Source organism: Ammospiza caudacuta, chromosome 10, assembly GCF_027887145.1.
Source record: "Ammospiza caudacuta isolate bAmmCau1 chromosome 10, bAmmCau1.pri, whole genome shotgun sequence".
Classification (NCBI taxonomy): domain Eukaryota; kingdom Metazoa; phylum Chordata; class Aves; order Passeriformes; family Passerellidae; genus Ammospiza; species Ammospiza caudacuta.
In genome coordinates, this window is record NC_080602.1 from 21,897,020 (window position 1) to 22,041,198 (window position 144,179).

The 144,179-nt window shown below is 43.6% G+C and overlaps 1 protein-coding gene across 1 annotated transcript; it reads left to right on the forward strand.

Annotated features, from left to right (window-relative positions):
* Positions 1 to 9,866: 9,866 nt before the first annotated feature.
* On the forward strand, positions 9,867 to 74,475 carry SV2B (synaptic vesicle glycoprotein 2B). Its single transcript, XM_058811247.1, has 13 exons — positions 9,867 to 10,086; positions 43,413 to 44,262; positions 54,129 to 54,309; positions 54,862 to 55,013; positions 56,847 to 56,980; positions 57,719 to 57,808; positions 59,934 to 60,044; positions 61,147 to 61,235; positions 61,952 to 62,116; positions 64,516 to 64,649; positions 65,422 to 65,622; positions 68,322 to 68,481; positions 69,460 to 74,475. Exons 2-13 carry the CDS (start codon positions 43,779 to 43,781, stop codon positions 69,641 to 69,643), a joined length of 2,085 nt encoding a protein of 694 aa, XP_058667230.1. The 5' UTR covers positions 9,867 to 10,086; positions 43,413 to 43,778; the 3' UTR covers positions 69,644 to 74,475.
* Positions 74,476 to 144,179: the final 69,704 nt, after the last annotated feature.

Here is a 144,179-nt window from a genome sequence, read left to right on the forward strand (position 1 = left end):
CAGCCTGCCAGTGCAACCAAGAGTTAAAGTGTGATGCTGGGTTGTGCTGAAAATTGGAGATAGGCTGTGACCAGATAGCTGTGACCAGAGCTGGGACCCTTGGTGCTTTTAGCTGGGCTGAACTACATCCAGACTCAACACAGATCACAGAATTATAGAATGGCTTGGGCTGGAAGGGACCCCAAAGATCATCTTAGTCCAAGCCCCCACCATGGGCAGGGACATCTTTCAGTAGATCAGGTTGTTCAAAGCTCCCTCCATCCTGGCCTTGGACACTCAGTGATGCTCAAAGAGTGTCTGTGGTGTTCAACTGGTCTCTGTGCCAATTTTTAAAAATTACACTATCTCAATACTTGATGTTTCTCCTACTACAACCTACTACTACAACCCTAGGGAGGTTGATGTCCCCTTGCAGCATCCATGTGGCATTTCTGTGGGCAAGCATCCCCCCTGACAGGGACAGGCAGGTCCACACCTGCAGCTCAGCCCTGTCTGGGTGGTGACCAAGCTACAGCTCTGACCCAGCCCCACTTTAACCCTGTTACTCATTGTGCCATTTTTGCCGCTTTTGTGTTTGAGCTGCGCTTTGGTCCCTTTTAACATCTGACCAGCCAGAGAAGCTGAAATCTAAAAAGGCTCTGCTAGAACCAAGCCCAAACTGGAAGTCACAGGGCTCCCTGTGCTTGAACCAGGTTTTGAAATAGCCACATTTCTTAGTCAAATGACACTGAATGCCTGAAAGCTGAGGAAGGAGCTGAGTGCAAGTCTCCATTGTGCATCCCCTCTCAGTGCCAGCAGCAGCAGAGCAGCAGGGCAAGGTGAGCAATGTGCAGCAGCACTGAGAGAGCACCCCAAATATCAGTGCTGGCTGGGGTGAGCCAGAAAATGCTCATCTGCTGACTTTGGTTGTCATTTTGCTGTTCCGTCAGCTCACAGCCCAGCAGTGCCAGGCATGTACCATGGTGCAGGAGCACTCCCAGCCACAGCAGGGAGAAGAACAGGAGCTTTCCCATGGGCAGGGAAAAGGCAGGCTCAGGGATAGCTGGGTCAGCAGAGAGCAGTCCCCTGCACCTGCATTCTGTGCCCCCAGGAAGAGGCTTTTTCCAACAAGAAAGAGCCATTTTTCCTAGTGCCATTTGAGCAAAATGAGGAATGAAACCCATGTGTTTGACATCTCTGGTTGTTGTAGCCTTCAGACACCAGCAAGGTTCAGGAGTTTTGGAGTTTAGGTAGCACAGACACAGCTTGTTGGGAGCTCATTCCAAAGTGATATCATTTAGCAACAATTCCTGAGAAATAGGTCCAAACTAGCAGCGAGAAGTTGTGCCTGCAGGCAAACAGATGCTGGTTCAAGGCTGTTATCAGGTAAAATGAGTGGGTGAAAAACCTCTGAAGCTTGTCTGTTGCCATGAGAAGAAGCAAACAAAGCAGGGACAAGGCTGGACTCAGACTAATGAGGCTGCTGACTGGCTGGCACCTCGTCCCTGCTGGAGATGAGGGTGAGATGCTTCCTTCTGGTGAGGGCTTGAGCTGTGTGGCAATGAAGAGTCTCAGCTCTTAGAAGGCAGCTGCTCCAGCAAGAGGAGCAGATCCAGGGGGGTAACTGATGCTAAGATGCTTGCAGAGGGAGTGAAAAGAGAAAAGAAGTTGAGTTTACATTTGCTGCATGTTTGTCTTCTCTCACACTGTGCACATGGAGCAGCAGCAGGAGCACTGGGCACTGCCCAAGGTGGACAGACAGTGTCCCCCATCTCCTCTGTGTCCCTGCTCTGCAGCACCATTCCCACCTCTCTGAGAATTCATGCACTGGATTGCTGGAAGCTCAAAAGGCCAGAAATTGAATCTGCAGTGCCCTGGCAATCCCACCACACTCAGGTGGTACTCAGGCATCTCTTAGCTACTCAGTTTAGGTTTCTGCATGTTGCTGAACAATTCCAGCTCTGTGTTTTCCACTGAACACAGACCTTGGCTGTTGTTCTATAGTAGTGCTGCACAGCTGTGTTTAGAGAAGCCATCTGTGTGAGCTTGGGCCAGGAGCAGCGAGCCACTGGATGCCCCAGGAGCTCAGAGCAGGACTGGGCCCTGTCTCTAATGTGATTTCAGATTATGGGATATGAAACAAACAATCTGGAAATCACATGAGAGCCAGTTTTCTCGTGGGGCATCCAGTCACTCCTGCTTCCAGCTGGACAACACAGAAACATCTTTATTAGCATCAAGCAAGCCTGTGTGCCCATCCCTGCTGAAGATAGGTGACCCTGTGTGTCTTGCCCGGGGTGTTTGAGGTCACATGCTGACCTGTCCCACAGCCTGGTGAGACCCTCTGACACTGTGGTTTTACATGTAGCTGCAGAGGACACAAACACAAGTCATGCAACTCCCAAAGTGTGTGTTTTCTCCATGAACTCCAATAAAGAGCCATCACACACTTTGCAAAGACAAAAGCTTGAGGGTTTCCTTGTTGTTTTACCCTGGGGGATGTATGAAAGGGGGCTCTATTTAATCTCTTCTAGGGGAATTCCTGTTAGGAGGCACACATGCATGTGCAACTGGCATTCAGCTGGATCCTGAGGAGAGGGAAATAAAACTGGGAAAAGGTCAGAGGTCAGTAAATTGTGGGGCTTTGGAGATCAGCAAATGCAGAATTGCACCTCTGACTTCCTGAAGGACCTGCAGGTAACAGGAATAACAATTAACAATTCCATCAGAATTGTTAACAATTAACAGTTCCATCAGAATTTGCAGACACAAATACAGATGTATCATCATTATGTTTGTAGGTAACTTTGATATTATAGAGGATGGATATTATACCAAAACAGGCTGAAACTAGGAAAGCAAATCTCCATTTTCTTCTTTGAAGTAGCTCATCTGCTGGCCCACACTTGCAGATGATCTCCAGGCAGCTCTGTGAAGGCAAATGCAGCTCCTCAGGGGTGAGCCCAGGGGACTGTGACACCTGGGTGCTGCGACAGAACTACTGAAATAACTACAGGATAAAATAACTACTAGAATGAAAAATAACCACTTGTGCCTCTCTGCTGCCCCAGTGTGTGATGCTGCCAGCACATCAGCCAGCTGCCATCTCACCTCTTTACACCAAGTGCTCTGTAGATTTTGTGACTTCTCTGCATTCTTACTCTCTGCATTCTTTTATTAACTTTTTGCTGGTAGACAGGAGTTATTAGGAGGCTGACGAATTTTCCGAAGTCTGTGTGGAGTTCTGGGTTCCCTGGCCACGGCAGTGGCCGTCCGTCTGTCCGTCCATCTGTTTGTCCATCCATCCGTCTGTCTGTCCATCCAACCATCCATCCGTCTGTCTGTCCGTCTCTCCGTCCGTCCATCCGTCCGTCCGTCCATCCATTCGTCCATCCATCCGTCCGTCCGTCTGTCCATCCGTTCGTCCATCCGTCCGTCTGTCCGTCCGTCCGTCCGCCCGCCCAGCTCCCTGGCGCCCCCTGCCGCAGGCGGCTCCGCACTGCAGCGCGCCCGTTCGCAGCCGCTGGCTCCTCGCTCTCTCTCCCTGCGCTTTCAGAGCGATGCTTCTCTCTGCTTCTCCTCCTCCTCCTCCTCCTCCTCTTCACCTCTGCTCAGGGCAATGTTCCCCTTTCTCTCCATTTTCACACCTGGTTTCTGCCCAATGACTTCACACCAAGTCTCATCGAGCCTGATGATACCGCAAGGTATCATCACCACCACCCAGTGGTGCAAATACCTGAGGTGTTTCTAGGATCGTCAGCAATTCTTTATTTTCCCACAGGATTTCCAGTTGCATTCGATGGAAACACCTCCCCATCCCTTTCCCCCTGCTGATGCATTGCTGGAAAGCAGCCTGGCTCTGGTGCCCTCTGTCCTGTGCCCATTAAACTCACTAAAGTCCCTTTTGCTACAAGCAACCTTGTGCAGAGGATGAGAAGCAAAGACAGTGAACAGCTAAGGTGACTTTGTTTGAAAATAACAGAGCTTCTCTTTTCTCTGCCTTTTATTGAAGGAGGGAGAGGCCCCTCTGCTTCCCTCAAGGAAATTCCCCAGAAAGCAGAGCTTCAAGAATAAAGGCTCTTCCAGACGAGTAAGAAAAAAGCTGAAACCTGAGCCTTTGCATCTGAAATTACAGCTTCGTATTTAATTTCTCTGTAATGCAATATAGCACATTTTCTTATCCCTTAGATGCCCACATCTATCAGAGTGTTCAAAAAATCACTCAGATCTTATGAGTATTGTACACCAGGTTTAGGCCACTTGCTATAAAGAGTAATCATGGAAATATGGAAAGGTTTTGCTAGTGGAGCATTTATGGGCAATTTAAATTGAAGAACAGGCGTAGTTCTGCTATCTGGAAAAACCCTGCTGATAATCTGTTCTGTATAGGAGAGCAGGATGGAACCATCTGTAACTGGCAGCTCCATCACAGTGGGTGCAGAGGAAGAACAGATTTAAGATTAATATTTGTTTAATATTATATATAGACTTAATATATTTGTCTGTGTATATAAAAGAGAAGAAGTGCTAATCATGCAGGATTCACATCTTTATTTTACTTTGTTGTCTGACTTGTAGGAAATCTAGATAAAAGATGGGAGATAGACTGTGCTATGAATGTGCAAGGATAATAAACCTAACAATTAATACCTAGACATAAAGAAATCAGGTAATGCAAAAAGCCCCAGAGTTCCATTGCAGCAGTTCCTTGCATGTATTATACATTATCCAGAAATGCAGTTTCCTGACAATTGGCCTGCCACACATAAAAACAATATCTCTTCTACTTTCCATTTTCCACTCAGAGAAATCCCACAAATAATGCTTATTCAATTCCCAGCAGTTTCTGCTCTCCTGACTCAGCCCTCTCTGAATAACAGCCAGGCATGCACGTAACAAAGGACATGAAATATTAATGCTGAGGGGTTTGCTGATGATTGTGCTATTAACATGTAGGCAGCCATTCATCCTTTCCACATAAATAAACTCTGACTAACTCATTAGAGCCCTGCAAAGTCAGAGTTAACCTGACAATATATTCCTTCATTTTGAAAGATGAAAACAGGGGAAGAAAAGAGATATGTGAGCTGCTCTTTAATGGTTCACTGTGCTTGTACTAGGGATTTTCAACCTAGAAGAGAACCATTAGAGAAGGAGAGGGGGAAAGGGGGACAAAAAAAAAATAAATGTGTAGGGTGAACCTGGAGGATGCAGCTCTTATGTGATGTATTTAGTCCAGTGCTGGGGGTCCTGCTGTGCTCGTTAGCTTTGTCCTCACACCTAGACCTGCCAAAGTCCCAGTGGTTTCTCACTCAGGACTGTTTTACAGAATGGTTTCTGCTGGATTAGAGACATTGAACAGCTCACAGGCCACGATGCTGCTGGTGGATGGCAGCTGACATGACATCCCCATCACATCCTGTCACAGCACACACCAGTGGCACCTTTTAAGAATTCTTTTTTTTTTTTGAGAACTCTTTGGAAAACTGAAGTTTTTATGCCACAAATAGTTCACAGCAAAGTATTTACCACAATGTACATTTCCTATTTTTCTGGTGTGGTGCAGCCTCTCCAGCTCAGCTTTCCAGCTCAGGTAAGTTGATATCACCACAATGACTGCACTTTTGCCCTGAAATCTCAGCATCAGTGGTGTCATGTGGGTTTTAGATAGCTCAGGAGCCCCTTTGGCTTGGAGGGCACAAATGCAGGTTGTGTTTTGCATCCTGAACCGCCTCTCTGAGGAGGCAATGGGGGCAGCATTCAGAAGCACAGGTGGTGCTGGCATTTCCTGGTCTTCCAGGAGCTGTGCAGCCCTTTGGGTTGCCATGATAATCAGGAGCTCCTGTCAAGCAGAAAGTAACAGGCTAATTTAAGGGAAAAAGGTATTATTATGCTTTGTGGGAAACAGAGCCATAATTAGAAAAGCTCATAATTTTGGAGGAAAATATGAAATGCATTGAGGTGTTTCCCCCCCATTTCTCCTACGTTCAGTAATTGATCTCTCCTTTTCTGCAGCTCATTGGTGACAAGGTGGGTGGCAGGGCTGGAGTGACAGCAGCCAGCCAGGGCTGTGCTCCTGAGCAGCACTGAGCAGCAGGGCCCATTCAGTGGGGGCTGTGTGTGAATATCCGCACACCCCACCTGAACTGGGGCATGGAGACCTTTCACAGAGCCAAACCCTGACCTCTGCAGATTTCACATTGCAGTGTATTCAGTGTAAAACCCTTTTCCCCCACTTCAAGCTGTGTATTCAGTGTAAAACTCTTTTTCCCCCACTTCACTTTCCCCCAGACCAGGTAGCAGCCATGTCCCTGTCTGGTAATGTGGCATGGTGTGGCTCTGGCCCTTTGCCCTGTGCTCTCTCCTCCTAATTTGTTTTTGGATCTTGCCAACACAATCCCTTCATAGTAAACCCACAGCACAGAGGACAGACAGCTATTGTTTTGATAAGACAGCTATTTTTTTGATATCCAGATTGATTCCATAAGCATTTTATCTATACCTGCCAGCAATCAGGCAGCAACACCAATTATTACACTTAATACCTGTAGAGCTCTTTACATTGTATTTGTTATCTGCATTACTAATCCTGTTTATCAGGTATAATTGAAGGTGCAATCAAATATTGCACTTTCCCTTCTATTAAGGCTAGATTCTGGCTTTTGTAAGCAAATTTCATTAGCAGAAGTGGTGGAAGGAGGGGGAGGTAAGGGCTGTTTGTGGCTGGCCAGCTGTCACCAGCGGGGAGCAGCAGCCACCAGCCTGCTGTCACTGCACACCTTGAGAGGTGGCACTGCCCAGCCAGACTCAAATCCTCGCCCCTCAGGCTTGTTTAACCCCTGACAGGCATGAAAGCTGCTTCCTTCTGGCTCCTGCTAGGAGATGGACACCTCCAAGGACAGATCAGCTGGGGCTCCTCATGCAGACAGTGCAGGAGGGATCAGGGGGACACTCGAGTGTGTGTGAGTGCTGTGTGTGCCCCCCATGCCTGTGTGTCTGTGTGTGAAGGGAGCCCTAAAACCACCCTGAAAGCTCTGAGTGACCCTCCCCTGGTCCCACAGCACCCCGTGGTACCCAGTGCCTCTCACAGTAAGTGCCAGGCATGTAAGCCTGGCTCTGGCAGAGCCATGAAATATGCATTGTTTGTGTATTTTTAGAGTCCTGCTTTCCCTCTAATTACCTTCCTTTCACTCCAAAGCCTGTGAGCCATCCCAGAGGCTGCTCCTTCACCACTTGACTCCTTGTTTTGCTCTGTGCACCTTCCCCACAGCATCTGAGCGCTGCTGAAGGAGGGAACCCTGCTTTGCCCAGCTCTGCACCTCAGTGCAAGGGTCCCTGGTGTCTGCTTCATGCAGGGATGCAAAAGAGAAACTGCTGAGGTGGGATAAAAGAGGAAAATGGCTTGATTTTGACTGTGGGGCTCTGCTCCATTCACATGGATTGGCCAGATCTCCCATCCCACCCTGCTTCACAGCAGATCTGTGAGCTTTCCACTGCGCTCAGTGAGTTTATGGTGTTAGATCAAGCTCTCTTTGCCTGTGTAGTTGTGTCGGTTAATACACCTTCATGATCAGCCTTTGCACAGCTCCCTATTTCCCTGGGATATAAGAGCTTATATAATTTTATCCATCTCCATGCCAGGCACTTATTCTTTGCAGCTCTGCTTTGTTTTCCACTAGCTCCTTGCGGCTCCGAGGCAGGCGGATTGCTGCAGTTAATGTGCTCTCCTGAACAGAAAGATGTGAGGCCTCCCCATCCTGCTGCCTTGCATGTCAGGCAGCCCACGAGGGTCCCTGCTGGCACCATCTGGCACCAGGGAAAATGGCTCAGCCTGGCTGAGGTACCTGGATACGGGCAGCAGTGATTAACAGAGGGAGCACAGGAGGGTGCAGAGGTAATTAGAAACTCTGATAATCACAATGTATTAGCAAAGAACACCTCCCAGCTTTATTGCCTCCCTCTCTGCTCATTCTGCAGTGAGGTTTAATGCACGTTTACCTGAATTAGATCTCTGCTGCATGGGAAACAATAGGAGGATGTAGAGACTTTTCTGGGAATGGAAACAAGCCCCAAGTGTCCCTGCCATGTCTCTCCTCTCTTCCAATCCTTCCTGCAAGTGGAAGGGGACATGAGGCAGAGCAGAGCAGCCTCCCTCCAACAGCCCCTGGGATGGAGCTGGGACTGCCCCAAGCCCTTTCCACCCCAAACCCTTTCCAGGACTGCCCCAGCCCTTTCCAGGACTGCCCCAGCCCTTTTCTTCCTAAGCATGACCCAGGCATGGATCTGACACCTGCAAACAGAGCTCCTGTGATTAGAGGAATTTGAACTATTAATGAGCTGGACGACCCACAGAAGCAGTGACAGGCAAGCAAGCAGTGCTCAGTGGCATGGTGATAGACCGGCTCTTTTTAGCTTTGCCAAGGCCTTGATACTTGGCCTGTAATGTGCAGGAGTTCTGGTAATAATTTGACTTCTGAAGTGCTCCCACATCAAAGTGATTGGTGTGCTGTACCAAACACAAAATGCAATTAAGCTAATGTACTGTGCAAGAGAGAATAAAGCTGAACCTCAGATTCGAGTTCCAATTTTTATGAGTGGGTGTAAAAAAAAAAAAAAAAAAAAGGTCTGAATTAATCACCTACTTCTTTTTCCTTATGGAAGCGATGCCACCAGTGCAGTCACAGGAACCGTATCAGCAAGCCATCAGATAAACAGAGAACTTACAGGCCCCATTTGGAATGCTGTCAATTAGTACAAGCACAGCTGAGCTGGAGATTCACATCAGGTGGGCTGAGGGGGTGCAGTAACATACAGGCCAGGGAGGAAAGGTGGGATATGTGTCTGGAGGAACCCTGGAAACAGGCAAGGGAGTGACAGTGTCTAGTGCTTATACAGCCTGGAGGGGCCAGTAGTGCCAGTGCTGGCTTACAGGTGGGGAAACTGAGGCACAGAGATGGAAATTGGCTTCCCAGATGTCACCTGCTGACAGAGGCAGGGTGGCTGGCTGGGGTTTCACTTCCACTTCTCTGCTCAAGCATAAGGAATTCATGCTGCCCTGTAAATCTGCCTTTGTTTTGTTTTTGAAAAGCCTGTGGAGCCATGCTGCTCTGTAGTTTTAGGTTAGGAGAAGCAGCAATGAAAATCTGTCAGTGAAAATATTGCTCTCATTATCTGGACTAATTTGGGCACCTCTGCATGGAGAGATGTTGCTGGGTGTGGACATGCCCCCATGTGCACTGGGAAGGTTTCCTGAGGAGCTGCAGGCTTTGCTCCTCAGTAAGACACCTCCTCATGTTACTGCTTATCTCTTTTAATAACACAGAATGGTGGGGATGGATTTCCAGGGCAGACTGTGTTCCATGCTGCTGTGTCCACATGGTCTCTTTCCAGCACCAAATTGCATGGACAGTTGGATTTTTCCTGCTACTCTCCTGGAAATGACATCACAAATTATAAACACAAGGGAATTTTAAACAGAACAGGCTTTTCCCAGAATTTTGTCTGAATCATGGCCCTGGGAGATGAGAGGGGTCTCAAATGTAGCAATGGTCTAATAATAAATGAAGTGGAGAGATGAAGGATGCTCAGTCATGCTGGTATTCCCCTCTGCTTCCAGCTAGAAACATTCCTGCATGTCAGCAATTACACACACACACACCCAAAAAAAAAAAAAAAAAAAAAATCCCTCGTGTAATGAAGAACTCTGCTAGAGAGCTGCAACACTTAGACTCTGGGCTGGATTTTATTACCGTGATGAAATTACACAAGCATTGCTTCTCTCTCCCTGCCCGCTGTGCAGCTCCTCGCTCTCTCCGCTGCCTCCCCTCGCTCCGCAGCCGGGCTGGGGAGCGCAGGGAAGCAGGTGGGACACGCTGGGCTCCCTCCCTCCCATCGCTGGGGCTCCTGGGCTGGCATCCCCGCGGCTGCATCATTGGCATGCGGCGCTCGGCAGGACTGCATCAGTGCTAGAGGAGATGCGAGCGCAGAGCCGCGCACCGCCCGCACCGCCCGCAGCGCCCCGGGGCCGCGCCGGGTGAGGGACAGGAGCTCCTCTGGCCCCCGGAACGCGGGGACAGCCGGGGCACGGGAAAGAAACTCAAACAAAAGGTGAAAAAGAGATGCGCAAGGGCGCGGAGTGGGTGGCTGAGTCGGGATGGATCGGTGGGAGCTGTAGCAGGAGCTGAGTTGGGAGGGAGCTGCAGGGCTGAGTTGGGATGGATCGGTGGGAGCTGCAGGGCTGAGTTGGGATGGATCGGTGGGAGCTGGGTCAGTGTGATGGGATCGGAGGGAGCCGCAGGGGCTGAGTTGGGATGGATCGGAGAGAGGTGCAGGGGCTGGGTCAGTGCGATGGGATTGAAGGGTCGGGGCAGCTGGGAATGATTTAAAGCAGCCCCGTTGTGCTGCCTTCGCTCTCTGCCCAGAGCTGCTGCGCTGTAGAGTTTGAACTTGAGCAGTTTGCACCGGAGCGCTCCTGGTGTGTGCTCTGTCCAGGATGCACTGTCAGGGACAGGGAGGAGCTCTTTGTTTGGGGACAGGGCTGTGGTGTCCCCATGGAGCCCTGCTGGGCTGTGGTGGTGGTGGTGGCACCCTGGGCTGTGAGTGTGAGTGTGCCACACCTGTGTGCACAACCCGAGCTGTCCTGCACCCACTGCCATCGTTCTCCCTTCACCCTCTTCTCCACCAGAGCCCAGCTGCAGCTAAAAATAAAAACTGCAGTCAGTCTCCCTTCTTGGGAAGGGTTAGATGAACCCACAGAGAGAAAGCAGGGCTGACTCTCTGCTCTCTGGCTGTGGTGGGATGCAGGTGCTGTGGTGACAAGTTCCCGTGCATGTGTGCATGCCCACAGCACACCCAGGCACACATCTCTGCAGGGATTGTTTTTCTTTTGGAGGACAAGTGTTGTTCAAGGGAAAATTTTATTACACGTGTCAAGCTGCTGCAATATGATCCATGACACCAAGATCCCATTAAAATAATGGGCAAAAAGTGGCCCTGCAAGGATATTACTTGCCAGGGATGACCTCATCTGGAGAAAAAAAGGAGAAGAGTAACAGCCTGATGGTGATAATGTTCAGGGGAGGAGCATGCAGTGCTCCGTGTGTGCTGAGGGGGATCCCTGACTGTGTTCAGGTTGGAAACTTGTAAGCACCCACTAGAGCTTATGGGGGACTCCTGCCATGAGGAGTCAGAGTAGAAGCTTCTGGTAGGCTGAGAGAAAGTCAAGTGTCTGACATGGCATAAAAATTGCTGTTTCATATCTCCTCTGTGTGCCTGGTGTTATCACTTGGGGGAAGGGAGAGGAAAAGGGTTAATTCTCTGGTTTGCTTACCAAGTACTGAGCATATAACAGCTCTGCACTGATCACCCCAGGCACTGAGCCCAAGCTCCGCTGCTCATTTGGGAATACACCTCAGGGCCTCTGCCCTAAATGACACAGGGCCCTAACACTTCATGCAGTGGGATGTCTATGGTCAGACTACAGGACAGCCTGCAGGAAGGAGTGGGAGCAGAGGCAGCATCCATGGCTTCTTCTGATCCACAATAGAAAAGCCCTCTTCCATCAGAAGGAGGAGGGGAATTCTCCCTTCACTGTAAGAGATCCACCACAGGTAGCAGCACCCACACCGGGGCCCTGGGTCTCAAGAGGTCCTAAATATCTCCTGTTGCTGCTCCTCCTCCTCGTGGCCCTGCTGTCAAAAGCATGTCACCACTGTCACATGGACTCAGCTGGAGATCAGGTCTGCAAGGACACCTTGGGTTTTCCTAACACAACTTTGCAGTTGTGCAATGTGGGTGCCGGGGAACCCTTTGGGAGCATCAAAGCCAGAACCAGAGAGCAGCTGACAGGAGACAGCCTTCCACTTCAGCTTGCCAAATTCTGAGAGCTCTGCCCCATGAAGCAGCTTTCTGCACCTATTTGTGTTCTGGAACATCTTTAAATGCAAGTCTCTGGTACCTGACAACTTCTGATTGAAGGATCTGAGCTGAGCTGGGGGTGGAAGCCCACTCAGGTTCTGAGGCAGCCCCCAGCCTGCAAGCACAGAGCTGCATGCTTCCCCAAAGTCAGCCTTGCACCTGCAGATGATTTCTGCCAACCTGGCTGTGTGCCTGCAGGCAGGGTGAGGGCCCCAGCTTCTGACAGCACAAAGTGTGAAAAATTCCATGAGGAGAGGAGGAGCACATGGGCAGGTACTTGGTACAGGAGGTGCAAGAGTCTAGTTCAGCCTGTAACTGCAGGGAAAAGGCAGAGGATGCTTGAGATGCATCCCTTCCATGCTCTGAGCTGGGAGCACTGCTTTGGGGAAATGAAGTATGAGAGATGAAAAAGGCAGGGAAATTCCCCATGACCCATGGTGATGCTGTCCCACCTGTGCTGCACAATGTTGGGCAAAACCTGGTGAGACAGGTCTGGTTTTGAGGCTCATCCTGCAATTGCCACAGCTCCCTTCCTTTTCTGAGCCAAAGGACAGCCCCAGGTGCTGCCACCTCCCCTCAGAGCTGCTGTGGGTGGCCTCTTCCTGGCCACCAAGCCCCAGGGTTGATAGCAGTCCTGCTGGGGAAGCCAAAGCCAGCCTTGAAAAATCCTCTTCCTGCATCGTCAAGCTGGCAAATTGATTTTCCAGCTGAACCTCTGAAATTGTTCTCTTCTGAAGAGATTATGGAATTACTCCTGTGCTAATGAATGCTTTAATGTTATGGTGACTAAAGTCTCCATAAGGACTTTAACTGCCAAAAAGGGAAAAAAAAAAAAAGGCATTGTAGGAAAGGGGAGCCTGTGGTGGCTGGGTCAGACCTCATTTCACCATCCGGGGAAGAGGAGAGGAGGAAAATGAGAGGCAGGTGAGGAGACAGGCTCAGGAAAATGAGGAGAGAGAAAATGAGGAGGGAGGTGAGGCTTGCTGTGGTCTCCCAGGAAGCTGCTGAATCCATCAGGAATCCCTCCTGCATCAGTCTATCCCTCCATCTCTGCATGCAGGAAAGGTAACATGTTAAGGATTCCCCTTTCACCATCTCTCTGGCTGTACCCTGTGGCAGCAGGGATAACCCAGCCCCTGGTGAGCCAGAGCCCAGTCCTGGGGCAGGACCCCACCAAGGAGTTTGCCTTTTATTAGGGAGAGAATGTGCTTCTGGGGATGAGTCTGCACTGATCCTGCTGCTGCTCACAGAGCACAGTCTCACCTCTGCTTCACAAAACCCACTTTTGTTTCACTGTAGCTCCATGGGTTGGAACCAGGTTGTCCCAGATTTGAGCAGGAGCAGAGTTAACCCCTAAGATGGATGGGATGGGGAAGCAGTGCAGGGAAAACACCTCCACGCCACAGGAGCTGCAGTGCAAGGGGAAGGCTGGTTTCTATTTAGGTTAAGGGCTGTGCACAGAATGGGTAATCCTCTTTTCATGAATTATCCAGGGGATTAGACAGCTTTAAACTCCCCCAGGCCTCTCTGGCTGCAGCCAGGCTCGGTGGGAGCCAGGGGGGCTGTGGCTGGATGGAGGGAGGGAGGGAGGGAGGGAGATGCCAGCAGGTTGCTGATGACTCATTTGGCTGCTGCCAGCCTTGCCAAGCACTCCAAGAGGTCACCAGGGGCCCAGACACAGAGTGACACAGGAGTGACGTGCAAGGGGGAAAGGGAACATCCCAATTAGGAAAGAACACGGAGCTTTATAAATAATTTCAGAGACAAGGAGCGTGGCAGGAGGTGGGAGGAGGGACAAGAGACCCGAGGCAGCAGTTTTCCAAAGTGTAATATCCTTGCTAGACTTTTCCAAGCTGTTCCTCTAACCAGAAAAAGGGATGCTTTTGGAGCTGCAGCTGATTCATCCGAGGAGATGCTCCAAACCCTCCTGCTCGGGCTGGCTCAGCAAATGGGAATCTGGGCATGCAAGTCAGGTTCATCTGTTTGGAGGGGGAATGGATCACTGTCACTACTCCATTAAAATGTTGAAGGGAGGCCAAGAGCACAGCCCAGGGACAGTGAGGGGGTGGGGAAGAATGGCATGCAAACAGGGAGGCAGGCTAGATTGCACCAAAACCTGAATGTTTCACTCCATTATGGAGCAAGTGCCCATAGCAGATTGCTGTTCTTTACCTAATGCACAGCTGCTAGAAATAAAAGGAGCCCTGTCACTAATCTCACCCTGAGAGCCCGTTCATGTACAGAAGAGAAGACCATCTACATGTGGGTCTAGAGACAAAGTTTTGGTGGGGAGATGAAGGAAAAAGGCTCAACTGTGCAGGCTGGGCTGTGGCTGACACCCAGCTCCACAGGGATGACAAGGGGGTTCTTCCTTCTTGTGCCAAAGGCAGTGGGAAAAGCCAGCAGGGAGGACCAGCTCATGAAACAGGAACAGAGTCCTTGTGTCCTAGCTGATTTTCTGTCCACGGGTTTGTGGTGGGGACATTCTCTTCCTGCCCTAACCTCTAGAAGCTGGGGTCTAGCTCTAAGCCAGAGTGGTTTGCCTTCCTTCACTTGGTTTTCCAGGCTGTAACTAAGAAATCAGTGGGCTTTGATTTCCCCAATTCTCTTCACATTTACTGCTGCCTAGACATGTAGCCACCTTGCCCTGGAGTTACTATGAACCCTCACAGTACAGCTCTTATCCCCCAGACTCAGCCTGGTCAGCCTTGTCTGGTCTGTAGAAAAAAATCAAGTTTATTAATGGGGAAGCTGACTGCACCAAGTCACTTTATCTCCCCTGCATTTAAATCAATTTATTCCACTCTCTGCTGCTTATCCTACATAAGCTAAATCAGGATTTTGACCCTGTGTTTTCCCCTGCCCAAAACTGGGACAAACTGAAAGCCTTGTTCTCCTGTTCAGCATTCTCTCTTTTACTCATATCATCTAGAGGATGCTGTTTAAATAATGTCAGGGGAGCCTGAGTTGAAGAGGGAATTAAAGAACAGTCTGAGGAACAGGATGGGGAATTCTGTGTCAACTCCTGCCTTGCCCAGACACACAGGATGGGTATCAACCGTGGCTTGTTTCTGCCTGGAAACTGGAGAAAGCATGGGTGAAAGAGAGAAAGCAAAGTGAAAGACCATGGAAAGTCTTTGCCTTTAATGTGAGCTAATGTCTTTCCTCCTGCGTCGAACATCCTCAATTTCCTGTTTAACTTAAAAGTCAACACATCTGTCACGTTAGCATCGCCCGCTGCCTGGTTTCCCCAAGCCACCCCCTCCCATCTGCTCTGCTCTCCTCCTCCCTCCCTGCTTCTCTCCCATTGCTCCTCAGAGCCTGGGGGTGTGTGTGTGTTCCTGCACTGGTGTTTTCTGCTGGCTGAGGGGCTTTTCCATCGCTCCTGCCTCAGTACCTGGGCGCGCTGGCAGCGGGATGATCGGCTTGGCTTGCAGAGCATTTGCTTCTAATCTCCGGCTTGTGGCATCCCAGCAGAGAGGGGCAAAGCTTGCAGGAGCAGCTCAGCGGGCTGGGCAGAGGGGAAATGGCTGGTGAATGGATGTGCTGAGAGATTTCCTAGTTCTGGTAAGCAATGATGCTTTTCTCTCTTTGGTCCTGTTCTGGGCAATCAGTGCAGATGCAGAAGAAATAGGGTTTAAAGGGGTGGAAAAGCAAAAGGAGGGAGCTGGAAAGAGACAGGAAAAAAATACCAGTGGAGCTCGTTTGGTTTGTAGTGAAGCTTTTCCAGGGGTCAATGCTAATCAAAGCAAATTAATTACTGTTAAGTGAGAGGCTGGGAATCAAGCAGATCAATGTGTGAGCCTGAGCAGTCCAGCTCTCGCTCACAGGCAGATCCATTGCCCACCCTGGATCTTTTTTCCCTTGTGATTTCCAGCTTGGTCTGATATTTTCCATGTAGTCCTATGTGAGCTCCTACCTGAATGCTGCTTTTTCTGCCCTGTGCTTGTTATTGCAGGAGTTGTGGGAAGCAATTCATAAATTGCTGCCCCTGAGCTGATACATAAATCCTCTCAACTTTCCTAGCTGATCAACTATCTCCATCCTAAAGTCTGCATTTTTCACTGAAGCCAGTCCCTAAATTCTGCCAAGAGGTGCAGATAAATATTGCATATTTATATTATATAAATATAAATATGCAGATAAATAAATTTGGAAGGAAGAGGGTCTCACTGGACACTCTGTGGGGACCATGGGCTGTCTGATGTCCTGGACATGGGATTATTCCAAATGAGAGGTTTGCATGTCAGTGTCTCACGGTACTCTCAAAATAGGTGTCCTGCATCTCAGCTGAGTGACAGCAGAGCTCTTATACCAGGGATGAATTTAGGGCCCTTGTTTAAAGAGGATCAGGGAATAATAAACCTAAGAGCAGCCTTTGCAATCTGGCTGTATTGAATCTGCAAAGGTCTGTACATAACAAAAAAAAAAGGAGAAATGTAGCGGGGGAGCTTTGGCAATTTTTCTACCTTCTTGACAGACCTGTGTTTCACACAAAAACTGATGCAGGATTTGGGCATACCAAACCATTTTTTTTCTAGATTTATGTATGACAAGCAGAATTAGAACTAGTTCTGGAGAACATTTCAGAGCTGACTTGTTTATAAAAATATTCCTCTCATGATGTATTCATGCAGAAACCTCCACTTGCTGAAAACTCACACATTTCCTACTCTTTGATGTTAGATGCTGTGGCAATGAGAGTAAGTCACTTTGGGGTTTGTGATTATTTTAGAGCAACCTAGACATTTCAAGCACCAGTTTTATTATATTTAAAGAAAAAGATCCTCCTCTCTTCAGCAGCAGGTTTTGACTTGGAGTTTTGTTTCAAGTGTGTGCAGGGGGACAACCTTTTCACTAAATCTGTGTGGTTAGCAGAGGGTGAAGACAACACAGGGAACTGGAAGGGGCTTTGCATGACTAAATCCCAGCACAGGGCAAGAAGGAAAGAGTGCGGGTGCAGGAATTGCCCAGTTTGTTTTATTTGGGGGTTGATAATATGAGGAAATCATCTTAGACAGGACAGCTTTTGCGTGCTTTAACCAAAATACCATGGTTTGAAATTCCTTCATGTTACCTGGAACATTGCTTCTGAACACCAGTAATGTCTATGTAATGTCTATAAATTATTTTTCTTGTTGAATTTTCTTCTAAAACCTGCAGTAATGTTGATGCCAGAGTGTCTCTGCTGTCAGTTTGGTGTTGTGAGCACTCATTCAGTCTGAGGTGCTGGCCAATGGTGACTGTGCTTTCCTGTCCCTCTGCATCTGTGCTGCCTGGCACAGTTAATTTCCCCTGTTTAATTAATGGCTCTGTAATATTTATAAAGAAAAAAACCTCATACCCATCTGCGATAACTTTGGTGCTTCTGCCAAGATGAAATTCTAGGGCCAAATGAATATTACAATATGCTGGATATAGAGATGTTTATAAAGTTCCAAATTTCCTGAGCCATCCTGATTTGATAATGGGGAAGTGAAGGACTGATCCTAAGCTCTGTCTCTGGACATAAACAGGATGGAATGTGGTACAGAATTAATGAATGTTATGACTTTAATTGAATTTTAGTGTTTTTGGGTTATAAAGGGTGGATTTCCCTTGTGAAAAAAAAAATCCATTTGGTGAGGCCAGGGAGAAATATAGGATCTTAAATGAAGAATACTCCAGATGATTCCTGTGATGGCACTTGGCATCAGTCATCATCTCTTCAAGACAAGGCAATCAAGAAGATGGAAGATGAAACCTTTCCTTGCCAAGGGAGACTTCCACATTATTTGATTGAAACTGGAATCCTGTCACCTCATGCTTGTCTCTCCAGGTTTTTCTTACCACATCTGCTAAATTCCCAGCAGCTATTTGTGCTTGAAGTGAGGCCTTCCTCCCTCACAGCCCATCTGCTCAGCCTGTGAGTTCTCCCCCTGCAGTCACGACGTAGTGAGCAGGGTTATGGCAGAGGAAACTCACTGGTGTAGGGGAGAAGGAAGGTGGGATTGGCTGAGGTGGCCTTGGCTGTGCTGAATTTGAAAGAGGAGCTGGGTTAAAACTGAGGGAGGAACCTCTTATGAATGAGATTTTAGTTGGAGAAAGGGAGCTGGGGAGCTCAGGCCACTTTGAGGACAATTCTGTTTTTCTAGTACTGTCCTAGGGAATCTTTACAAATAGATGTCAGAGAGTCTCCAATATCTAAGGTGACAACTCACCTGGGCATGTTCCTGACTGCCCTAATGCCAGGGAGGGAGAAGAAATTACAGCTTCTCTTGCTTGGAGGAGGTTGAAATGTGAGAGCACTGTAGGTATTCTAATCTCCCTCATTAAAGTTGGAGGGGTCACAGGTCTTCAGAGATGTTTGGTGCTCACTTTGTGTGTCAAACCTGGAGATATAGCAGATAGAGAGGGATGCAATCAAGATCTACAAACTTGTGATGTGGAGGAGCCAGCAGGGCTGCTGATTTCTCAAATCCCAGACCCAGGCAACATCAGAATGGGCTAAGAGAAGCCAGGTACAGCTCCAAGACACCTCTTGGTATGTGTCAGGTCTGATGCTGGGCAGGCTCCTCCAGGAGCTGCTGCAGGGCTGTGAGGGCTCATTTCTCACTGATTCACTATTTCCAGCCAAACTCGGTGTTTTGTTGGGCTTCACAGCAGCTCTTATGGAAGATGAGTTTGCAGGAATCTGGAATTCAGCAGCTCCCAGCTGGGTGATGGATGGATTTGTCCAAGCCCCGGTTCCCAGCACAGCAGCTGCTCCTTGGCCTCTAGGCTGGGAGTAAGGCATGGTGTGCTCTGAGCAGCACTGCAACGTGGAGATTTTCCCATTCCCGGCCTGGAGATAACCCCTGTGGGGTGTTCTGTAAAAAGTGACAGGTGAACAGATCCCTGCAGGATGTTTTTCACCTGGGGAAAGGGCTGTGGGAGCCAATCTGCTTGTGCACATGACAGGCTCCACAGCCCTCCTGCCCTCTGCAGGTGAACTGAAGGCCAGGACACAAGTGGTGTCTCAGGGATTGCTCCCACCACATCCCTCTGGCAGCAGGGAAAATCCTGCCTCCTCCAAGGGACACTTCTCCTGCCCTCTGTGGCAGGTGGTCAGGCTGCTGCAGATTAACTGCTGTAATTATTGCAGCTTACAGGTTCCTGACCTCCTGAACTCCTATCTGAGTCCTTCTCAGGCATGCAGGGCTCTCCTGGTGTCTCCTGTCTGCCTTGACACTCAGAGGAGAGCCCATAGAGGAGGTGGTGGTGAAATTTTTGAGGAACATCACTTATTTTGCAGTTCCTTAGGCAGTCATGATCCTCCATCCTTGTCCTGCAGCTCCTGTGAGTCACACTCCCATGGGGAGCAGCACATCTGGGGAATCAGGTTAGAGGCAGATCAGATTTGATGCCTCCAAGGGGATAATTGAGGGTTTGGGAGACAAGAATGGAAGCCTGCAAAATTCTTCTCCAGCTGTACTTGGCACAGAGGGTGTGTTGCACAGATGGATAAAAGTTCCTACTGAGGGATAAAAGTTCTTTTAGATTTATAAACTATCCTGGGTGAGTGGATCCTGATGTCATTCTCAGGGCTGTAAATCCAGTAAAGTAAGTAAAATTTCTCTGGCTTTATACCAGAACAAGACCTAGATGGGCTACTATGAGAGATATAGCACCTTCTAATGCAGTAAAAAAAAAAAGTGATAATTCTGCTCTGTACACAAAGTCCAGGGCTCTCTCTCACCTGATAGATGGGAAGCAAGAGAAGATGTGTGGCCACAAGAGGTGTGGGCTTTTTACAAAATGGCAGCTGGTTCTCAAATGCTTCCAGCACCATACAAAGGAGGAAATCTGACCCAAATTCCTCTCATCTGCTTCCACTGAGAGTGGGAGCCAGTGGGATCAGCCATTTCTTGGGGGGGGGGGTTCATTTGTCCTTCTACACCCCCAAACCAATGCATTTGCAACCCAGTGCATTTCAGATGTTTCATCAGGACTGTTTCATTGCAGCAATCTAACGTGCATTAATTATAAGCCTGTGTAAATGAGGTGTTAAATGATTTATTCCTAGACCCAGATTGAGAAATCCCAGTGGTTTCTTCTCCTGATGTGTAGCTGCTGTTGAAAAAGTCAGACTTGCTGGCATTGAGGAGGAGATGAGGACTATTTTCTCTTGCAGTTCAGCCCCAGAATTGCTGGGTTTGGTGCAGGCTGAGAGCCCCTGGTGAGCCAAGGCAAGCTGGGACCAGCATGGAAGGAGCAGGGAGCCCATCTCCAGCACATGCATGACAAATCCTGCTGTCACCACTGCCAGACGCTGGCCCTTGGGGACTCTGGTGATGCCCTGACATTGGGACACCCTTGGGAAGATGGGGAATGCCTTTTTACATTCTCAGAGACAAAGGATGGGAATTAAGAGTCATTTTAATTAGTCTTGTACTTATTATTTATCACTAATTTATCAGTAATTTACTATTTATTAATAAATAAATAATAAATTTATTTATTTTATAAATATATTTATAAATATATATTAATATAATATATAATATGTAATATGTAATATATTGTATAAAATATATAATATATAATATATAATATATAATATATAATATATAATAGATTATAGATTATAGATTATAGATTATAGATTATATTATTATATTTAGTTTATATATTTATTTATTTTATAAATAAATTTATGAATTTTTTTCTATAAAGCATATAATGCTTTATATGGTGATAAAAAGCATTTATCACCATATGCTTTTGGTGGTTTTTTTTTTCTTCTTCTTTTAGATAAGAGTGTTTAGGGTTGGTTATTAGTATCTATTTTATAGTTCTGGCAAGAGAGGATCCTTTGTTCTTAGGAGCTAAGACGGTGCTGGGTACTGGGATCTTGCAGAGATCAGGGGCTCTTGGAAACATTTATAGACCATTTCTGATCATAAAACATTTGGTTTTGTGACATGATTTTGGAAAGTCAGGCATGACTACAGCAGGTCACTTTGGGGTCCCTCCTTAAGGCTTTATTTCCAAGCTATCCTCCTAAAGCATCTATAAAATAGATACTAATAACCAACCCTAAACACCCTTATCTAAAAGAAGAAGAAAAACACCACCAAAAGCATATGGCGATAAATGCTTTTTATCACCATATGAAGCATTATATGCTTTATATAAGTAAATTTTATAAATTTATTTATGCTACCAACAGAGCCTGTGCTGAATGCTGCACAGCCAAGCCACGACAGATAATGTCCTTTCAACTCCTGTAATCCCTCTGACACACACAGGACAGGCACTAAGGGAATGAGGAAAGATTAGGAAAAGCCTGATTTTACCCCTTGCAAATTCTGCAAAGTCTTGTCTGTAGCTAAAGTTTACACCCTGCCTGCCTTAAAACCTGAAAGAAATGGGAGAGAGCTCAAGTCCTGCTGACTCGCAGTTGCAGGGTGCTGAGCACAGCAATTTCCCAGCTATCAGTAGGAAAGGAAGGAATATTTACACCTGGGAAGATTTGCATCAGGGAATGTGGAAGGGAGGAATGAAAAATGTGGTGCTTCAAAGCCATGCTGTTTGAAAGCTGTCACAGCCAGAGCAGAGGGCTGAAACAGGGCTCACATTTGGCTTTCTCCAGAGCAAACGTGTAGAGAAGGCAAGTTCTGAGGATGGAGAGAGGCTTGGTGAGGATGAGAGCCCTCATCCCCCCTCACCCACTCTGTGCCAGGCAGCTGCTGCTGGTCCCTGCTGTTCCAGGCCATGCAGCTGATTAAATATTGAAAGGGTTTCCTTGCTGCTGCTTGAAAAGCTTCTGTCTGGATGAAAATGAAGTGATGTGAGGACAAGTTTGTGCTGGTGAAATGATGCCTGTTTGAGTACATCTGGCCATCCCATACAAACAGACCCAAAACAGCTCTGTGGGTTTCAATGAAAAGGCACCATCAGGACGTGGGTTTGGGCTCCTCATTTCCAGAGCCAAGGTGTGGGAGTGCTCAGGGAGGTGGGGATTGCAGATGGGGGTCAGGCTGAGCTGTCACAAGACCTGGTGGCATCCAGAGGCTGTTGCGGGTGCTCCAAGGCTGGCTGTGATGGGAGAAAACACCTGAGATTGTGTGAGCACACAGCAGCTCCAGGCTCAGCTCCCAAACCCTGGGACAGACCCAGGGATGGTGGAAATGCAGGCAGAGAGAGGAGAGGGATTTGTGATGGGTTATAGGATAAAGGCAGAGGCAGGAATTAGAGGCAGAGGCCAAAAGTGTGAGAGATTGAGAGGGTTGATCTGTGGGCTGTGACTGCAGGGACTGTCACAGCAGCACAGCTTGGCCTGAGGCATTCTGTCACTTTATGCTGTCAGAAAAGACACATTTCAGCAGGAAAGCTGCCCTCATTGTCTGAGTGTCCAAAACAGGCATGCAAATCTGTCCTGTGATCAAAGGAAAACTTTGGGGAAATGTCTCTGATCTCATTAGTGTAAGTATAAACAGAGAAAAGATATCAACTTGATTAAAATGCTGCTGTAATCTGCAGAGATGGGGGATAATCTGTCCTGAAAGCACCAGGCAGCCCTGGCAGGGAGGACATCCAGCCTGGAGGAGCAGGACAGGATGGGTAAAGAGCTGCTGGTCCCTCTGGGTCATGAAGAGGTTCCAACAGAGGAAGGAGAGAGGATTTCCATCCTTCCTGCAAAGGGAATTTAGCCCTTGCACTGGACTGCATTTATTTTAATACATAATCATCACTGAGAATTGATTTCTGCTTGTTTTATCTATAAATTAGGTCAGATTTTGTCATCATTTTATGAAATATTTCTAGAGTTTGATGGTTGCATCCTATGGGAGAGAAATCTAGAAATGCCTGTGAGTAAACATGCCAGCAAAGCTTTGCTTACTCACAGCCTGAGTGCACTGGCCAACATTTGCTACACAAAAGAAAGCATTTAGCAGCTATTTTTTTTTTTTCCAATGATAAGGAAAAAAGAGCTATTTATCTTCCTTGCTCAGACCGAGGTGATATGTCCACAGCAGAATGTGCATTTTCATTATTCTTTGGACCTAATTGAAACTTGATTTCAAAAATTACATGAATCAGTTCAGTTTATGGGAGTCATTAAGCAGTTTGTAAGTGGTTTTTTAGTGTTTCATGACAGTTGTTAATTGCATTTGATTAGATGAACATAGTCACAGCAGGGCTGATGGATGGGTTCTCATCTGAGCAAATCTGGATTAATATATAGCCCTAAGGAAGTGGTCCATAACATAATTGAAATCAAATTAAAAATCAAGATTTCTATTAAAATGGGATATGTGTTCATAGTGAAAGTCATTTGCTATGATTTTGGCATCTTTTCCATTCTTTCAGAGCAACTAGTGCTTCAATTTCCATTATTTTTTCATAATTATAAGAAAAGTTTTTGCACTGGGAAATATTCCATCTGGAAGATTTCCAAAAGAAAATATTTCTTTTGACATTTAAAAATCAAATTCTGAAACGGTTTTGTATTCCTACTAGATTTAGATAAGCTGTTTGATTAAAAAACAATCAGAATTTCCATCTCCCAACAGTGTACTGAAAAATGCAGGACCTCACTGTAATTATTTAATTAGCTGTTGTCGAGGGGTTCTTCCTCTCCTATGTGCTATGAAATAATACCATGATTTTTGGCAGGCTCACAGCATCTGAGCCCATGTGGCTCAGCAGAAATGCACAGCAAGTAAGGAAGAAAACGAAGTTTGTGCTGCACAACTTTTCACTCAAATGGGAAGGAATGCCCAGCCTGATGTGATGGTGTTCACAAGGGTCCCAGGATGAGGGAAGAGATGAAGATCTGATTCCATGTTTCAGAAGGCTTGATTTATTATTTTATGCTATATATTACATTAAAACTATACTAAAAGAATAGAAGAAAGGATTTCATCAGAAGGCTGGCTAAGAATAGAATAGCAAAGAATGATAGCAAAGGTTTGTGGCTCGGACTCTGTCTGAGACAGCTGATTGTGATTGGCCATTAATTAGAAACAACCACATGAGACCAATCACAGATGCACCTGTTGCATTCCACAGCAGCAGATAACCATTGTTTACATTTTGTTCCTGAGGCCTCTCAGCTTCTCAGGAGGAAAAATCCTAAGGAAAGGATTTTTCATAAAAGATGTCTGCGACAACCCATGGACACCCAGGGATATCCACAGATACCCAGGGAGCTGCAGGGGCTTCAGTGGCCTCTCACAGCAGCAAAAGCAGCAGCTCCTTGCCCTGCCTTTCAGACAGCTCCTTGCCCTGCCTTAGCAGCACGTGGGAGGTGGCAGCTGGTGGATCCCTGCCCTGTGGGGGCACTGGGGATAATGGAGCTGCTTCCCTGATTAACTCTGGCAGCGGCTGCTGAGTTAATTAGTGGGCAGATATAGGATACTGGGCATTACTAATTTGTCCACAGATGCAGCTTGGAGCTGAGTGGGTTTGGGAGGAATTTCATCCCTGCTGAAATAATTAGTGAAAAAATAATTTTCAATATCTGTTTTGAAATGTTTCAAATTCCTGTTTGAGCAGGAATTTCTTCTGCTGTTTCCACTGTGAGACTCCATCATGAGGTTCAATCCACATGAGATTTCACTTCAGAATCTTCCTGCACGGCTGCATTTCACATCCATCCGGCTCATGCTTGGACTTGTGCCTTGCCCTTGACAGGCATGGTCATTCAGGTTTCATCTTCTCACTAGGAAGGGAAAATCTTGCTTGCTCCAAGTGAGGAAGATCCAGTTTAACACGAGAGGTGCCTAGAAATAATTAATTTACTGTGGTTGCAGAAGCAGTGGCTTGTTCTGACCAGTCATGTGTGGATAAAACACATCAAGGCAGAGATCTCCCAGGATCCAGCTGATATATAAAGGACAAGCAGGACCCTCAATCAAAGCCTTTAGTAATTTCACAGGTTTGCATGAACTCAGGGCATCCCAGTGAGAATTCCTGTCCTTGCAGCTGGAACAGAGCTGTAACCAAATGTTCATTTTGGCAGTGGCCATGGCATGATCTGTGCATCAGCAGCTCCATTTCCTGCTGGTTCCAGGTAGGCAGATGTTTTCTTTGGGAGTGTTTTGGATTGGGATTTTGTGCCCCTGCTGCATCTGCTTTCATCAGATTCTTCTTCTATAGGACATCAGAGATAGAATCTTCTGAGTGGATATGGAAAATAGGTGGAGTAAAAAGGGGGAAAGGTTGAAAATGGAGTTACCTGTTAGTTACTACTCAGTTACTCATCACAGAAAAGAGGTTTTCTTCTTTTTTTCCTCAGTGATTTCTGGATCAAATGTGCATATCACACTTTACCAAGCAAGCTTGTTTTGCATGCTTATGCAGAACATTTCTTGCTTGAAGATGGAGTCAATTACTGTGCATGTATTTACCCAGCCCAAGGAGCCTGCCAGGCTCCCATCTATATTTCATCAGCCTCAGCCCTCCCTGAGGCTTGCAGCACTTTGCTCTGCCTGCAGTGAAGGGCTCCTGCACTGCAAAAGCAGCGATGACTCAAGAGGAACACACAGACAATTAAAGTTCCCTGGATTTAACAACTCCTGGCAGCCTTGGCCTTATCCCCTTAATGCTGGGTGGCATTTGGATGCTCTTTTTCAGCAGCCAGGTGCCACCTGATGTTTAATCTACCTGCCACTGGGCTGATGCAGAGAACAAGCTGCTCCTCACACCCTGTGCAAGTTGGAAACCAACAGCAGCACTCACCCCCTCCTGCCATGCTGTGGTGTCTTTTCCATCATTAATTCATAGAAGGGTTAAAGAAAGGTCTCTTAAAACTTCTGGCTCAGTGGTACAGCCAGTGCAGGCTCACACTTGCAGGTTTCTGCCAGCAATTTGATTTTCAGCAGCCCTGCTGATGAGGTTTCTGTCTATCCCCTCAAGATGCTGTCCTTCAGTCCCTGAAATGTTGCTGTCATTAAGCTTTGTCTAAACATCAGCATCAGTTTGAATTTCAGACTTTGGCATCTGCTGCAAACGTCCCAACAGAGCTGGGTCCAGCTGCAGAGTCCCTTTGTACCACCCAGAGAAGCCAATGGGTTCATGGAAAAGAGAAATTCCCCACCTTCTCTTTGAAGAACCTGTTCCTTCCCTCTGGTCAAAGAATCTTCATCCAAAAATTTAATTCTCAGAAGAAAAGGGATCTGTTCTGGACAAATTAGAAATGTTTGAGAAGCAAATGTTTGCATTTGTCCATTTATACTAATAATTCCTGAAGCCACTACAGAACTCTGAATCAGGGAAAACCAGCCAAATTCTCAAGTATTACTCATGTAAAAAAAAAGCATTATTAGCACCTGTTTTTTCATAGAAAACACCTCTTTTTTCATAGAAAACCAGTCTATTTTTTGATGCTTCTTCCTTCTATTTTTTGATACTTCTTCCTATGTTATCAGCCTGATGAAACAAACAAGCAAAGACTAGAAAACAGATTGATTTTTTAACCTTCAAAATTATTCCCCTGATTTCTAATGGATTCCCCATTTCCTGGGCTCTTAGTCAGAATCATGTGGAGGAAACAATGTCTGTTCCTCTCAGCAGGGATGCAGAAGGATTGGGGATTTTTGTGGATTTTTGGAAGGGATGCAGAAAAGAGAGGTGTTTTTTCCTCAAGTAACAGAAAGGCTTTCCAATAGTGACTCCGATTTTTTTATTATTTTGATTTTACTTTAGGATTGAAATACAGTGGGTCTTGATGGTATTTGAGCCCATCTGTGTTCATGTGTGATTCCTTTACATTGCTTTTATCATGGAAAGAATAAATGACACATTAGAGTTAAATTTTCAGCCACTGATAGTGCAGTTGGCCTCAAGCCAAAGGACTAATTGTGTGTATCTATGCATTGCATATCTCTGAAATCTCCAGCTCACATTGCTCTGGGATCCCAACACAGGTGATTTTATTGCAGTTAATACCTGCTGTAATTAGGAACCTAATTAAATATCCTCTGATCTTACCCCTCTCAGAGTCAAACAGCTCAGGGGGCTGATTCAGATTCTCCAATTCTCTCTTTCTCTTCACATGGTCTCCTACAGCAAAGCACAGGTGATTTTTAGCACCCTTTGAATATAGACACCGCTCAGGGGCAAACAGACCAGCAGCATGAGCCAAAGTCACTGCTAAGTTCCTAAAAAGTATATGTAATGTGTGAAAAAAAAATAAATCCCACAGAATGACTGAGCTAGGAAGGAGCAGAGAGGACAGGAAAGCTGGAAACCATGGCCATGTTTAGCAGAAATGCAGCAGTGCTGAGCCATCTGTGGCAGCACAGTGGGTGATTTGTCAGGTGGGAGTGGGAACCAGCCTGGGCAGGAGCTCTCTGTGGCTGGGGCAGGTGCTGAGGGTGCTGTGCAGGAGGATCAGCAGCTCTGCCTTCACTTGGCAGCCAGGGTTACTCTACCAGAAGAAATCAGCCCTGTCCCCGAGCCAAGGGAGCTCTGTGCATGATGTCATGCTGCAGGGGAACCCCTTGCTGCAGAGACCACACTCAGTGCTTGTGGTGCTGTTTGCAGGAGTCTCAGGATGAGGGAAGAGATGGGAATTTTGACTCTGTGTTTCATAAGGTTTCATATTATTTTATGATACTTATATTATATGACATTATATTATATTATATTATATTATATTATATTATATTATATTATATTATATTATATTATATTATATTAATAATATATATAATATAAATATATATCATTATAGATAATATCATTATATATAATAGATATAATTTATATTAAATATATTATCTATATATAAAGATATATATCAATATATAATTATATATAAAATACCTTATACTTATATAAATTATAATTATATATAGAATATAAATTATATATAAGATATATAATTTATATTAAATATATTGTATATTTATATATGAATGTAATCTATTTATAAATATATTTTATATATATAATGTAATCTATTTATAAATATATTTTATATATATAATGTCTTATATTTATATTATATTATGTTATATTATATTATATTATGTTATATTATATTATATTATATTATATTATATTATATTATATTATATTATATTATATTATATTATATTACTATACTAAAAAAAAAGAGAAAGGAGACATCAGAAGGCTAGCAAAGGAAAGGAATGGAATGATAAAATCTTGTGACTGCTCACAGCCTCGACACAGGTGGTTGTCATTTCATTTGTCATCAAGTAAAAACAATTTCACACACTGGGTAAGCAGTTCTCCAAATCACATACCAAAGTAGCAAAACATGGAGAAGCTGAAGCTTTCTCCATAGGAGAAAAGATCCTAATGAAAGGATTTTTCAGAAAATATGTCTGTGACAAGTGCTTCTGTCCTGCAGAGTGCCACAAATGGGAGAGGCAGAGAGAAAAGTCAGACAAAACTTCCCTGCCTGTGCCAGGGGGGGTCAGACTGGCTTTAGTCAGGCTGGGAGAGGTGGGTGCCCTAAGGAGCAGAGCAGGGCTGGCTGTTGGTTTGTAGGAGCAGCACTGAGGCAGCCTTGGGGCTGTACAGGTGAATATCAGGATGAACCTGGGCTCACAAAGCCCTGCTGTGTCTGCATTCCACTGTAGTGAGTGGCACCACTGCTGCCACCCAGCTCTGCCCACAGGGGAGTCCCCCACAGTTTGCAGCACTCAGAGACAGCAACAGATTGGGAACCCTCAGGGAGAGACATTTCCTTTGTTTTCAGCAAGGGAGGAGAGTAATTTCAAAACAATTAGGGGAGTTATTTCCCTGAGAAAATCCTGCCCATCTCACAGTGAATTTTCATGGTACATTGCTTGCAAGACAGCAATCCTCTCATGTCTGCATCAAACTGTGGTACCCCAAATTCAGGCACTGTGCAGCTCGTGTTGAACAGAGATCTCTGCAGAATCTTGGAAGGAGAGCCTAAATGAGGACAGCTGGGCAGGGGACACTTAGGAAGCAGGTAAAGCTGTCACCTACACTCTGTAGAGGACGGACAGACCTTTCAGACACCAAATTTTATGAGATAAGATCTTACTAAAATTTTTTAAAATTCCCTGGCTCCCTGACAGGGAAGTGTGAGGTTACACTTTGATAAATAACTTCTGATCATCACCTCCTTGCCACTTTCTTCACATGGGATATCCTATCCTTTTTCCCCTGAAGAGGCACTAACATTATCTGCCTTGCAGTATTTGTTATCCCCTTGAAGTTTGCCAGCTAATTCCCCCAGGCTCGTCATCTGGAGGACACCTGCTCTCACACTCCACTTCTCCCATACATCATCCAGGATTGCTTCTAGCCTTGGATTTATTTTGTCTTTCCTCCAGGTGTGATAGACTGTAATTCTCTGTTCCCCGTGGGGAGCAGAAGCCATTTGCTGAGATATCACTTTATCTCCTGGTGTCATTTCTGTGTCAATAGTCCCAGAGTAGCTGGTGAAGGGAAAAACATTCCACAGCCTTCCTGTTACTGCTACCCAGGACTGAGAGCCCAGGGAAATGTCTAGCTTGGGATGCTGGGGCACAGGGCAGGACCTCTGCAGCCCCGTGGGGAGGAACAGCAGCAGCAAGTGTGACAGCACATCCCAGGCTGCCAAATTCAGGAGCTCCCCTGTGAGGCCTGGGAAAGCAGGGGCTAGAGGAAAGCCCCATGTGTGGTAATGTTTTTCACTCGGGGTCACTAAATGTTGAATTTGCAAGCAACTCTAACTAGAGAAGAGATGAGAATCTTGACTCTGTGTTTCAGAAAGCGAATATATTATTATATATTACATATTACATATTACATATTACATATTACATATTACATATTATATATTATATATTATATATTATATATTATATATTATATATTATATATTATATATTATATATTATATATTATATATTATATTTTATTTTTTATTTTTTATTTTTTATTTTTTATTTTTTATTTTTTATTTTTTATATTTTATTATATATTGTATGTTATATGCCATATGTCATATGTCATATAATACATAATATAAATTATATATATTATATAATATTATATTATATCTCATATATATTATATATAATATATATTGTATATATTATATGTTTATATTATATATAATATATATTGTATAATAGATATATTATATTATATTATATTATATTATATTATATTATATTATATTATATTATATTATATTATATTATATATTTTTAAAAAGTATATATTAAAACTCAACTAAAAGAATAAAAAAATTTAATTGAAAAGCTAAAAGAGATTAAAATCTTGTGACTGCTCGCAGCTTCAACACAAGTAGCTGTCATCAAGTAAAAACAATTTCACATGTTAAATAAACAATTCTTAATAAGAAACTACTTTCTAAAGCAACAAAACGTGGAGAAGCTGAAGCTTCTCAAAAGAAAAAATCTTAATAAAAGGGGGACACTTGGAGCCCCATCCTGGCAGCCAGTCCCTGACATGCTGTTCAAGAGCAGCTCTTTGGGGCCTGTTGTGCCTGGCTCTGCAGCACACAGAGCATGGCCAGCTCTCCTGGAGCTCTGGGCTGACAAAATGACCCTCAAAAGGACAGGCAGCCAAACCATCCCTGAGGAGCTTGGCAAGGTTTGGGCTCAGGATGTGGGCTGGAAGCTGGACAGTGACACAGGGACAGATGAAATGCTCAGATGGGGCCAAATGCAGCAGAGGGTCCACCCCAGACCCTCAATTTCCTGCTGACACCAAGAGCTGTGCTCCAACTGAGGTGTGGAGAGGGCTGAGGGAAAAGCTGCCTGGATTTTTACCAAACAAGACTTTGCAAGCAGGCTCAGGGCAAGTGGAGACCAGCCAATATGTACATGAGGCCAGTCCCAGACTCCCAGCAGGAAGGAAGATGATGATGGCCCCTGCTTCTTGAATTTTGCTGAAAGCCATATTCCTGCACTAAACTCCCTTCCAGGGAGTCCAGAGCTGGCATTTCTGCTGCACAGCTCCTTGAGCTGGGTCAAAGAGCCTGGATTTTGGGAGCAGGTAGAGGGGTGCCCCTCACTTCAGTATCTGCAGGAAGGAGCACACTTGGACCAGGGACAGTGGTGCAGGTCAAAAAATACCTGCCCCCTCCCCACTTCTGAAAGCCAGAGTGTTTCCTTTGCCTGGGATGCTCGAGCTTCAGCATCTTTCTCAGTTTCCTTCTCGTTTTTAGGGAGTCTGATGACTCTTGGAGTCCTTGCATGTCTCCTCTAGCTAGGGCTGAAATGAGACAAACAGGAGAGCTACATGCTGCAAATATTCTTGATTCTGATCAGAAACAGCACACTGAAGGTCATTCACAGGAGACTCTGTCCTTGTGAGCATTATTTCAACATCACAATGGTCTTGGCAATGACAATCTGAAATCCAGAATTTTTGAGCTCTTCACCAGTGGTACAAGGTTCTCTTTGCAGTTCTGCCTGTGTTTTCTCTGACAAGTAGAGAAAACAAGTTATTACAGCTGTTTTGCAGACAAAGAACTAAACCTAAGGGTAACTAAATGCCTTGCCTTAGGTTGATTGAGCCATTTGAGGCATTAGAGAAAACTGTACAGAGTTCTTGATGTTTCCCAAGTCACTAAGCCATCTCTCCTCTAACCAAACCTGTCTGAGTCCTAACAAATACCTGCATAGCCATGTATTTTTCAATTTCTTTTTTACTCTTTTCATATTTTACAGAGAAATTCCAGGTAGAACATAAGCAGAAGTTGCCTGGATTCAACTCTCCTGGCATAAATCCCCCTGCTGGCAGTCTGATTTTAACTCCCATCTGTACTGTCGCGCCCCTGCCCACAGGCATGAGTCACAGTGAGCAATAAATAACAGCTCAATCCTTCTCCTGCCTCGGCAGGTGATGCTGAGGATTTTCTCTCTGCATACACACAGGCTATAGTGCTACAGCCTGATGATTTGGGGAGATGGAGCTTTTTCATCATTAATGTCCAGCCAGAATGCAGGAATTTATTTGTGTGTTTGGGAAGCACATGCAGAACCTTGTCACTGCTATGAAGTGCTGAGCCTAACTGGTTTTTTGTTTGTTTTTCTTCTTTTTACTGGATCAAAGCAGCATTAATTTCTGAGACTGATATTGTTATGCCTTTTTCTCTCCCTACCTTTGCAGCCTTCACCATCCCCTGCCTTGATCTGCCTCCTTTCCTAAATCTCATGCTCTGCTGTTGCTTTCTCTCATTCTTCGGCTCCTGCAGTATCCTCTTGCAGTTTTTTCCTCCTTCCCTTCTCTATTGCACAGAGGCATAAACATCATTTCAGAAGGCTGTGAGACAGCAAATGTCCCATGGCACAGCTGAAAGCCACATGGCTTTGGGTTGTCAGAATATTGGCCAAGCTTAAGGTTCTGTGTAAATGAGCTCCTCTTGCAAAGACCCATCCTAAAGGCTCCTGCAGGAGCAAAAAAGGAATGAGAGTTGAAAAAAACCACTGCCAGGCAATCCAACTTTCCAAAATGTTAAGGGGCCCATTACACATGCTCAAATTATCAGTTCTTCTCTTCTGCAGGTGCAGAAATACTGCTGGGTGCTCTTTTGAGTCTAAATCCTTCATAAGTATAAAAACATAAGTATAAAAGTAGAGTTGCTATGTGTAAATTTGCTGGTAAGTGAATGCCAACATATTTCAGGCCCTATGGCAATTTTTTATGACTTTTCTTCAAGATGCTGGTTTCAAAAGCAGGTTCTTCAAAGATCTGAGAATCTGAGATATTCAAGGTGCAGCTCAGACAGGCTTTGCAAATTGTGTCCTTGCAGAAGAAGCCATCACTCTGTGGGTATGTTTTGTTTGTGCTGCAGTGATACATGTGGGGCACATAGTGATAATCAAATCTGGTGAATGATCATGGCTGCTACAAGGTTCAGGTCTCCTCAGTAGTGTCTCATATTTAAACAAAAAAAAGGTTAAACTAATCACTAATCAAAATGCCATGAACATGAATGGAGCAAAAGGCAATGCTCCAGTATTTTCCCTGCCACTTAACCTTGAAAGGAGTCTCTTTGAATTTGCTTCTGCTTGCAGTTGTATTTCTCCACAGGCAAGGTGCATAATGAACAGTACATTTGCAATTTTGAAAGCCCTTGAGGCCACAACACAATTGTTTTGTAGGTCTTATGCAGAAAGGAAAGAGGCTGGATTTGGTCTGAGAACCACCCTTTTATCTGATCTCATAATAACTGAGCCCCTTTAGCCTTGATCATTGGGCAGCCCTGCAGGGAAACCCAGCGATCAAATATATTAAAGGGCAGGATGGAAGCATAAGGTTGGCTGTGTTTGTGACAGGCTGCAGGGGAATTTCTGGGAACAGGAGAGAATTCTGGCATGGCCACTGCATTTGTACACTTCACTGGGGCCGGTGAGCAGCTGTGTGAGAGAGTGATGCCTGAGCATCCTGGGCTGGGAAAGAGCTATTGGGGAAATGTCTCTGCTACAGCTCCTTTCAACACACTCCAATAGCACAGCAAACAGGAGATAACAGCCCTGCAAAGGCTGCCCTGGGGTGCAGTAAATTATTTTGTCTCCAGGACTGGGGAGGTTGGTTGGTGCCCCAGCAATGGGAAGGTGATCGTGGGCAATAACTGGTGGGTTTCTATCAGAACCTGAAAGTCACCTCCCATCTGAGATTGGGGAGGATGAGGCTCCCTGGCCACAGCAGTGTGGGAGCTCAAAGGGTCATTTTGGGGCACAACACACTGAAAATCTGCATGGATCCAAAGGAAAAGGGGAGCAGGGCAGAAAGGAGGAAAGAACAAGAGCCTGGGAGCAAACAGATACAGAGACCTCAAGGCTGCTCTGTTAGGTAGAGGCAGGAAAAAGAAGGAAAGGGGTGTTTAATAAGGATACTTGCTCAAATAAAATCCCTCCTGAAAGAAAGCAGTACTTAGAAATCACTCAGGGCTTTTCTGCTTTCATGGCTCTGTCACTGGAGCAAATCTATTCATCACAGCCATGTATTAATGAATTAGTTAATTAAGCAGCTCATTATTTAATAACTCAGGTTGCAAGTGTGATGAAACAAAAATCCCCTTTGTAGCCAGAGGCACATCTTTGCCAGTGAGCTAAGCAGTTTATAGTTAATCAGGGATGTTTGCTGTCTGACACAAGCAGAATCTGCTGAATTGCAAACAGTTTCCTTCCAAGGTTATTGCTTACAGTCCTCTCTGGGAGCTTGTCAGGGCCCCCAAGCCCAGTCAGGTTAAACCTAATAAGCTGTCCAAGGGCAAACACACGTAGAAAATCTCAAATTCATGAAAGGGCACCAGGGCACTGTTGTTTCTGAATAAACATCCAATTTCCTATTGGTTTACACTGCCAGGTGCAATGCTGATGAGAGGCTGGTTTATTAATAAGCAGTAAACCCTCAAAGATTCTAGCTCATGATGATATTTAAAAGGACAAGGAAATAGAAACAGGTGGTGTTTGTTTGGCTCTGACATGGCTCCCCCAAGGTGATTTTGGGAAAGCTCCTTTATTTGCATCTACATTGGGACACCACTAAGTATTACTTGGTGTCCAAGTTGGGGTTTGTGCCTCAGATCCACATGAAGGAAAATGTTTGTGGGGCAGAAAAGCTTGTCTATATCTTGGTCATCATTTGAAGGATAGCTGGGTTTGAAGATGGGAATAAATCCTCACCTTGCTTGTCCACAGTGTCCCTGGAATATGGGGGACAGCACACAGCAATTTCCATTTCCATTTCCATTTCCATTTCCATTTCCATTTCCATTTCCATTTCCATTTCCATTTCCATTTCCATTTCCATTTCCATGCTCAGACTGCTTTACTCTCTCTCTGCCTCAAGTCATGATGTGATAAACAAACCTGAGAGTTTTTCCCAGCCTTTGATGGGACTTGGGAACACTGTAGGCTGCTTAGGTGCTGTGGTAATGGGAGAGGAGGAGAAAAGGAAATAGATATCTAGAAGTTCAGAGAATGTGAGTAATTTCTCAGTAAAATGGCCAAATTCCACCTCAGCCATATGCGTTTCTTAGTTTTCTTTGGGTAAATTCTCATTTCCACAAAACTCTGGCACATAAAAGCAGACACTCCTCTGCCACCAGTCCTCCTGCTGTGATTCTCCTCCATCCTCCCTGGTTTTGTTCTTTTCCCCTTCACCACCTCCCTTCTGACTAAGCTCTCTGCCGTGTCTGCTCCTTGAAGCGAGTCTGTTCATTATTTATTAGCTCCCATACTCTTACACCATCTGTCTCAACTCATTATCCATATTCAGCTTGTCAAATTGACCTTTTATGGCCTTTCTCTGGGATCCTAATGTGGAGTCTGTCCCTCCTTATATGGGTATGTGCTGCTGAACTGCTGCTTTCCAACTCCTACTGTTAAACACTCCTCTCTGTATCTATCTCATGAACACCCAACTTGCCAGTCTGTGTCCCTAACTTCAGAAAAGCTGTTTATTCTGCTTGACTGATGCTTGTTCCTTGTTTCATCTGCTGCATGTCTGCTGTGCCAGCTTGCCTTAGCACACACTGTCTTAGATATGACCTTTAAAGCATCTGCACCAGCACAGTATCAGACTTGAGGGTATCATCTCCTTCTAACAGTCTGGGGGACTTTCTGTCCCTTAGTTCATAACATAACATAGTGGATTACAAGCTGAGTTCTGCCTACAGCCACTTTGCTGTGAGTCACTGCCACCACCACCACAAAAGGCAATGGCATTTTAGTGTGCAATGTGCTGGAAACCAGAAATCTCCCCCAGTGGGATGGGCGAGACTGAAAAAATGTAAAGGCACTGGAGCAGTGCAGCCAGACTCTTACTCAGCATAAATCAGTTCAATCAAACTACAGAACTATTTGTGTTTATATCCCCTCCATCTCTGCTTCCAAATCCAAGGGCTGCTGTAAATGATTCAGCTTCAAAGACAATAGTTTCTCCTCACAGAACATTGTGTAATGCAGGAGTGTAGGATCAGATAATGCAATAAATATTTTCTCCTGGTGGAACAAACACACACAGTGTGCACCTGCCTGGGAATGTGTAAAACCCACCACAGATCAATAGAGATTATCCAGAAACTGTAGGAGAACTTCAATGAAATCTGTAGCAGAGAATTTTGAACTAAAATGTTTTCTCTAAATAATTAATCAGGGCTGCTGGTAACTCACTAAATACTCCAGCTCTGGTTTCCCTGCATTTCTTGATATACCAGGACTGCACATGCACCAATCTTTTCCAACCTACAGTGTTGGAGCAGTGAATAAATGAATCCTGTTCCAGAGACCCTGGCAGCATCTGTGAGCAAATCAATGTTTTTTACACAAAGGACTTTTACCCTACCTGTCCTACCTGTGCTGAAGGGGAGCAATCAGTAGGTGCCATCAGTAGGTGCCATCTGTACTACTGAAAGTCATTTCTTTGAACCAGCTAATTTCAATTCAATGACTTTCAAATATTTTGCTCTCCTTCACAGAATCTGTGGCACAGATAGCTTGCTTAACAAGCTCCGTGGGGAGTTTTTGAACCTGTGTTACATATCTATCAGACAATTTCTTAATAATAAAAAAAAGTTTCAGGAGAAACTAGTTTTCTCCTTAGTTTTCACTTAATACAGTGTTCTCCTCTGAAGCTACAACAAAAGACCACTCTTTCTCCACAGTTCAAAGCAAATTCTTTTAAAAGGTAGGCTCTGCTACAGACTTTGATTTTTTAATCTCTTGCTGCCCAGACCCAGTTAGCCTCCTGTGTTTGCAGCCACAGTTAATTGTTGTAGCCATTAACACATAATTTTACACCTGAAAAACATATATTGGCTGTGTAATTTTGTTGTGTTTGATGGCAAAGCAGCTCCTTTTTGCTTCTGGCTACCATGTCACTGAGTGAGAAAACTAAACTCATATACCCTCCTTGATTATGTCTAAAGCCATATACCTTCCTTGATTATCTTGTCCCTCTGGAACAAGAGCAGAAAAGAGACCTCAGAAATTATATTGGATCTGATATTGCTCCAGTTGCAATGGGTCTGTGATATAGTTCTCCTTCAAGAATGCTTGATGACCATGATTTCTTTTGGATATTAATTGCAGATAAATTTTACTTCCAGTCTTGTGAGACTGGAGAGGAATCAGAAGGGATGTTTTTTCCTAGTGATACATACAGTGTTCCTTTACCTGTCTAGAGTCGTGTATAAACTTTCATCCCAAGGGCTGTACTGTATTTGAAAAACAAGAGACCAGGTCATCAGCTGATTAAATCACACAGATGATTTATTTTGATACAATCATCCCCTTAAACAATGTTTCACCACCATTGGTGTGGGTTGGGTTGGTTTGGGTTGGTTTGTTTTGACTGAGTGATGTCTTCCACAGCCAAAATCTTCCAAAACTGTTTCAGTCCTGTGCTCTGAGGCTTTTCTCCTGTTATTTTGGCAATGAAGGAGAGATGCAGAAAGTCAAGCAAGAATTAATAAGGCTTAGGGCTGATCTCTAACAGGGATGGCACCAGATGCATTTATAATCCTTGGATATGAAAGCAAGAGCTACTGTTATTACAACACTTTTTTTTTTTTCCACTGTTTGTGGATCAATAATATGTCAGGGCTTCCATCTTTCCCTGGCCATTTCCTCCTTTATTCTGAGCACAGTTTACACCATTAATCCCTGTTCTTGCTTCTTGACTTCCAATTTCACTTGGTTTCTACCTTTCTGTATTTAAAACCCCCTCATTTCCTGTTTCTACCTTCCCTCACATATAAATTCTCTTCAGATCCATCCTGCTGCTTTTCCCTCTGCAGGATCCTTGCCAAGATCCCAGCTTTGCCATCTGTCCAGGAGAATGATGATATTGCTCAACTCTCTTCTGGATGTTGAATTGTGTGGCTGCAGCACCAATTTTAATGTAGACTCCCCCCCACAAAAAAAACCCAAAAAAACAAAAAAACCAAAAAAACCCAAAAAACCCAATAAAAACAAAAAAACCAAAACCAAAACAAAAAACAAACAAACAAAAATCCAACCAAAAAAACACCCCAAACCAAACCCCACCAAAAAAGAAAAAAACCCACAAAAAACACCAAAAAAAAAAAACCAAAACCACCCTAACCATAATCAGAACCCTGTGGGAGAAAAGCCCTTTTCTTCCTCACAGAGGTCAGATGCATATAAATAGCAGGATTACTTTTCCTATATCATATTTCTCTATATTGTCTTCTTAAAGGTGCACCTGAAATAATTTTACATCCATGAGAGCATAATCAGAGTTCCTGTTACAATTTTTGTTGGTAAAAGCACGCCATTTTTCCAAACCCGGGTTTTTTAGGGGAAAACAAGAGTTTCAATGAATGTTTCTAATAAAATATGGATCAAGCAGTTGACAGGATGGCATTTTTAAATGAAATATTTTTTTCAGTTTGAAACAAATCTCCCTGCACCTCTTTTTGTTTTTTAATGCCAATGAAAAGGGCAACTTTCTACAGTGTAAGATGAAGAATTTATAATGCACCTGATGTGAAAGCATTTTTGTTGTGAATTATAGGGTTGCAGTCTAATATTTTAGACTTAAAAATTTATTAGTATTATTATTTATGCTAGCTAGAAAGAGGGGAATTTTCAAAGTTACTTTGAGGTAAAATAGCATTTTTATTAGTTTTAAAAAAAATAAAATGCTGAACTGCAAGTCTTCATGGAAAACCTGACAAAGACCTGAGAGCACCTTTCTGGACTGTGAAGTTGGGAGCACAGAGACCTCTTTTCAACAAATTCTGGTGTATTTAAGGTTTAAAGTTTTGGGGATGCAAGTTGCCCATATATGAATATATTAATATATATTCATATATTATATTATTAATTTATATTATATCATACTATATTATATAATATATAATATATAATATAATTATAATATTAATGTAATATATAATAATATATTATAATATATAATATATCATAATATATTATTAATATATAATATAATAATATATATTGATATATTAATTCATATATTAATTATTAATTATATTTAATATATTCATATATGGGCAACTTGTGTCCCCAAAAAATGAGTTTCAATGAATGTCTCTGGAGGGACTGAGGTCTGGAGGGACACAGAGATGCCAAGAAGAAAAGGATGCTCAACCTGCAGCACCTAATCCAGCAGCTCAGTGATCACTCATTGCCATAGTGCTCAGCCTGTCTGATAATTTTGCTGTCACTGCTGAAATCCAGGGTGCTGCTCCCCTGGGAGCTGTGATTTCTTAGGCACCTCAAAAATCTGTCCCTTCACGTGTACAAGCAGATCCATCAATTGCAACCTAAGAATCTGAGATTGGAACTTCACAGAAGCCTATCTACATAATCATCCTTCTCCTTTCAGTAAGGAAAATTTCTTCTCAGGAGTTTTTTTACAGTCAGCTCTGTGACTGCAGAATGTCCTTATGGTCACTGTAGGATCTGGGCACCTTCCCATTGCTGTCAGCAGAAAGCAGCTCTGGGGGTGAGGATGTTCTGCAGGAGGAGTCGTCCTTCAGGCAGAATATTAAACTGCTCTGCCATCTGTTTTACAGGGATTATTCTGGTGAATGCTAAAAATCCCTTGAAAGCATTTTTATGGTGTCCCTGTCGTGCTCCTTCTCCTTAGTGCTCAAATAACCTCTCCCTCCTGCTGTTGGTTTTGAGTGTTCTCCCTTTCTGAGCCTGCAGGAAGGCCCTGGGAGGCAGCTCCCAGCCTTGGCTCTCTGTGTCCCTGCTGGATCCTCACCATGGATGTGCATTCATATTGCATTTATGTGTGTGCACCCACGGCTTGTGCTCCCACAAAGCAGCATCCTCACTCTCTTTGCTTTTCCAGAAACTCCATCATGCCCCAAGGTGCAATATTTCATGGAAAACCCTTCTCATGTCTACCCTGTTCACTAATTTGACATGAATTTTGTCCTCTGAGAGAGCTCAGCTCTCTGACAAGCCCTGGGCTCTCTTCATTTAGTACCAGGCACAGGAAAATCATCCTTCTCTTCATCCTCTCCAAGCTCTGCTGCCCTCCACCCCAGTTTATCCCATCAGCATGCCACACTTACCCATATGCCCCCTCAGAGAGGCAAATTCTGGTGTTCATCTCCTTTTTTTAAACATCCCTTTTCCCAGACTAGATACCATTTCTATTATGAGGATATCCAAGGCTTCAGGTTCCTATTTTAAGTTGCAGAGCTCAAATGACTGAATTCCTGGCTAAGTATGCAACATCTGAGCTAACTAAAGAGCTAAAGACTACAAGAAATCTGCATGGTGCATAGTGTATTTTAAAGTAATGAGGAAAGGATCTGAATTCTGATATATCCCAGGTTTTCTGTGTCCAACACTCAGTTTAATGGGCTGTTTTGGGCAGACCCAGAATGAAGCTTTTCTTGCCTCTGCCTTCCTGTCCCTGCGGACCCTGCCTTATGGAGCCGGATATTTGTTGTGTCTTTAAACCTCATTTGTGTGTCTCAAAAGGATTTGGCAGTTTAGAAGGGCCAAGGGTTGTAATTAGAATAATTTAGATTGGAAAAGAACTGCAGGATCATTAAGTCCAGCCACTGACCCAGCAGTGCCAAGCCCAGCACTAAACCATGTCCCCAAGTGCCACATCTACATTTCTGCTAAATACCTCCAGGGGTGGTGACTCCACCACTGCCCTGGGCAGAGTGTTCCAATGCTTGACAGCCCTTTTGGTGATGCAATTTTCCTAATTTCCTGTCTGAAACTCCCCTGGCACAACTTGAGGCCGTTTCCTGTTATGCTGTTATCTGGGAGAAGAGGCTGACACCCACCCTGCTACAATGGGCTTGGGGAGATGTGTATATTTGTCTCAAGGCTCATGGATCACTGTGAAGCGTAATTATAGCAACCCAAGCCTGCCATCTTTATGACACATCATGATTTCACGTCTAAATGCTAAATGGGGCTGTTAATGAGTGAGTGCAGCTCAGCTTGAGTGAAAGGGTGTTAAAGAATCAGGTCTGGAGTGAATCAGCCTGTGCATATGTGGCAAAAAAAGAAAACAAGTGGTGTGAAATATAGAAAGTGTAGCATTCTGAAGTTATAGCCTGCTTCTCTGCGCTGCCCCTTCTCCTGGGGTGATCCCAGAAAATATCCATCTACAAACTGAATGGGAAACCAGTCACTATTTTCTGCCATGACCTTTTCTCTGAATTATTTGTTTTCCCCATACAGGTGACTCTCACCGGTCTGTGAGACTCATCAGCTCATGTCGTTATTTCTTAGGCTGCCCAAGATATGATTCCACCTGGTAAATGCCAGACTTTGTGTGTCAGTGAAAGAGCATGGATGCTTCAATAGGTCTTTTCTGAGTTTGTGATCTTTGGTCCTGTTGTTGTGGGAGGCAAGGAGCTCAGCTTTAAGCCTCAGCAGCTTTTAAATGAGAACAAAAAGATTTCCAGCACTTAAGAACATACTTTTACCTTCTGAAAAGAGAGATAAGGTCTGTGGAGGCTGAGAGTCTGATCAGTTATGCTATTGATCATTAGTCTTATTGTTACTTTGTTTCCTAAAACGAGTTTTCAATTCAGTTCTGTGGCAACCAGAAAGGGACAAACACAGTGAGGTCACTGTGCATCCTGCTCCAACATTTGAGGTTGCTTTGAAGCATGACCTGTCAGCAGATGATTCTCAAAGACTTCCAAAGCAAGGCCTAATGTTCTTTTGCACATATTGTTCTTTTGTTTTTTCTCTTTAAATAAAAGGCTCCTTCCCCTACTTTTCAAAAGAAAATATGTCTCTGGGGAACTACATTTTACCGCCTTGGAGAACACAATGTTCAGTCATGACACAGATCTTTGTGTAATCAAGAAAGTTACTTTAGGACTGGGAGAGAGTTCTGAGACTCAAAAGTAATTTTGGACTTTTTACCTAATAAAGGTAACACTCCAGCACTGAAACAAAAGCTGTGGAACTCACTTAAGTGCTTCTGATGGCTGTCAGAGGTATTAACTCCCCTGCACATTAACAAATCTGGTGCCTATGCAAATACTTCTCTTTACCCCTCCCTGCACTGTGGACTCCTGATCATTATAGCCTGATCAGAATGCATTTGGAATTTTTAATTTTTTTTTCTATTGCTTTATTGATCACTCTTTTTGAGCCCTGGAAGAATGCCATGTTGCCTTTTTCACTTGATGCAAATTGTACAGTGTGATTCAGCATAAAGAAAGGGAAGAGGAAACACGTTGAATGTAGTGACAAACAGCAGAGAAAAGGAAGAGGTTCTGGCAGGTTCTGCAGAGGCTGTGTTGTAATTATGGTCCACAGATAAACAGGTAGATAAACAGAAGGGCAGAGGAAGCTTTTATGAAGTTCCTTGGAGCAGTTCCATGAGCAGCACAGGCAAGGCATGGCCATTAATCCATGCAGAGAAGTCAGGCCACTGCTCCTTCCTTACCCTGAGCATTTGGGCTGCCAGAAAATCACAGCATTTGCAGCAGGAGTGATGCCCCTCTGAGCATTTTATTATAGAGAGTGCTACTGAATGTCTCCTCTGCAGTCACTTCAGCTGCATATAGCACTGTTATTTACAGTGCGTGCGTTTGCGTGCGCTTCTATAGGTCAACTGACTGTGTAGGTAACAACACCCACACATCCTCAGGCTTGTGCTCGCCCGTGTCAATCCAAACCTCATTTGCACTTTATTTAGGCAAGTAGCTCAAAGCTTGAAGCAAAGTCCACATTCTGTGCATGCCCACGCTGTGCTGGCTGCTCTGGCGTGACTCCACTCCCTTCCCCATGTGCTCCTCCCTCCAAGCTCTGTGTCTACAGCTGTGTGAGGCAGGGGAACACTGCAGAGCCAGCTGGCTGGAAACTGCCTGCAAAATAATGGAAATCAGGTGTCCAGAAAAGACTGTGTGTTTAGATGTGTCTTGACTTTTCTTGGTTTTCCCTGCAGACAGCAGTGATTCTGTATTAGCTTTGTTTTTTTGCTCTCTGTGAAAATCATCCCCTGTTGATGTTTAGATATGGGGAGAACAGAGCTTGCTGTGACTTTTGGTGACTTGGCAGACTCTTTGTGCCAGTTGTGCATCTGGGATACAGATGGAGAGACACTAGGGAAAAGAAGAAGCCAATAAATGAAATTAATGCGGGGATCTGGATGAAAAAATAAAACCAAGATCATATTTTGTCTCATTATGATGCTAGCCAGTTGTAGGGACCAGGGATGAGTGTACTCTGAGGAGATGGATGGAAACATATTTAGCAACCTTAGAGATCTGTTCCAGCAACCCAGCCCAGTGCTGTTCTGCTTTCCATGGAAAGCAGGACCACATATGGGAGGCAGGACTTCCAGGAATGACGGAAATTGGGACCACATGGTACTTTACATTCTACTTTGGGTTCCCACTGAACTTGGTACATTTTAATGCTCTGGTTTTTTCTGAGGCTTTGGGTTTTTGATGATGCAAAAGCATTCCTCCGTCGTCATATTTTTTCAAAGGAAAAGCACATATTTCAAATGTTGGGCATTAAACTCAGTGCATGTGTGCTTGCAAGCTTACTGCTGTCTCATTGCTATTGTTTCCTCTTTCTCAGGATATGACCTTCAGCACCACAATGAATCAGGAAAAACCTGCCAAGTCCTCCTAGCTCCCCGGCTGTGCAATTTGCTCTTCCCTCGCTGTTCCCCAGACAGCAGCTTTTCTCACCCAAGGCACAGGAGCCAGCGAGTCACAAATGACAGCTGAAAAGTGAAGCATTACCAAAAGCTGCGTGAGGCTCTGTCAAAGAGAACTTTTATATATAATTCTCCTTCTGAGCCTGGGAAGCTGTGCATCCCATCAGTTCCAAAGAGCGGAGAGAGGATATGTTCAAGTAACCGACACCAGGAATTGCACAAACCCACACCCATCTCAGAATATCTCCACAGTGACCTGCAGCATTTAGAACTCTCCGTTCAGAATGGATGATGGATATAGAAACACAAACCAGGTCTCAGATGACTACAGGTACCAGGATGGCAGCTATGACACACCCAATGATGGCTACTACCGGGGCGGGGATGAGCCCGCGCAGGACGAGGACGCCCAGAGTGATGTCACAGAAGGCCACGACGAGGATGATGAGGTCTATGAGGGGGAGTACCAAGGGATCCCACACCCAGATGACATCAAAGAGAAGCAGAAGAAGCGAGCCCCTGCCATGGATGATGAGTACAGAGACCGTGCTGACCTCATGGCCGAGAGGATGGAGGACGAGGAGCAGCTCGCCCACCAGTATGAGAACATCATTGAGGAGTGTGGCCACGGACGCTTCCAGTGGACTCTCTTCTTCGTTTTAGGGTTGGCACTGATGGCAGATGGGGTGGAGGTGTTTGTGGTTGGATTTGTTCTTCCCAGTGCTGAGAAGGATATGTGCTTGTCCAGTTCCAACAAAGGGATGCTGGGTAAGTGCCACTGGCAAACAGCTCTTCTAATGCAGCTAGTCCAGAAGTAGCTGGACACCTTTTTCAGCGACCAGCTGATATCAGGATCTTCTGATGACTTTCTTCTTGTGTTGTATGTCATGCATAGTCAAGCCTGGGTGGATCTGACTCAGGAGGGGCTCACAAGCTGATGAGCAGCAGAATTGTACCAGAATGTGCTATGGCCCCAGTGCCAGTCTGCTCAGTGTGGGCTGGATCTGGGCAAGGCAGCTCACAGTCTGCAGGTCCACAGGGCAAAACTTCAAGGGGTGTTCAAGGATAGATAAGTGAAAAGTTAAAGGTAGATCTAGTGATTCAAAATTCAAAGCTGTTAGGAACTACAGGTTTCCCTTTTCTTCAGCCCAAAGTCCCAACAGGCAAATCAACTGTGCACTCAGTTCCTTTTGCCTGCTAACTTCTCAGTTTGCTCATATGTCCTGGATCAGAGGTAGTCAATGGAGGTTTCTTTTTAGGTCTGTGGGATGCAATTAAAGTGCAGCATGAAGATTAAAGCTGAGGCTACTGGCAACATCCCTTTTGCATCACTACCAACATCTCCCTGAGGTCAAAATACAAAGCTTAGTGGTTTATTGGGACCGAGACTGGGTGGAAAGGTTTGGACGAACTATTTTTCCCCTTGAACAATAGGCAGGCCAAATTCCATCAGCCAAAACAGCAAAGCCTCCCAGATCTCCAAGAATCAGTACAGGATCCAGCAGGGTCTGTAGTGAGAGCCAGCCACACAATAGGAGAGAGCATCTGGAAGGGAAATAAAATAACTCTTGGAATAACTGCTTGGGAGGGAGAGAGTGTGTCTTGATGGACATGTACTGGGATTGCAGGGAATCATCAGGGACTCTAGGTCATACATGCTGGCCCAGAAGCCCTGCCTGATTCCAGGAAAATGCACATTTGGGATTAGACCCCAGCCATTGAGTCCATTCTATTGACATTATTTTCGTGTGACAAAGGCAATAGATAATTATCCCTATGTAAACTTCTCCTCTTTGTCTACTGAGGTCATATTCACTTTTCTGTTTCTCCCTTTTTTTCTTTGAACTTGAGGATCAGGATATTTCTTTCTATAGTTAGCCAGGTCTGTACCGACTTTTGTGCCTTAAAGAATTTACCAACTTTTTTTTGCTTCACAAACCCATTAAAATTTCTAGTTTGAAATATCTCCGGTCAGATATCTAAAAGCAAATCTCTCACAATTAGATCCTGATTTCAAAGGGACTTTGGAATGCGCCAGCTCCCTGTGGGACACAAGGCTTGGTGTCTTTTTAGTGATGAGACCTTTTTTGAAAAGCAGGTCATTTATTTTGGTGGCTCTATGAAAGCTGAGATTTTTCTGAAACTCTGACCCCATAAATATCTACCTCTGTATAGCTCAAACTCTGGCAGGCTCCTGAATGAGAAAACTTCAAATGTCACAAGGAAATCTATCTTTGAAGTATTTCTGGCCCAACCACAGGTAAAAATGAACACGAAATCTCCCCAGAGAGCACGTTCTGCTTTTTCCAGCTCAGTATTTGCCAGGCTAAAAGTTCAGGGTGTTCTGATAAGCTCTGAATAAGCAAGGAGACATTTGGGTCCGTATCCAATCCCAGCTCCAGCCTCCTGCGCACTGCCAGAGCTAATCTGGGACTGCTAATGAGGGGAAGAGAACTCTTCTTGCTGCCTTTCCTGCCCACTTTCAAACACAGCCTCTGAGAACCTGATTCTGCAGAACAATTTCTCCTGTCCTCAGCTTGTTTGTTTGGGGGATCTGCTGTCAGTCTGCTTGTATTCAAACTATTTAATTACTTCGTTATGGGAGGGGAAAACAAAAAATTTTTCTTAAACAATAAAAGCTGGTTCATCTTAGTTTTGGGCAGGGAGGAGAGTGGGTGGTCATGGCAGCATGCAGTTGTTATTGACTGGTGGTGTATACGGGGCAGGTCTCTGATTCAGTCCATTCAGTCCAGTTAATTTGTTAAACTCCCTTTCTTGTCTACTAGACATTCTCTGCTGTGGCTCTGAGGTTTGTGAGATGGCTTTGTGAAAATGAATTAGGCATGGCTTGGGAAGCCTCACATTGCCCAGCAGTGCTCTGATGTGAGTCATGAGTACCCAGGGCATCAAGAAAAGAGAATGTGATGAGCCTGGGGTGGGTAGGGGGCTGCTGAAGGGTATAGGAAGGGGTCAGTGCAGATCTCTGGGTTTGGAGAGGGGAATGTACTGCCCCTGCAAGAAGGTTTCATCTCTTTTCTCAGCAGCTGGGGCATAAGGACAGCAGATAGCTTCTCAAGAAGAAGGCTGAGGAAGTGCTATTGATGGAGCCAAGAAGAAAATCATCAAAATCTTTCTTAGGATAGCTGCAGCTCACATCCACTGGCAGCTAGAAAAAAATGTATTTCCCACAAAGCTCAGAGTGTCCAAGACAAGCTCATCTCCCCCTGTGAATCCATTCCCTTGGTGCTCTATGGTAGTGCACACTGATCAGGGTTCAATTACACTTGGAGATCGATTTGGTGGCAATCAAAGGGCCTTCACCTCAATTTCTGATGTTCATCCTGTCCATGAGAGTGTCTGCCCAGGATGAGCAGAGGGGTGATTAGAGCAGGCACAGCTTTCCCTCAAGTTATCCCATGGTTTTAGGGAAGCAGGGATATTATCCACACATAAGCTACTGGCCCTTGCCTTATCCCCATGTGCCAATAAACATCCACAGATAAGCTCGTGTTTATTCCCAAGGAAGTGATTATCTCCCCAGTTTTTGCTAAGGAAACACAACCAGGTTTTCCCAGGAGCAGTTAAGGTCACTTCCAGGCAGCTGCTAACTTTTAAATACACAAGGGCTCAGCCATAACAAGAGAGGCCAGGAGGGAAAAAACAAGGAAATAAGTCAGGTGAATAATCAAACTCCAGCAGAAATAGGAAGGGACAAATAAAAGTGATAAAGCAGATGCCTCCTAAAGACCAATTTAGTGAAGTTCAGCTTCTGTTAAAAGGATATTTTGCATTAAACACTCTGCATATTGCATATTTTTTCTCCCTTGGAAAGCAGTCATGGGAAAATATCAAGCAAACTATGGCCAAATTATGCAAAAATTGCAAATAAACAGATGCCCACGGTGTTTCATGAAATGTGTGAAATGGATATGACACATCTTAGAAAACGTTTACATTTCATTCTGAAAATAAACATCTCACCATCAGATGCAAATTAACAGCTATTTTAGCCCTAAATATCCTGAGTGGGACAAAATACGTATTTGGGGTTTTTCATTTATGAGAAATGTTATTTTAAAGATGATTTCAGGGGTATTACAAAAATAAAACCCAACAAAAAAAAAAAAAAGAAACAACAGTATGGATATTTTAACAGTTTGATTTAATCAACTTATAATATAAGTTGTTAAGAATAAGTTTGGTAGCATGTAACAACTTTATTTTTACATATTTATTTGAGAGATTAGCTTTGCTGAGCTTTTATCAGCAGTAGTCAAAATAATAATTCAATTATTAAATTTACTGAGACAGAATATTCCTTCTCAGTATGATACAGACTATGGAAACATTTTCTTTTTAATATGCTAAGGATAATCAAAAGAGTAATAATTTGAAGAGTTTATATTTGCTGAAAAGCATGCAGTATCATTATTTGGAGAAATATTCTATAAATATATATCTTTACATGCTATAAATCACTTCTTAGAGGACTAAATTTTATGTTTGCAAGGGTACTAAGTACACAAGTATAAAAGATAATGACATAGTAATATTTTAAACTTCTGCACATCCTGCACATAAAAAACTCAGGGCACAGTTAAAGCATCAGCCCTGCAGATCCCAGAGCTGCAGTTGTGTTATCATCATTTCACAGTTCACTAAACTGAGACAAGGAAATTTTTAAGGGCTTTGCCCATAACTGTAAAACAGCTACACCAGGGCTGAGAATAAAATTGCTTTTTCAGGCTCCCTTCTCCCTTTTATGATTTATGATTTATGATAATTTTTTTAAGGAGAATGTAATATTACAGACTCTTAACCTCCCAATGCTGGATTTAAAAAAACTAGTAAAAAAGATCCTATAAGTAATTATGCTTTTATATAGCAACTCAAGCTTGGCTGTGTGAGTCAGGTTAAATAGAATGTGTACAACATGCCTGCTTTTAGTTGTGTGAAAAGGATGTTTTATTATCAGCTGAGATAAAATCTGGTTGCAGCTTCTCATTGCCCTGAATTCACCTGATATGACAGTAAATCCTAATCCCCTCTGCAGAGCTCAATGGCTTTTCTCCGCTTCATTTTTTTTTTTTTTTTTATTTCCTCTGTCTGAGCACAGACAAGCCCAGCCATGGCTCCCTTGCTCTGCCATGGTTATTTGCTGCCTTTTCTGCTCCTCCATGGCCATGGACCCCAACACACCCTGATGAGACCTGCCCATGTCAGGCACGGATTCCTGGCTGCAAATTTGCTTTTGGTTGAAAATGTGCAACCCAAGCAGCATCATCACCATGAGCGATAGGGAAAAAAATAAAGGTGTTTTTGTTTTTGTGCTGTGAGAACACCCCACATTTTGTGTAGGTCTGATTTGGGGATGGATGGCTGCGTCCCCATCTGTAAACACTCTGGGAATTTCATCTGATGCATTCCAGCTTGAGGAGGTTTTGTTGGACAGAAAAGGATTTGTTTGGCTTCCTCTGTTGAAATCTTTGCTTTAGCAGAAGGGTTGGGTGGGGAGAGCCAGATGGTGCCATGAACACTGTGGTGCTGGACAAGTCCCATGGGGAGATGTGGAGCCAGCTGAGTGTAAACACCACCCACGCCAGCCCGGCTGTGCCTCGCCTCACCCGTGCTGTGCCACAGCCCCACGGGCTCACCCCGGCTCCAGCTGCACAGCCCCCTCCATCCCAGCAGCCAGAAATGCCCAAAATCCACACGCAGGTCTCCCAAAATGGAGTGCTGCCTTTCCCGTGGCAGAGTCCCTTGCCAGTGCCAGAGGTGTGGGCTGTGGAAGGAGTCTCACTGCTCGTATTAACCAACAAGGAGAGTGCAATGGGATGAGCCTTTCCTTTGAGCTCTGTGTAAAAGGTCAAGCTGATTCATGTGGAATGCATTAATAAAACTTCTAGGAAGAGCAGACTGAAAATTGCAGGAAGAGTGGAAAAAAGAACCACCAGCCTTTAGCTCATCCTCTGTCAAGACCCTCCCATCACTATGGTACAAGAGAGTCAGCATGATCACGACTTTATTTCTCTCTTTTAATTACTGACAATTGGATCCTCTGCCTTGCCACATCCATCCCCTAGATTTTCCAGTCCTGACCCACAAACTTTTCTTTGTGTCCATGAGGTGTATCCCTAATACCAGTAACAGTATTTTAATATTGGTTTTATTACAATTTGAACTACAAGATATACAAGGTCCTAATAATTTACTGTTGTCCAAATGCTTTCCCTCTTCAAGAGCCTCTTTTTTTTTTTTACCATAGGGCTGCAGTGGTATTGGCCTGGGATTGGAAGTCAGGTGGGAGCTTTCCCATTCCTGTGGTTACTGGCTCCATGCAAACCAGAGACAACCCTGGGCCCAGGCAGCTTCCTCCCCTCCCTGACAGCCCCAAGGACTCTGGAAGTAATTCTTCTCAGTGAGCTATTTGGCTCAAAAAGCTCAAATTTTCTATTTATGCCACAAGTCTTTGTCCTGTCCTTAAAGGGATTATTTTCAGATATGCCTCTTCTTTAAGGACTTTAATCCCATTAACTAACAATAGGAAAAATTCATGCTTGTGATGCAGATTTAGGTAAACCTTGAATTTTTTTGGTTTTTTTTTCTGAAACCCTTAGAAGTTGACTTTATATTGAAGTAGTAAAAATACAGTTAACACACCCAGTGCCATATACTGTATCTGCAGTATATTCCTTTCCTCATTCCTAGAACTTTTAACTTCAAATTCCTGTCTGATACAGAGCACACAACTTCAGTAAAGGCTAATAAATTTCTCAGTGTGAAAATGCTAAATATGTTACCCCTTTTCTAGTGGGAATAAGCCCAGTCAGTGGTCACATATTTTCCTTATAACTTCAGCAATGGATGAGTCATAACCCAAAATTTATTCATAGAATTTAAGCCCTTTGGTTTTCCACCACTTTTATGGGGAGGCTGTTGCAGACTTTCCCACAGGCATTCTTTATGCTCCAGGACTTGTGGAATAGCCAGCAAATAATGGCTTATTCAGAGTTGCCCTTAACATTTCATCTGAGCACCTTAGGTGTCAATTGGGAGGCTGATCCCTCCTAGCACAGTCTGAGTCTGTGTGGTTTGAAGCCAAGTTTAGAAGTCAGGCTTCTGGTGCAGACCATTGTAATGTTGTACTGTAGAATATTTGGTGGACAGAACTAGCCCAGGAAAAGAAACACCATTTTGTGGTCACTTTTTTTGGTCCAAATTTTAAATTTTAAAATTTAAATTTTAGTTTACTTGACATGAGCTGGATGTTTTTCAGAGGTAGCAACCATCACTGTGTTCTCTGGAAAGTTTTCTCTCTGCAAAGAGGCAGTTTGAGTAAATATTCCATTTCTCCCTGGGTCCCTGCCACCTTGTTGTCAATCCAGGGCACAGCAATCTGCAAGGCAGACCTTGTTCTGCACCCTGGGTCCCGAGATCCATCAGCTGACAGAGTGTTCTATAGCAGCTACCCCCAAATTTTAATTACATTGGCCAGAACATGCAGTCTTCACCAAAAAAAGACCTCTCCATCATAAGGAAGTGTTCTGTTGATTTTGTTTCAACCCTGAAGCACATATTTCCATAACCAGAATCCTTCCCTCAAAACCTGGCCAAGTAGACAGTCTCTGGTTGTCCCTGATATTTTCTTTACTACAGATTTTTATTGTTTTAAATTTCTGAGGGACCATGCATCAATTGATTTATCATATACAATAACTAATTAAAGCAACATTCTCTAGATGAGTTTGTGACATTAACAGCTCTGCTGTGGTTTGTCTGCTCACTGTGTGATGGATGCTGTGCTGCAGAGATCCAATCTTCCTTTCCATCCCAAGTTTGGGCTCCTTAGTCAGAATCTGAGGGGTTTGCTTACAAAAGCAGCTCCACTTCTTGATGTTGAGTTTCAAGCACTGCCGCATCCCACACTGAGCCCACTCTTCTGGCCAGACAACAGGCTGCCCCTCACCAGTGACTGCAGTAAAACACCAGCTAGAACACAGTAACAATCTCCTCCACCTCCTCCTGACCCGGGACATTTTCCATTACTAAGAGGATTTGGATGAACATCTGCCATCCAGAGATTTTCTCTGAAAAAAAAAAAAAAAAAAAGAAAAAAGAAAAAAAAAAGTTGGCAGATCATTTTTTCTTCCTCCCCAGGGTCTGGCAGTGCTGGCAGGGCTCACTGTCAGATGGGTGGCTGTGATGCACCAGTGAGTAGATACAGGGCTTATCATCACTTCCTTCCTCTGGCTGCCATCAGAGTTGCTCCATTAAATGTGGCTCAGGAGCCAGGGTAAAAGCATTAAGCCACCCAGTGCTGCATTAAGATCCTTCCTCCAGGAAGTTTTTGGACTGAAGCTGTTTTTGCTTTGGCTCACCCTTGCAATTTGCACTTCAGTGAACCTGCTGGAGGTCAAAGTTAATAGAAATAGAGATCCCAGACTCTGAGATGTGTTTGTAACTTCTCTTGAGATTTATACCTGAAACCTTTACACACCTTCAGATCTCCTCACCAGGACAGCTTGGATCAGGAGGGTAGGGCATGGAGTGCAAGGATTGGTAGCACAGAGCCAATGGTGCTTATGGTGGAGGTAAAATTGGCCAAATCCAGCTCCACAGTTCTGGTACCAAGGCTTTTAATAGACAAGAACAGATTTTTTTGCCTTTGACACACAAATCCTGCCCCTCAGACATAATGTGGATTGAAAAGAATCACTCACAGATAGGTGACCCCACTGTGGAATAGAGAGATTTAAGAAATCCAAACTTTTCCCCATCTGATCAATGTGACACAAGTGTCCTTCAAATCCTGCAATGGGTCTCTGCTGCATAGCTTTTAATTTAGTAATGCATTTTGAATCAAGTGCAGGCATTTGCAGTCAAAAGGAAGATGGGATCAGCTGCCAGATAACTCTGCGTTAGCCCTTAGCTGGATGGCACAGAGCTGCCTTCAGCCACCAGACTGATTGTTTTGTTTAAACATTAATAAATTACAAAAACATTCATTGCCACCTTGTTTTCCAAGTGTATTTGATAGAACAGAACCTGGGGAAGGCATTGGCTCGCAAGAGAAGCCAAACTTGGTTCACGGTGAGGAAAGAACTTCCAAAGAGTCAACCATGCCTGAAAAATGTTCCTTTTAGCTGTATTTCTTCAATCAATGAATAGGAATGTTTCCTATTAAGGCAGTGTATTTACTTGCTTAGCATCCAATGCCTTCACTTGAGGCCAGGGATGCAGGAAGCTCAGCTGGCTCTTGAACCTGACATGTCCCCAGTCTCCAAACATCCTCAAGCATCATCCCTTTCCCTCAAGAACTCCCTGCACTGCAGGGAAAGCAGAACGTTCTGCTTCCCAGCAAGAAGATGTTCTCCATCCTGAACTAGCTCAGCCCATCTGGATCACATCCAGTGGTGGTCAGGCCCCACCAGGATCTCCACAGCAGGACTGTGCAGCCTATAGACACAGGCTACAACCCTGTCAATGGGCTTTGATATGCTGCAGGAGGGAGCAGCCTTTTGTACCTCTGTGCTCCTCAGGAAAAGCTGTGGTTGCAACCAATTTCTTCTGAACTACATGTGGAAAGTAGATAAAATAAATGAAAAATATATTTCTGAACATTTGAGCATTATGAACTAGTGTTATTTACACTGGTACCTGCATAAAAAAAAGGCAATAAAATCTGTGGATCTTCTGCAGCAGTGGCAGTAGAGGAGCAAAGGACAACTGCCATGTTCTCCAGGAGAGTGGCAAGCACAAACTGAGCAGGGTACAGGGAGACTACCCAAGGTAGAAACCCATTCTCCTCTATTCAGCCTGGCACTAAATGAGTCATTGAGACTGCCTTTGAGGACCCCATAGCAGAAAATCTAGTGAAGTCAGGTTAAAAAGAAGAATCTCTCTTTCTTAACAATGTTAGAGAGATAACTCTATAGAGCAAACTGTCCAGACAAGCCCTAGATTCTCCCTTCTCCTGAAATTTTCAATCAAGACTGCACTCTTGAGTAAGCTGTCCTTTAGTTAGGCACCAGATCTTGGCTCACTAACGAAGGAAGTAGCTGAGCTACACGAGGTGAGTCTGGGTAACAGACTGATCCTTTCAGACACAGCTGGGAAAAGCAGAGAGTGAAAGAGATGAAACACTGCAAAGAGATTTAGCCATGCTTCATCAGCCCCTCTGCTCTCGCAGCTTTCCGAGCGTAAACAGCAGCCTGACAGAGCCTCTCCCTACACATCCTCCGTCCCACTGCGCTCAGGGGGGTCAGAGGAGTTAAGACATCAGACTTCTGTTGTATTGTTGGTGGCACATAGCTGGGACACGTGCGTCCTAAGCTGCTTACGCCTGGCCATTGCTTACGTGCGGGGGAAATGTGAGCGGCGAGGTTGGGAAGGAAAGATGTGGGGCTGGTCAAATGAGGGTTTGTCCATATTGCCTCAAGTGATGCAAGCTCTCAGGCACGAGATGGGAAAATTTGGGCAGAGTTTCTGAGATTTGAGGTGGTTAGGAGTATCTCTCCTTTATTGCACAATATGCCAGGACAACATCAGCTGCCACATGGGCACTTTGAAATCTCCTTCTACTCTGTGTACTATTTCCACCCTGTTAACAAGCTGATTGTCTCTCTCCCTTCCAGGCTTGATAGTCTACTTAGGAATGATGGTGGGGGCTGTCTTGCTGGGTGGCCTCGCTGACAAACTGGGAAGGAAGCAATGCCTCATCATATCACTTGCAATCAATGCTGCCTTTGCGTTCCTCTCCTCCTTCGTCCAGGGATACGGATTCTTCCTCTTCTGCCGCCTTATCTCAGGCCTCGGGTGTGTACCTGGTGAACCTGGCCTGGGGCAGCCCCAGCACAGCTGGGCAGTGTGGATGTGTGGGGTGGGACAAGGAAAGGTGCTCAGGAGATGCATCCTTGGTGCCCAGTCAGGATGGCATTGCCATTTAGCATGTGTGGCTGTGTTATCTCACTCTTGACCATTAGAGCTCTAATGGTGGGGAAGTTTGCTCACTGATGTCCTTCTGGTACTGCCCAAATTGTGCAGAAATGTGGGTGAGACTGAAAAATGCCCACCTCCAAGGCCTCCATTGAGATCCTCAGCAGTTCACACTGGCTGCCAGTATTTTGCCTCCCTAAAATGAATGATCATGAAATAACAAGAGGAGATGTTTAAGCAAACAGCAGGGTATTACTCTGGGTTTGTATAAAATACAGAAAATTCAGCTTTTAAAGCATGAGAAGGATCTTGTTCATCTTTGACGTCTAAAGCCAGTCCACCCAAAGAGAGATTTGCATTTTTCCTCAGAAGTCTCCACAAACACATCGAAGCTGACTCTCATTTTTCTCACGTGCTGTTTTTTCTCCTCAGTATTGGGGGCACCCTCCCCATCGTGTTTGCCTATTTCTCTGAATTCCTGTCTCGTGAGAAGAGGGGGGAACACCTGAGCTGGCTTTGCATGTTCTGGATGATTGGTGGCATTTATGCTTCAGCAATGGCTTGGAGCATCATCCCACATTACGGTAATTTGTGCTTTTGAATTTCTACACCACCACATTCCTGCACCACTACACCACCCCAAACCCTTGCACAGGTAGTGACAGTTCTTACACATCCCAGCATAAATAGCACTGAAAATAAATAGATACCCGAAGTGCTCACAGAAGGTCTTATAGATTGACTGTACGATTGACTGATGGATATTGAGGCTGTAGATAGGACTGAATGGGGCTGCTTTCCATCTAAAGTCTCAAATACATCCCTTGAATTACACTGCTGGAGCCTGAGCTCTTCATCTAAATGTCAGCTCATTCAGGGAAAAATATAGACTGAGATTATATGGCAAAAATTGCTCCAGTTATCAAAAATAAGCAACTTTAATCAGGGAATCACTGGATGCTGTGGATGACAGCAGTGAGCACAGCACATGTGCTTTCCCTTATGTCAGGGCTGTGTACCTGTGACACACCTGCCCAGCATGTGATGGGTTGAAGTCACTCCTGACTTCGCCTAAATGGGTGCAGGAGAGGAATGGGTTCCCTGCCCTCAGCTGGAAGTGGGAATGAAAAAGTAGATGGCTGTAAACTGAAATTTACTTGTGCTCTGAGAAGCAAAAGTCTGCATTAGCATGGAATTCCTTGTAACTTGTGTATATCACTTAGGGAAACGCCAGAAGCAAATATCTACTGGAAAAGATTAATTCCCCCAGTATTCAGTGACACCAGCTGTTTGCAAAATCCTGTTTGAGGAAAGTAGGACAGTTCACAAAACCCACAAAGGAAACCACTAACATTTACCTATCTATCATTTCATTTTTAGCACATTTAAAGCACATTCAGTATAAAGAAATATTCATGCTTTTGATTGATGTGACAGAGACTGTTGGAAGAAATAGGTGAACTTACTTTAGTGGTTTCAGGTAGAAATAATTCTATTACCTGCAACAACATTTGCTTTTAAAAGCCCTTAGATATTTACATTACAATTATTTTTCAGATTATTTTTTGATATTGTGTTTTTGTAGCTTCTTTTTTGATTTCCAGTGTTCCACCTACTCTTTTGGAACTTTGTGAAATCATTAGAACACCATGACTGGCTCAGATGAGACCTCTGCAAAACCCATTGCTGGATGATTTCCTTATTATGTGAATAAAATTTTTACAGGAGAAAAAAATTATTTTAACACTCCTTATGAGATTTGAGCCTAGGGAGAGTGAATGGAGCAATGCAAGAGAATGAGGCTGTACTTTCCAGTTCTTAGCAGGGGAACACCTAACTTGGTCAAACACCAGGAAAAAAGCAGGAGAAGGGGTATCTCAAATGCAGGATTAGGATTTTGATGTTTTTAAGTTTGAACCCCAGCTCAGGTTTTGTAGGTCTGGAAAAAAAATAAATTTGCTTTTCTCGCTCACTTCCATGAAATGTGAAATACATATGTGATGTAGGAGATGGGAAGAAGCTGTCTCTAAAGTGCCTCTCAGATCAAGGATTTAACTTTTGTAAACCTTCACTAACATCACTGAGAAGCAATCAGTTATGGCCCTTATTCCTGCACCATTTTCCAGCCTTACTTGCCTACAGCTGCTCTGAGCTGTTCCCATCACTGGGTGATTTCTAAACTCAAAGACAAAAGAAGGTTTTTAAAAGGCAGAGCCTGAGCATGCTCCAATTTCTGTAATGAACATAAACTTGCTGCTATCCACTGAGCATGCTATCGAGCCTCCAAGAGCCACCAGCACTAAGAACAGCAAACTTTCAACCTGCCCTCATGTCATACAGAGCTGCAAAGTTCTGAGCAGAGGAAAACTCAGAGCTCCTGGTCAGTATTTTCACTTGTTGGCTCTTGCTGTTTCCAGGCTGGGGGTTCAGTATGGGAACCAAGTACCACTTCCACAGCTGGAGAGTCTTTGTGCTGGTGTGTGCCCTGCCCTGCATCGCCTCCCTGGTGGCGCTGAAATTCATGCCTGAAAGCCCACGGTTTTTGCTGGAGGTAAGGTGGTTCATCTCTGATACCTGCAGAGGATGGCAGGTCCCTATTGTGCCACTGTCTGTCTGTCTTTGTCCCATCAAACACACAGAGCACAAGCTCAGAGGCAAAGCCACTCCTGTGTGTCTACCCCAGCTCCACAGACTGCTTGAACCCCAAAGGTTGCAGACTGTGGGGTCAGTCACTGATGATCAGTGTGTCACTGCCACATGCGGTACAGAAGGAAGGTAGTGAGAGATGAGAATTTTATCTGTCCAACAAAGGCACTTTGAAAACATCTCACAGAGTTTGGGCATGGAACTGCTGAATCCTGGTGGTAGAGCAAAGGGTAAAGTACATTTCACTGAGTAAAATACTTAAAGCTCAGAAATCTTAAGCAAATTTCTGTATCTCCACAGATGGGAAATGTAGCAATACATAGTTCAAGCCTGCAAGTCTTTAGCAGAGTGGGATGAGAGTCCAGTTCTCCTCATCCATCTCCTCTTCTATGTGTTTTTAAAGCTCTCTCCCTGACCATTTTTCTGCCTCAGGCAGTTTTAGGACAATTCCTTTCTCCAGCACAGAGATGCTGCACTCTGTGAATACCAACCATGCCTTCAGCTCTTTGGGTTTCATGCAGCCCAGGCTGTCTGTGTGCCTCTTTACTATGCTGGACCTCTAGAATTGCTTTCTCTCTGTGCTTTGACAAATTACAGAGCTGGCAGCTTGAACACTTGCTTTCCTTCTCTTTGGTGTTTTCAGATTGGTAAACATGATGAAGCTTGGATGATTCTCAAGCAAGTCCATGACACCAACATGCGTGCCAAGGGCGAGCCAGAGAGGGTGTTTACGGTGAGTTGAGCAAAGCCATTGCTTAAGAAAAGCTGGACATACCCTCCTTAGTGCAGCACAGCATGACTTTATTTCTCCTTGGGACTCTTTCAATGTAATCTCTCCCCCAGCAACCAGAAAATGGATTCTGAGAAACATTTTGTGGGTTTAAGCTTAGATGTCAGTCTGTTTTTCCAAGAATTAGACAAATATGTCAATTGCAGCAAGTACTCTTCATTCCTGGTATTATTCCACATCCTTTAAACCAGTGATTTCTCAATTATGCATGTGTTTAATTAGCTTGCTCTAAGAGACTAAAACAAAATAAGAGACATATTAGCCATGTGGGAGACCTGAGTCACTCCTTTCTCCATTCTGGCTTCTAATCAAAGTCTGATTAAAATTCACGTACTTTCTAATGAGCTTTCCCAACTCCACCTGCCTCATATCCAGTCTTTAATCTCTCCAAGGGAAAGTGGGATGAGTGGCTATTACTCATTGGCCTGCTGCTTGTTGTGAAAAAGGTCACACCAGCAGAGTGGTTAACAGTAAAATCAGAGGAAAGGTTTATGCTGGGGTTAGCTGCAAATTACTATAATTCAGTGTTAAAATCCTGGTGAGCCAGCCAGGGAAGAGCTCTTGATTTATTCTTTTAAAGATGAGAGCACAGATGCTTTTAAAAGATGGAAAAAAGGAGATACACTTGTGTGTGAAACGTGTATTTTTGATCAAGAAGGAAAGCAACACTCCATGTTCAGAAGGGCTGTCAGGAGACTGTGCCCTTCGGGAGTGATCCTTCAAGGAAAATAAAATTTCCTATCTGAGCATGACAACTGCAAGCAGGTTCATGTAGGATCTTAATGAGCATGTGTTATTTTTAGGCTACCAACCATTTGAGTAATGCAAGCCCTGATAGCAAAGGTGAGAAGTGCTTTTCTTCAAATCCATCACCGGCTTTGCTGTAACGCCGAGCTGGGAAATCAATCTCAAATATAAATATATATGAATATATATATATATATATATATATATATCTCCCAAAGTAGGGCACTGTGAGAGTCTGAGGTGAGTAGGAGAATGGAGGAGCAGCTGTACAGCCCCCATTAGTGCTGGCTATTCCATGCCACAGAGCCGTGACTGCAGTGGAAGAGCTGAGCTCGCACCGCACTTTGAGGCTGAGCCGAGATGCGCTGACACCCCTGGCACAGGAGGCTGATCACTGCTCCTGGTGTGGCACAAACTGCCAGGGTTTGTGCTTTTCTGACAGGCCAGAAGCTGTCAGTTTGTGGTGAGTCAGCCTGTACGGGACAGCTCCCAGATCTGACATTTAATCACTGCCAGGAAGAGGAATGCGGAGACTCCAGAGCTGAGCCAAGGCGCTCGCTCACACTCAGAAATTTATTCAGCAGATTTTCGCCTCCTCCGTGTGTTTACAAACAGTTCTGTTTTCCTTTACTATGTCCTTTAATTAAATTTGCTAAGCAAATATTTTCTGGTATACATTTGTAAGTTTTCCTGAGCAGTCCAGTTCAGGTATTCAGCAGTGAAAATTCAGATTATTTTGGTGAAGCAAACCGGTTGCATTTTGTGGGCTCACTTGATGGCAGGATACATTTTCAGCTGCAAAGATTCCTATCTACACATTCATTTGTCATAGAAGTTCTGTCAGCGGTATTTAAAAGATGTTGAATGAGAAATGTTCCTGTTAGTTGTCTTAGAAGAATGAAATCCTGAGGACACAGTTTGAGTACAAGTGACTGATCTTGGAGACAGTTTTTAGTATATTTTCTGAGTCCTGATTTGTAGTGGGAATCTGAAGATAGAGAAATAAGGATAGTATACAGGTACATTAGCCAGCAAATGAAAGATTGAAGTGGACATGATGTACTTAAAATATTTCAAGGAAGAGAAGATAGAGAGAGGATGAAGGGATAGATGAAAAGAAGGAAGCAAGGCTTATTTCTGTTAATACTCTTTTGCTGTAATTAAATCAATGAGCTCAATTGCTAATGCTACCTTTGAAGGAAAAAATAATAGGGGTTATTAGGTGGAAACATTGCCCAGAAAACAGTGGAATTTAAATCCACCCAAGATCAATTATAGAAGCTGCAGTCTAATTTTTTCCATTATTTTCTTTTTCCTCTAGGTTTCCTATATCAAAACTCCAAAGCAAGTAGATGAATTTATTGAAATCCAGAGCTCAACAGGGACCTGGTACCAGCGGTGGCTGGTCAGAATCACGACTACTTTAAAACAGGTAAAGAGGAGAAAAAAACTTCACACAGTGTTCCAGTGCCTCTTTGCTTCAGGTCATTCTGCCTTAAAACCCTGACTCCCACCTCAGAATATCTGGTTTTTGCAAAGAGCTGTAATCTGAGTGCACTTTCTGTGCAGATGTGTGCAAGCTGCCATGCTGCCACCCAGGCTCCAAAATGCCCCTGTGAGCACCACTGCCTTCCAGCAGTGCAGGGCTTCCAGGAGCAGCCACAGCCCCAAGCACTTGGCTCTCCTTCTGGGCAGATAAATATTGATTCTCTCTCCCCAAGCCTTAAGTGGAATTACCACCTGCAGTGGAGGCAGAAAGTGCTTGCTCTTTGTTCCTGCTGAGACCAAGCTTCTAAGAATATTGCATTGTCTTCTAAGCTAATTTAACCTTTCACACCTGCTATGCTGCTCACCTAATGCCCATGTAGGACTGTGGAAAACATTGCTAGAACGTCTAGTCTTGAAGGATGAGCTGAAAATAAAGGAAAGTCCTTCTTAATAGCAATGCAGATGCTATACTATTACTATACTTATGTGTCAAGATAAGAGCTTGAGGAGTTGCATCCCCTCATGTTCTTGGCAGCATTTTCTGCAATGAGTCAAGAGCAGAATTTGGTTTGCCTCCTGCTTGGCTTCATCCCTACCTGATTTCACCTTATACCTCCTAAAGTGCCAGGTGTGTTTGGACTTCTGCTCTTCAGAGAGCTTTCTATCTCAGTTTGAAAGCACTCCTGACACCATACATATATTTGAAAAGATAAAGTTGTCAGAGGGTCTGAGAACAATCTCATATCCACATTTGCTGATATAACCTGAGAGAAACACTGCCTCATACCCAGCCCTGACCATGCACTCCAGCTCATTACAAAGGTCTCAGATCAAGTACTCTAGCACTGAGCTGAATAAGTGATTTTTTGTAAGCCATTTACTCGATAAATATAATTTTGAAAAAAACACTGAATATAAGCCACACACCTGACCTTCCTCTAATGAACCCATTTTTCTGACATTAGGTTTATGATGCACTCAGAAATTAAGCTGTCAAGTGTCTGCTGGGGTGTCCTGGCACCTAATTCCTTCTTGTGGATTTGTAGGTCTGGGACAACGTGCTATATTGTTTAACAGCCCAGTACAGGATGAACACACTGATGCTGGCTGTGGTTTGGTTTACAATGGCCTTAAGGTAAGGAAGATACTTCTTTATATTTTTCAGGAAGCTAAAGCACTATTCAGAGTCTGAATATTTATTTACAAGTGTAAATAAACTATTACAAAATTAATCCTGGTCTTATTTTAAAGAGCCTTTGTGAACTAAGCCTTGCTGTCCTACAAATATTGATCAATCTACTGCTTTATATGAAGTACAAGGTGCTCTGAACAAATCAGGACTTGAGAAGTGGTTGGTAGCACAGTAATAGATTGACTTTCTCACCTTTAGATCTTTCATTTGATCTTGTCCACACTAACAAAAAAGACAAAACCCCACCAGACTCTCAGCTGTTCCTTAGTCTAGATCAAAACCACTCAGGGGATTCTAAGTCTAAACTACAGGTAAATTTTGCCTAACTCTCACTTGAATTGCACACTTACAGAAATCAAGCCAGTTTGTTTATTCTCTGCTAATTTAATGGGTAGCAAGGTTAGAACATTTCTATATTCTCCAGCCAAGGGGAACTAAAATGAATTGTCCTGCTTCAAGTGAAGGAGAATGGACCAATTTATTTCTGAGATCAACAGGGTGCTTAAAGTGCAGAAACAAATTGCTCAGTCCTGTGTCAGAACTGAGCAAGAATTTGTGTCAGAAATGCATTCACATTTGGAGTTTAACAAGTTTACAAGCTGTGAAGTGGGTCTTTGGAAGAATCTTGTGTCCTGATGTGTCTCCCAACCCTGCTGCAGTTACTATGGCCTTATTGTCTGGTTCCCTGACATGATCCGCTATTTCCAAGACGAGGCATATGATTCCCGGGTGAAGATCTTTGATGAGGAAGAAGTGTCCCATTTCACCTTCAATTTCACCCTGGAAAACCAGATCCATAGAAATGGGGAATACAGGAACGACAAGTAAGTGAAAAGAATTTGCTTTGATGCATTCAAACTGAAATAAATTTGTAGAAAGCTCTTTCTTTCTTTTCCATTTTCCATCAACTTGAACTTCTCTGTTGTTCTTTTGGACACTCAATCTAAATCTCTCAAGTCCCAGAGCAGGTTTTGAAAGACAAAATATTTTTTAATCATTTTTTCCCACCTACTTTGCCTCTGTCACTGACTTCTGCAGAACCCAGGGGATGCCAGTGAGGAGTTCTGCTTCCAGCAGCCCTGAGCTGGGATCAGGGCAGCAAGTGCTCCCCTGGCCGTGCTGGGCAGCCCTGCATGCAGAGGTGACTTCTTTTGCCTTAGCCCACACTGACATCTACTGGGCTTGGGCAGCCACTGGTAATGAAATTGCTGGTGGATTTCCAAAATAAAAAGCTATTTCTTCTTGAAGTCTTCTATATGAATTACCCCAGTCTCCATCCTGCTGCCCATTAGTGCAAGCTGGGCCATGGCCATGCTGGGGTGCTTCTCCCACTGCAGTCACTGTCTCCCGAAAAATGAATGAATCACCTTCTCTTTTAGTGCTTTGAAGTCAGTGCATTTGCTCCAGCAGAACATCATTGCTTTCCTTCCCTGTGTCCTCCTATTTGGGCTGGCCTTGTTTTTCCTTCTGCATCCAGCCTGGTCCCCAATCACTCTATGTTCCACAGCAGTGTAAAGCCTGGTCATTCCATTACTACCATTCAAAATCCCTATATTCAATGTTACACAAAACACTCATTGTTTTAATCTTCACAGCTGAAACCACATCCCATTGCCCAGCCAGCTTGTTCCAATCCCCTCAGAAATAATTTCCTTGTTATATATTTGATATACATTTGTGAGGGACCCCAACATGTGTCCTCATGTCCTTCCATACACCTTCCCTGCAGCAAGGAGCTGAGCTTGATGATGCAAACCTAGCCTTACAATTCCTGTCCCACAAAAGAAAGTGGTTAGAAGTGGATGTTGGTCAAATTTAGAGACTGGGGACATTTTTCCTATGCCTACAGGAGGTGCTGAATTTTCACTAACCTCATTGAGAATTAAGGATACTCAGCACTGGCTGGCTGAAGACATAAAACTGATGTAAATCACTCTTCTCCCACCTTGGCCCTCTCCATTTCAAATACTCAAAACCTCATCAAGCTATGTTGCAGTAATGCAAAGAAATTATCTCAGAATGGTTTACAGCTGTGTTTGCTGTTAGCTAAAACTCCATGGATCACCAGGCCATTGCTCTCTGAGTCTTCTAAAGTTGGGTGTTAAGAAAGCAAACTGCAGGAGGGAAAATGTTTTTTAACAGCCTTTAGGAGTAAATACATTACAAGGATAAATACATCACTGAGAAAATGCAGAACAGCTTAACTTTTGCTGTAACCTGTGAGACCCTCTACATGGAGCAAAACACTTGAATAATCTTCTGGTGGTATTTGTGCATTAATAATTTCTGTTAGTAGGCTCAGTCAAGAAGCCCTGCAGTGCTCATTTGAAGGTGTAAACAACCATCACGTTATGCTGTGTTAAAAGTGCTCAATTCAATTAAGCTGCAGAGTCTATGTTAGAAGGCTTTTTTTCATCTGGTGACAGTCATGGCCTCTTTAACTGGAGCAATAATGCTTGTTCTTAATAGCTCCTTACATCTCCTAAGCATGTCTGTGCATTACCTAATACATCTTCTCAGTGTTCCTGCAAAATCTCACAGGTAAATCAATATTGTGTCATCCTTCAGGCAGCCAGGTCAGACATGTCACACTTCCCATCAGAGGAGAAATCAATCACCTGACACAGTTTATTATTTTTAGTGAAATCCGTTTTCATTACATGGTAAGTAATAAACCTCAAACAGAGATGGTTACAAGCAGAACTCAGATAATCTCCCCACTCTCTCCAGAATCCCTGCTGCATTTTCACTTAAAAAATCAGTTTGAGTTTAAACAACTGTCATAAACCTTTCACCAAATGGCTCAATAGGCTCCTGATAATGTCTGGTTTTATTTATGATGGAGGAAGGGGGAGACTAAGGAAAGCAGCAAGGTCAGCTTATGAAAGAAATGCCCTGCATTGAGTGAAATTCTATCATCTTCAGACAGATTACAACTGAACACGAGAGGATTTGTGTCCCCTCAGCTTTAGAAGCACATTTTCTCAGATGTGATTATTGTGAGGAATAGAGAAACTGCACAAATCTTATAACATCCATGTCTCTTCTAAAAAAATACTCTTCAGACCCTTCCCTCCTAATAAAACACAGAAGCAACACCTTTTCTGTAAATGACACTAGAAATTAGAATTAGTGCTCTGTCTCTTGAAACAGCCACTGCACACCTATACAATATAGAAAATATCAGAAAGCACAGAGTGAAGTTCTGTTTCCTGCCCCACAGATTTATTGGCATGAAATTCAAGGAGGTGAGATTTGAGGATTCATTATTTGAGGATTGCTACTTTGAAGATGTGAGATCCACTGAGACCTTCTTTGAAAACTGCACCATCATCTCTACTGTGTTTTATAACACCGGTAATGGGATTCCTGCTGCGGTGTCATTTCTGTAACTGGGAACTTTTTTTTTATCAGGAAACTATTTTATTAGAACTATTTTATCTGCTTTCTGGGAGAAAGGATGGTGGGGATCTGTGTGCTTGAGTGTGTGCTGGGTAATGAGAGTGATGCTGGAGGAAAAGAGTGAGATGCATTTGGAATGAGACCTCAGATGGTTCCATCAGTGATTTTTACCCCATGGCTTGTGGTGTCTCTGGGTGCTGTATGGGAAACACCAAATTCTGTGTTCAGGCAGGTTAAAGTGATGGCAAAATTCTCAGCACTTTACAGCTCTACTCAGTAAAATTGGCTTAGAATATAATTTCAATCCACCGGCAGTTGAAGATCATCAGCAGTAAAATAAGTCACTAATTTGTATCAAAAGGCACTAATAAAATTCACTTTAAAAAGTCTCTAATCTATAAAAAAAAAAAAAAAGCTCTTAACTTCTACTCTAATAAAGAACAAATGATAATGCTATGAGGACCAAAGCCTGCATTGCCCTGTCCTTGTGGCATGGGGATACTGATTCAGGTGACTCCAAAAATAAAAGGAGCGTATGAGCTTGCATGTGCCAGGAGCCAAAGACTCAGCTGGAGTTTGCATCTCTAATAAATTTCCACTGAAATAAATATTCCCTGGCCATTTCCATTGGATGAGAAGCTTCTCTTGGGCCTTTGGTTTGGTCCTTGCTGTTGTATGAGGAGAGTTCAGCCAAGCAGGGTCAAGCCTTTGCCTCTTTCCCTCACAGATCTCTACGAACACAAATTCATCAACTGCAGGCTCATCAACAGCACCTTCATGAAGGAGAAGGAAGGCTGCCACATCGACTTTGAGGAGGACAATGATTTCCTCATCTACCTGGTCAGCTTCCTGGGCAGCCTGTCCGTGCTTCCAGGCAACATCATCTCTGCTCTGCTCATGGACAAAGTCGGGAGGATAAAGATGATTGGTGAGTGGGGATGGTGGTGATGGGGCAGGACAGGGTGGAGCTCAGCCCTGCAAACAGCCCTGCTCAGTGTGAATTTGTCATCCCCAAAGCAAAAGGAGCAGAGGATAAAGTCTAGAGGGTCAGGCAGGTGATCCATGGCAGTAAGTGATCTACTCCCCACCTCCTCACCCCGCTTTTCTGTGTGTTTGTGACATTTTTTTTTGTAATTTATTTTGCCTTTTGTGTCAAATCCTGCATGTTTTTGCAGTGTTCAGCAAATCAGGGTCAGAGCTAAAAAAGGAGCTCTTAGTCCTGTTGAGTTGCTGCTGAAGTCCAAAGCCTCTGTATAAATAAATGAACATTTTGCTCGTAGCAATGAATATTCACAAAGGTTATTTGATGTGGCAGCTTGACAGCCTAGGAGTTCCCTCTTTTGGTTCTTTGTCTGATTTTCAAATGATTGCACAAGCAGCTTCAGAGACCATATGGTAAATTAACTGACCATGTCACAGCCAAGAAAGGAGCCCACTTTAGCATCATGGGAGTAAGTTATCAAGTTATCACCTTATCAGCTTTATGAATACTTTGGGAATTGCTGGTGTTGCAGCCTCCAGGGTTCAGACCTTGATCTCATCCCATGATATGGGAATCATGCCCTGAGGGACAGCCAAAGGAAGGCAATAAAATCAGGGACGTGGCTCTGGGCTAAGGGATGAATCACTCTCTTGAGCTCCTCTCTCTCCTCTAAGAACAGAGGGAAGGTTTAGCTCAGCCTCACCTTCAGACAGGTTAAAGTAGAACAAGATTACTGTCTCAGGAATTTACACTGAGGGAAAATGAGCATTCATGTGGTGAATTTGAAAAAGACCCAAACAAACCAGAGGGTCTGTGAGAAATAAATTAGAGGAAGCTGAATGAGAATCAGATTGTCCATCCTGCAAACATGTCAGCATTTCAGCATTTTCATCTGGAATTGAGATGACAGCTGGAGCCCTAAATGCTTATTTCTCCTGCAAAAAGATGAGAACAGGACAAAAATTAGTAATGACATGCTGAAACGCTTCACTATGGAATTTCCAATCGAAAGAGCCTTCTGGCATCCCACCTGTATCACTCTGTGGAACATATTATTTCTGGTCAGCTTAACAGGAAAACTGAATTTCTCCTTTGTGTTATGCGCCTTGCTGGGGCTTCAATTTGTTTTTATCACGTTCTGCCAAACTTTATCTTGTGCAAATCAGCAGATCTTTTAGTGCCTTGACCAGTGCTGGGCTGGGCATTTGCAGCAGGGGGAATATCCACAGCACACTGTGGGGATGTAGTCTGGCCTTGTACCTTGGAGAAGAAGGGGACAGGGAGTCCTGCACAGCAGCTTTTCATAGGCAGGCCACTGCTGCAGTGGCAAGATGCAACATAATGTCCAAATTGAAGCATTTTAGTTACACTTCAACATCCAAATTATTTTGGATGATGTGCTAAATTGACTCCAAAACCACCAAACAGAGAAAATTGTTTGCTTTCCTGGTAATAAATGGAGATATTTCAGTGATAAAAGAACATTCTGGTGAAAAATAGTTTGATTTTTTCCCAAATTTCATCTTTCAGTTGAAAATTCCCAATGGGGTAGAAAGCAGTGATGTAGCTATTAATATTTCTGAATCTGAACTGTGCCTAACTGAGCATGAATGCTCTCACTTTCTCCCTCAGTGATGTTCATAAAATTATGGCTCCTGTGCAAATGTGCCATGAAATCTAATGATGTTCTTATAATTAAAAGAGACCTCAAGTGCTTCATACAAGTGACTGTAAATTATCCTAATTGGGACTAGAAATGTGTCAAGCGATACGATATGAAACGCACAAGCTTATCACTAGAAACTCAAGTTGAAAAACTTTCACAGTGATGCTTCCTCCTCATTGACTTTCATGTTTACTTGCCTCTCCTCTTCCTGGGTCCATCAGGAAGTCTGAGATGCTGGAAACCTGCCTGGAATTGCCTGTCTTCCCAGTCTTTGTAAAGCAGGACTATCAGCAAGATCAGGTGGACTTTGAGAACATTTCTAGGCTGGTTTCCAGCATCAGAGAATGACAGATAGGCAGCATCAAGGTGTTTTTGGATCCTCAGAGATTTAACACTTATTGGGATGAAATGCCATCACTTGAAAGCCATCTTTAACAAATGTATTTGCTCAGCTGTTGGGGCTATAGGACACCAAACAACACGAGCGCAAACACCACTGTTCTCAGGGTGAAGAAAAGGGAAGTTTATTTTCTGACTCTAACATTTATAATTTTCTAACAGTGACAGTGGATTGGAGGGTGAAAGTGCTACCTCTCCAATGACACTGGAACAACCAACAGTCTATCAAATTTCTCTTTTTCTATGAAAGAATGCAAAACAATAAGCTATTTACAGAAAGTGTGCAAGAAAGTTTGCTACAAGGATGCGAACGTCAGAAGGCTTAGAAAATCTTAAAAAATGGTGACAGTGCCACCTCTCCAATGACACTGGACAAACCAACAGTCTATCAGATTAGAAAAGAATAAAAGAATGCAAAACAATAAGCTATTTACAGAAAGTGTGTGAGAAAGTTTGCTACAAGGATGCAAGCATCATAAGGCTTAGAAAATCTTAAAAATTCAGGGCGGCAAGAGTCAGGGGAAGAGTACAACCAGGCAACAAGTTGTGCCAGTGTTTTCCTGTTGGTTTCCCCCTGCAGGTGGCTCTATGCTGATCTCAGCCGTGTGCTGCTTCTTCCTGTTCTTCGGGAACAGCGAGTCGGCGATGATCGGCTGGCAGTGCCTCTTCTGTGGGGCCAGCATCGCCGCCTGGAACGCCCTGGATGTCATCACCGTGGAGCTCTACCCCACCGACAAAAGGTGCTCAGAACACTTCTCCCTCAATCCCCACCCTCGGCCTAGTCCTCTTGGTTCCCAGCGAAAAAAGCTGTGTATTTTTATTTATTTCACTTTCACCAGTCCTTCAGGGCTGTGTGGTGCTGGGTCAGAACAGAGCTATTCCGCAAGCATAATTCTGCATGCGTGGCAGGTTGAACACAGGGATCACGTGGACATATGGAAATTATGGGCTGATAAATCGAAGAATCAGAGAATCATGATATCACAGAATGGTTTGGGTGGGAAGGGACCTTAAAGATCAACTAGTTCTAAAATGAAAGAAGTACTCTGTCATTTCCATGGATGTGCATGGAGGTCTGGCCTTTCACACTGCATCCCCATCCTCTCATCATGCCTCATCACTGGGGCAGCCCTCCAATCCAAAACCTGGAGAAAACCATGTAGACAGAGTGATTTGGGACATGGGGAAGATCAAGAGACTTTGGGACAATGTTCTCTGGATTAAATATTTCCTCATATTATTATAAGCCCCTTTTTGCCTTTTTCAGACTCTTGGGGCAAGCCAGAAATGAAGGAGAGGGGCTGTACATTAAAAGTAGTGGACTTTTAGCTGCTGGGTGAAACAGAATTTAGAGGAGAACTATGGTCTCTGGTGACAATCCAGTCCAGGCAGCCCTTGGAAGAGCTTTGAGGAGATCTAGAGCAGATTTTGTCCTCCTGTCTTTGGGGAGGGCAGAGGCTGACAGAGTGGGCCATTCTAGAGCTAAGGAGAAGGTAGGATGAAAAGGAGAAATGAGTGCACACAGACATTCTTCCCATTCACACAGACACACAAAACAGCTGCATCTATTTATCTACTGATTTATTCCACCCAGTTTTACTTGCTAGAAGCATAGCCTGGGAAGCATAAGAGCATTCACAAAAATACCCATCCAAACCTTCTGTAGCTGTGCCAGAACCTGCCTCCCAACCATTGCTTTCTGCTTTTCCTCCCCACAGGGCAACAGCCTTTGGCATCCTCAATGGGCTTTGCAAGTTTGGTGCCATCCTGGGGAACTCCATCTTCTCCTCCTTCGTAGGGATAACCAAGGTGGTTCCCATCCTCCTGGCCTCCTCCGCCCTGGTTGGGGGTGGCCTGCTGGCTCTGCGCCTGCCAGAGACTCGAGAACAGGTCCTGATGTGAGCAACAGAGGCCGTGGGGGCTTGCGGGGGGTGGGGGCAGGTGTAGGAGAAGAACAAAAAAGATCCATGTCTGGAAAACCCAAAACGTTCATTCTGTGCTGTTCCGTCGGCACCTCAAAGCAAGGGGAAGAAGAACCAAGAACAACCCGCAGGGATTTAAACAAAACCATCGTTCCTGACCTTGTTACAGCCACGACTGGTGCATGCGGCCCCCACACACCCCTTGCAGAGCTTGGGAGCCCCCCCTGTCCCTGTCCATCCCCCTGCAAGGACACCAGAGGCAGACAGCAGCTCCGTGCCCGCGTGGAGGACAGACAGGAGGACAGACAGGAGGACAGACCCGACCCTCCTGCCCTGCCCAGCTGGGAGACCCTGCCCTGTCCAGCCATCCAGCTGTGCTCAGGCACACAGAGCATCCAGGCAGGGCAGGTAACACACCTGCTCCAGGTGAGCTCCAGCCATAGGGCTAACAGTGGCAGATGTGCCCACTGGCCCCAGCTGTTTTGATTTTGGGATTACCACTCCACCCTGGAAGAGTGAGAGTCCTGAATCCTCGAGGATGTGAGGGTGGGTGCTCAGCTGTCTCAGAAGACTCAGAACTTCAAAGCCCTTTACTGTCTTCACTTGGGCACAGGGAATTACTAGACACTTTCTTGCTGTGGAAGAGAAATATCTAAACAATTATATATATATACATATATGTGTGTATTTACACCTCCTTGCAAACTTACATACACCCATTGAAGTGATCAGCTATTAAAATTTAGGATTTCTAATTTCTGCACCCTTTAGAGGATTTTAAGAGTGGCACCAAAACCAAATCCCAGTAATTCAAGTTTATCAGGAGTCACGACCAACTCAGTGACACTTTGCTCTTTACATCAAGATACCAAATATTTAAATGTCTTAGTGGCTGGGAATATATATTTCTATAATGATTAAGAGGGTTTTTTCCTTACAGCTTTCACAGAGGAGAAATTGATATGATATTGGAGCATTCCACAAACCAAATGTGTACATATTATCCAGTGTAAATAGGGGATTTTTGCCTAATACCTAGAGAATGGTAACTGTGAATTTACCAGCATTTTAGCCATATTATTTGAAGAATATGATGCTTGATTTTCTAATATACTTGGGTCTCATTGAAACACTGTAAGCACAGTTACTTAAAGCCATTTAACTTGTTACCCAGGGAATGCACACAGCAAGCTTTCACTGTACAGAACATTAAATTCCCCATTAAGTGGCACAGTTTAGCTTGATATTCAGTGGAGAACATTTCTGAAATTTGTGTGCCCTTTTTATCATACCACTTAAGTCCTGTTGCACCTAGAGGCAAAGTGAGTTGTGTATTTTGGGGTGTGTTTTCCTGGGAAACCAGAAGGAAAAGCACCCTGCTCAATAACACACCAGTGCTCACAATGGATGAGATAACACTAATTATACCCTTTGCAACAAGCTCAGCAGCAGACCAGAATTGATCTGAAACCGCCACATAGTGCAGCTAATTTGTCAAACCAGGATATTCTGTGACACAAAAATTTTATTTTGTACTTTTTCTGGTGATCTTCTCATTTACCTTTTGTTGGATCTTTGTCGGATTTTGGTGGTTTTTTTTCGTTTTTTTGGCAATTTTTTTTTTTTTTTTTTGAAGAAAACCAAGCAAGGCTAGGCTGAGATCCTGCAGGAGTGATGTCTCACAGCCCTGCCTTTGGCTGCACAGGCACAGCCCCTTGCACTTAGCCCAGGCTGCAGCTGTGGGACTCAGCGTGGCACTGCTGAAGGACACAGCAGGCTCAGATCACAAGCAGCAAATCCTTGCCAATGAGGCAAAAGCCTCTAATGAGCATCACTTTTATCATTGTGTCAATCAGGGATAAACACTCGTGGATCAGCTAGGCTACAATGGGCTGCTTGAGAGTTTTGACCTTTATTCTGAAGTTTATGAAATTGATGAAATCACAGGCTGCTATAATAACTGAACTTATTATGCATAATTTCTTCATTTTATGGGTAGCTTAGGCTTTTTTTATTATTATTTATTTTATTTGTCTTCAAAACAGCAAGGTTCCTTCTCTAAGGTAGGAGTGAATGTAATTATGTCCTTCGGCAGCAGTTCATAGCTTCTGTTCAGAATCACAGCCCAGAATGTGGGTTTTTTTCTCTAAGAATATCTGGTCCTTTTGCATGATGAGAAACAGTTTAAATATGTATTTTAACACAAAAGGTCACCATGACCTTTAGGCTTCATCCATTTTGTTGGGCTGTGCTTGCCAATTGCCACATTGCAACTGGACAGAGGGGGAGAAATTTTGTTTCATTTTCTGGATTATTCATTTGTGCAGCTCTGAGAAACTAGAACCTATTTGTCTAAATATTTATTTTGCATAACATTCCTATTTACATGTCACCCAAAGCTCACAGCAAACCTGTTTTTGTTCTTCCTTGACATTTTGCAGTGGCATTAATGAAATCATTTATTTTGCAAAACGTCCCTGTTAATTTCCAGAGAAGGAAGAAATTGAAATCATGAGGAGATAGAAATGGCAAGGTAATATTAGGAAATATTATCCAATATTAGAAACCCTTCCTCCTTACAAAATGGCTCTTTCACAGGCTGCTAAACCTTACCCCACAGACCAGCTGGGACGAGGTGAAGAGTAATGGGATCTCATTGTCAGTGTCACCTGGAAATTCTTTGCACCCTAAAATCCATGGGTCAGTCACTTAAGTGCTAAAGGGATATTGGATGTGTTGGGACAAGGCTCCTACCCCTGGGAGTTTGTGACCAACAGGAGAGAGCAAACACACAGAGATAAAGGATTGTTGTCCTGAGATAAAGGACAACAGCGAGCAGAGAAGGAAGAAAGGAAAAGCTGAGGAGAGCTCCCATCACATAGCAGAGACACACCTAGGGTTGGACTGAATGGATTGCCATGGTTCTCAGCTGAAAGGCAGAGGGAATGTGTGGGACCCTGGAGATGGCTTGTCCTGGACAGTCCTGCTCCTTCAGGGACAGACAGATCCAGGGCAGCAGCTCCAGCTCAGGCATTGCATTTGTGACACCTGGGCTGGCATATCCCACCCAGTTCAGTGGGGACAGGCTCAGGCAATATTCCCAATGTGCTTATTTGCTGTCTTTGTCATGGTGTAAATCAGTGTAGGTGTCACACTGCTCTCTCCAGGGCAGAACAGCAGCTGGGTGCAGCTTCCTCTTCATGGGCTGGGGTTTGTTTTGGGCTCAGTTTCAGGCCTTGGCCATCTGCTAGGCTTAGCCTCAGTCATGGATCCTTGAGCCTCAGGCAAGGGAAGATTTCTCCTCAGGCACCTCCTCTGATGGCTCAGCTTAATTTCTGCCGTAAAACCAGCCTTGCCCCTGCTGTTCAAGGGCCAGCACATCTCCCTCAGTTCCCCTGCCCACATCTGTCACAGTGACTGTCTCTGTCTGGGATACACTGGACCATCCACACAGAAACCTGCTGACCACAGCTCCCCTGATGGTCTCCGCACAGCACCATCTCCATGGATTTGTGAACTTCACTGCAGCCGGGACACAGAGCAAGGACCAAGGCAGGGGGCTTGCCTTAAATCCCAAAGATCTCTTCTAGAGGATAGCTGGATCTCCTCATGCAGTGTGGCACAGCAGGACAGCCACTTAGCCAGGGACACTGTGGCGTGGGGAAGGTGAATTTAGGGAACCCAAACTGGCCTGCTGTGGCTTTGTGATTTCAGCTGGGAGAGATCCACCGCTGAATTTCTGAGCATGCAGACACTGCTTTTATAGGAACACCAAGCACTGTTGGTATTATTATTAAAGACCAGTGGTGTTACAATAAGAGTTCTGCCTCCTTGTGTTCCCTGTTGATTTACCAGGTTGTGGTATTGTGATTTATTTACTCCAGCTGTGGAGGACAGCTCCTGTTGCTGCCTTTGGCTCTGCTACATCCCAGAGGTGGTGGCTGCAGCTTGTGCTGGGTGGGGTGAGCCCCTCCTTGCCCATTACAACATCACTCTGAAATTCCTTGAAATGCTGTGGGACTCACAAATGGTGGTGTATGGGATCTTTTGGATTATGAGGAGGGTCAGTCTTGGAAAACCCACATCCAGTGGCAGAGGTTCTGCACTCTGGGAAGTGCTCAGGCATCCTGAAGTCCTTCAGTGATGCTGGAGGGGCGCTGAGGGATGCTCCCCAAGCCTGGGAGTGGTCCAGCCCCAAGGCTGCCTTCACACAAGGGCACAGAGCAGGACTGCATGGAGCTGAGCATCAGCTCATCTGCATCCATCTGCAGATTCCCAGGTCCCTTCCAGGTCCTGCTTTGAGACCTCCAACAGCAGAGTATTCTCTGATGCTCTTAAGGAGTCCTTTTATATTCCCTGCTCATGTCCTTTGACTTTCCAAAGGAGTCACAAAACCTGAGAGGGTATTTTTAGGTTTATTTGTAGATTTGAGCCCTATGTATTTTATTTTGCATTAAGTTTCTCCCTCAGTTTCTCACCCTTATATTAGCAAATGCTGCTTTTAGGAAGAATCAAGCCTGGGAACTCTGAAGGAAACAAAATAAATTAATTTCTTTGCTGTATGTGATGCTAGTGCTGTATAAATGTACACACACTGCAAGTTCCACTGTAAATAACACCTGGTGTCGTGCTTTAATGGAAAGTTTCATTTAGATGTTCTGTCAACTCTGTGTGTGAAATAGCCAATTCCAGTCCCTTGGTTCCTTTTCTTCATTTTAAACCTTCTTTTATTTTTTTTATTTGATCTGTGTCTGGTCGTCACTGGAAATTGCAGCTGTTCCAATGGATTTGTTTTTGTTCTCTCTGTCACATTAAAAGGCTGGAAGAAAAAGAATGGCTCTTGTAGTGTTTGTGTTTAATGAACATTTTGAGCCTTTTCACAAGGGCTCTACTGGGTAACTTTGTACCCTGACACTGTAGGGGCTTTCTTTGATGTTTGCTACTTGTTCATCCTCCTCCTTTCATACAATCCCAACTCAATTAAGTCTGCCTTCTATCACAATCCTTTCGCACCATGCACTACCAAACACAGGACACGAGAAAATCTTTACCCTGAGACATTTTCTGATAGGAGGAAGCACAAAATATCTTCAAATGCTATGCAAGACCAAAAAGCCAAACTCTGCTTTGTGACAGGAATGCCTCCCCAAAGAAGAAGGAATGCTTTTGAGGCTTGGCACACCCTTTGACCACAGTAAATTCCCTTCTCAGATGCATTTCTGGGGATGTGAGCTCTTTCTTTCTATTTGCAGCTCTTTGTATACATCTGACTGTCCAGGCCATGCTCTCAGAGCAATGATACAGACAGCAGCAACTGCACAGGGAAAGAGCTCATGGCACAAGAAGTGGAGGCTGGCTGCCAGACTATGGGCTTATGCAAGAGTTTCTTTATGTAAAACATTAAATGCAGCAATCTCACTTGTCCTAGGCCCACTGAAGGGTTTTGATTTGAGTCAGCTCTGGCTTGGTGTTAAGAAATTTAAGTGCTGAAAAGTTGTTGGGTAAGTCAGGGATTCGTCCTCTCATCACATCCACTGCAACATGCTAAAGGTAATATTAAAATGAGAAATAAAGAGCCCGAGAGATGGGAAATGTAATAAAGAAACCATGAAGGTATTTCCATCATCAGGGGATGGAACCAGAATTTTCCTTCAGCTTGGGTTCAGCTGGGTCCCATTGGACCTGTCTGGGCTGGGGTTTCACTGGGTGATTCAGAGCCAGCAGCAGAATGGGGTTGGTAAGGGCTGGCATCAGGTGGGAATCACTAAGGACTGCTCTCAGGTAGGAACAGGTAAGGACTGGTCTCAGGTGGGAATCAGTAAGGGCTGGTCTCAGGTGGGAATCAGTAAGGACTGGTCTCAGGTGGGAATCAGTAAGGACTGGTCTCAGGTGGGAATCAGTAAGGACTGGTCTCAGGTGGGAATCAGTAAGGACTGGTCTCAGGTGGGAATCAGCAAGGGCTGGTCTCAGATGGGAATCAGCAAGGGCTGGTCTCAGATGGGAATCAGCAAGGGCTGGTCTCAGGTGGGAGCTGCCAGCTGTGAATTTTGCAATGCTCCTGTCCAGCTGCAGAGTTCAGAGCTATGGAGTCAACCCCCCCTAAGCCCTTCTGTGTGTTCCGCCTGAAGGAAAACCTGCATCAGCAAACACCATCAGAAAGGATTTTCTACAAAGTGAGTTCTTAGATAAAGGTCAGAGATTTGCACTGAAAGCCTTGCAGGTGTTTTTTGAGTTGTTCTTACTCCAGGCTGGTTGACATTCTGCATAAGGCTGAAGTCTCAGTAAGCAGAAAAATCCCATATTTGAGTGTTCAGAGAGGGTTGCTGACAAAAACAGTGCAGAAAAACCCCTGACTAATTTTAAAGTAGGGCACAGGGAATTTAAAAGCAGGATTACATGACACATCTGCCTGAGATCACATAGGATGGGCTGGTTGGTAGGAAAACCTTTGCAAATCTGTGTTCCTGCTTTTCCACATTGATGTTCCTGCCCTGACCATCATCATGTGGATTTTCTGGCACAGACTCTCATTGCTACTAAGAAATGACCCAGATTCCCTGGATGTGCAGGTTCATCCAAGCTGTCACAGAAGGTTACCTGGTGGAGGAAGAAGGCTGGGGATGATGGCATTCCTAGCAGCCACAAAATAAATCCAGAAATAGGTCTGAGTGATGATTCTGAATGGTGAAGTGATTTCATATTAGAAATGTGATTTGAGTCAGGTTATGGTAAGATGGCAAATCAGTGCTCCTGTATCTCAGATCCTAATTTGGGGACTTTAAAAATAGAGACCAAACTTGGCAATCTGAGTTCACATTTGTTGAACATACAAGGGAAGGGCAAAACTTGGCCAGGTCCTTGTGGAAGGGAAATGGAGTCTTGTTTTTGCCAGCTTGGGGCAGCAATTGCTGGAAACTGAGCAGCCTGCCAATGCACAAACCATGGAATGATTTTGAGTCTGATACTGAGTGAGTCTGTCCTTATCAGACAAGTCTGGTGTTTGTTTTTTTTGGGGTTTTTTTTTTTTTTTTTTTTTTTTTTTTTGGTTTTGGTTTTGGTTTTGTTTTTGTTTTTGTGAGGAGGTGACTATAAACCAGAAAAAATCCTATTAAAATATTTTTTTACCATTCTCAGTGAGCAAGGAGAATTAGCTGCAGAACCTTCAGCTACCATGGCCAATGCAAACAGTTAGGGGGATTATATACAATTTTTAACATTTTAAGTGTACAGACTTATTACTGCACTAACCCACATAGTACTATTTGAAAATAACAAAAGTCAAATTTAAATTTATTGTTACTTCTTTTTTCACCTACAAAAATATGTGTGCATATATACATATGCATATATGTATGTTTATATACATATATGTGCATACGCATATATGCACACGTATGCACTTATATGTAAAACTAAATTATTGCACTTGACCTTACTGATGATGCCCGAGCTTTTTGGGGGATTGGAAGACCAGGAGATGGCAGCAGTTGCCCACGACGTTGCCTGGTCTCTGCTCACCAGTGACTGCTGGAGGCTGTGCCCAGGACCCCCATCAGACAGACAAGGTGCTGCCATCAGACACAGCTCAGCGAAATCAGGGAAAAGGAGGTAACAGAAAAAAGCAGTGACTCAAAAGTTTAGGGAACAAACAGCTCTGACTAATGCCAAGGCTCTTGGAACGCAAGTTTTGCAAAGCTGAAGCAAAGCAAATGTAATTATGGGGGAGAAAATAAGGATTTCTGCTTCAGTGGGCTGGTGCAATGGTTTTCAAGCTTTCTCAGCCTGCACATCCTGAGTGTTCTCCAGGGGAGATGTAGATTCCTTGTAGTAATGTGGAGAGACTGCAGGTAGAGGAGAAAAGCTGTGGACAGGGCTGCAGCAGTGGTGCCTCCTGGGGCAGCCTGCTGAGATGCTGCAGGGATGGGCTTTGTGCACAAGGTCTCCAGCCCAGCTGATCATGACAAGGTGTCACCAACATTGTCTCGTAAGTTCCTCCTTCTCCAGAAGGCAGAATTTTCTGCAGTTAAAATTTGGGCTATGAAAAGGAGAATTCTCGCCACAGAGGGGTTTGGTGAACCCCTCCCACATCTCTGTGTGAGGAATGTAAGGCAGGGGACAACACAGGTATTTCTAAGTGCTTTGCTTATCACCTCAAAAAACAGCCGGAGGCCACAAGCCCTTGATGCTTTCCCTATATGGATGACTCAGATCAGAATTCTGATCCTGCTGGGAATTAACCAAGTAAAATCAACATTGCAGTTGTCCTGCCCACAGCCTCCAGAACCCACAGAGCCCCACCTGAGGCTTGTGATCCTCTTAAGCAGGGCTTTACCCCAGCCTTAGGAGCTCACTCCCACCACATCTGGATACAGCTGAGGTCCACCATTTTGTGTGGATTTTGTGTTGATGTTTTCCCTCTGAGAACCACAAGTTTAGAATTCCCTGCAAAGTTTTTCCTTCTCTATAGAAAATAAACAAAAGAGCTACTCATTAAATACCAGCAGAGCTAATAGCAAGGAAACCAAAACCAGATCTCAAGTGGCTTCACTCCTTGATTTTGTTACCCTGGCACAGCAAAGGCACACTCCAGGGAGTTTGTGACTTCCCAGGGCTGCAGGCTGTCCAGCAGTGGAGCCATGGCCAGCACAGGAGCAGGATCCACTCCTGTCCTGGGGTTTCAGAAGAAGTTTGTAAGATTTCTCCAGAGGAAGTCCTTTCTCCCTTTCTTAGCCTTGAAATCGCCTGCTTCAGAATGGGAAAAGAATATTGTGCTCAGCCCTTCAAAACGCATCTTAGAATGATAAACTCAGCTCTTTCATCCTTTCCTATTTAGGATAAGGGCTTTGAAATCTTCCCAGGAACCCTGTTCCTTCCCTTCGACCCCTGAACAACAAACTGCTCTGAAGGAACCAGCCTCGTACTGAGCCCTTAGGCCTATAAATATTTCAGAACAACTATTTACAGCCCTCTTTTGACCCTATCCAAAGAGGCCATAAGGAGTTCTGAGCAGCCCTGGCTTGGCACAGCTGTGGGACCCTGCTAAGTTACTCTGTCCCCTTTTGCATCCCACCTGGAAGAGGACAGGAATAGTGTCACCTTTGTGTGGTCTCTGGGACAGATCTCTTGCTCTGTGTGGGATGACCCTGACTTTATGGGCTTGAGAGACCTTCTCAGACAGATTTTCTGAGGTTTTGGGTTTGAGTGCCATTATTATCCCATGTCCTTGCTGACATTTATATCTGGTATTGCAGAATGCCCTTCCTCCAGGTCACTTAAAGCAGCTTTTCCTTGTAAATGCTACACATTTGCTCCCAAATAACCATTTTCCCTGTCTCCTCAGGTCAAGGTTCAGTATAAAACTTGTGGGAAGAAAATCTTGTTAAAGAGAAAAAAAGAGGTAGCCCTGGGTGAAGGCCACATCAACCACAGAAGAGTTCAAGGCTGAAGTTAAGTGTATCCCTAAATCATGAACATGATTATTGCAACATTCCAGTGTCCACTGGGGAGGAAATATTGCCTTGATAGGCTTTAGAGACAGGATTTCATAAAGAAGAGGAAATCTAGATGGGAAAACTAAGCAGGGGAATGTTAAAATCCAACCCAAAAAATGCGCCAAATTCAAACCCAAACCCTTTTCTGACCATTATCTCATGATAACAGGGGTACCTCCCACAAGAGTAGGTTGTTTAAAGCCCCATCCAGTCCTGTCCCAGTACCACACTGGTCAGGGTGCAAAGGACTCAGCCCAGGTCTCTGCTGTGTGTGCAAGCCCCAGGCTCGTGGAGGGGTGGATGGCAAGTTCTCTGAATGAAAATTGGGGTGGTGGTGTGGCTCACTGAAAAGCTGTCAGCTCCTTCTCGCTTTAGGAGGAGAAGACTTCCTGAACTAGATCTCTGAGGTGTCTCACAGCACAGAAAAATCTGGGGAAATCACCTTCTGTCTCCTTTTCTCTCTGGGCTTTCTTTTTTCTCTTCAGGTGTGACTTCCCCAGGCACCCTCCCTTGCTTGATGCAGTTGGAATCTGGTGACATGATGCAAATGAAATGCTGATTTTTAAGCAAGATTATGTGTCACAGACATATTTTATGAAAAAATCCTTTCGTTAGGATGTTTTCTCCTGAGAAGCTGAGAGGCCTCAGGAACAAAACATGAACAATGATTATCTGCTGCTGTGGAATGCAACAGGTGCATCTGTGCTTGGTCTCATGTTGTTGTTCGTAATTAATGCCCAATCACAGCCCAGCTGGCTTGGACTCTAGTCAGTCAATATTTTATTATCCTTCCATTCTATTTTTAGCTAGCCCTCTGATGAAATCCTTTCTCTATTCTTTTAGTAAATTTTAATATATAATTTTATTTTAATATAATATATATATAATAAAACAATAAATCAGCCTTCTGAAACGCAGAGTCAAGATTCTCATTGCTTCCTTTGTTGGGGTTGCCTGCAAATTCAACAATTATGTAAATCCAATGTGTTCAGCCACTGTAGTCCTGGGAATTCCCTTATCAGCAACATAATCATTGGGAATGAGTTCCCCCAGTCTGTGAGATAATGGCAGGGGTGAGTGAGGGCTGAGCATTACTCAGCCAGGGCTTCCTCCTGCATGACAAGGAATGAGCACGAGGTGAAATATTTGTCCCACAGACATTTGCAGTGCAGTGACCCTGCTCTCAATAGGCTCTTGAATAACTGCACAAGGCACTAAACCAGTGTGGAGGACAATCTCCATCTTTCTGTTTGCACCTAGGGATCCTGGTCTAGTTTGATGTCTGCCCTTGTGCTCATTAAGGAATAAAGCACTAAAATTTTCTGTCCTGAACTACTCAGTGGTCATAGCCCTGAGCTATTATTTCTTGTGTTCCCCTTTGACTCTGTAACAAGAATGTGTTGTGTGGCATCACATTTATGAGTAAAGTCCTTGGATGGTGGCCTGATTAATTTGGTTTCAAAATGGGACATGGGGGATAATGCTGCCTGCTTATTTTATGACCTTGCTACCTTCTTACTACCAATCTTTGCAAGCACAACTCACAATTGACTACTTTGTTTTCCTCTGGGCATGATTTAGCTTTATTTATTGATGTTGTTATTACTATTCGTAAAAGAAATTATCTAGGTAACCTGCCTGGTGGACTTCCAAGCATTTGGTAATGACTTCTGCAAATCATGAACATGTACCTTCAAAACTGAAGACATAAGCAAAAGCAGGGCAAGGGGATGATGAGCTTTAAAGAATAGGTGTCCTTTCAAGCCAAAGATTAATTCCAGATTGAAATTATCAGACAGTAAATAACGCACCTGAGTCTTCATCAATAAGAAGCAAATTTACCCTGTTGCAAATACACTAATCACTAGCCTAGCAACTCACATTATTAGCTGAGAATAATTATTCTCTCCAAGGAAAGTATAGACTTTCAAAGGAGATAACATCTTAAATCACAGCGAATTTTAATTTAAATTCAAAGTGTAGGAATGCACACAATACCCCATCTCTCTCTTATCCATCCAGGATGGTGTCATTACAGTGTTTTAAAGACAGCCCCAATCATTGGCCTAAATACCTGCAGCCTAACACTTTGCAATTTCATTTTCTCCTTGTCAGACAGTGTAATTGATATTTGTACTGGAGGTAACAAAACAGAAATGTGAAGGTGATGGTAACTGTGCCATTGCTGTCTCTTGAACTGCTGAGAGGTGTGGAGGGCTGGGTGTCAGTGAGGAACTGGTGCCTTTGTCCATGGTCACAAAACCATTCCCCTGGCCTAAGGTCCCTGCTTGGACTGGGATGGGTGTGAGGTCACTTGGCACAACACCTTGTTTGGAAGCCAATTCCTGCAAAGAACCAAGTTCATTGATTCCAGCAAGACCCCAGCTTGCTGCAGGACGGGACTGGGGATGAGCAGAGTCAGCCCCTGGGAGGTGGCAGGAGATGGAGCTCTGCAGTGCATCTGCAGGGACAGATGGAGGGAGCTGAAATGTTCACTGCTGATTTTTGCTGCCTGACTTTCGTGATTCATGCAGTGTTGAGGACTGACAGCTCCCTCATACAGCCACATCCAGAGATGTGACCAGTTCTGATCCCCTTGTTCCCAACTTGAGGACAGGGTAATGGGATCTGTTTCATGGGCTTTTTGCTGAGAGTGACTTCTCAGGTGAATTACAGCGATTTTTCTGCCTGTGTGGGAGTTTGTTTTCTCCTCCAAATGTCTTGGGTTCAGTCAGAGCACTTCTTCTGTAGAAGATAGCTCAGAAGTGTCAAACTATGATGAGGGCCAGGTAATTGCAAAACTTTTCTCTGAAGAAGGCTCACAGACTCCTGTCTTTCCAGGTGCCACAGCAACCTTTTCCTTGGCCATCACAGCTGCCCAAATGCCCAAATCTTCTCCACTGATTTCTAATTCTTTTCATGTTTTGCTTTCAACATTGTGCAACACAAAGCACAACAGAGCTGATGGGTTGGGGAGATGTAAATGCCCTGCAGAAGTAACCCTGAGTCTGAAACCTTTAAAAAGCAGGACCTTTGGGTTGAAATTGCTCATCAGGTAAACAAAAGAAAAGAAATCCCCATCCCAACACCCTTCAAATGTGAATAAATTCTGGAGAGCATCTTCCGGGGTGACGGATAATTGTATCTGTGCCGCCTCCAAAGCAGCTCAAATCAGCCCAGTGACATTTGTCACAAGTGGAGGCAGTTATTAATAGGCTGCATACTTATAAAACTTCTTTACAATGCAAATTGCTCCTTACTGCCTTTATCCCAGCTTTGGGGATGTTTTATCCATGTATTCCTGACTTCTGACTCCTGAGTCGAATCTAAATATCCTTAAAGGAAAAAGGAGCCAAAGCCCAGTTGACTCCAAAGCTTTGGACAGCACCAGGAGTTCTGCAGATGTGTCCAGGCGGGATGGAGGACACTGGTCCAGCAGGAATAAAAGGCTGTGATGCTTCCCTTCCAAGTAAAAAGCCTACCAGAATAAATCCCAGAATACAGCCAATTTACTTGTTCACCACTGGAGCTGCTTGTACCCATCCACTTGGCAACACTGATTGAATAAGAAGTTTAATTTATTTGGATTTCAGAGATGCTTTGGCAAACATAGAGTGGGGATCACCCTGTCTCCTTTCCAGCATTACATGAAATGTGTATTTTTAGCGTTTGAGCTCAGAACTAATTTTTCAGGAATTTCACAGTTTAAGCCTCTCGTTTTGGAAAATAATCAGTGAAACATTAGGAAAGGCTGAAGGTAATGGGGATGGGGCCAGCTGTGAGGCCTTGCTGATGTCCCATGTTGATTGCTGTTTTTATCCTCAGTGTCAGGAAGAAAAACAGGAGCAAGAAAATACAATGCAACCTCCAAGCAGAATATGTAAATATAAATCATCATATAATAGTAGCAGTGACCCAGGGGCAAGCAGCTGCTAGAGAGGAGAGGCTTTCAGACTCTCAGATGAGATTTAAAATCAAAGTCCTGTGCTCTTCTTGTCAATACGGGATTAATGAAATGAACAGGCACAATGTGCATACTATGGGAAGATATCATAAAATTAAGTACTGAAATCCTGGCTGTAATTTTGTGTTACTGAGTTACTCTAAGAACTGAATCCTTTCTTCTTTGAAAATGTGTCCCCATACTGAAATAATACCCCTATATTTATACAATTATGAACTTAGTGCAATGTGTATATTATATAAACAGTAGCTCTTGGGGTCGGATATGATTTAGAAATGCAGATTACTGTTATTATTAATAATTATGACCAGGACCAGCTGGGGTTTATAACTCAGGACATACTAGCCATGGCAGTCTATTACTAATGTATGTGTCCTGATCATTATCTTATAAAACAGCCAATCAAAGTGCTATACTGTGTATAGGAAATCATCCCCTCTGCACTGCTAAGTGAGCTAAACACATAGATACCATTAGTCCTCCATTATATACTCTTCCAAGTACAATTAAGTGCAGACAGGGTCTAAAACTGGGGCCTGTTGTTTTTCCCCTGTGCATCATGTAGGTGGAGTTGGTTTATTACACCCATTTCAGTTCTTGTTTTTTAAGAAAAGAAAAAAAAGCTAAATGGTCCCATTAAAACCTCATAGAGGAAATTTATTCATCCTACTGAAATATTTTTGGGCTCTTCCGAAACCAGTAATCAGCATCTGAAGACAGTCATCTGCCTTGCTAATGGACCACAGTTACATGTGTAATTGATTAATTAAGGAATGAAAATCACTGCTGAGACTAAGGGAGACATCCACTTCAGCAGGCATCGAAGTGAAATAGCAGCTCCTCCTGGGCAAAGCAATGAGATTGTTTCAGGTATTTTTGTCCATTTTAAACCGCTCTATCTTCTCTGTACAGGTTGTTGTTTGGTATCCCAGACTTTTCTGTGGGGGTAAGAAAGAGGGAAAACAAGAAACACTCCAGCCCTCCTTTTCCAGCTGGCAGAAGGAGCAGAGTGTGGTTGGGTCGGAGCATGTGTGTGTTTATCCCCGTGCAGTCACTCACTGGCTTTGTGTGCATGAGCAATCACGTACGTGGAAAAAGGCAGTGGAGGGAACTCAAACAAACCAGCTCTTTGGCAAGCTCTGGGTGAGCAGGGTGGCATCTGCTGCTCTTCACAAGCTGTGTTGTCGTCATTTCCCTCCTGTGGAGGTTGTGCCTCCTGTCTCACCACTCATCTCACCAGTTTGGAGCTCCACCGATGCTTTGCAGCAACGCTCTTTGCAGGGTCCTGGCTGGGGAGGGGTTTCACACACAGGCAGAGCCAAATATAAACATCTCAGCAGATATTGTGAACAAGGGGAATGGTGCAGAGTCACCTCTGCTGAGCTCACGGTGAGTGTACTGCTAGGCAGAGGAGCTGCGCTCCAATGGAGCTCTTTCAAGGCATAAATTCCTTCAAGAGCAGGAAAAAGTGGCACCTGAGGGGTTCTGCCTGCAGACAGCATGGCTGGAGCTGAGGTCTTGCTTCTTCCATTTAATATCTGACCTGAGAGATTCCTTGCACTTTGAAAGAACTTCGGGATGCTTCTGGTTGACATTATTTAAAGAAATCCTTTCTAGAGATATTCTTTAGAGATACTGATCCTTTAGAGATCAGTACCAGGGGCTGCATCTCAGAGTAAATAAATGAGAGGCTTGAATACTTCCCATCACTAAATCTATTGTTTTTCTGTGGCTCTCATTGCCTTAGTTTGATCTTCACAGGGCTCCAGGCAGATCCAAAGATCAGCCAGATTTTATAGCGGGTTAGAAAGAACCAAAGTGTTGAAATTTGACGAAAAACCCTAAACCTATTTTTAGATAAACATCTTGAGCCCTCTAATAGCTGAACTTTTGGCAGTTCAGCCAAGCAGCCCAACCAAAGCCAGCTTTTAATAGTCAGAGACTGAGCTGTTTAGCTTGCTCTCTTCATCTGCCCATTAGACACCTCCCATTAGGCATTGCCACTCCAGTTGTGCACTGGTCCTCAAACTCTTGGAGAGCAGATGGCTCAGACAGATTTTCTGTAGAGCAGAGTCAGGCAGTTTCAGTGCCTTTGTGTTCTTGATGGTGTAGGTACAGCTTTGGACTCCTCAATCCCTGTTCTCTGGCATAAATAACCACTGCACACCCTCCAAGGGGGCTGTTCCTGCTGGTGTTGATGTGCACATGCACTGCTTGTGTTAGTGATGAGTTATCTCAGTTGGTCATGAAAAGTCAGGAACATAACTGAGGCGCTGAATGGTTTCCACTCAAATAATTTTATTAGATGATGAATCTCCAAGTGTTGGAAATTGTAGGTAGGCAGCTACAAGCAAACATCCCTAAGTTACCTTCAGGTTTTGTAACATGAGTTTAGGTTTTAGGCAGCTAAAATGAAGCATATGGAAATTTTCTGGCTTTTATGGCAGCTGGGAGTGATTGCTAACCTCAATATTTTAAAAGCAGCATTTCTGTGCATTTATTCCTCAGAGTTTATGTCACATTTGGAGAACAAAATGAACCTTCTCCTCTCAGCTTCCTTGAACTTTTGCTTGTGAGTGGCAAAGACCTGAAGCTGGGTACATTTCCTTAACTGCACCTTAAAGCATTTGCCTCTAACTGCTATAAAAAGCTATAATGAGCAGCCTTTTGGAGGTCACTTAGGCCTGCATTGCTATCCAGTGCCAAATAATGATTTGGCAGAGCACTACACAACTGGGCTGAATTTTAAGTATGGCATTAACTGTGTTTAACTCTGCTTGATGTCAGTGAGGCTTACAATGAGTTTTAAATGTTTCACTGAACAAGGATGGATTCAAGCAGGTGCTTATCACAAAAAGCATCACAAAAGCACCTGAGTGATTCAGGACCTAAGAGAGATGAATGGGGAGAGCTACAGAGCAGCTGGTGTCCCTGCCTTCCCAGCAGTGCAATTTCCATCCAGGGAGCAGGTGAAAATGGAAGGGAAAGAGAAAAACTATTTTAAATTAAACAAGGGAGAAAAATATGTGTTAGTTCACTGTGGGTATGTTTGGAGTGATGTGTTGACTCCATCTGACAGACTCCTGGGTATGGATATGTCCTTTCTTTGTGAGGGCACTCTGTCTGATGGTTAGGAATGATGGCCAAATGGAAGGATCATCAGGACAAGTGCAATCTTATTCACAGTCCATAAAACAGCAGGAGAGAAGCTCCTGGTCTTATTTATGTCAGCTTTGAGACCAAGCCAGAAAACCTGTTATTATGGAACAGCTTTGTATGCGTGTGCATGTACATTGTGTGTCTGTGTATGCAAAACCTGTCATTGTCAGACACAATAATGGCATTTTACTGGACAGAAATGGAACTTTCCTTGTCTTTATGGGTTTTGATTATGAGAGGAACTGAGAGACCTGCTGACCCCTCAGCTTCACTGACTTATGATTGAAGCTTATTTTGTTGTAGATTTTGTTTTCTTACACATTCAGATGATAACATGGTTCAGAAGGGAGAGCATGAGTGACATCCAGAATTCCTCAGTTTTCTTAAGGTTTATGTTGTCTGTTGTCTGATCTCTCTCAAACAATTTAATTTCCATCATGGATTTCTACTTTATTTATAAAATAAATATTTCTGTACCTACTTAAGAGGCCCCATATTACTACAGACTGGTTTGGGTTGGAGGGGACATTCTGAGATTATCTAGGCCATAGGCAGGGACATCCAGCCTAACTTTGACCAATTCCAAAGGTCAGGCAGCCACAGCTTCTCTGAGCAACCTGTTCCCATATTGCACATCAGGCAATTTTGTGGTTTTCCTGTGTCTCCCGGACTATAACAGTAGCTCTGTATTGAACTCTCACTTTGCCTTTATCTAGATGGAAATCTGTTTTGCACACACACACACACCACTCAGTTCATGTTTTCATCTCTTGGGAATATTTAGTCTTCTTATGAAACCCAACCCAACACAAAGAAATCAATTAATTCCGATGGTGAAGACAATGATCCTGCAGAAGGAAAACAGATGAGCAGCGGATGTTTACTCTAATGGATGATGAAAAGCTAAAGTGTTTTAAACACTGATTTATCACCACTGAGACCAAGAATGGGATTTAGAGAGAAGAAGAACTGCAGCTCCTCATTTTGCTGGCACCTCCATTTTCCAGGTTGGAGGCAAAGTTCTGTCCCAGCTGGATAACAGGGACAGCGCCTGTGAGGCACAGCAGGTATCCTGAGGGGTAGGGTGGCTATTGAAAGCCAGGGCCACATTCTACCCTGATCCAGGGAGAAGAAAGGTGGCAAGAAAATGCTCATGACTGCAGAATAAATCAAGAGAAAACAGAATGGAGGATAAGAGAACATTGAAGTGATAGCAGTGAACAGGACAGGACATCTGCAGTCCTGATTTGCAGAGGGTAACGATGGCAAGCTCTCAGTTCCTCCTCATGCAATTCAGATCTGCTAGGATTGAAGCAGTCTGTAGTATCCTTGGAGCTGTTCCAGCTGTCAGAGACCAGCCTGGTGGCATCTCACATGTGTTTGATCCAATGTAGAATTGTCTGAGTTTCAGGAAAAAGGGAGGGTGACTCCTAGGCTGAACTTGAGGGAAGAGCTTGGTGTTAGCACAGATACAGCTGCTGCAGCTTCCCCTGGTAAACTGCACTTTTAGGAGCCTGTCTCCTTCCTCCTCCTCTGCAGTGGTAAATGCAGAGGCTTTCTGGCATCACTCTGTCTCTGTACAGGGTTATAAAAGTGCAGTTAAACACTGGACCATTTTACAGCCCTGACCATCCCAGCTACAATGAAATAGATTAACAACGCTCCTTGTGGATCATTTCCAATGCAGGACATTCTATTACTCTTCCAACCTTCATTTAAGCTCCAAAAAGAACAGAGAACAGTCTGCTTTGTGGCCCTGACTCTGCTCAGTGGATTTAGGGGAGAGATCCACACAAACCTGAGCTCCACAAAGGAACCTGACAAAAGAAGCAGGGACACAGATTACAAGGTTGATGGCTTCAATCACCATTTGATTTGCTGCTGCCAGAGAAATTATGCTGTTGTATATAAGTATTTGTATGTTGATGATAACCATCAAAGGCAGAGAGTATATGAAATAATTAAATTGGTAATTACTTACTGCAGTAAAATGCAGTGAAATGCCCCATTCCCCTCTAAGAACTTTCTCCCTTCCCTGTACCTTGCTCACCATCTTGCAAGCACAGGAAATTAGCATGCATCATCAGAGACCACAGTCACTGCTGCTGCACCAAAATCAGCTAAATTTGGCTGGTTTACCTCACTGGAGGCTCAGGTCACCTCTCCCATTTGTCCCAAACCAGGCAGGGTTTCTGTATGCATTCTGAATCAACATCTGCCCTCTGAAGTGCACTCAGTGCCTGCAAACTGAGCTCCTGAAGAGGTACATTCATCTGACAAACATAATATTTAGTGTCTGCTAAGATAGAGGCTCACTAGAACAGACCATCCACTTAAGCAGAGAAAATATAAGAGATTGTGTTCAATGTACTGTACACAGGAGTCCCTTTTTCAGCATATACCCTATTAAATTAACTGGAAATGAGTGTTCATCAGTCTCTAAGGGAAAGAGCCTGAAGCCTTTTCTTTTCTCTTCGCATCAGACATTCATCAGGCCTTTGATCTTACTGCTCACGACTACGTTGGCTTACAGAAAAGGTCAGGAAACGGCTCTGCAAATACAAGTAGGTTTTCCAAGGGCTAAATCCCTTAGTTCATAGGTGGGAATTTTTCAATAACATAATGGTCAAATGCAGCAGGTCAGTTGTGTTCTTTTTATTCAGTCAGGGTGTTGAGATTGTATGGAGATTACAAATTCCCCATTGCCTCTCTCCAGAAGCAGGATGAATTCAGAGTCAGGGTGAAGTTACATTAGTTTTGCATGCTTAAAATCTTCAGGTCTTTCTACTTACTCCAGGCATCCTCTTCAAGAAAATTCATGCTGATGACTGTCAAATATTCTTCCAGGTTTTGGCAAACAGTTAAGTATTTGGGAAAAATAGCTGGCCTCACCTATTCTGAATGATTCTTTTTACTTCTGGTGGAGCATGAATATCTTCCCTGCTTTGGTAAGGAGGTTAGAGATACATCTAAAATCACTTGCTCTCACTCAATCTGCTTAAATGCATGGAGATAAAGCACAGGTTTGTTTTTGTTTGAGTGTCTCATTTAGTGATTCTTGTTATATAATAATAACTACAGGGAACAAAACAGATGGTTTTTGTCATAAAACTCTGCTCTGAGACAGATGAATCAGGTGAATCTCGCACAATTCCTTGCTGAATTGGGTGGCAGAGTCCCTCTGTAGAAAGCAGCCCAACTTCCACTTTTCTTGTCTGATTTTATTTCCAAAATACACTAAAACAAACTCCTGAACTGAGGCTCTGGAGAGAAGTTTAAAGCCTCACTTGCAATCTGCCCATCCCCACTTGGGGAGGGAGAGCCATCGTGCAGCTCCCTGACAGATGACATCTCCTGCAGTTATGGCTCCATAAAGGGGCCCTTCTTGTGCTTTGTGAAGCTTTTCCAAGTGATAAATGGTGTTTTCCTGTCTCTCCATATCCATCAAAACCTCTTCATGAATTTGATTGCACTCTGAAAGTGCACCCTTGCCATAGAAATGAATTAATATCAAGGGGAAAAGTCAGTTTTCTGCTAATTCACATCATTTTTTTCATTTGTCACATTATCTCCTCAGCTTTAAAATCCCTAATGCTCTGGGTATAAGCTACTGATTAATGACACAAACTTTCTCTGCACTTGTGTAAAGCTTGAAAAATGCAGGGGGAAATCAGCCCATCCTCAGATCTTCTCTGCCCTGCCCTCGAGTCTCTGTGGTGACCTGCTCCAGCAGATGCATTTGGTGGGATGTCACGGGTAAATTAACAAGTCTCAGTGATTTCAAGTGAAAAGCTGTCAGGAGGCTGAAGGAGGGGCACTGCATTGTCAACTCTTCCTTCAGAGTGAGGATGATCTAGCCCAGTTTTCCTTAGAGAACACAATCCTGGTGGTGCAGCACAGGGAGGGAAGGTTGTTGAAGGTTGACTCTTGAGCTGAAGGTTTGCTGTAAAGACCTTGAAATAATGGAAGCCTTGGCTGGAGATGCAAATCCTCTGGTAAATGCATATTTGCATGAGCTTTTGCAATGGCTTTTTTATCTCACTAACTTCTTGCATGCAGAAATCTGACCAAATGTTTGCAGAAATCAAATCCAAAGGAATGCAAGCACCAAAATGAACACTTCTTCCAAGGGAAGGGAGCAGAATTTCCCAGACCTCATCCAGGACCAATGTGTAAAATCATCTGTAACAGCCCAGGTTTCTGCTGCTTCTTCATATTTAATGTAGTCAGAACAACATCCAGATTTTGAGCCACTACAGGCCACCTTATTGCAGGGCCCTACTGCTTTTAGAGGAAAACTGAAAGCAGAGATACTTGGTCCCCTTATCAGATGCCTCGTTCTAAACAGCCCTGTCTTGCTTAACTGCTGTAAATTATACTTCTGTTCTGTCACATTGACTAATGGGCACTACGGCTGCTATTTTCTTTTTTAAACTAGAGCCAAACTGAAGTCTCCATGGATGAATAAATGAATTAATTTATTTTATTGCCGTACTCAGTCCTCAATAAAATGTCAGAGGTAAAGTGGGGTATTTTTTTTTTTATGTTCTTGGATAGGAATATTCTGAGCACATGCTGTACACACGCTTCCTGGGGAAATTAATTATTGTTATTTTATTATTAGAACCCTTGAACACTTGTATGGAGTTTTACATCTTCAAAGCACTTTGCAAACATTTAGCTAATTAATTAAAGTGCATTTCATGCAAATCCATTTCCATCTGGGTTTACAATCAGCCCTCCTTTATGGGGAAATGATGTCACACATAAAGCGAGCTGAGCTGTGAGCAGGAGCAGCAGGAGATGGGCAGCACAGCTGCAGGGCCCCACACTGCTCCAGACAGCCCAGAGACCTGCCGCTCACAGCACCACACACCCACATGTGGCAGGATTTAGAGGCAGCCCAGTGGCCTCATTTCAGAGCAGAGCTTTGGGAGTGTTGACGGCTGCCTGTTGTTAGCGGCGTTCCTCCGTCCTGTTCTCATCATGGGGTGGACAGGAGTTATTTCAGCCTTACCCCCAGCCAGAGTGGTGGCAGTGACATCCTCTAAACGTCTCTGTCCTGCAGAGGAGGATCACATTCGTCACAGAGGCTTTTTTACCCCTGCTGGGGTTCAATGAGGCTTGAAAGACAGTGAGTGTGAGCGACTAAATGGGAACATTGCCTTTGACAATGTGGCACGGGGGAACCTGTGGCTTCTTGGTCAGCCTTCCCCAGCCCCTGTGGCAGGGCTGGCTCTGCCTGCCAGCCCAAATGCCTCCCACATCGAGCTCTCAAAGGCAGGGATGTGCTCAGCCACTTGGATCAGCAGCAAAGAGTCCTGGATGCACTCAGAGATGCCTTTGCTGCCTCACAAAGGATCAGCCTTGGTGCCTCCAGAAGATGTTCTGCCAATGATTTTGAAATTATCTACACAATTTACTCAATGACCAGCACAATTCAATCATACCAGACACAGTCCAGCAGAGGTAAATAGGATCCTAAAATTGAGGAGCTGCTGCTGTCTCAAGTAGATGAGGCCAGAGCCACCCCCCAACAGCCTTGGCTAAGGGAATCTCACTGGCAGCCAGCTGCCCAAAACTAAACATATAGAATGTATATGTGCACGTTATATATATATCCACACAATGGATCATGTGAAAAATAAGAGGTGAGATCAATCATCCCATCAAGAATGGTGAAAAACTTCTGTGAGAATCAAAAGGGGAGAACCACATCTCTCAGAACTCAGAAATTTTAAAATATATTAGAAACAAAAAGGAGATTTATAATACAGATGGTTTTGTGTGTGGTTCTGGGGAAAATAGTTAAAAATTAATGTCAAAATGCTAAAAAAAACCTCAATCTTAATGCACGACAAAAGCATGTAAACAGGAAGAATGCTTAAGCAGCAAAATAATTAGTGTCATGGTTGTCCCATCTTCCATGTTCTTAAAAAAAAAACCTGTATATTCTATCAGAAATTTCACATGAACTGAATAGTTTGTATGCCCAGTTCAGCTTAACTGGGTGAAGCTTGGAGAAGTCTGAAACGAGAAATTTGATGAGAATATTAAATGTTTTATCTTTGAACCTTGTAAATAGCAGAGTGAAGGACACCTTCACCTACAAACTGATGTAAAAGCTGCCTTAGAAAGAGATCATCACTGGTGGGAGGACTCTCAGCTGACAGCACAACAGAGCTGCTGCCCCAAAGCAGCAGCCTCTGGGGCTTTGCCAGGCTCCTGCTGCATCGAGGCACAGTGGAGTTAAAACTGCAGGGATGGGAAATTCCAGGGAAAGTGCAGAATTTTGAAGGGATGTCCGAGAGAAGTCAAGAAAAAAAGAAAAAAAAAATGTAGCTTGTAGCAGTAACCTGGTAAAGATGACCCAGAGGAAAAGACTTCACCAAACTTTTTTTTTTTTTTTTCCTATTCTGTATGAAACAAATATTTTCACACTTGGGTCAGTATTTTCCAGCTGAAAATTAAAATATTCTCCTTTAGGACTCCAAGTATTTTTTATAATATGCCCAGATTTTAAGGAAAACAGATATGTCTGACATTTTTCCCTCCAGTGAAAATGAATGTTCTCTTAAAAATGGGCTTTAATAAAAAGTTTTGATTGCTGTAAGAATCTGTACAGTCACAGTAACATAAGAAGCATGGTAAATTGTGTCTATAATAATACTTTAGAGGTATTGCTCTTCTCTGCTTGTGTCACTGCTTTTGGACTGTGTGGTCATACACAGTAGAATTGTGGTCCAAGTCCATGAAAATCCTGATCTTTCACTAAAGCAAGAGCAGAAAATATTGTTGACCCCTGGTGCAGTCAAGAGAGCTGTGTTTTCCTTTACAACCTGTTAAAGATGAATAAGGAATAAGAGGAGACAAGCAGGGCTAACAAGATCTCAGAACAAGCAGAAGCTCATGGCGGTGTTTGCTTTCTGAATTCTAACATAGAAATTGCAACATTTAATTCTAATGCACATTTTTCTCAAAGGGAGGAAGGATCAGGTGAAAGTTAGCTCTGAATAGGCATTTTCTGCATCATGGCTGCATTCCAAAGGGAAGCCTCCCCCTCCTTCTAATGATGCCCTTTGGCTCTTTATGTTATATCTATCTTGGTTTTCCACTTTGATGATCATTTCTAAATTGTTGCTTATTACCGTAATATTGGTTCTTTGCAGAATGCTTCAAGCAAAATGTTTTAAAATACAATGCATAAATACTGTTGTAACTACTACTGATAATCTCTACCATGCCTGCAAGAGCTTTCCCAGGGAGGGGAGGAAATCCCAAAGCTCCTGCAGAGGGCTGAACTCGGAGTTTCTCTTGTTTGAATATTTTTGAGTGCAGGAAAGACCAAAATTTTATGTTTTCATAGGACAAAACAGGACTCTTCATACTGAGACATGAGCTGGCTCCAAGGATCACACAGAGCCATGGCCTTGGCTCCTGGAGAGCAAATGTTCCCAGATAGGTGACAGTCCTGGAAATTAAAGCAGCCTGTAGACAATCCCCAGTTTGGCTGGAGTCTCTGCCAACACACTGAGAGCTGTTTATCTTCAATCCATTCCCTCTCCATCCCAGTGACAAGTGGGCACCTGCCCCTGGTAGGTGATCATCTCCATGGCATCACACTACTATGCACTAACCATTGCCCTCAGGGTTCTGCTGTGTGCAAATCATGGCCCAGGCTGAGTTTCCTTTCCCCCAAGGAGGGAAGGGCTCCCCCTGCTATCAGAACAGCCAGCAAGATTAGTCATGAAAGAAATTCCTCAGCAACATAGTCCATACTTGGCTGCTGAGTGCTGGGGTTTCAAAGTCTGGGCCCCAGTGAGTCCCTTCCCAAAGCAAAGGAGGCAGAGCTATGCATGGATTATCTCTTGGCAAACACTGGCTTTAGCTACAAGAATCTAAAGGGAAGTTATTTAAGAAATTATTTTCTTTTCCTTTTATGCCTTGCTGCTTTCTTGCCTTCCTGAGACTCAATTTCAGTAGCTGAGCTTCAATTTTCAGCTCTGTGTCACCTCTCTGAACTAAAGATTGAATTTAGTGCAATCAAATCACTGAAGATATTGACCCATCAAATTCAGATCTAGCTCTACTTTCATGCTTCACACTGCTCATGTGTTTTGGGTTAGCTTGATAGTCGAAATGCCTGGTGAATTTTCAGATTGTCAGAGTGCAGTCCAAGAGGCTTCTTTCTCCTTCCTCCTACTTTTCCTGCTTTTCAAGTCAGTGTCTTGCTAAGGAACTTTTTATGCATGTTGTTCCATGGCCAAATGATCCTAAGGAAGAGGTCTTTTTTTCCCAACAGCATCATATCTTCCTAATCTAATGGAACCAGCTTGCTTACCTGGAAGGATGAGTTCTGGAGTCTTGAGGTTGCAGCAGGTTTGGGGGACAGATTAAGCAGGACATCAACATGATATTCTGGTTTGTCCCCATCCCCTTTGGTCTCTGCTTTATTATTGAATATTATTGAATATTATTGAATATTATTGACTGCTGAATTGAGCAGTCCATGTACCTTGCTCACATTTTTCCCCTCTCTAAACTGCAGGGAGAGGCAGAAAATAAAGACTCCAGTGGCCCACACTCTGCTTTTATGTAATGAACAGGCAACATGTGGAACAGTCTTCAGAGACTGATGCCATGGCTGGCTGGGATCAGCTACACAGATGCACCTTTCAATGCATCCTTTGAAAAAGGGGCTTCATAAATCATTCAGTCATCACCACCTTGAGAGTGGTCCCACCCCATGACCACAGGGCAGGAGCACAGCAGCTCAGGGGGTGCAGAATATCTTGATTCAGGGGGTTATTTTCATTTCTTTAGGCTGCCAATACCCTGTAACATTTCAACAGCCAAAGAACTATTTGTTCTTGGGCACCATTTTCTGAACAGGGAATCTGTCAAGTACATTTGCATGATTTAATTTCAGAGGCTCTGTTTGTTTAGGCCCTGATCCTCTCCAGGTTTTGAAAAGCCAGCTTTTCCCTGCATTTGGTAAAGGCTGATTTCTTCCATCCCTCAAAAAAAACCCCTGTGAAGCTTAAAATGAGCCTTCCTTTCCAATCCAAGCCAAACAAACAAAGTTTGTGTCCTTCCACACTCAGCTGCCTCCTGTGTTTTTGGAAGCAAATTTGTTGGTTTGCTCACACTCCTGGCCTGGCTCTCTCTGGCACACACCAAGTGTGGGCACAGGGTCCTGGCAGGACTTCTTGGGGAAAGATGTGAGGAAAAAACCCCCATGAATTCATAAAACCCACATGAATTCACGAAACCTCTTTCCTGCCATTTTGTGTCTGGTATTTGGATTATCCCAGGTTTAATCATCTGGATTGGAGCTGAATATGAGCTGCCAGTGTGGCCAGGTGGCCAAAAAGGCTGACAGCACCCTGGCTTGTGTGAGCTGCAGTGTGACAAGAGCAGCAGGACAAGAGCAGTGATTGTCCCTCTGTACCTGGCACTGGTGAGGCTGCACCTCCAATCCTGGGGTCAGTTTGGGGCCTGCACTACAGGAAGGACATTGAGGGCCTGGAGAGTCTGCAGAGAAAATGGAGCTGGTGTAGGAACTGGAGCATGAGTCTGATAAGGAGCAGCTGAGGGAGGTTCAGCCAGGAGAAAAGGAGGCTCTGGAGTGACCTTTTTGGTGTCACAACTCCCAGAATGGAGGGTGTAGCCATAGGGGGGTCAGGCTCTCCTCCCACCCAACAAGGGACAGGACAAGAAGAAATAGCTTCATGTCACGCCAGGAGAGGTTTAGATTGGATATGAGGAAAAATTTCTTCACCAAAGGTTGTCAAGCACTGGAACAGGCTGCCCAGAGCCATGGTGAAGTCACCAACCCTGCAGGTATTGAGCAGAGGTGTAGATGTGGCACAAGGACATGGGTTAGTGGTGGGCTTGGCAGTGCTGGGATATTAATGATAGCTCTGTCTAATGTTGGCTCTCTAGTGTCTCACAAGGAATGTGAGTTCATTCCCAGTATCAGCCTGAACATAGACACAGACACTTTTCTACCTGCTATTTCCTTCTGGGAGCTTAAACACTATTTCCTTCTGGGAACTTAAAATCTTTTGAGATTATTCAGGTATCTCATTCAAATCAGCCAGTGGACATCATGATTTTTACAGAGGCAGAGGCAGACATTGCATGCACAGTGTAGATCACGTAAACCTTATTTTCCCAGGTACACTGTCAGCACAATAATCCATCAGTCACTGCCTTTTTCCACCCCAGCTGTGGTGAGGAAGGGCTGTGCTTAAACCACCTCACTTCTGTCCATCCACATCTAGATCCACTAACCCATTGTGGTCCTAAATGATGAGAACCCCTGGCTCCTTTTTCCTTTGGTCTGTGTTTCTAATTCATTCTTGGAACAGCAGCAAATCCCAACCTCCTCAACCCCCCAAGTCCCAGAGGAGCAGAATGCTGTTAATTAATTCTAATGAACATCAGACAGCCACTCTCTCTCTACATTGGGACAGGGGTTACTTTTATCTTCATCATTTGCCTTCCTTGATCTGATTTTCCCCCAGCTAAATTAAATCTCTGTCTTCTGTTTCAATTGATTTTTCTTTTCCTGCTCTCTTTGTAACTGAAGTAAGTTTACATAAATGTAAAAGTAACAAGACAAGGTCCTGGAACAGACATGTCAGCTATTTAATATGGCACAGGCTGTTGTAAAGCAATAGTAATGCAGTTTAATTTGTATTTTCATAACTCATTCAGTTTCCCCTCCCCTCTTCCCCCCTAACCCTGAAAGCTAAATTATATTTAAATGTCATGGGTGCTGGGAGATTGGCTGAAGCTTCCTGACCCATTGGACCATTCATTTGATGCAAGAGCCATGAAAGACTCAGACTTATGTCACAGAAGCAATATTTCTTGTATTAGCTATTTATGGATTTACACATATTTTCATTTTTTCAACAGTAAATAAAATAAATAACAGGCACCAAAACACTGGCAGCATGACAGGGACCTTTATAAGATGCAGAACAAGGATAAAATTAAAAGCAGAGGGACAATAAATAATTCTGTGGACCTGATTTGTGACACGAGCATGGGTAATTGCTGCACTCTGTGTTTTAAAGTCGTCATTATATCTGTGTGGGGTCAGAGAAGTTGGTGTTCTCCAGAGAAAAGGAGGCTTTTTCTGTAACATGAGACCACCCTTGCATGGGAATCTGGCATGGGCAACAACCTGGGGATAAGACAGGAAATAGCTGGAGAACTAATGGGCACCTCTGCTTATGAAAACTATTTCTTGGAAATAGTAGATCTAATAAACTTGGAAAGACTTGGCTTCACATAGGCAAATGTGATGGCTGCCAACAGCAAACAGGCTTAATTATTTGAAGGAAAAAGAATCAAAACCCACAATATTTCAGGGGTTGTGGATAATGAGGGGCAATATTTGTATCTATTTGGATAAAAACATAACATGCAACAAGCCTTTTGGATTGTGGGCAAAATTGAAATGTATTTACTCTGTCTGTTGGGAATTACTTGGAGATGGCCAAGGAGAACCCTGACTTGGGAGACTCCCTGTAGGATACAGTGGCCCCAAGGATTTGGCCCTGTTTGCCTGGGAAGCTGTGATGGAGAGTGACAACTTGCACTCCTTTTCCCTGGATGATCTGTCTGATCTCCTGGCTTTCTGGCTGTCCTTGCCCTCCCAGTTTTAATTGGATAAGAAGGTTCCCATCAAGGAGCAAGCTTAAGCTATCACTACATCCAGCCTAACTCCATGGTCTTAAATCACTGCAGCTTCTGGCACTGACTTGTGGGATTTAGGCGTAAAGCCAGGACAGATGTGTGCACACAAACAAATACATATATATTTAAACCACATAACATTTGCTGTCATGGTAGCAGCAGGGTGTCTGTGTGCTGCTGCTGCCTTGGTAACAGGGTCTGTGTTTGTCGGCTCGTGCAGCCTGAGCTGCCATGGGATGGGGTGTGGGATAGATTTAAAGGAAATAAGTTTTTTAAAAGCACAGGGATAAGAAAACCTATCAAGGCTTCTGTCTGCCAAATCATGATCCCTTTTACACACCTCCTTACAGCCCCTACATGCAGTTCTGCTCTTTGTTGTAACTAAGGAAGATTGAAGAGTCTCCAGAGTATTTTTTTCCCTGTGCTTGTCCACAAAGACCCACATATACTAGACAAAGGATGGATAAAATTTAAGGGGAAAATAACAGCATTACAACACAATGAAATGTGGACATCAGTGAAAACTCTTTTATTTGGTGAATTACTTTTTTCTCTGAAGAATGAGTGCAACAGAGCACCATCAATAACACGCCAGGGAGAAGGAAAGTTGTGTGAAGTCAAACACATCCACATTGGTAAAAATCATGGTCTAGTCCACTCTCCATAGCAACCACTAATAATTGGAGAGATTTCTGAATCCCCAATTTTCTAATATAATAGTTAACAGCACAAAGCATTGATACCTAACCGTTGCTGTAAGATTAATAATTTTTTGGGTGCCCACAGAACAGAAATAAGTCAGCCTGCTCAAACTCATAGCCAGAATTTAAGGGAGTCATTACCACATTGGCCCTTTACTGAAAGCTGTCTTGAATAATTAGATTTATGTGTAGCCATAAGTTATCTTCAAATTAATAGTTCTCCAGATTTCAGGACAAAAATCCCAAATCCTAGGCAATAAATATCAATCCATTATAAAGAAGGAATGTAGGACCACTGTAACTGTGTGAGGGTCACAAGAACACTGCTTAGATCAGAAGAAATCAAAGTTATTACTTCCATCTCATGCAATCATGCCCATGAACGGAGAGATCCTTGAAATTCCCCTCCTGCATTTTTCTTGCATTGGTTTAACAAATCATTCTCACTGGTTTTATTAAACTGGAAGTGTAAATCCTGGTCTGATTGCCATTGCACCCCAGTCAGTAGGAAATTTTACTTATCTGTTGTGAAATTAATGCTTGAAAGGACACAATAAACCACAAAGAGTGGGAGAAAGAATAGGGAAGGGAAAGAAAACAAAAACGCCAAGAGTCAGGGTTGCATTAGGCTGTGTTTGATTGCAAACACCTCTCTGATGGCAGCACTACATGTTGTTCTTCAAGAGCTGGTGCAATCAAAATGTGGCAACTCTCCCTTTGGAATGGGGATGAACTCTTCTGCAGATCTGCATATGAAATGGATTTTTTCTATACTTCATAAAGTTTGGTTAACTGTGGCTGCCTTCACATCCCTGCTCATACCAGTGGTGGTGTTTTTCAGGCTGGTTTGCTGGTGAACTCAACCAAGAAGTGCTGCAGACTCACTCCACATGGGCTGGTGAATCCCAGTCCCCAAAACACCATTTCCTTTACCATTCCAGTTCTTGTTAAACACCAGATTTCTATAGAAAACCACTTGTGATAGCAGCTCCTGGATGCCTTTTCCTGCAGCTTGTATCAGTAACACAGCAGAGCTGGGTTTCACCAAAGCCTGGTAATGAAGGGCTCTGTAATATATCAACTGAGCCTCACAAGGCCTCATCTATAGTAGAATTGTATATTTAAAAGGAATCTGATTTTAAAAGCAATGTATAAATATATGAGCATGAAGAAATTCCTTTAAGAATGGCTGATTTCTGCAAACTTCTTCAGCTTTTATGGAAAAATTCTATAGAAATCCAGAGAGAAAAATGAATGTCTCTGAAGAAGTTTGGGGTGAGAAGGTTAATAGAAAAATCATATCTCTGGTGTGGAATTTATTTTTTTTTTCAGTGCACCTCGGTATAGCATTCTGTAGACAGCTAAAAGGGAAAAAAAAATCTATCAGCAAGTAACATTTTCTAATCTAGTTGAGTGTAGTGCAGCCCTGCAAAGAAATAAAGACTCTCTCATCCCAGGAATCCAGCAAGTGTGAAAAGCAGATAGGAAATAATTTGTCAATAGATTTTCAGATATCAAACGGATGCGAGAGGTGAGAGCAAGCACAAACCTCTGCACAGAGCTACAGCTTGTCTAACATTTTCTCCAGCAGCTCAGGGAAAGTAAATAGTTTTCCATGAACCTTTTCAGTGGAGGGCAATAAAGAAGCAGTCCCTCAGCAGCTGTTGCCTTTAATTGCTTTTCAGGTGTTCTCAGCACTGGCACCCCTCCCCTGCTGCACAGACCAAAATCCAAAGGAAGAATTCAAGTAAGATACCATGGAAAAAAAATCTCCCCGGTTTAGAAGTCTGTTCAGTAAGTTTCTTTCTGAAAACAGTGTGTACTTTTTAAAAGTTTGCATTTGTAAGGTTAATGTGGGCATCTGGATGACCAAAATAAGTCAGTGTGGGCACTAAATTTCTTTGGCCCCTTGCAAATTCACCCTAAGATCCCTGATCCAACAACAAAGAGAAGGCTGGGAGTTGGTCCAAGCAAAGCTCTGATTTAAGCTACTATACACCAAATCACAGCAAACACTCCAGTGATTTCATCTGCTGTGAAAAGAAAGCCCTAAACATCAGTAAATGCACCAGAAATTAGCTTTCTCTGGCAGTAAGGTTTTGTGGGTTTATTTATAGCCTATTAGTGCTCATGGAAGGCAAGGAACAATAATCCAAACCAGAGTCAGCAGTTCTGTGGCTAGTTAGAAAATATGCCATTTTAACAGCTCTGTTTGCTCCTGCTCCAAAACCCCTCTGCCTTTTCCTGCTCTCCTGCCTGTTCACCCTCACATCTTTCACACCATTTTCAGCTGGGCTAAGGGGTCCAGGCTCCAGGAATTTCCCTCACTGCTGAGCAATTTTAAGCACAACACAGAGAGGACAGAGCTGCTGAGAGCACTCAGAGGGTGACTGCTCTCTCCCAGAAATACTCTGGTGGAAGTAATTTTTTTCTTTCCCTTTTGGATCCAAGTTAGCCTCGCAAAACCTACAAAATTTGAGGTGAAAAGAGTTCTCTTTCCATAAAAAGGCCTGATCTATCAAAAAAAAGCCTCTTGAGAGAGAAAAGACAGGCTCTAAGAGATATTCTCTGGGTAGTGACACAGTATTATCAGAACCCCTACCTGAAGAACTCCCTTTCTCCATGCAGAACCCTCCAGCTTGCTCCTTGGTTTGCTTGTGAGAGAGAGCAGGGGGGTGTAGGTAAGATATAAATAAAGTTACAACAGGCAGCACCAGCCTTCTTTACCACGGGATGAAAGAAGAATGCAGTTGTTCTTGGTTACTAATTGAATAACTGAATTACAGAGGTGCCAGAAACCCCAGATATGGGTTAAATGGTGCCCAGGTCTGTGGAGGAGCTCTCCTCTCCTTCTCCCTCTCCATCTCCCTCTCCTCTAACTATTTGAAGAAGCTGCTGGATGAGAGGAGTGTCAGGGGTGCAGGATATGTGAGGAGAGGTGGAAGGTGGACTTTAGGATCTCATCCATGAGTGTGGATTGACAGGAATGGGCTGAATTATAAGACCACTCCAGTTTAAACAAGAGTCGTCAAAATGGAGTGATTGTTTCCTTAGACCCCACTTTAGCAAACTGTAAGTGGAAAAACTCCTGCAAGACATAAGAAATGTTTTAAATTCCTGCCAAGCAAACCTGCTTTGAGCATGTAAAGCCCCAGGCTCTTAAGACAAAGGCTGACGCAAATTACCTGCTATACAGCAAAGAAAGCTGCTGTGGTCACCCTGTGTATCAGAACCATATTCCCAGAAAAGAGTGGAGTAGATATGAACTGTGCATGTGTAGAACCATCACAGCATGTGGATTCATGGGGCAGGACAGACATGGGGAGTTTTGTGTGTTGTGAGGAGGAAGGAGGCCTGCAGGAGAGCAGAGCTGATTATTAAAGAAGGAATCACAGGCCCTGAGGTACAAACCACTATCAGGTAGTGGTTTCACTGTGAGGTACAAACTTCAGCCCCTATAAAATCGATCCCACGCATACTGAGCTCCAGTGCAATCCCCAGTAAGCAATGTCTCACTGCATGAATTCCAGCAGAGGCAGGAGCACACATCACATGTCACTCAGGCTGAGGAACAGCCCAGAGGCTCAGCTGTGTGCCAGAAGACATTTATGCCACATGCCAAGGCCTCCAAAGCCTTGTTGTTAACCTCAAACTAACCTGTTCCCTCTCCCACTGGTGGGAATAGCACTGGGTAGGTTCTCTTTTGTATACATGATTTTTTTTCTTTGCTGGAAATCTCAGGTTTGAATTGTTCTGGAGCTCCAAGCTATCTGGCACATTTAATCATTGGCTATGCCACATGTGAGAGGATAATTCTGAAAAGGGCACCTGGGACCCAAATTCTGGTGATCAGTGTATTGTCTGTGTGGCCCACAGAAGAAAATGGCTTGGCTGCTCTCATTTAAACAGCAGTGAGCAGCAGAGCATAAGGAAAGGAAATGCAAGGTCTTAAATGAATCAAATTACTCATGCCATTAATTTAGATTTACTTGAGTAGTTAGAGCATGCTAAATAAACAAAAATTGATTAGTTAGATCATGTTCATTTGAAATTTGACCATGAGTGGGTGGATATTTATTTTCCAGTCTAACGGTAAAGGTTTGCCAATATGTTTCTGTGGTATTTAAAAGGAGGTCACTTGATTTTTTTTCATCTCGGATTTGCAATTATTCCCAGGATCATTTTCATCTGCAAGCCTTTCTTCCTAGATAAGTGCTGTGCTGATGACAGGTGTAGGTGATGCTTTTGTGCCTGTTTCAATCAAGCTAGAAATTCTTACAATAGAGTGTGTGTGTGGAATGAACCCTAAGGTTTGGCTCTAGCTCATGTGAAAATCTGCTACTGCCCACAGGACCCAGCTCTGATTTTTACTCTTGAGGGAAAACAGCAAAATATTTCTTGAAACCTGAATCAGTTACAGAACTATAGCACAGGGAGAACAGAGTCTGAATGGGCTTTGAAATGAAATCAAGCCAAGAAAGTGCTTGTGTAGCAGACATGTATGCTGAGGCAGCTGAAGAATAATATTTCATATTGACAACATCCCATGCATTAGGAGGTGGGAGAAAAATGAATGGTTTTATTTAGAAACAAGGAATATTTCCCTAGCTCCCATTTCCTCTTGATAAAATCACTGTTGTCCCTGTAACTCAAACATATCTGGAGGTGGGGACCTTTCTTTCCACTACACAAAAAAATTAGAGGCAACTTTACCCAAAACTTCCCTGTGAAATGTTCTACCACAGCCTTTCCCCTATGTTAAACTCGGCAAATGTTATCTCCCCTCTGAATTGTTCTGGGTACTCAATCTCTGACAAGAAAAGAGTGAGAAATAGTTTCTTCGGTGGCTTAAAAATCTTAACCTAAACTCATGTAAAATGACTATAATGCAATGTGCTTCTTAAACACATTACTATTGACCAACATTTCCTGTCCATTAATAAGTTTCCAAGATGGTTCTCATGGATAAAAATGGAATTTAAAAAATATTTTATTATTTCCTTCACTGGAAACAGAGTTAGGAAGCAGATATATGTAAAAATAGAACATTCACTTATGTTTGGGGGTTGGTCTACATAATCTTTTCTCCAGAGGGTACATCTTGATTTTCATCAGATACTGGTGAAATTTTGTGGGTGTTTATTCTCTCCATACAGTATTCAGTTCCAGTCACTGGGTTTTGTACACTATATTTAAGATGGAAAGACCTTGATAATATTGAGATAAAGCCCAGTTACTCCAGCCCATGAAATATGTGTAGACAGAGCAGAATATTAAAATAAGCTCTGTGAATTGCAGTAGCATTCTACCCATGGCTTATAGAAAAATAACAAAGGTTTAGGTGGCAAAACTGGGCTGTTCCTTTGCAGTTTCTATTTGCTTATTTCTTTTGGTGGTCATAACAGTTTTTAAACTCAGTTGGTTTTAACTTTTTCACTTTCCATGTCTCGTAGTGCCTGAGTCAGTCTTCCTTAAAGAATGCCTTTGTCAATGAAATGTTATCCTCTCCAATGTACTTTTAAAGAAATTAAAGTACTCTTTAGTTCCTACTTGGAAAACAATATCAGATCTGGCAGTTTAGGATTATTGCAGTTGTGTCAGGTTGTATTTCAAGAAGACAGCTCTATGCGCAGTCTTCTAATTAAAATGAAAAGATATGATCAACTTATTAAATTAGCTTCCCATCTGGTAATTTTACTGTTTAAAATAAATTTCTTTTGTGCTTAAAAAAAATCTGAAACCAGCATAACAAATGCTAAACTGATCTTAATACTGTCACTGCAACAAAAGTCTTCCAAAAGATGAGGGAAAGTTGATAATCCTCATACAAAGTGTAGAAATAGAACAAGGGGGCCAGTAGCAAGGAAGGGCTGACAATGATGGGTGTTTTACTGACTCCAGATCAGGTTTTATTGTAAGAATTTTTCCTGAAACTCACAGAATCCTCTTTCCCTCAACCTCTGTGTATAAGGTGAATGACTCCTGCCCCTATTCTAAGTAGTATGAGGTGGATTTAGAAATAGATGTATGAGTGTATATCACATGTGAATATTCAATATGCCAAAAAGGAGGGGAATTTCAGCTGAGTAGTGACTGTATTTCATGCAAAGCCATTCTCCAATGTGTGTAGTTCTCTCCTTCATGCCAGCACTAAGGGATGTGCTGAGAGCCACATCCTGAGAGCTGAGATGTCTCCAGCTGCTTTGGGACCAGCATCCACCCTGGAGTGCTGCTCCCCAAGGAGAAGAGCAAGAGGAATTACTTCTCAACAATTATTTCAAAGAGTTCTGTTCCTTTTAACTGAGGGATTGTCTTACTTAAGGAAAAGAAACACAAAGAAAAAAAAACTCCAAGGAAACTCCATGCAGTGTAGCTACATGAGTTATCACTTAAAAATTCCCGAAACAAGGCTTAAGTTGAATGCTCTTTAATTGAATTAATTCTTCTCCATTTTGGTTGTTTTTTTTTTTTGTTTTTTTTTTGCATCCATGGAAATTTGTGTGTATAGCTCAAAACAGATTTTTCCTTCCTTCTTTCTTTCTCATCTGGAAAATCACTTCCTAATGCCTTGCAGACTCCCCAGGACTATCCATGGCTTATCCAACAATGTTCTGGCCAACCAAGATATTAATAAAGATCAGCTCTGTAGTCATTCATGCACATTTCCACTGCCAAAAGCTTCACAGCAGGAAAGAAAGATTAGACAAAACAGGGGTCCACAATCCTGAATGTTTTATGAATCAGGAGAATTTCTGGGAAAGTAAAACCTAACAGATAGCATCTGTACCTGGCAGCAGCAGCCTAGAATAGATTCAAGTCCTCCCAGGCTCATTGCTCATGACAGAGCCACACTCCTGAAGGTGCAGGGGCTGCAGGGTCTCAGGGAGGAAGGATTGGAACCCAGTGCACCAGGTCTGGTTAGCAGGGTGGCAGGATGAAGACACGTCCATCATCTCAATGTTCTCCCTTTTCTTGGCTTTCCACTGCCTGGAGCCAGTTAAAAAAGAGGAAAATTGCAAAGGAACAGCTACAGACAACCATCTGCTGGAAGAGAAAGGAATACAACAGGAAGAATTACTCAGCTGGCTGTGAGAACAGCTGTGGGTCGCAGGTCCCCCCAGGGTGCTGTGTTCATGTCTGAGGATGGAGATGCTGGGACAGGGCAGAGTGAGGTGGGTGACAGCACTGCCCTGCTCCCTGCAGGCATTTTCCTGTGCTCAGCTCTCAGCAAGGGCCAGCAGCACAAGCTGCACTCGTGCAGTTTGCACCAGGGATCATTTCCAGCCGTTTTTCCCATGAGCAAAACCCACAGGGATTTCTATGGCAGCTCAATGGCCCTTAGCTGAGTGGCCCTTGGCAAAGCCTCCTGTGTGTCAGAAGAGCTGTTGGGCTGTGTTAAGGGAGGGATGATTTTACTTCAGCTTTCTGCTACACTCAGAACACGTTTTTTTCCCTGTCAGTGAGTGCCCCCATCCAGTCATAGAGTGCAGATTCAAAGAATGTGTTTCCATCCAATAATGGGTCTGGGATAAAGACCTCATCAGTCTGACATTCAATTGAGATTCTGGTTCAGTGGTGATGAGGCAGTAACATTAATACTGGATGCTAAAGCAAGAAATAGATTTTTGGCCCTTAAATTGTTGTGTTCAGCTCCCTCCTCAGCAACCCAGTCTCCACAGGAATGGAAAAATAAAATCAGAGAGAAGAATTCTGTTAGCAGACAAGGCAAGAAATTCAATACAGATGACATTTGCTTTGCAAAGCAATAAAAAATGCTCCATCTGTTTAACAGTTAGGTACTTTCAGATAGGATTTAGCACAAAACATTTAGAACATTTTCAAAACATTGCAACGTTAAACACTCAACCCTCAGGACAGATGTGGGGTGGAGATGAGGAATTGGAGGCAGAGAGGTTGAACTGTGGCAGAATTCCAATTAGAATTCTTGTCTTTTGGGTTTTTATCCCAAGAGCAGAATGTCTAATTCTGTATTTCTGGGTGAGGCACCCAGCATGGCAAAGGGCAATCAGCATTTCAGCAGCAAAGGACACTGATGTTCCTGTCTCTGCTGCTCGTCCTTCCAAGTCACAAGCACCAAAAATCTGGTTTTAAGCAGGGATCTCTTTTCTTACTGCAAGGGATTGTGCCAGTGTTTAGCATATCAGGGCCAGTCATTCCCACAGAAGTGCACATCTGCTTTCTGCTGAGATGAGATCCCCAGCTCAGCCTCTTGCAGGAAATAATTCAATTGTTTGTAATTAGACTCAAAGAGCAGCAGCTCCCACTCTTCTGTGTGGGTCAGTGAGGTCCTAGGAAGGGCTACCAAGGAACCAGAGCAATTAGCATGTGGGCACCTAATCAGCTACTGCATAACGGCTTGAAATACAAAGGAGAATAAAGCCTTGGCTTTACTCTGTGCTATTTCTGACACAAACAAAAGCTTCAATTAATTTTGGAGCAATATGCAAAATTGGCCCTGCTTCATGGATATTCAGAAACCTATCACTGTTTCATGGATATTCAGAAACAACAGCTGCTCTTTTTGTGGTTGTTTGTTGTTGAAACCTAGCAGAGGTTAAAAGTTCATTGTTTCCATTATCCTCAATATGTATGTATATATACATAGCAATTCACAGAGGTATGGTGAGGCTGGGTGCATCTATTGGCATTCTTCTAGGAGGGGGTCCTGCCTGTGTGTATCTGCATGATGGAGAGATCTTGTTCATTAGCTCAGGATGCTCATATCATGTATATTCTATTAAGCACGTATTGAATATGCATCTCATTTTCATTTCAATTAGGATCTGAGGGCTGATTTCATTCATGACTATTGATTCCTTCCAGGCCATTTGCATTTTATTCTGTTCATTATTATTTATAAGTTCTGTGCTCTCTGAGGAATTTAAACATCCCTCTCACGATTGCCCCCAAGTGATGAATTACACCCTGTCCTTCAAAAACCAACACAACAAGCCCCATGCTCATCCTCTGCTCTTTCTGTGTATTTATGGGGCTTCCTGTGCTTTGCTCTGGTGCCTCTGTTGGGCTGGCAGCAGGTGATGCTCTGCATGGTGAGCTCCATTTACTGCATGACAAGCTGTGGAGTTTTCCAGTACAAAGAGATATCTCACCCCAGCTCTGCTGGGAAATATTTCCCTGCCCTGTCAGGGCACTGGGTGGCCAGGAACAGAGAAGATGACAGCTGAATCACAGACACCTCCTCTCTTCAGAAAATCACTGCCGGCTTTTGTCCCTGACTCACCAACCAGGACAAGAAACACTTCACTCCAAATCCTCTCCCTCCCCAAGGACTCCCTCCTGCCCCTGCCTGACATTTCACAGTGTCAGAGGATCTGTTAAATGTTCTCCCCCTGTTTTTATAGGAAGGCTGTGTCCTTTTAGGCAAGATACTGTGTTTTAAGTGTTTTATGGAAAGGTTTTAGTTCAGTGCTTTGCACACACTGATGTGTGTGGCTGAATTCCCTGAACTCCACAGAGGTGAGTGAAGGACTGGAGACTCTTCCTGACACGCCAATGCCTTTTGATGATTTGACAGGTATAGTCTGAGATCAAATTTGCACAATCCCTAGCTTGGAATGAACAGAGAGGAGACTTCAAAAGAGCCAGAATTGCACTTTAAATTGAAAACAAGTTGTGTTTTCCTTGGAAGGGCTATGCAATAATTAATTACTTACTTAAATGTAGGCTTAGATCTGAAAGGTCTTTTGAGAGATTTAAGAAAGTCTACACATTAAATCTGATAGGAACACATGCTCCTAGATTGTTTTGATCTATGCTAACAGAGCTGGAAGGACACAAAAGTGCAATAGAAATAAAATACAAACTGAATTCTTCCAGATGTAGAGGAAAGCAGTTTTCTTGACAGAGTTCTGATGCAAATGGACAAAAAGAGGAGAGGAAAAAGACAAAGGGCATTAATTAATCTTTCAACAAATTAACCCTTCTGTCCACAGCTCAGGCTTTCACACACCCATCAGCTGAAGCAATGGCATCACACCAGTGTGCAGTCAGACAGAAATGAAAGCCTGGCTATCAGGCCTGCCAGAGTTTCTCTTCACTCCCATGAGGTTTCCTGTGTGATCATATCAAGGTGTAACAGAAGACACATAGTCCCAAGACATTTCTCCAAAAACTGGCATTAAGGGCAGGCTTAAGTGGGATGGATGTTATCTAGAGATTACATTCCTGACTCTACAGTGAGTGATTAATAATCACATCCTGCCTGCTCCTAAGGGGGATTAACAGGGCAGGAAAGAACTCAGAGCTGAGCATCCCCACCAAAGCAGCTTCCCAGCCCACAGGCATACAGGATGGATGGATAGGAAAGAAGGGAGTAGGAATGTAACAAAGAGAGGAAATTAGGAGAGCTTTCGCAGCTACACCAGGCATCATTGAACAGTAAGAATGAGATGTTGGCCAAACTTTGAATTTCTTACAGCAAAAGGTACATAAGAATATATACTTGCAAGGAGGGAGCAAAGGCACCATGAGATGCCTCTGGTGTTTGCTCTTTCTGCATTAAATCAAGGAGAGTTAGTTTTTTGAATTCTTTATGCCTGTGTTCAGACACATCCTGCTCTGAAATCCCAGCAATTTTCTGGGTCATACTAGTGAAGAAATCCATCCTATTATTTGGATTTTCAGGCCCTTGTAAGCTGGGGCACCCAGCCTTAATTACAAACTGCTATCCTAAAAGTTGCTTATTCTTGAAACTGTGGGTGAAGAGGATTTATTTCCAAATAAATTATCAATTTAGCCTGTACAAAGCTGCATCTGAGAATCTCACCTCTTTACTGACAGCTTCTATTGGTAGATACATTTCCCTATTTCATTGTGAAAATAAAAGCCCATTTACAGTAACACACAAAAGTCCCTATTGACACCAGGGACTGCTCTTGGTAGAAGTCAATTGTGTTATATATATCTCTTGAAAAAAAAAAAAGTTTTGTGATTCTTTCATATGTAAACTGGGTATTGCCTAATTTGTCTTGAAATAAATGCCATTAATTTGTCTGGAGATAAATGTCATTTATCTTCAATAAATGCTCTAATGCATCAGGGCTGATCAAAGGGCTCTGATCCTTGCCTCTCCACGGAAGATGCCAAAGTGGTTCGTGCTTCCCAAAACCCTCTCAGCAGGGGTATTTCCTTCCTTGGGTCTGTTTCCAGCACCCTGCACAAAGGCAGAGCTGGGGGCTGCACGATGGAGATAAGACCCAGAATGAAGCACTCACAGATGCCATTTGCCATAGAAGGTACAAAGGATCCTTTAATTAAGCCTTCCCTTCCCCTTATTAAAATTCAGGAAAGATTACCAAGGAATTTGTACTGTATCTTGAAAACAAATCATAACAATTACAGCAGACTGCCCCGGGCTGGCTAGATTGTAGCTCATTATTCCACAAAGGCTTGATGAATGTGTAAATTTATAGAGAAGGCTCCTGCATGTCATCGTTGCTGTGCAAAGACTTCCTGCTTGCTGTATCCAGTTTTAGAAGGAAGACCAGCTGGCTAGAGTCCCTTGAATTATTTGCTGTTGTTGTTGAATTTTTAAAATACATATAAATTATGTCTCACATTTACAGTTTTTCTCCAAGCTGTCAAACAGGGACTCATTCCTGCTCTTTTTGATGCCATCTAACTCAGTTAACTCTCTAGCCACACATCCCTCAAACATCACCAAAAACAATGGCTTTAAAATTCTAAATATGTGCTTTTTAAATGCCACAGGCTTTCCCTTAAGGAAAAAGGAAACTTTATAGCATAATTGTTTTATACCTCTGAGTTTAATTGCCTTACAGGAATAAAAGAGGAGATTTGCATACGTGCACATCCGACAGGACAGTCTGTGCTTCCCCACTAATTGATAAAACGCTGGGTCAAGTGGGGTGGGTGAATCACTCATTATATGCATTTCCTCTTAAAAGGGGAGCTTTGAACAAAGATCAGGGCTAGATTTGATCCTCTTCATCACACCCCTTGCATGTGTGATTCCACAGGGAAGACTGGAGCCATGGTGTGATTTATTGGCAAGGCTTATGGATTACAGTGCCACGAGGGGCTGTCAAGATGATCTTAGCCAACTCCCCTGCAGAAACCAGACCAGAATATTTCTCTGAATTAGCATCTGGATGAAGATCAGATGCAGGAAAAGATGTCCACTCATAATTAAAACCCATCCAACAGCCCTGGGGAAATGAAGTAGGAACATGATTCTGGGACATGCACCCACTCCAGCCAACATCCATGCCTGGGCCACCTCTGTACTTTTATTGTTCTTCTGATTTTATACCTGAGACCTCCATCTCCAGCACTGTATAAGGAACTCCTTCACCATTCTCTTGGATATATTGCTGTTATTGCAAGTTTAAAGTAATTTACATGAAACTGGTTCAGTGTATGTTTGCTGTAGAAAGAGGAAAATGTAAATTTTTGAAAGATAGTGCTTATGTGTTCTGTTTCCCAAATGCAGTGAAATGAATGTTCTCAGTCTCTCTCCTGCCTGGCTGAGGTGACTTCACCTTCTCTTGCAAGATTTTAAATGTTCAGATACACGCAAATGCCATTTGCAAAGAAAATACCAGGCACTTTGAGAGTGCCTGAGAGCTCACAGCACTTTGCAAATATTTTAAATTCTGCTCATTTTGCCAATGGCACCTTGAAGCCAGGACTCCAGGGTCTCAACCCATCATGCTGGCAGCCAAGTTTAGCTAAATCAAACAGATCCAAGGTACAGCACTCCACAACCTGCAGGCAGAGGCATGGCCTGGAATGTGAAGGCACCAAGGCCATGATGAGAGACTTGGCAAAGAAAAAGGGAGAAAAACTTCCCACAGGATGGAAAAAAACATAAGGGATTCTGGGTTTGTACTGGTTTTATTTTTGATTTTTAAATGACATTTCTCATTGCATCTCTGTGTAAATAATCAAAAGAAAATATTCAGCAACCTTCTCCACAGCTAGTCTTTATTCTTGCTTCTATTCAAAAACACTCTGGCTGGGCTTGTCCAATAAATCAAAGTCTTCAGCTGATCACGAAATTAATAAATAAGGTGACACATTTGCTCTCCACTGCAGATGAGATTTCCCATTTCATGCTTCAGTTGCCTGAAGTAAGGATGCAAGAGAAGGAGACTTTTTCCTGTGGTGGTAAGGAAAGCTGATGAAAGATTACCTTAAAATCCCTCATAAGGCACAACCAAGAAAGAGACAGAGTTGTTTTTGTTTTTTTTTTTTTTTTAACTTCTCTTAAAAAAGATATAAGCAAATAAATAAACAAAGTAGAAAGGGGCATACTTTATATTGATTTTCCTGCTCTGCTGCATCATTTTCCCAGGGAATGGAGGGAGAGAGGAGCTGGGATGAGGAGATGAACAGATGCCACAGGTGTGTGGGCTGGCCACAAAAATAAATAAATAAATAAATAAATAAATAAATGTATCATCCAAGCAGCTATGGCATTTTTTCAACATTAATTTTAATAAAGGGAGACAGGAGGAGGTCTGTGAATTCTGAAATATATTCTTTGCAGGGATAAAAGCATCTGGGAAAATACAAGATATCATTATTATTATTACTTAGAAGATGACTTAATTATATTTTTAACAGAATGTTTGAAGTTGGATGGTGTGGTGCATTCTTCAGCTGCTAATGAAAGATTGCAGCCTTCCCTTCAGCTGATAGATTTGAAATGTCTGTCCTATTAGTGCAAGGAGGGAAATTTTCTGTTAAGTGTTCTCAAGGCAATGGGGAACTTCAAAAAAGAAAATATCTCTTTCACCTTCAAGACAAAAAAAAATTGAATATGGTCAGTGTTTCCATGTGCAGAATACCTAAGTGTTCACTGGCACATAAATCTCTGTCTCTCCAGTATAATTTTTTTTTTTTAAAAATAGATTTGTATTTTGTTTGAAAATTAAGACAGAAAGAGAGTGAGATTTTGGAGGATCTTGGTCCCTAGTGGTCAGAACAGCAAGAACTGGTGCTGCTGACAGGCTGCTACTCTGGGCAGCTCTGCCCTCTCTTTCTTCCATACAAAGCAAGTCACTTTTGACACACAAACACCCCACCCTCACATATTTACTTTTTTATTTGTATAAAATCCTTTGAATGCTTGTTAAATGTTAATTTGTAGATTAGAATATGCAAAAGTTGTGGTAAGTCTCGACTAAGATAACCAAAGTGGTTTTGTAAAATAGTTCCACCATCACTGTGATGTGAATAATTATAAGAATAAAGAAAAGATGTTGCTACAAATGAATTAAGTAAGGAGTGAAATAAGATATCTCAAAAGTACTGTGAAATAAAGGCAAATAAATCTGCAAATTCAATTATTTGTTTTCTAGAAGAAGTTGACTTGGAAGATATTCCTAACATTTTGTTCTCTGTCCTGCCAGAGCAAACAGACTGTATGAAATATTTAACAAAATTATAGAAAACCTTTGATGAGTCCTAATTCTTCTGTGATTAACAGTAATTAAGTACATCAGGTCCACATTTTAGTTTCTGTTTAAAATACTTTTACCTTTCAAATAGAATATGACTCATTACAGACACATTTAGCAAAAATGACAGGGGTTAATTTATTATTTCCATTCTCAGTCTAGCCTTAGAATCAGGGAGAGCCTGGATTCCCAGTCCCTCCTTCACCAGGGATGCAGGGATGCTGTAGGATTTGCATCCTACAGCAAAAGGCTCATTATCACTCACTGTGCTGATGAATTCATGAGCTGAACAGAAATTTCTCAGCTGTTGAGGAACGTATTAAAGGCTCCCAATATAGATTCTAGCAAGTTAATGAATATATATGCATGTGTATATATATAAATGTTAACTTATAAATAAATCTTCCTCTCCTCTTTGAGTTTTTCTGCCATAGTAAGTTAACCCCATAAGCCCTGGTTAATAATATTAAATAAAAGAATTATTTTATAGAATTTCTGTTTATGCCAAGGGAATTACAGGCTGGCTGATGCCACCTCCGAGCCCTGGGCTGGGAAATCAGGAATTATGGAATCTACAATTCATGGGAGCTTCTCAGATGCTGAATGCAAAAGACAAAACTGATGTTAACAAGCTGCAGGATTAAAAAGAGACATGGAAATCCCTGAGCTAGGCCTGGCCTCCTTGATTGATAGCCACCACTGACATTAATTCAGCTCCTCTGCACACAAACACCAGGCTGTCACTGTGACACTCCCCGTTCCCTTGGATGTCCAACCTGTGCCAACAGGATCCTTCCATCTGCAGTCAGGCAGGAGACCAAGAGCTCTCAGCTTTAGATAGAGCTGATACCACTCCCTCTATCCAAATCTGGTATTTCAGTATTACTGACTGAGCATTGCTCACTGTGTCATCTTTTTGGTCTCCTTACAGAGGAGGAGATTGACAGCACATTCAGGCAATTCCCAAATGATGAAACCCAGATGTGTCCCTGCTCTTACTCTTGACTCTGAACCTTTGTTTCAGGATATCTCTACAGAGCTGATGCACTCTTATTCCAGATTTCAGCTACTCAGGCTGCGGTGAGAGCCTAGGAAAAATAAGCTGGTCTGTACTTTAGAAGTAAAGCTCTTTCTTCAGACTTAACTCTGTCTTGGAGTTTAACATGACTCCCTCAGACACCTGAAACCAGCTCTATCCTCTCTAATAACAAAGGACAGATGTCTTAAGTTTATTACTTTTTCCTTTCCCTGGTTCTTTTGACACCTCAGATTTTCAGAAAGTAGAGTGTAAATCAATGAGCCCTTTCCCTATAATCATCATCAATAGCTGTGCACTACAATTTCCAGAAAACACTCTGCCTCTCCTGTAGTTTGATCCCCTCTTCTCTGCATGCTGCTGCCTGCAGGAGATTCAGAGGGCAGCAGGGCTGTGAAAACTGTGTGGGATGAAGACCTAAACAGGAAAGAATCTGTTGTGCAAGATGCCTTTTGTCAGCTGAAAATTGCACTTGTAAAAAAGCACAGACACCCCAAAGCTTGTAGTTAAAGAGTAACATCTTTAGCTCTAATTTATACTGACAGCACAATGGAGCTATTGCTCAGGCTCTGCCTGCTCTCTCCCCATCACAGCAAGGGTTTTATTAAGTGATAAATCAATTTCTACAAGGCAAACTGGAGATTAAGTCCTTCTCCAATGTTCATTTGCAATTGAAAGCAAACAGAAATACCCTGGGACAGGGGCTTGGTGACCCTTTTCAAGGGCCAAGCTTGAATAAACACCCCACATGCCAGCACAAGGCTGAGATCAGTATTGCAGGTCCTGAGGGAAAGCTATTTCTCAGATTCTGATCAACTTACGATTTCTTCTTTAAATTAATAAATTCCCTGAATAAATAATTTGGATTTAAATGGTCACTGCTAAAGAAATGTCATTCTTTGATTCTGATGGCAGATCTCAACTGTTGGAAACCAGTGCCCAAATGGATCAGCTTAGAGCAGGACCTGTCTCATGTCAGATTCCATGCCAGGTGAGGGGCAGAGCCTGATATTTCAGAAGAAGACACAGGGAAACCTCTCAAGGAGCAGATCTGTAAGTGACCTACACATGGACTGTCTCTCCAGGTATAGCATCAGCTCTTTGCCATGTGAGGTAAGAGCATCTCCCTTTGGACAGTTTCTGTGCTGGTTAAATCCTTTCCTGCAGGAGAAAAGGGAGTTTCCCCACTCCAGGGAAAGCTGGAGTGGAAAACTCCCCCCATCTATTTACAGTGTCAATAACAAAAACCCAGTGGGCAGAGCCCCCTCTCCCGTATTTTCCCAGCAATTTAACTGGAGGTGCTGCACATGGAATGGAGGCAGGGAGAAAATATGGAAGAAATGAGAATTGTTCCCTTCAGCCTGGCAACAGCTCAATGAAAGGGCCTCCACATGCCCCCCTTTGAGGGGGTATTGAGTGCTCAGGCAGCAAACACAGAAACACAGCTGGGAACACCTGTGGGCCAGCAAGAAGTGACACTTCATGGAAATGCAATTACTCAGAAGATCAAGGTGAGCTTGTGAGGCAATGCCTGCTTTCTTCTCCCTGCCAATACCCCCTCAGCAGTGCTGCAGGGAGTGGTGACAGCCTTACATCTCTTTTTCCCTTGGACTGAAGCCAGCTGCTCAAAAGATGTGATTACCCTCCTCCTTTGGCTCCTCTTTTCTTTGAGGAAGAATTTTGGCACCATTTGTCCTCTCACCAGTTGTGCTTTCCCCAGACCTCTAGCATTTCACCCAGCTTAGAAGTGAAGGATTCACATCTTTAGCCATTGCAGGAGTTCAGAGATGACCTCTGGGTCAGCTTTAGCTCCAGGTTTAATCTTAGAATCTTGCACTAAGTCAAGTGAGTTTTTCACTTTGTTTAGGGTTTTATATCTTGTGAGGGAATCTATAACTGATCCATCCTTGGCTGTGGTAGCTGTTTGAGAAAAGCAGGAGAGAAAACTGTCACAGTATGGGAGAGTGAAGCTGTTTAGTAGCTCAGGGATTAGTGGTTTGCAGGCAAACTCATTTCAGAAGCCATCAGAGATAGGAAATCCTGCCTTTCAACTTCTTCCTCGCTGTGGCCCTTGCAGAAGGACCAGGCTTTCAGTAATCCCAGCACAGGGGAATGGGTTAGGGATGCTGCCCAGCTGGGAGGGTGAGTGGGTGGCAATCCCTGTGCCAGGGGCTGAGTGGAAATTTCCACATCTGGCACAGAGATGGGAGCTGAGGGCCCCCTGGAGCTGCGGGTGCCCATCTCCCTGCAGGCTCTTCCCCATCATTAATGGGCTCTGTGTGTTTCTGTGGTCTCATTAACAATGCAGCAGCCATAGCAGGGCCATTGCTGTAAATGGCACCACTTCAGATCATTACTATAGATTGCCGGAGCATTATCTCTCTCCCAGCAACACTTTCATTTGAGTTCGACCAGATTCCATCAAATATTCAAATGCAAACAGATATTTAACTGCAGTGGAAGGTGGTTTGCTGGCAGTGAATCAAGGTTTTTCAACGTTTTCATGTTTTTTCAATCATTCCCTCCATCCCTGAGGTGTTTATTGTGAATTACCAGGAGGGAAGACATAACTTAGCAATGAATGGGGGAAGGAAAAGGGAGCAAACCTCTAAACCACAGCTGAGCAATAAGCAATTCACTTTGTCCCCAGAAAACTGTTTTCAGTGTTTCTGTTTTCTTTAGAGCTGGTTATATTGTGATTTGAAGAACAGAAATGCCATAACCCAGAGTCCTGTGGCTGATTCATTCAACCTCTTTTCATCTCAGCCACACAGGTTAACTATAGTTTAAAATAAATTTTTTACTGCTGTTCTGCACTTCATAAAATCACACAAACCTTGAGAAAAATCTATTGCCTTCCTCCAAATCTTTGATGTTTACATGTTTTCCCACTCATCTGGGAGCTGCCCTTGCTGGACTTATCATCAACACAATCAGGATTTATTCTCATGGACAAAACAGAGTAGCAAAGCTCTAAAAAAGACCAAAATGACACCAGATCCCTATGAAATCCAAAGCACACATAAATTTGCAGTGCTCACTGTCATTACAAATGCCAGGTTATGACAAACCTGGACAGAAAAGCACAACAGGAGATGGCAGCAGATGGGAGAACCTGTGCTGGGACAGAGCTGAGGCTGGGTCCCCCCTGAGGAACAGGGAGATGGAGCTGCTGCTACCCTGGAAGGCCACAGGAGAAGCAGCATCTCTACTGCTCACCCAGAAATAACAGCACAGCAAAACTGAGGTTGGATTCAGGAAAATTCCTGCCAGGCCGTACACAAAGTGTTTTCAAGTCATCCAGCACAGCTTCTCCTTAATGAGGGCAGGGGTGGGTGGAAAGTAGGACACCTGGAACCACTGAGCTCCTGCTCCTGCATTCAGGGCATGGTTCTTACACCTCCAGTTCAGCAGCAAAACCAGGTTGAGAAGCTGAACCATGGCAATGGGTCCCTGACCCCTCAGCACCACCCACCACCTGCTCAGCTGGGCCAGGAGGGCAGAGTCCTGAGAGCCTTCACCTCCCAGCCTCATCTCCCTCACCTTTGCACCATTCACAATGTCTGAGACTCAAAAAAGGCTGTTAACCTGAGGCTGCTCCTGTTGTGGCACAAATTGTTTAAGAAGAACCTCATCAAACAAGCCACCAGCACTATCTCTTCTCATCTAAGCCCTTTATCAGAGATCCAGTCTTTCCCATTCATGTAGCACAATAATTTGTTATCCAACAGGTAGAAAAACATAAATAAAGAGCACACAAAGAGGGGAAGGGAGATATGGAGAACAAAGGCATCTGGGCACAGCCCACTGCTGGAAATAGCAATGTGAGAGCATTCCAGCATGCGGGAGATTTAAGTTTTACATCTTTTTGTCAGAGAATTTGTTGCACAAAAGACAACAAAAATAATTCAAAGCAGTTTTGCCCCCATTCTCTTCGTGATAAGAATCTGTTCCTTTTGCAAATAAACCATGTTTTCCCCAGCTCATCCCTCTCTGAATGGAGAAGCAGGCAGAAACAAATTAATCATGCTTACACTGTCTATTTGGTTTTTGCTCATTGCTCTAAGCTCCTTTGTGATCTCTCTCAAAATATTTTCATCTATTTGTTTAGAGAGAAACTTTCCTCCAGGCAGTAATGCATAATATAGTAATACAGGACATTGCAGGAAATTTCATCTTGTTATAAAAACCAAACCAAAACTAGGTAGATTTGGTCTGGTCTTCCATTTGAATTTCCATTCACTTACCTAAACAATAATGCTCCTATTCCCACTGTGAAAGGATAGTAAATACGTTGCACTTAATGATGTTTTTCTGTGGTCTGTCTATTCTCTGCATTCTAATTTTCAGTGTTAACTTCCAGACACATCTAATGTTTCATGAAAGGCAATGATCCATTTCAAATTCCTTGGGACATGTCTCATTTTCTGAAAGATGTGTGTTGTTTACTGCTGGCTGAAAAAAAAAATCTTATTTCTTGCTGCTGGCCTTTATATCCCTGATTTTATGTCTTTTTAAATCCCGATGGAGAAAACAGAAAAGGTGTTGACCCCCATTTTATGGAATTTCTACCCAATCAGTTTTTCTCTCGCTGATTTCTTAGGGTTAATTGTACATCCTGCAAGTGATGTTTTCAAATTGTTAAGGGCAATATTTTTGTAATTGTAGCGTTTAGATTGATGCTTGGCTGTGTTTAGGGACTGTGTTTATGTGGTTTGCCATCTCTGTCTCAGACCTGCCCCCCTCAGAGGGGCTGCCTGCCTTTTGCTCCTGCTCTGCTGCTCCACAGCTGCTCTGCTCCACTGATTTAATGAAAGGTATCATCTCTCCCTCTGCATCTTCACTCACTCCTCTGCTGGGAGACATTTCCAAGTCCTGGTAACTGCAGGAGGGATACCCTTGGGCTTTCTGGGCATCTTTTTTTCCCAGTTTAAGTCTTGCACAGATAGAAAAGCACCCCTTTTCCAGGGACAGATCTGGGCCTTCCCCAGGGAAGTGGAAGCAGAGTTTCCAGCCTCTATCTTCCCTGTGTTTTGATGTAAATGTCCTGACCCACCTCACTTGTCCCAGTGGAATCTGCATAGCCTTTCCCATTTATTTTCCAGGCCCTAGGGAATACAACAGAGGAGAAAAGAGCATTCTACAAAATCCGGCTGATATTCCAGAAAATGCTGATGCCAGAGGGGGCTGATCTCTTCTGTTTCGGTTTTCACACAGCCATCAGGGCAGCATGGAGGGCAGATGAAGAACATCCCTGGGGTATTCCCATCAGGAGTGGTGCTCAGCACACCTCCACAGCCCATGACCCCACAGAGCCTCTTGGCTTGTGCTGGCACAAGGACACATGTAGGGAACCAGAAATTCAGCACAGCACGACAGCTTTTCCTCTCTGTGCCATCAGACAGCACAGAGAACAGCCCTTGACATCCTCAGTAATGCTCAGGCATCAAAGTCAAATAAGTACCAGCTTTATGGAGGGTTTTATGTATTGATTTGTAAATAGACAAACCAATTTTGCCTGACTCCCTTAAGACATTATTGATATTTTCTGCTGTAAAATCTTCCCTTCTTTTGTGTGTATTTATCAAGGACAAGGCAAATAAATGACAGGATCGGTGTTTCATAAGGGTAGCTCTGGAATGAACTGTCAGGGATTTTGTTTCCTATTGTACTTGCCGCAGTTCCATTTTAAACTGATGTTATATAGAAAAGAGTAGAATTATTTTACCCCTTCTCTATAGGTTTGGTTACATATTTAATTGATCCAAAGTTTTGGGAGTGACTCAGTCTCTTATATGAGTCTCTTGTATTTGCAGATTCTTGATTATTCACACAGAACTTCTCCTGAGAAAATAGAAATAAGATTCAGTTTACAGCTTTTGATCTTTAACCACCACTCAGCAACAGATGGACAATCCTTTGGTGAGGAGGGACATTCTTGGGTGTCTTGGTCACACACAAGAACTGATGGTCCAGTGCTCTCCACTTGGGTGATTCCTGTGTTGGCAGGAACCACAGTCAACTAAATTCAGTGAGTATTGAAGGCGCACATTTGCTCAAAAATAAGTAAAAAAAAAAAAACTGCAGAAAACCTTTATTATATTTACAAAATGTATTGAAATCCATTGTGCCTTCCACAGGTACTGATTAGTTGGGTTTAGAGGAAAGTGAATCCCCTTGTGCCCCATGAGTGCAAGGCTATGAAGGTATCCAAACACACCCAAGAAATGGCTCACTGGATATTAAAATACAGCAGGGACCATAATTCCCACTGCTCCTGTGTATTAGATTAAACCCTAGCCCTTTGTGATCCTGGCACAGAAGATTTTCTAGCTGAGAATATCCCAAGTGTTTTTACTAATTAACCATTTCCAGAATCTACCATCCCTAACGCATGAGTCACATTCCAAGAGAGGATGATATTTTAACTTTTTTTAGTGCACCTTCTGCTTCCTAAGATCTAGCACTGAATTCAAGCTTTTCTGTGGAATCCTGTAGCTGAGAATTCTATCTAACCGTGCGTCTGCAGGAGATTCAGTGCTGGGAAAAACATGCCATATCATAAGAGTCAGTGAGTTTCACTCTGTTTGGCTGTGAAGAAAAACCTCTATTTCCATCATTTTCCTCCAGGATGCAGATTTTGCAGTACTATTCCATGGTATTTTAATGTAATGGTAATTTAACAAAAAGATGGGAAAGACCTTTGTTGTAAGAGATCCAGCAGACAGTTTATTTCAGATTTGGAACCATGTGATAGAGATCATGCCACTGAGTGAACAGGACAGCACCAAGCCCTGTGTGGGCAGAGCCCTCATGAAAAGCTCTGGGCAGGGTCCCAGCCTGTTTCATTGGCTCCCAATTACCTGAAACAGCAAGGTGAGCTCTTTTCTCTTGCTCTTGCCTCTTCTGGACCAAAAGCAGATGCAGTTACAAGAGGCCAAAGCAGCCAAACTCCTCACATCAGAGGGAACATCAGTTTGCATCATACAGGCTCATCTCACTGCCAAAACCTCACAGACATAATAAAAGGAGGCATAATTTTTTATCTGCCTTTGGACAACACTGAAACATGATTCTAAGGGGATGGAGAATTAAAATCCAAATGCAGATGTTCAGCATGGTGTGGGCTGTGCTTCTCTATTTCATTATCAGCTGCTTTCTGTTGGAGACAAAATATCTTTTCATCTCTTGAAGAGCTCCAGTCCTTTACACACCACCTCTTCATCTAGGAAGGAATTAACAACTATTGTGGATGTTTTGGTAGTGATGAAAGCTTCAGTGTTCATCATGCCAGATCTCCTATTCATGGAGAAGCCAGTCTGTGCTGCTGGAAAACTCCACCATCTACACCTCTCTTGGGTGATTGTGAAGTGTCTGTGCACAAACTCAGCCCAGCTCCATCTCCCTGCCTGCCCTGATTGTGGGAGCCAATTTTCACTGAAATCAAAAGCAAATGCAAAAGGCAGGAAATTAAATTTATTGCTGGGGGAGATCCACAAAGTGAAAAACTTTAAATGAGGCATTTTTCATCCCCAAAGAGCAGCACTCGGGGTCACCCTGTCCCATCTCTCCACATTAAACATTTTATTGATTTTATCCTTCTTCAGATGATTAAAATTCCAGTGAAAGCAATGTGGGGAGGGGAAGGTGTGGTGGAGCCAAATTTCCTCCTACAGGGCAGCCACATCAGAATGCCTACATAATTGTCTGTTGGAAGTAGTTTCTTTGGAATCCTCGAAGCAGCTTAAAAAATAATGATGACCCTCTGTCCTTCTGCTCCATTACCCTCAACATACTTTTTCTTTCACATGGATACATGCCATAACGTGGACAAATACCAGGGAAAGTGAGTCTGTGGAAGAAGTGCTGTTTAAATCCAGGGCTCAGCCATTTCCACATGAACAGGCTAAGAGGTGCAGAGGAATCTGAGATGAGGAGGATGTTAGTTATCCTGAAACATTCATCAGCACTGCCAGCACAGCTGTTGGGCGAGGAAGGAATCCTCTGTCACTCTTGGCTGCCAGTCTGGTGGAGAAAAAGTAAAGGTTGTGTGTGCAAAAGAGCACAGATGCACAGTGACTCTCTCACACTCTGCCAGGTCAGGATTCAGGGTGTTTGGTTCTCTGCCCTGATCCAAGCTCAGGCAGGGAGGGGTGGGATGTGGGACTGCAGCTCTCCTGGCAGCTCTGCAGGGCGGCTCTTGCTGCTCATGACGTTTTTCCCAAGGAGAAATTGTCTCTTTGGGGTGCCAGTGAGTTTATTGTGAACTCAGATCTGGGCACAAACTTGTATTTGTGGGGAAAAGCTTCTTACAGGACCTGTTGGGATAGGGCAAGGGGAAATGGTGTTGCACTGAAATGGGGTCAATTTAGATCAAAGGCAAGGAAGAAGGTTTTTTTCAGTGAGGGTAGTGAAACACTGGCATGGGCTCCCAATGCTCCATCCTTTTAAAATTGAGTGGCCTCAATTTTAAAATATTGAGGAAAAGCAAATTCTCATCATAGGAAATAATTCCTGAAAAGAGAAGAAAAATAATGAACATTCAAAGCCAGGGGCTCTGAGCAACTTGATCGAGCTGAAGATGTCTCTGCTCACTGCAGAGGGGCTGGGATGCATAGGCTTGAAGGGTCCCTTCACTCCCTCTGTTGATGTTCCCGGAGAGACAGAAGCAGGTTTGGAGTTCATTTAACATTTTGTATATTTCCATGAAAGAAGTGGATGTCCTGCTAATTGCTGGGATCTGTTTCCAGGGGGAAGTGGAGACTAAGATGGATAGCTGCTGTTAGCAGTGCCTGCTTCATTTTCAAAGACAGCTTTTTGCTGTTGTTTTCTTTTGGTTGCCTGTCTAATAAGCACAGAGCGAGCACCAAAGTCATTACACTCAACAGGAAATGGCTTTGGGCCACAGCAAGCTGGGGCTGTTTTTGAGCTGGCAACTGAAAATGAGATTTCTGTCTGCTGTTTACCAGCCCTCTGCACCTCCCATTCCCCCCCTCTCCTTCCTCCCTGCCTTGCCCTCCATCACACAGTGGTGTGGATCTGTCATTGATGGATGATATCCAAAACCAGGTCCTGTCCCCTCCATTGGATGTGAATGTTGGGCAGATTGTGACTGCTGCACAAAGAGTGGCCTCAATTTTAAAATGCTGAGGAAAAGCAAATTCTCATCCTAGGAAATAATTACGGAAAAGAGAAGAAAAATAATGTTCTATGGCTGCATGTTTGGCTCCTTCCTGCTTTTGTGGCTCCCCACAGTGGCTCAGTCACCATCATTTGATGGTTATTGACAGCCTGGGGGTGCTGGTACAGCCACTCTTCCCACACTCCTCCATCAGGCTCTCAATTCTCCTCACACACATCATTCCACCAGCCAGCATGAAGGCAAGAAATGCTGTCTGCTGGAATGCTGAGGATCTTCTCTGCAGCCACAGGCTTTCCTGAATGCTGACAGGGTTTCAGGAGCTCAGTGCAACAGGGTAAATGCCCATGCTCCTGGATTGTGAAGGGAGACTGGATTTCTGATGTTCAAAATCAAGTGGTGGAGGAGCAGGAGAGGGTGCAAAAATCAGAAGGAAGAAGGTGGGGAGGGAGCAGTGTCTGCAGACAACAGAAATGAGTAATGGGGCAATAATGGCTGGAGGAGAACGGTGACATAAACCATGGAAGAAGAGAGGGGAACAGTGCCCAGAGCAGGCAGGAAGCAAATGGACTGTTCAGAGCACACTTGTTCCTTTTGGCTCATAATGCAGCTGATAATCTTTTCCTAAATGCATTTTCTTTTCATCATTTGCCCACACTAACAGCCCTGCTTCTAATCCTCAGAAAGGTAACACTTGTGAATAGCTTGCTAGCCAAAATACTTTGGGTGAGAATTTCAACAGGTTTCAGGATGGAGCTTGCTAAATTTATCAAAGATATTAAGTGGTGGATGTGCCTATGGGGTTTGGTACCCTTGGAGTCCCCTTTGGGCCTGTTTCCTAGGTTCCTATCTCAAAGCACTCTGCACACATTTAGCCTCTAAGCCTCAACAACTGGCAAACTGATATTATCACTTCTATTTTCTCTCCAGGGAACATTAGACACAGAAAAGAGTTGGTCGAAAATATTGTTGCCAATGAATTTAGTGGAATTACTAACTCCTTAAAGAGAAGTATGTGCTTCAGTGCCCAGGGTCAGAGCCTCCCTCGTGCTCACTTAGGCCCATTTTGTGCCTTACAAATTACACCCTCTTAAGATACCAGCTGGCCCCTCATTTCTGAGTTGCTTAATGTGTGTGTCTTTCCACCACTGCCTTTCACAATCCCAGTCAGATGGCAGTGGGCATTTTAATGCCTGTGACAGCTAGAGGGGTGTAGAAATGCATCACATGTTGTTCCTGCTAGTTAATGGAGAACTAATGAGACAACAGCTGCCAAGAGCCAGCAGTGCCCTGTGGTGGTATTTGAGGGTCCCCAGGATGAGGGAAGAGATGATAATCTTGACTCCATGTTTCAGAAGGCTGATTTATTATGTTATGATACTGTATTATATTAAAAGAAAATGATATATTAAAACTACACTAAAGAAAGAAAAAAGGAGACTACCAGAAGGCTACCAAAGAAATGAATCATAAAATCTTGTGAGACTCAGAGAGTCCAACACATCTGGCTGTGATTGGTCATCAAGTAAAAACAATTCACATGGAACCAATCAAAGATGCACCTGTTGGTAAACCATCTCCAGACCATTCCACAGCCATCAGATAGTTATTGTTTGCATTTCTTTTCTGAGGCTTCTCAGCTTCTCAGGAGAAAAATCCTAGTGAAAGGATTTTTCAGAAAATATGTGTGTGACAGTGCAGCACTTTCCTGGAAGAGAATGAGCAGGGAGGGAAAGGGAGAATGCCATGGAGCTCACTGCTGGTTCTACACTAGTCAGGAGCAGACAATGATATCTACAGCCAGAAATGAACAGTGCTTACTGAGAGTGCCAACATTATTTTTTTCCTTTCCTGCTTGCTCAATGATTCTTTTTTTGGTTGTCATTCCTAACACCCAGTTTGGAAAATAGAGTCTGCAGCTCCATAAAGGTTCAAGGCTCTTCACCTCCAAAGACAGTAGCTGCATTCTGTAGGGGAATGAGCAGTCACAGCCCTCCATTTCTACCTTGTAAAGCAAGAATGTCTGATCAATAAATTTTACTGCTGTAGCAGTAACTGTGGTAGTAACTAAACTAAAGCACAGGAGATGACAGAATGGCTGGATTGATATTCTGTCAGGAGGAGAAAGAATTGCCAGAGAGGAAACTCTTTAAATGTTCATGAACAATCAACCATAGGATATTTCTTCCCATGGGACATTTTTAAGGAGAATAAATTAGCTGCATGAAAGTATTTGTTGCTCAGAGCAGCTGACTGAAATGATATTGTGTAGATGTATTTCAGCTTCTTGGAAGTCCTTTGCTCCTTTTTTAAAGTGGTATCATGCAAATCCAGAGTCACCTTTGCAAAGGTAGGTGGGATTGGATCATCTCCCTGTTGAGAATGATTGTATGTTCAGGTCTACTGCTAAGACCTGCAAGGAGATGGTGGAGAATTAGCTCTGACAAGTTTAAAAGCCAGTTGAACTCAGAAGGCTTGAAGGGAAAGTTCCTTTGTAATTGTTGCAAATATTGATTCAGTCTCCAAACCTGTCTGGCACCAGAGCAGGGAAGAATTTCACTGAAACCAGACCTCTGTCTGCATCACTAGAGGTCCACTCTGGGCAAAAACTGGAGACTTTTGGAGGTGAGAAGTCAGGAGACAAAGTTTCATTGAAGCACAGGCTTCTCAGAATCACATTTTGGCAAGTTCTGATAAAGGAAAAACACTCCTTGCCTGTAGCTGCTTATGTCTCTTGAATAATTCTCTGCAAACTCATCACCATTTATCAACAGTACTTCAGCTGAAATAATGCATGACCCTCGTGCATCGATCCACTGGCTTGGCCAGGGTAAGCCCAAAGCAGCAAGTGAAATTTCCATCATTAAAATCTTAAATACAATTTACTTCTTGATTCTAAAAGGCAGCCTTTTAGAGTCCCTATCCATGCAAACTGGCTGCTTGCACTCAGAACAAGGAAAGGGTAACAACTTATTCAACACCCTCTCAATCTGTCTTCTCAAAGGCCTTTTATTTTTGTATTTACTGCAGATAAAAGGCTCTGGGATAACCAAACAAACTGTTGGTACTTATCCAAATTGAATGAAATCTTAGGAACTTTCCCCTCTTTTCTTGCGAGTAAATCCTGGCTGCACTGAAATGCAAGGCAGAATTCCTGTCACTTTAGTCATTCAATGCCCCATGTTCCCAGCAATTACTCCTGGGGGTGGGCTTGGTGCCTTCCTACTCCACCTGATGAATTGATCCTTGTTCAGGACACAGAGGGTCCCTTGCCAAGTGTGTAGAGAGAAGGGGTGAGCAGGGCTGAAACCAAAAGAGATGATTTCTGTCCAGCTGCCCTGTACTCTGCCTGAGCAAGCAATCGGGGTTGGGTTTCCCTTTTTATTTTTCTTTTAATTCTTTTTTTTTTCCCCAGAAACTACTGGCTCTGAACAAAATTATTTGCAGGCTGGGTTGGCAAAATGCTGGTCTGCATATCACTTTTGGGGCTGCCTCTCCTAACCATGCTCCAGTGCATCACTTGCTGTGTAGGTACCAAACTCCCAATGGTCTGAGGAGAAGCACCTTCCTTTCATCACCAAACCCAGTGAAACAACCTAAAATAAGTATCTAATAAATAGTGGTGTGCCCTTGTGGGATCTCAGCACCTCAGGATGGAGGTGCAGAGTGGCCGAGAACACCCTTGGGGGGCTCGGGAATCCTGGAATGTTGCCAGAAGTGTCTGGTGGCTGGACTTTGATCCGACACAGGAGACGACGCCTGTATGAGGACTGGGAAGGTTTCACTGGGTGAATGGTGAAGGGATAAGTTAATTAGAGTGTAAAACACAGGGTTTAGGATTTTGGTACAGGGGGGTCTAAAGAAGTAAGATGGAGGAATTGGGGCGTGCCCTGTTCTTCTTCTTCTTCTTGGCCTCCATCTTCTGTGGTGATGGTGGCACTTTGGGATTGGTTATTACTAAAAGTGCACCGGTTAATAAGGGTAGAAGGTATTGGGGAAAAATGATAAATATTGTACACGTAACTTAGGGTATAAAGATAAGTGACCGCCCCGGGGGCTTGCAGTGTGCCCATGGCTGACTTGCTGTGCAGACCTCTGTCGGGCTGAAAGAAAATCTTTTAGATAAACAATTAATAAACACCAAGACCGAGACAAGATCAGAAGTCTCTCCTCGTCCTTTGAAGCGCCGGGCTCTTCAAGGCCATCCCTGGGCCTTTCCAGGCCACCTAAACAGCACCGAAAACTTACATGCCCTACCTTCATAACATTTCATGAGCAGTAATTATTGATTCATTACAATAACACGTGTCTCTTGTTTTTCTGCACAGTGCCACGTGTGAAAGCAGCATCCACCTTGAATATTAATGCATGAATCATTTAACAGTTTACAGGCTCAGTTCAGATAAACAATTAAGTGCAATCCATGTCTTGTTAGAGTAAATGGAATATTTGGGGAGGAAAGAAAGCCAGCATTTGCAGCCATGACTATGATGCAGTCATGGGTATGGCAATAAGAAGATGTCAAAAGAGTTTTGGGAGCTTTCAGAGTCAATGTGGGTCCTTAGAATCTTAGAATCCAGACCATCTGGGTGAGAGACAGTCATCAGCCTCTGCTTTATCCTGGGTCCTTCAATATTTCCCAGGTACAGATCAGAGTGTGACCATCAGCATCCTCAGCATGGTTATTCCAGTTGCACCAGTACAAGGTTGCCAGAGGACACCTACCCCGAGGCAGCTCCCATGGTGACAAACAGAGATGTCCAAACGGCTCATGAGTCAGGCAGATTCCAAGAGAACTGAGAGCCAGAGAAACCCCAGGAGAGTGAACCCAGAAGAGAAAGGATCATGTCTAAATACCTGAGACAATATTGGCGTCAGCAGCAGAAAGGCCTCCACACAGATCAAGCCGTGATGATACAATCTAGGGCATCCTACTCTGGAATCTTTTTTTTTTGCTCTCCCAGGTCAAAGACATTTTGAGCACATGCTAGGAGGAAAAACATGATTGGTGACACTAATCCTGCCTTTCCAAGAAGTCCAGCCCCAGTCCTTTATCTGGACAGAGCAGCTTGAAACATCACTATATTCACCAGCCCTACAAAAATTCAGCCTGAAGATAAAGTGCTCTGCTGTAATACAAAGGCTCATGCAGCAATGAGCTGTGCTGGGAAACCTTGGGAACAGACTCACAGCTCAGTGGATGGGATTAGCAGGGCTGGAATTGCTTTTACAGCCTGGCTTTTGGTTAACCCTGTAGTGCACAAGGGGCTGCAACTCCTCTGCAGCTCTGTGGGAGCAGAGCAAGGCTGGAGGCAGCTTTGGAGATGGAGAACCTGCCTGTGAAAACTTCCTGCTTATTGGGAGCGAGGAGGCAGGAAATGCCAGCTGGGGTTCTCCCAAGGTAAAGTATTTGCCCAGCTGTCTGGTCACAATATTCTTTCTTATCCAAACAAGGTTGTAAAGTGTCTCCCAGTAAAAGCTGCACAGCTGTGACTCTAATTTAATGCAAGTAAATGGGCTGCAGTAGCAGCATGGAAAATGGGGTGGCTACAAACCCTTTCATCCCAGTGAAGCTGTGAGGTTAGAGGGTCAGACAGCTTACTTCTTCTTCCCACAACTCAAAGGGGACAGGAAAGAGGGACAGGGATGCTACCAATCCCAAAAATGTCCCAGCAATGGCAGTTAGGATCCTTTTCCCTATTTCCAGGCTATTTTATTTCTTGAACTCATTTTACTGTGTTTTGACATTTTCATTGGACATCATCCCTCCTGCAGAGAACAAAATCAGTTTTTAATGTGCTCCCCAATGAAATAACTCAGACCATAACCCTGGACATTCCTTCCCTATAACCCATTGGTCACGGCCTGGCTGAAAACTATGTTTTCCCTCTACTTCTGTTGTCCCCAGTAATAAACCATAGAAGATTTATTACCAGATCAAATGATGACCTGCTGTGAAACTTCAGACCCTGGCTATTGATTTGTGTGTGCTGCCTGCCTGTGTTAACAAGCCCAGGACAGGCTGAGTGGTGTGCTCAGTCCCCCCTGGTGCTGCTGGGTGCAGCTTGCCCCTGGCAAATTACACCAAAGCAGCTCCAGAGAATGGACATTTTTTAGACTGGAGAGCCAGAGATTGGGAAGGCAATTTCTGTGCTGCTCTGGGTTGTCATGATATTGGGGCAGATTTTTTGTGAAGCCATTTTGACTGTCACTACTTTCTTGTCCTTCTTGTGAGTAGGAATGAGCTATGACCTGGTGCCAGGATCATGCTTTTCCCCTCTCCCCATCTATCATAATGCTCTAAAGAACTGGGATCAGGTCTCATGTCCATAGTGTGTGCCTGGTGCTACAAGGCAATGCAGAAAAACCTCTTTCCCCTCATTTTACCCTCCCTGCCTTCCTAGCACCAAAGCCTGCTGAACTTAACCTGTTTTCTTCAGTGTGAGAAAGCTTTTAGATTTCTTTATGGAAGCCCTTATAGCTCTTTTGACATGTCAGGAATAATTAAGAAAAATGAGAATATGAGATTTGGTAAAAAGGATAAATCACTGTAATGGGAAATACCTAATTTGAGGGAAAAGCAGAGACGTTTGCCCAAGTTATGCTGTAGCTCTTGAGCATCAATACAGGGGTGGCTCTTGTGCAGTTCTGGCCACTTGCAAGGCCATGGTCCAGATGTTACCTTAGAGGACTAAGGAGCAAAAAGCTCTGCCTTAAATCATGCAACATCACCTTTTACCACCAACACAAAGCTCTTCCTTTCTCTCCCCCTTATTTTGGCAAAGGTTTAATATTTTTTTAAGTGAGTTGGGCATTAATTCCCTATTCCAGTGGCTGCTAGTGGCTAAATGCTTTACCTGGTCCTTTGTGGTTAAACCCAGTAGAGATGTCTCTATGCCTTAGCCCTGCCTACATCCTTCTCTCAGATTGGCCTGACTGCTCATTTTGTTCTCCTTCCTTTAACAATTGCCCACCCATCTGAGCTGTAATCTTTTGTCTTAATGCAAAGGTGTGGAGAGAGATAAAACAAAAGCACTCTAGTGAGACACAGAAAAACCTGGCTGTGAGCAAGGCTCTGTTCTGTGTTTGCAGTGCATCCATCAGCCATGCTTGGCAGACCAAGAAAATCAGTCCCTGGCCTGTATAAATATGAATGATGCAAAAGGAGGATTAGATGCAATAAAAATACCCTGGTTGTTTCTCCTGCCTTATTTACTTGGTTTTGTTGCTATTAATAAGAACTCTGTGCAGAGGATTGAAGTGTTGCTATTGTTCTACAAAAGAGCATAAACAGATTTATAAAATAAATTAATAAAAATAAGGGCTGTTTATCCTAAAGTCTAATTTGCCTTGGCTAAAGACACATATTAATGGTGTGGTGACAGTGTGGGTGTGCATTGGGTGTGCTATCCAGATGAAAACAGACACTGGCAGAGGTTTAGGATGTGAATTGATCCTGCATGTAACCAGGACCCTGCTACAGAAAAGTGTAACCATCAAAAGTGCAGCCCTATCACCCTCCCCCTGCTTCTCCTTCATCCACTCAGTGCAAATTAAATCAAGAAACTGATCCCCTGGAAGACTTCTTTCATTTTTTCTTCCTCCTCATTTCAGCTCAGCCCACTGAACTGACTGACTCAGGGGCTGCAGGTCCTGCAATGCTGAAGAGCCTAGAGAGGAGCAGCTCAGCCACACAGTGCCCTGCTGCAGGTGCAATGTGTGCTGAGAGCCCTGGAACATCCTGAGCTGGAGCAGGTTACTCACAGATGAGCACCAGACAAGGCAGGAGCTGCACCAGCAGCTTCTCTGGTGCTCACAGGGACAGCATGGTGGGGCTTGGATCAGGGTGCAGGGATGTGCTTGGAGGGAAGCACAGATTCCCCTTGCTCCCAACATTCACCAGGGAATCTGATGTCCCAGTCATGGGCTTTATTAATGTCCAATTCCTTGCTGGAACTGATGCACCTCCCTGAGAGCCTCATTTTGCAGCGGGGTGGAACCCCTGAAGGAACTCAAAGCATGGGCTCAGTAACCCCCTGTCCTAGGGTGACATTATGTTGCTTGTATCCCCATTTGTGTGTTCTGTTTATGCAGGATATTATGTTCTGTGCTTTCAAGACTGGCTCTGAAGAGCAGAGTTTTGTTTTGGTTTCTTATCAGCCTGCTCCCCCATGGCTGGCGGGATGCACAGACAGGGCAGTACATAGTGCTGCTTTTGCTTTTTGCTTGGCTTTTTCCTTTGCTCTTGCTTCTGCTTTGCTCCTCCTTTGCTCTTGCTTTTTGCTCCTGCTCATTAGTTAGTTTAGCTAAACAGTCTGAATTTTTCTCTGGGCTGTTTGTCCTTTCTCTTTTTTGGAACTGCTCAGGACTGGGGCCTGGCAAACACGGAGAGTTTGCACCTTGTGGCCTAGCGGGGCCTACTCTGGGCACCAGCCATTCCCAGTGCCAGAGGGACTGATAACAGAACAACCACCCCCAGAGAGATTTTCTGAATTTGTCATCTTTTTCAGAGTGTTGTCATCCACTATTGTTCATTTTGTGTGCTGGGGGGTGCTGTGCCTGTTAAATAAACAGGTTCTTTCCACTTCTCTCTGAGGAATCCTTCCCGAACCAACTGGGGGGAGAGGCCATGTGGGTTTGCTTTCTGGAGGGCCCCTTTGGAGATTTTCTCCCAAATTTGCCCTAAACCAGAACAGCCCCCATACTGGGGGAGTGGGGGCATCAAGGTGATGGAGAGGGAAAAGCAGGACAGCGTGGCTGCGAAATTTTCCCTGGCCACAAGAGGGTGGCCTAAGGTGGTACTTCTTCTGACAAGTAGCATGTTTTGAGCTTACAAAAAGCTCTGTTTATGTGCATTTTTCTAATTCCAGCCAGAAGCACAAGTGCTGGAATAGAAGAAAAACTGATTTCCCTGTGATTTTCCTGCTGTGGCTTGCAGATCAAAGGAGTTTAAATAGTTTGCTTGGGCAAGTTTTGCATAAGCTTTCAAACTTTCTTGGTGCTTATCAGCATGATGTAAACTCCAGCAGGAATGAAGGATGCTCAAAATCCTAAACAGCTGTTGAGTAGTTCTTAACCTCCAGCTGAGTAACAGTGCCTAGGAAGCTGCATTTTTGATATGCAGAGCTCCAGAAAGTAGGATGGTTTTTTATTACTTTCACATCTGGAAAAGAGGAAGCATAATAGAGTAGCTTACTTTCTCTTCTTTGTTTCCAAATAATTAAACTTCCTCAAAACACTTCTGTCTCCTCTGTCTGTATTTAGTTATTATCTTTTTTTTACCATACTTTTCAGGCCTCATGAAATAAATCATCTTCACATGGCAGAACAGTGAGATTTTGTACACTTCTCTGAGCTGATACAGGCATAGCTGCAATTAGAGATTACTTGTTTTTGTGCTGAACCAGGGGTTGAAAAAACCCCTTTCAACGGGTACTCTTTCCAAGATAACTAATGTCAATCACATCATTACTGTGGGCTTTGCTAGCTGTTCCATAGCAAAAACATCCTGTTGTCCTAAGGGGCTTTGTGATGGATTGGTTGAGTAGCAATGAGGGGAGGGATGTGCTGCATTTTGCATTGAAGTGATACTTTTTAGTTTATATTTATCCTGGATTCCTTTCTCTTGAAGAACAGTTCCTATAGCTGATGGGAAAATCTGCAGAGATGCAGTTTAGCAGCAGGCAGCCTAGAGGTGAGGTGGCTGGGCAGGGAAGGGAGCTCTGCCTGGAACCATTGTTTCAAAGGGGCTTTAAGGTGGCCAGGTTGTGGTGTGGGATGTCTAAGGGTGCCTCAGGTGGGAGGCAACAGGCCTGGAGGGGAAATGGGGTCAGGTGGGCACTGAACTGAGCCCTTGGGAAAAGACAAATGGGAAGTGCTGGTGGATGGGGAGCAAGATGTGAAGAGACAGTGACAGGTTCTAAAAGGGTTCTAATGTGAGCTTTGGGGGTTTCATGGAGGGTTCAGGTCAAGCAGCTTCACCCTACAAAGCTTCTGAGGCTGATTATGCTCATAACAGTACTTGGCTGCTTCACAAAGAATCCAAGGCAGATGTTCAGGCCCATGAACACAGATTTTTCCTGCAGGGGGTTAATTTACCTTCTTATTGCTTTATTTTTTCCTTTGCTAGAAAGGTGTTTTGCTTTGCAAAGCAGAAAAGCTATCACCTGCTATTGTAGGGGACAGTCCTAGGGAGTGCAGGCTTCACAAAACTGCTCTCCAAGAGCAGCTGCAGCCTGCCTGGGATTTCCATGCCTGTCTGGAGATTAGGGGATGAAAAGAAGCTGAAGAGAATCTGGGTAGCCATTGTATCAGGGAGTTGAGCATAGATGACTGAAGCAGAATGGGTTCTGTTTCTGATTTCCCTCTTCAGTGTTTAATGATTACTAATGGAGAGGTTTTCTCTTGGAGCCTGGGCTCGGAGCACCTTCCCTGCAGCTTGCTGGGCTTTTTCTCTTTGAGTTGAGCTCTGTTACTGCAGCTGCAGCCAAGCTTTGCAAGCTGAACACTCTCATTAGCGGGGGTAATTTTGATGAGGAAGATGCCTCAGCTCCTCATTGCTCATGGGTTTCTTCTCTGGAAAACTGAAAGAGGGATGTACTGAGCTTGCATCCACATCTTGCCAGCCCTGTGAAAGGTGTTCATCTTCACCCTCTTCACTGCTCATCCCATGCAGGCTGCAGGACCCACCTCCAGGGGAGGCAGAAAAGGGGTGAGGAGCTGATCTTCATTGCAAATGGACACACAGCTCCTGTCCTCCATGGCAGTGACAACTGTGCACAGGTAAATGGACTCCTCAGACCCTTGGAATGTTCATTCTTGTAGGCTCTTTGTATTTGTTACAGGGGAAGGTTCCATTTTTAGGAGGAAAGTAAGACATTGTCATAAGGAAGAATGGAAAAAAAAGGGAAAGAATTACCAAAATAAAAAACCTTGCCCATTTTGCTTTTTTGTCTAAGTGTCACCATCACTGCTGCTGTTCTTGTATTCAAATGTGTGTTCATGCCCTACACTTTTATTTTAAAGTAACAAATTCAAACCAGCTGTAAGTGTGGCTATTGCTCTGAATTTCATTTGTTTCCATGTGCTTGTTTCAACTGTGAATTCATGTTGAGACAAGTGGATTTTTTCTCAAATGATTATTAAATACCTCTGTGCTGTAAATGCTGTGTTTTTTCAGGCATCTTTTTAAAATTATTGCCACTATCTCATTAATTTTATTCAAATTCCACATAATTACCTCTTCCTATCCTATTAGTGAATATATAACAGCAAGAAAAATCATGACATGACAAAAAAATGCCAGTATCCAGCTGTCTCTACTTCTCCAGCACAAAAGATCCTGCACAAAAGATCCTCTTTTAAGTAAAGCTTCTGTTTGTCTGAAAGTGAACCTGCTACAGGACTACAATAATGGATTCTTTGAAGGGAAAACAATAAACATGGTATCAGCTGACAGATGCTGTCCTTCCTGACTGCAGTGTTATATCCATTATTCAATAAGATGGACATGATGTTCAGGAGAGCAGGAGCAATGAGGTGTAACTGTATCTTTTTGCACCAGGAGGAACCTCCAAAGAGATTAGTGGAGGGGAAGATTTTTTCCTTTGGGTTTCTGGTGTCTTATGACTGCAGCTTTTGGTCTGCAGCAGGACTCTGGACGAGTCCTACTGGATGAAGAATGAGATATATAAAGCTGCTTGTGAGTTGTGCTGGTTTTGAGTTTGGTTTTTTTTTTTTTTTTAACAACTTTGGCAGCAAATGTGTTTCTTTTCTTAGTACTATTTTTTCAACATTTTTCTGCAAAAGTGAGGTCAAGTCATGTTCAGTTCAGGTGTTCTTGGTTCTGTGGATGAGCAAGAGGCACAGGGATAAATGTGTTATTACTTAGAGTTGAAGAAATAACCTTGGAGCAGCTCCATGCTGAAGGTTCAGCCTGAGGAGATGGATCAGCAAGTGAGACTCACATAAACATCATCTGCTCTGGTACAGTGGGGTTTCCTCAGTGCTGACTTGGAGATTTTCTTGGAGAAAATGAATTTTTGAAGCCAGTATTCATATGAAATGGGAATATTTGTGTTCTGAAGTTTATCTTAATAGTTAATGAATGATGCAGGGACAATTAGAACAGCAGGCAGATTTTTGACTAAAGAAGCTGCAGATCTTGGCTGTGCTGTTTTCAGCTAGATAAAATCTGGGAGGTTTCTAGGTCCTGGGGAAGTAGATCTAAGTCTCATCTCTAGGAATTGATCTGATACTAGTAGTTTTTTCTAAGCAGTCTTACAAAGTGCTGCTAATAAATTCTACAAACAGGTGTAAAGTAGCTCTTAGATGTGAAAGATGACGATGCTCACACGAGAGACCAAACTTAGCAGGTAGCCCATATGTCTAGACTGGGACAAGAAATATATATACCAAGCCCCTTGGTTCATGCAGGTCAGATCTATTTCAGAAGCAGCCTTTGTGCCTGGCTGCTGGGATATAAAGCTGATTTGGCTCCCTGCCAGCAGAAAACAATCCCCAACCACCCCTGGCTGTCTTATCACAAGGCAGCACACTCCAGGCATGCTGACTTCCTCTGATCTGGCCCTAGGTGCTCAACTGTCAGCAATTAGTCTCCCTGAATCTCATTTCTTGGGTATTGCAGTTCTAAGGAAAGGGCCAGTGCCTGATCCTTGAGAGGGCAAGGGGTTAACATGCTTAATAAAAATACCTTGACACTATAAAAAGCTGTATCCTTATCTCTGAAAGCAACATATTCTATTACCCTGGAAGTGACTGATTGGCCCTAATGAAGCTCCATGGGGAGAACATACAGCAATATGGCTGGCTCTGGTTACCTTAGCAACTCTCTCCTTGAGAATTCAGGGAATTTATATATAAATTGGAGATCTAAAAACACCTGACAATATTCCAACAGAGAAAAATGTTACTCTCTGAAATTAACCTTGATTAAGAAGGATGATGTTGCTGTAATTGACACTGTGTGTTCCTCCAGCAGAGGGGCTTTGAATGCTTTATTGTTTTTGTGAGGCAGGGAAAGCAACAGGCAGCTCTGAAAGGGCCCAAAGGAACATCCAGGGGAAATTAGAGGGGAAGATGTGGAGTGAAAATCAGTGAGATGGGGAGAAGCTGGCACCAAGTTATGTGGAAGTGTCCAGCTGTGAGTGTTTCTAGTGCTTGCAATCCCCTATCACTGTTTGTATACAATTATTTGGCTTCAAAAAACCCTGAAGATCAAGCCCAGCTGTGAACTTCCTATGACTTCTAGGATTGTTCTTTAGGTTAGGAATTCTCCAGCTCTCAGGCAAGGTCTACTCTGCCCTGCCTTGTGAAGCACCTACTTGGGTCTGCACCTAGAGCAGAACTGAAGTTTGTAAGTGGTGAATTTGTTATTATGGACCGGTTAAGTCAATACACATATGACTGCTTGTATTACCAGGGTGCCTGGTCTTATTTGTATTTCCCTGGATGTCAGTGCAGGTCAAATCTTTTACATCAGCCCCAATAATGCTGGATAACCTTTGAGAGGGGGTTTGGAGAATAGTGCTTCAAATTCTTCTGGCTTTGCCAGAATTCTGCTTTCAAGCACGGGCAGTTTGTGATCATTTCAATGGTGCTGCTTATTGCCTTTAATAATTTTAATGATAGTCTGTACTGACTTAGCTTTTAAGGACTGAAAGGGAGTCTGAGGACTCAGCAGGGAAATGTAAAGTGGCCTGAGAAACCCTGAGCTCCCATAGGTGAAGCTTAAAGAGCTGCTCCTGGCTGGGGTCGGGGACTGAGCCACTCTGGGCTGTGAAAGCTGTGCTTAATTTTACTTGTGGAATTTGTTGCTGGGGGAGGTCAGCAGGCCAAATACTCTGGTTGGGTTTTAAATAGGGCTGGATAATTTCATGATGTCTAACAACATTTGCAGCTCTGCAAGGCAAGCTAACGAGGTTAATCAAATCTTATGCTTCAGGGAACTGCCTTGCCATGCAGGCCTGCTTCTGTGTAAACACTGCAAGATGGTGCATCAGGGTGTTTGACCAAAAATATCAAGAGTCTGCATCAGTGAGCCAGTTTTGTCCTAAGCTAGAATGATCAAGGGTTTGATCTGAGATGGAAAAATGGAATAACCCTAATTACTTCTCAGCCTACTGCTCTCCGAAATGCAGCTCTGCTGGCATATTATAAGAAATCAGAGCATGTGTGCAGCCACAAAACCTTGAGGAATGATCAGTTACACTCCACTGCTGGTGAGTGAGGCTCTTGGTGATTGTAGTACCTGTGTACTTAATGCTGATGCTCCTAGGGCAGTGCTGTCCTGCTGTAGTGCAGCTTCTGCTGGGTCAGGAGCTCAGGAACAGATCAGGAAATGATGCTAAAAACTGAAAGGCTTGCACAGGTGAGGCAGGGCATGACTGCACGGTCTGTCCATTTTCTCCTCCTTCACTTAGAAACCAGAATAATTTCATTTAAATGGCTTCTCTGTGAGTCCTGCCAGTGACCCTGGCAGGCTCAGCTCGGCACAGGCAGTGGGGACATCAGGGGTGTCACAGAGCTTGGGACTCTGAAAGTGGGCTGTGTTAATGGGGAGCATCATTTTGATGAGCACCCAAAGTTGTTTCTGATTTAGTGAGGAAACGGATGGAAGATCTCAGCCTTTTATTCCTATTTTGATCATTCACAAAGGGGTTACACTGGTATAAATCTATTGGCTCATTTAGGATTTATACTCTGAAAATTGGTGGCAGGATTTGGCTGGCTGCTTTTGTTTCTGCTGCTACTTGGCTCTTGGATGTGATGCTTGTAATTGAGAGCTGAACGCAAATGGAGTGAGCTTGGCCACTAAACAGCTTCACTTCTGGTCCCATTGTTTGCACAATGTTTTCACTGTCTTGAAAGGAATATGGGGGGAAAATGTTCCTGGCTTGGTTGTGGCTTTAATGCAGGCTGAGCCAGGTGGGCTCCAGCTAAGTTTGGCTCTTCAGCTGTATCTAACAGGTCCAGAGCCATGGGAGAGTAAGAGCTGGAAGGCAGAACACTTTTCTGCATATTTACTGGATGGTGTCCTTCCTTTGCCCTTGCTGCTTAAAGTCTCTTCAGTTACACTGAGAGTTAGGCTGGAGTGTGTCAGTGAAGCCTGGAAAAAGCTCAGGGTTTTCACAGGCTTTCCAGTATTCTGACTGAAATATTTAAAGGCCTGAAAACCTGAAGCAAAATCTTCTGGACTTCCCTAAATTGTCATTTCCTGAAAACTCACAACAAGCCAATATGTTTATAATTTCCATGTTTTTAAAGGGGGAACCAAAAGGAATTTAAAAGACACTTCTCATATATAGGGGAGGTCCAAGTTTCTCTGAACTAAAACAAAAAGGATTTCAGATTTTGGGTTGCAGCTGTTTTCAGTATCACAATGATTAGTTCTTCACATATTCAATTATTGTTTAAACATAAAGTAATAGATGCAATGTACCCTCAAGTCATGGAAATATAATTTGATTGTAGCTTCCTTTTTTGTTTTACAAATAATTGCATGATGATCAGGCAACAAAAAATTTTTGGAGAATTAATTATGGAAAGAACATTCAGTAAGAACTCCCTTCTGCATACTTATGCCATGCTTGTGAGCTTCTGGAGACAGCACATGGTGCTGACTTCTGCTTAACTCAAGCCAACAGAGAAATACAGTAACTCCCATAAAATTACACTTTCATTGTGTATGAATATATTTATATAAATGTGTATATATTTATATGAAGTAGATAATTGTTGTGCAGGGTTGGACTACATTGTCCTTTCAAGTTAACACTGTCTCCAGTGCTGGTTCTCAAGTGGTTCTATTCCAGAACTTGCATCTCAGCAGAGCATTGTCTGAGTTTCTAATACTCTGTTTTCCCACCTCAAAATAATCCTGAGAGTATTCCTCTTGAATGAAATAAATTATGAAGGTCTCTGATATATTAAAGGGTGGAAAAAGACCAATCTCTAGTTAGGGGTTAACTGATGATTAACCCAGCTGATAAGAGAAGGTGTTGCCAGTCAGGAGTGCCAGAGGAAGGTGATGGCTTGTGTGACATCTCATGGCATTGCAGTGGGTGATGCTCTTCTGTCAACACCTCAGCTCAGAGCCAGGAGTCTGGCACAGGAGTTCACAGAGGGAATCTTCCTGCTTGTCTTTGAGCCAAACACAGTCCTCAGGCTGGGCCTGCCTGGCCAATATTGGAGTTAAGGATAGGTGCACTCAGTGGTATTTAATTAGGGTTGTTTTCCTTTTATGTAAATTATAATGCTGCTCCCTACAGAAAGGAAGGAAGCTGGTCCCTGCTAAGAAGGGATTCTGCAGCCTCCTGTGAGAGGGTCTGAGGTGCCTCAGCCAGGCTGTACCAGGAACCAGTATAACTTTGGGACAATGTACACTTTGCTAAGATGGGTAGTTTGAAAAGGAGAATGCTCTAGAGAGGCAGATATCCAATGAATGAATCCTATATCCCCCTGACACGCTTCCCTTGCCCTGTCCTATCTAACCAGGTGATGGAAGTGGGAGGGTCATAAAGTCCCAGGAAGACCATCAGCAACACCACCAGCTCTGTTTTCTGTTTAATAAAAACTGGTTACAGGGTATTGATAATCCCTCACCTGACCTCTAGACACCCTTGATGCATTTGAGTGATATTTTTAATCACATTTGACAGTGATATGCCCGGCTGCATGGCTCAAAAAACACAAACTTCATCAGACAATCCAGAAACTCATCAAGATCTTTCCATTTGCAAAGCAGGTTTGAGATGTTTCATTCTGCCACTGGCCACACATGTGGTGTCTGTCTGTCACCTTCCAGTGCATGCTTGTCACTCAGGGAAGGGTGTGGAGGAGCAACCTGAACATAATAAGAAGCCCTGGATAAAAGGAAATTGAAAATGCAAGTCCCTGGCCTTTGGAATTAAAGGATGAAGCAATCTCTGGTTAGCTCATTCCCCCTAGGGAGGTCCTCAAGCCTCTTGCAGCCTGCACTGTAAAGAAGCTTACAGTAAAATATGCATTTCATTTTATTCTGTTGAGAGGAAGAAGGGAAATGAATTGACCAGGGGAGAGATGGACAGAGTGGAGCAGAGTGGGCACTTTCCATTATGTTTCATTTGTCAAGCCAGTTAGTCTTGCTGCAGGAATAATCTCAGGTTCTCTGCCTTTTTTCCTCTGGACATTGGCTGCCCTTTTGCAGTGACTTATCTGCTTCCCCCTTTCCTCCTTTCTGGGAGGGCAGAGAAGATAGTTTGGACTTGCCTCTTGTGCAAGCTCAGAGCCAAGATCTGCCCATGTTTTGATTGTGGTTTGAGACCCTCGGTGCTTCTGTGGGGGACCTAAAGATTTCCCTTTTAGGGGGTTCTTGGCCAGCATCTAGGAAATATCTCCCGCTCTGTTTGTCTGTATTTGTCACAGCACATCTCCAAAGTACGGGGTACATCCCCCAGAAACTGGTTTAGCACGCTCCTCCCTCCTTAAATAACTGTGTAATGCTTCTATATGATGGAGTTTGTGACATAATTGAGCTAAACCTCTTCCTTTCTCACTAATAACAGCATTTCCCCCCACTAACAACAGCATTTCTCCCCTCTGCTCATGGAATGCAGCCTGTGGTTGGATTCTGTGAATTGCTGCAATCCTCTCTGATGCTATAGGCTCTACAATCCATTCCCCAGCTGAACTCCATGCAGGTTCAATCCTCAGCAGTGCTGAGCTGCTGTGCTGCTGGGAGGACTTAGAAGCTGTTGCTTACACAAAAGCTGGCAATTAGCAAATTTTGGTAGGGACATGAAGTAACACTTGTACCTGTGCTCAACTCCCCACAGGGGCCAGTTTACAGTCCAATTAAACAATTATAAGTCATTAAAGTGAATCTTCAGAATCCTCTGGGCTCTCTAAATTGCTATTTACATAATTCTACAGCTAAAAATAATGAAGATAAAGTAATCAGGTGGCATTGGAACATCTTTTCAAGTATACGAGAAGTTAATTGCCTTCACTTTATTCCCAAGTGTGCAAACACTGTCTTGTTTGATAGTGACAAATATAATTTGGGGGGTATTTTACCCACCTGACATTTTGCAGAGGATATAGGCTGTGCTTAGTTGCAGAGTTATCATCTTGGAGAAAATCATATTACTCTATACAGGTCCATCACCCTGTGGTGTTTATTAAGGAAATATGAGATTGCTGAAAGATGTAACTTCTGAATTAGGCTCTGCCAGCCTTGACAGGAAAAGGAAAAGCTGGAGTGAACTTTCCAGGTTTAAAGCCTGGTAAAAAGGAGTTTTGCTTTTCCTTTTTCTTTCCTGTGCAGGAGCAGGCAGGATTTGTACTTTGATCCTCGTGGGTCCCTTCCAACTCAGGATATTCTATGATTCTAGGTTCATGTCACCATTCAGATCAGAAAAAGCCCTTTGTAGTCACATGGATAGCAGACTTTCAACAGCTTCATTTGGAACTCTCTTGGTGTTCTTCCCTGCCCTCAAACTTTGGGAAAACCCTGCTAGGCTTACCCTGCTTTCACCTATTCCCTTCACTACAGTGGAAATACAAGGCTAGAAATAAAAGGATGACATTTATCTTAAAGGCCACACTTGACTTCAATTGGAGCTTCCCAAGTGCTCAGTGCTTTGGAAAATTCATTCTTCAACTGACAATTTGATGGCTTATCCCATACAGGACATCTTAAGTGCTTTATGAAACAGAATGGCTTAAGCTTCTCATTAAATGCCTTGCTGGGTACAGAGTTAAATAGCAATTATTTTGCATGACTCAGTTTCACTACCCACCCAGAAGGAAGTTTTTGAGCACTCAGTACAGCATTACAAGGAGATATGGTTTAATGTAAGTGAACATTGTACAAAATCCTACACTCAGCTGTAGGTTTGCCTTGCTGTGGAAAGCTCAGATAATTGCTCTTTGCAATCAGTGTTCATGTTTCTTCAGAATGACACCAGTACAACTGCAAAACAGAAGTGAGTGTTTGGAAAAGAAATTGCTGTGAACTGAAAAATGAATGCTTTTTTCCCCCAACACTTCTTGTCCAAAGCTCCAAGTGCCTTTCATCAAATTCTACAGAAACAAAACCAAATTAGCTCTAAGTAACTCTGAGTTCTCAGAGCTGAGGACTGGCACCTCAGCTGTGAGAATGGTGTTTGTTCTCTTTTGCAATGTGTTTCTAGGAAAGAAAAAAAAAAGTCATTAGAAAAGTGATGTGAAAAGGAAAAGTCTCACAGTGTGCTTGTTCAGTACCTCAGCAATATCACAATGACTTACCTTTGTACCAAAGCTTTTTTAACCCTTTGGTGTTGTTCTTGGAGCCTCTGAGTTGTTCATTATCTGTGCTTCTGTTCCACAGCAAGGAGAAGGGATCCACTGCAGGAAACAAAGCCAAAAGCCCCAGTTTTGAGGAAGAAGGAATTCTCTTCCCCCTATACAGATCTAGGGAAGGACTGACAAATGCATTGCAGCGATATCTCCACATTTCCCTGATTACACAGTAAGCTATGCCCTTGATGATAAAAAATTAAATTCAACCCTGGTCTTAAAGCTCTTTGTTCCTTTAATCTGTGAGTTAACTGATTATTCACAGCAGCAGGGACCAAGGGCCAAAGACCCTATCTGAGTTGTTTTTCTTAGAACTGCTATTCAGTCTGGGCTGTGCAGGAAGAACATGTGGTACAGAACTGGATCTGACTCTTAATTTCCAGCTCCTTCTACCAAGGGACACAAAAAGAGGCAGAGACATTATGTTAAAGAAAAGTGAGAGTGGCAGAGGTGGCCTCTGGAGATTTAGCACTGCACAATGTCTGTTCCCATCAAAGTGACACCCTGTGCAGGTGCCCCTGGGACACTGAGCATCCCAGGAGCTGCACAGAGACCTCGGTGCTGCTGGAGAGGGATGCCTGCAGGAGAAGTGCAGTGGCTGCACACAGCTCTGCTGACAGACAGATGGCACCTTCAAGAGGCACAAACATCTGAATTTGGTGATGCTTCTTTATCCTGAGCTCACCTCTGCTCCTCCTCAAAAAGCACTGCTGCAATTAGAAGCATGCTATCACTGCAAAGTGACCTTGACCTGTCACAGCCGGTGAGATACCTTGTAAATCAAAAGGCACAGTAATTACCAGCATTAGGCAGGTGATTTGGGATTGTTTTGGGTAACAGCATTACTGCAGATTCTCCTAGGGATTTCTCAACTTCAGGAGAGTAAGACTTAAGGTTCTCTCTGGTGTCCTTTGCTAAGCCTTTTATTGCATCTTTTGGGCGCTTTTTATGATGATCCAGCTTTTCTCAGAGCTTGTAATGACCATTGCTGGCAGGGAATGGCATCAAGAGGCTTTTTTAGCTTGAACAATGTGACATTTTATTTACAGCATCCTTATGCTTGGCTATGATCTTGAGTGGAGGGACACATAACCTGGCAAGCTGGAGTAAGCTATGACTTGAAAATGTGAAGTTTTCCTGATTTCTGTAGTTTTTCAGGAAGTATTGCTTACCTGACTTTAATATTGCTATTCCTACAAACACTGGGTTTTATCCTTTAAAGGATAAAATTTTGCATTTGGTGGAGTTGAGAAGCCCATGAGAACAGACATAAAATGAGAAAAAGACCAGAATTGCTGGGCAAAAATGGAAACAGCACTTTGTATTTGACTGGTGTAATTCTGCTTGGTCTCACACTTCCAGGTGAATTAGAGCCCTTGAGACAGAATATTACTTGTCTTTTTAACTTATGGGGAATTTAACCTGCCTGTGGAAATTAATGTTTGCTCGGTCTCAGAGATGGAAATGCTGGGGATTCCCTGTACAGAGATGAGTCAGCCATGGCCCCCAGC

Bases quoted from the DNA above. Each gene is read 5' to 3' on its own strand.
- SV2B (XM_058811247.1), top strand. From the start codon at position 43,779: ATGGATGATGGATATAGAAACACAAACCAGGTCTCAGATGACTACAGG. The intron at 56,981-57,718 runs GTAAGGTGGTTC...TGGTGTTTTCAG, and splicing joins GCCCACGGTTTTTGCTGGAG to ATTGGTAAACATGATGAAGC. The intron at 62,117-64,515 runs GTAAGTGAAAAG...CCTGCCCCACAG, and splicing joins GGGGAATACAGGAACGACAA to ATTTATTGGCATGAAATTCA.